Here is a 143,127-nt window from a genome sequence, read left to right as displayed (position 1 = left end):
TGCACTTCTGAGACCGCAAATGCAATTCTAGTTAATGAGACAAATCATGTTAATTAACGAGCCATCGTCAGTTAATCAGAAAAGCTCGGTGGCTCGGTAGTTAACACTGTCCCATCACAAAAGGGTGCAGCTGAGGTGAAGTGGAAAACAACTGGATATAATATAGAAAGAGCGAAACAAAAACGTATGACACAAACAGGACAATCGTCACAAAGACATACAGTCACACAACAAGGCAAGACAAGACAAGATAAAGGACTCAGTAAAATATGTTTAATCATATAATTCTACATTAAAATCAAAAGGAGATGACTCAAAATAAATAAGTGCATAATACATAAAGTAAAAAATAAATAGATAAATAAAAAGTATAAAAAGCAAAAGTATAAGATTCATTCATGAATCCGAACATATGGGTAGGAAGCTCCTTCCAAAAAGTCTGCACCACCTCACAGTGAAAAAAAAAAGATGAGAAATTCATTTATGATGATTATTGAACGTGCAAAGATCAGCAGTGTCCACATAGTGCTTAACTTTCTTCTTTGGCTTCATTACATGAAGGGTACAGTAGAAGCTGGAAACTGCATGAGATCCTAGTGACAGTCTCCGTGGTTGCCTGGCAACCTCACGCTGATAACAACACTCCAGGAAGTCGCCCAGCCAAGAAATATTCCATCACTAGATACACATATAAAAACCAGAATTTGTAGTTTGCACACTGCGTTTTTTGTGCAGATTAAACAAACGAGAAATAATGTGTTTATTAGTGAGCTTTAGAGCTTTGGCTTCCAGTCTTTATGCTAAGCTAAGCTAATCGGCTGTTAACTGCATCTTCATATTTATTGTGCAGACAGAAGAGTGGTTTAAATCTTCTCATTCAACTGTTGGAAATTAAGCAATTAAACTTGTTTGACGTGTAACTGACCGATGCGTGAGGGGATTTTCCTGCCAGGTTCCATGTCGCTGTGTTGAACTAAGGCTAATTTCAAACTCTTCAAACTGAGCTGCAATTTGACCCACAAAAATTTCAGGGTTCCACTAAAACCCTCTTAGCTCGTGACAGACTTTTAAGGGTACTTTTCACACAAATCGGACCACAACATGTCCGTAATTCCGCATTTGTGCACATAAAAGCACAAAACAATAACACAGCAAGAATTCCAGGAAATGATTATAAAAGATGACCTCTCAAAAGTTTTCCTTTCAGATGGCTAATTATTCCCAAAGTGTCCTTCAAAGGATTCCATCAGAAGCAAAAGCCAGAAGGGACTAAAAAGAAATGAAATGATCCGTCTCAGGTTGCAGTCACACTGTGTTGGGATGTGGCAGACCTTTCAGTGAGGTCAGCAATAAAAAGTCGGCCCGAAGCTGCTCTGAAACATGTTGGCCAATAAACATGATTGAAGGGATGGAGTTAAATTCACACAGCTGCGTTCACTGTTTTCAGTAAGAGAGCAGCAGCCGCATGGAACTGCGGTGACGTGCTGCCGCCCGCCGTGCTTTCACACGCAGCCGGCCGACAGGGAGTGACGCTTCACAGCCGTCGGCTTCTTAGCATGCAGAGATCAGCACAAAGCACATGCTGAAGTGATGCAAGTGCAAAACATACTCTACTAAAACTACTAGTTCTGCATTCAAAGCTGACTCCATCAAAATAACGTTCATAAGTAAGTAATAAGTAAGTTCATATTATCTGCAAAATGTACTGGAGAATGACCCGGCTCGGTGTTTTATTGTTATATATTATAATACTGGATTATTATAAACCTATTTTGCATTAATGTGTGAGCAGCATTTTAGTGTTGCCCTGGTCAAAGTAGATAGTTTGGATAGTTTAATGTATAAAAACACATCATACTTAATGAGATGTTATATATCTGTATGTGAAATCAGAGTAACTAGCCGTAGCTGTCTGAAATGTAGCTGAGCAGGAGTATAGAGACCATACTTAAAGGATAACTTTTGTTTTTTTACAACCTGGACTTTATTTGTAGCATTAAATACGACCATTTACTCACCCAGACAACTTTGGTGGCATTTGGAGTCGTTTTGAAGAAATTAGCCCCAGAGGAGCGGCGCGTATATCCGTATAAAGCGAGTAATTGGGGCACCCGTGCGTAGCCTCTATAAACGCATAATCTGCGGCGAAACTCGTTCATATTCCAATATTTTGTTATGATATGCTGGCGCTATTCCCCTCTGAGCCCGTGGTGGCATGTTATCAACATCCAGCGTCTCTAGACAACTACTTCTGACGTGGATGATGTCATTTCTGAAGCAACCAGCCACAACACGGCTAACTCTGCGGCGGTCGGCTAGTTTAGCTGTAGTTTGCGACTGTTATTTTTCACAAAATGGATGAATATTTTTCCGACTCTTAGGTGGTGGACGATGACTTTGTTTACGATGGACGTCCTCACCGTTTTGAGCCAGAGTACACGGACGAGGAGCTCGTTGAAAGGAGGAGCGGAGGCAGAGAGAGGAACAGCTGGCCAAACAACAACAAACGGCTGCGCGTCCACGAGTAGACGGTAACTGGTGGTGTTCTTGTGGACAATGTTCATCGATGACATCAGAGGAGGAATGCCTCTGTTGCTCAGAGTGGGACTTGCGGCCAGGAGATACGCGTCTGGATGTGTCAATAAATGTCTGTGTCACAACACTGGAGGATTTCCGCGCTATGATAAACCGGGCTGTGGTGGAGACGTTTTTTCGTGTCCCTAAAGTGAACTAGAAGACCCAGCCAAAGCCTGCAGGACCAAATGGGCAACTTTCGATTGAGTAAGTAGCTTACACACGTATACATTGTTTATTTGCCTTGGTTTTGTTTGCTTTACGCATAAGCCTGACTTCATGAGTGCAAACTTTTCACCCTCCTCTGAATTTACTTTATTCTAATCAACTCTCTCTCAAAATAAAATGTCATGTTGTTCGGACAATTTGGAAATACGCAGTAACGAACCATAGCTGTGCCAAACTACAGCTAAACTAGCCGACCGAGAGTTAGCTGTGTTGTGGCTGGCTGCTCGCAGCGCGCGGCGTTCGGGAATGACATCATCCACGTCAGAGGTAGTTGTCTAGAGACTCTGGATGTTGATAACATGCCACCACGGGCTCAGAGGGGAATAGCACCAGCATATCATAAGAAAATATTGGAATATGAACGAGTTTCGCTGCAGATTATGCGTTTATAGAGGCTACGCACGGGTGCCCCAATTACTCGCATTATACGGATATACGCGCCGCTCTTCTGGGACTAATTTCTTCAAAATGACTCCAAATGCCACCAAAGTTGTCTGGGTGAGTAAATAGTCGTATTTAATGCTACAAATAAGGTCCAGGTTGTAAAAAAGGTTATCCGTTAAGTAAATGTACTCAGTTACATGGCACTACTGGTGCACAGACAGCAGTAACAGAGCCGTCCATTTAGCTTCCATTAAAATATTGTTTTCAGTCTGTCTCTGGGCTCTCAGCTCGTGTGGAGTTACATCATGATCAGTTGCAGCTCGACATGAATGCTTTGCCGGCTAAAGAGGAAACAGGAGCAGGAACGTCACAGTTGAAGTGCATTCCAAACATTTTCATTGCATCTTTTTCTATATAACTTTTATATCTCAGCCCAGCACAAAAGCTTTTTCCTCAAACGTCTGGGTTTTCCCCTCATATTTTTTTACGCTTTAAACTGAAAGTGCGCGTTGAGACGAAGAAAATCGCCGCTGACGTGACTCTTCTGGTGTGAATTTCAGGTAAGGGTAATGTCACTGTTGACAGGTGATATTTCAGCAGGTGGAGGAGAACAGAAGGTATTTCTGGACTTTGGAGGAAGGTTTGGAGGTGGTTTGAAGGTTGGCGGATTAGAGGGGAAGGAAATAGGTTGACAGGGACAGAGGGATCGGCGGATAGGAAAAATGACGGAGGAAGAGGAGGTAAATGATTTAGTTTGGGTGAGACAAGCAGATGGAGCAGAGGAGAGCAGAGAGAGGAGGATTTGAGGTGAGATGGAGAGGAGGGAGATCAGCTCAGCATGGAGCGTAATGAAGGAGAGGGCAAAATAAGCTGATATTTAACTTTTGTCTCCTTATTTATTCTCCTGTGTGTGTGTGTGTGTGTGTGTGTGTGTGTGTGTGTGTGTGTGTGCGTGTGTGTGCTTTTGTCCTTCTATCTTTGTGAGGACCAGTTTGAGTTTCATACCTTGACAGCGAGGATGTTAAGGACCCTTCAGGACATTTTGTTCAGTCCTAACTTGCTGCTCGAGGGTTCATGCTTGGGTTCATGATGGTTCTAATGTGGGAACGTGTCTAATCAGTGATGTTCCTCACTCTCCTCTCACTCTCCTTGTCTTCTCTCCTCTCACTCTCCTCGTCTCCTCTCTTCATCCTCTCCTCTCACTCTCCTTGTCTCCTCTCCTCATCCTCTCCTCTCACTCTCCTTGTCTCCTTTCGTCTCACTCTCCTTATCTCCTCTCCTCTCACTCTCCTTGTCTCCTCTCCTCTCACTCTCCTAGTCTCCTCTCTTCATCCTCTCCTCTCACTCTCCTTGTCTCCTTTCGTCTCACTCTCCTTATCTCCTCTCCTCTCACTCTCCTTGTCTCCTCTCCTCTCACTCTCCTAGTCTCCTCTCTTCATCCTCTCCTCTCACTCTCCTTGTCTCCTCTCCTCTCACTCTCCTTGTCTTCTCTCCTCTTCCTCTCCTCTCACTCTCCTTGTCTCCTCTCCTCTCACTCTCCTTGTCTTCTCTCCTCTCACTCTCCTTCTCTCCTCTCTTCATCCTCTCCTCTCACTCTCCTTGTCTCCTCTCTTCATCCTCTCCTCTTACTCTCCTTGTCTCCTCTCTTCTCACTCTCCTTGTCTCCTCTCTTCTCACTCTCCTTGTCTCATCTCCTCTTCCTCTCCTCTCACTCTCCTTGTCTTCTCTCCTGTCCTTCCCTCTGTTCTCCTCATTTCCTCTTGTTTTTTGTTCTCCATGTTTCTTCTCTCATTTTCATGTTGTCTGTACTCATGTCTTCTAAATCATATTTCTTTTTCCTCTCCTTTTACCCACTCGCTGTTCTATGTCCTATTTCCTTGTTTATCCCCTTTTTCCTCCCTTCTTAACTCCTCTCCTTGCTTCTTCTTTCTCCCTTTTCATCAGATTGCACCCCCCTTTCTCTCTTCTTCATGTCCTTCCCCTTAAATTGTGTTCCCTCATTGTTCCTGCCCTCTCCTCTCTCCTTCTGGTTGTCTCTTATGTCCTCTCCTGAGTGTTTTATATCTCTTCTCCTTTTTGTCCCCCACCCCCCCAGCAGGATTATTGATGGCCTCCTATTCTCTGTGGCTGGGCAGACAGGAAACAGAGACCCCTGCAAAGAGTGAAACAGCATCAGAGCCCCTCAGGCAGGTGACCAGGTGAGTGACTCCTGTGTGTGTGTGTGTGCGTGTGTGTGTGTGTGTGTGTGTGTGTGTGTGTGCGTGTGTGTGTGTGTGACAGGATTTGTGCCCAGGTTAGTTATGGTGGTTGCGCTGACAGAAGCAAAAAGGTAAAAGGGGAAAAAAGAGGAAAAGGAGGAAAAGAATTCATTTTCTCCAGTTGGATGAGAGGTTTGTGTGTGTGTGTGTGTGTGTGTGTGTGTGTGTGTGTGTGTGTGTGTATAGAGTAACAGTGGACTCCTGCTACCTCCAGCCCCACAGGCCTCTCAGAATAAATGGATTTTCTTTTTCTATTCCAGGACGCACTGGACCTTATTTCCTTCTCATTCTCCTCTCTCTTTCAATCTCTGTCTCCATCTCTGTTCTCCCCGAGCTACAAGAACATGCTCGCAGATGTTTAAACCCTCAGCTCTATTATCTCATAGAGTACCATTAATAGACTTTAATTTAATAATGCTTTATTACAGTTGACTATAAAAAGGAGCTGAACCAATCAAATCAAGACAGATATCCCAAGCTACTAAAATAAGTAAGGTTAGAACGCACCAAAGGAATAAGAGGGATCAACAAAATGATAGCAATGGCAAAAGAATGATAAACATCTGTATAGCTGCTATGGTTACCAGCAGATTAATATATTCTATTCATTGATTTTGAACAGTGGTTAAACTTAAGATGTTCCACTATGCAGTTTTAACAGGTACCTGCCAACCAAGCAGGAGCAAGTATTTACTCCAACGAGGGCTTTAAAGTAAATGAAGGTTACATGATCATCGAGGAATAGATGATTCTTGGTGCCAAACCACAGAAGTCTTAAAGAAGTGGATGCTGTTTAAAGGGGGGCTGCCCTCCCAAGAAATCAGCCTTTTCAACCAATGCCCTCACGGTCCCTTCATCTTAATGAACGGACATTTTTAACCCAAACCAAGATGTTCATCTTAGATCGATTATTTTCTGTTGTCTTCAGCCTGAACTTCAGGCTTCAGCACAAGAACCGTTTGGCTCCTCAACATATCAGAATTCATCGGCTCTAATGGTTCATTTTGAGATAGAAACAGTAGTTTCAGGATGTGTGAGACGTTCTTCATTGTTTCACAGCTGTGTGTGTGTGTGTGTGTGTGTGTGTGAGTCTGTGTGTCTGTGTGTCCAGGACATGCTTTTTTTTCCTCTGGAAATGTATCCCCGCATCCCTCCCAAACCTAAGCTTAGACAGTAACGCTCCTCACACAATATTACTGGTTGAGTGAGCAAGCAGACAAGCTCATCTGCTGAAGACAGAACAGGTAAGAACATACAGCATGAATCCAAACTGAGAGGGAAGAAACCCACAAGGCTTTTTTTTTTTTTTTTTTTTGTCTTTTTAAAGCAGAATGCTCTGGACACCCCCTCAGCTGACGTCTGTCAAAACAAAAATACAGTTTCATTTTCAAATCTCATCAGCAGCTAAGGAATTGCTAATTATTTTCAGCTAATTAAGTCACTAAAACTTTAGCAGTATGGTCCTCCATCAAAAGTCTTGCACAGAGCTGCCGAGCTGATGTTTGTGCTATCGTTCAGCATTCTCACTATTTGCTGCCCTTGAGTTTGACTCTTCAGATTGTGCTGTAGGCGCTGAGGAGTCGCCCATCTGCTTTGGCTCTGAGCAGCTCTCGAGCCTGGAATCGAATCTACAGACAGAGAGAGAGAGACGCAGCCTCTTGACATTGTCCAGAGAGGGTCCGTCTCCAAGCGATCGCCATGGTGATAACTGCATTAGGACACATCTTCGAGCAGAGAGGAAAGCTGTGAATGGAGGAGGGAGGCAGAGGAAGAGCCTCAGCTTCGACACAACACACATTTAGACATGAGTGAAAAGGCACATGTATGTTGAATATGTGAATCTAGACAAAATAGGTCTGTGTGAATGAAATTAAATTACACTTCAGCACAGTAAAAAACACACTATGCGATTGGCTGAAGGGTGTTTGTTCAGTTTGATCAAACTGCCGAGCAAGTAAAGCAAAACGTCTTGATTCACCAAATGTGGAATTCACTTGTCGCTTTCGTTGCTGTCTGGAAGCTGTCGCGCTCCCTGTTAAGTCAGAGCGGACAGAATAAATAACAACACGAGTACAACGATTTCATTTCAGCCCACCGGCTCAAACAGAAGTGTGGGACCATGCGATAGTCTGGGTGAGACATGTGATTAATTCCTCACTCTGCTCCGCTGCTCTCTGAAATCATCCGGCTCTCTGCGGCACACGGTTTCACAGGTTTCGCAAACAATCATGCTCGGTTTGATTGTTTGCTTTAAAGCTGCCAGGACTAGCAGATGGGCAGGGATAACTGATTTCAGGATAGACTGCTTGAACGTTCGTCTTGCCTTGGGAAGATTCGGTCGATCCCAGAAAAGTAATGGAGAAAATGTTTTGTACACGCTGTGCATGTGGATAGAGTGAGCGTCTCAGCAGCCTTAGTCCCACCAGTGCATCCGCTGAAGTTAAATCATCAGCCCACCTTCAGCACGAGTGCAGAGAGGCGGTGACATATGGTGAAGGTTTGCAGTTTTTTATCCTTGGAGACGGAAGGAAAAACAACATATTTAACAAGTTATTTAACAGAAGTGGGAGCTGATGACTCATGCTTAATGGGTCATGGTGGAGGACTGATCAACTCCAGATTAAACAATTAAAAGTGTTCTAAGGGAATTATCCTCCTCTCCAGTTAAAACAAGGGGGAGAGAGAAGAGCCCTGATTGGCTGTAACAACCATCACCACACCCACAACACACACTCAGATAAAAACAGTAACCAGAAGTGCCAAATACCTCAGAACACGGTCATAACGTCTTCATCTGTTTTCCATTAATGCAGTTTCACTTGAAGACTTTTGAAGGTTTTGTGTCACCGGGCCAATGCCACCAGCATCAACACATGCATTCAGACTCCCTACACCAGAGGGGGGTGGGCTCTGCCCCCCGGGTCATACATGAGATTGTTAGCTCTGGCCCAAAAAGCCTTTATAATACAAAAAAAACCAATTACTTTTACAATTACTACTTTAAATGATAAGAGAAAGTAATGTTAAATAGTAGACTAACTGGTCTTCGAGTGGTCCCTGAACACAACACTCGCAGGTTTCAGTTGATATGACATGAATGGCTCAAAGGCTGCAAAGACTCAGTTCCGCTGCAGACTGTCTGACCCAAACCTGGAAAACCAGCTGCGAGCGGCATCACAATCATCATCACCATCATCTGACATCAGACGCCTCGCCAAAGAGAAGCAGCTCAGAGGTTAGTGTGATATATGTGTTCAATAATTCAGTGTGGCTCTCCGAGGATGTTATAAAAATTGAAATGGCCCTTGATAGCAGAAAGGTTCCCCACCCCCGGCCTCCACGGGCTACCAAGCCGTGCATCTTCTGGCTTCATTATCTGAACAGCTGAGAGAGAGAGCGGTGACAGAGCCTGTGTGTCACCACGCATCGCCTCGGGGAAAGACACCCTGAAAGCATCGTGAAGAGGCTCTCAGCTGCAACACCCGCTGCTGTGGGTTACAACCAAGAAAGCCTCCAGCATCAGCTCAAAGTAGGCAAAACCATCTCATGGTCATGATCATACCCTTTAATTTCACCATAGATATCCGAGTATTAGTGATTAGTGCACCCAAAGCTAATCATATCCTCTCTTTCACCATCGTCCCATTCATTCACATTTTACTTTATCAGCGACATGTTGTTGTCTAGTTTCACTTTGACCGTTAGAGTGTGATTATCAGTCATGTCGTTTATCCTGGGTTAATGGATGGTGTGTTAATAACTTCTCATTAGACCACTTTGTTGTCATGTGTATTCCTTTGAAGTCGAGATGGAGATCAATTTAATCAAGAAGTCAAGACTTCTGGTATCAGACTGATTAAGTGGATTCACTGAATTAATTTGGTTATTAATTATCCTCTTCAGAGGTGGTGCTCCAAACGAGCGCAAAGCAAATAAATAATCATTTCTCTACATGTCAGAAAGTGAATATAAACAGAGGCCACATGCTAAAGTGTAAGTTATTCCAGCGCAGATGTCCCGAGTCCCAGCTCCAATCACAGACAGCCGCAGACCAGGTGTGAACACGTCCAGGTCTCTCCAATCACAATGGCCAATTCATCTCTCAGATCAGCCTCAGATCAGATGACTCGTTCAGGCTAGTTAAAAGATAGTGCTGTGATGTTTCATAATTAATTGTGGTTGTGTCATTGTGTCAGTCTGCATGCCTAAATCATTCACTACTTTTCTGTCTGTCTTCATCAGGCTACGCTAGAGAGCGAGACACACACCTCCAGCTTCAATATTTACATTATAGCAGAAAGCAGGAGCTGTAGTAGAAGCCTGGTATGCTGTGCTTATACAGCACATTATTAAACTTATTAGCATTAACACGGCAGACACACTCGCCGCTCTGTCAGCTCATTGTCGGCTCAGATGTCGTCCTGATTTCACAACCGGAGGCCGTTACACTGTGTGCTGTTAATTCATAAGCAAATATTAGCTGCTAGCGCTATCTGAAAGCTATACTTCTGCTGTAGCTTCAGCCATTGAGCTGCTTTGCAGAGTCACGTGGAGGCGTGGCTGCGGCAGGGTAACAGAGCGCCAGCAGACCTGGGACCAGCAAGCTGCCCCTCACAGGCTAACTTTGGTATTTTTCAACCTGGAGCCCCTTTTCCGTGTTTTGTGTCTAAGTGACTAATGGACACAATAATTTTTGAACCCTAGCCTTATCCCTTCTTTAAAAAGTTGTTCCCATTTGTAACTTTAACAAAAAAAAATATGAGAAAATATGGTCCAGGTTGAAAAAAATCAAAGTTATCCTTTAACAGAATGTGCATGAATGCATCAAATGATAAATAACTAAAGGTAGCAGATGCTGAAAGGATACAGACATTTTCATCTCTCTCACACGTACATGCGTATGTATACATGCATATATACGTGTCTGTGTATATATAAATATATATATGTATGCCTGGCCTTTTCCAAACATTTTCCCTGAACAACTCCTCAACAGATTCTGAGTAACAGACCATCTGGTGCGTCAGGTCGTAATCTGACACAGTTTGATTAAACCTACTCTGGAATTTCTGGGTCAAAATGGTGTCAATATTTGTACAAAAATACACAATTATAGCCTAGTATAATATTCTTCGAGGATCATGTTTCTTGTCCATTCACTCCTGCCTCCCTCACAGGACCGCATGCATTTCATCTTCAAAGAATCAGACTTATTGGATGCAGCACATTAAACTGCGTCTTACTGGGTGGTTAAAGAATCAATTATGTTGATGTCAGTATTTCTTCCAGTTTATTGAGCAAAGGAAAGAGGAACTAAAGGACCAGAGAGAACAAGCCAGGTACTCCCGTGTTTCTGCCTGGCTGGTTGTGTTTCAAATGAATCGCAGGGAAAGTGTTGGATGCTGCACAGAGAAACGGCAGGCAGGCCACTGGGCTCTGCTCGCAGCCTGAGTCTGAACGCTGCACTGTTTCTGGCAACACTAAGTGTACTCGTGTGTGTGTTTTCTGGTATTAGAAGACGGGACAGCCCCCTGCATAAATGTGGTGCAGGGTGTTTCTGTAGAACAGCTTTATCAATATTCCCTGGAGAAATAAAAAAAAAAAAAAACAGCATTTTCTTCCTGAGGGAGGGGACAGGTGATCATCGCCTGCTGCCATTTTTCACCCACCTACAAACCAGACGCTCCTCGGGCCTCACGACAAACGTTTTTTTCTTTCTGTGGAGTCAATTTTCTTTCTCTGAAGAGAAATTAATCACCTCTTGGTGTGTGCACCTACTGCACGCTTGTGTGTGTGTGTGTATGCATGTGTAAATGTGTGTGTGTGTGTGTGCATGGGTGGGTGTGTGTGTGTGTGTGTTGGATGAGTTAATATTCAGGTTGTGGAACGAATGCTAATTTAATCAATATGCTGTAAATCCGACTGGTTGCTTACTCATGCTGGTCTGAGAGTCCCAGCAGGGGGGAAAGAAACACTGCAGCTGTGTGTTCACCCGCACACACACACACACACACACACACACACACACACACACATGCACAAAGTTCAACCCCTACCAGATCTATATATAGGTCTTCCCGTCTTCTATATCTGTTGTCTCTCTGGTCAGATTGTTGCTGTGTGTGTGTGTGTGTGTGTGTGTGAGTGTGTGTGTGTGTGTGTGTGTGTGTGTGTGTGTGTGTGTGTGTGTGTGAGTGTGTGCGATCTGAAAATGTTTCCTGGCAGCTATTCCCCTCCATCAGCTCCGACTCAGACAGACTAAAGCCTCATTCAGACAGGATTTATTTCTCCAGGGGAGGCTGTGATTTAATATTGCATGTGCTGATCAGTGATTTTAATCCTGTCCGGAGCATGTGTGTGTGATTTTTCTCACCTTGGTCCAGTCCTGATTAGAGTCCAGAATATGTAAAACAGAGTCTTTTTTTTTTTTTTTTTTTTTTTTTTTTTGCTGGGTGCCCTCAAATCAGAAGCACCCACGGTGATTTTGCATATTTTAGCCCGTTTATTAAAAATCACATATATTATACATTACAGCTAATCACCATTTTGTAAACCACGCTGTTCTGTTTGAGATTTTTGTATGCCAGCCGCCGCTTTCCATTCATTTCCACACTGTGGGCTATAAAAAAAACATGCAGCACACTCATAAAACCTGACTGAGTTGCTGTGATTGATTTTAAAAGGCTGTAACTTTGACAAGAAAATAATGAAGTCTTGATGATCACTGTGATGGACTACACAACCCAAACACTATTCAAGAGTCTGCTAATTGATTTTAATGCGATATTGAGAGGACTGGAAACCTGTGGCTGCTGGGAACATGTGTTATAAAGCTGTATTATTCACTTTTTGTGCATTGTTCACTTTGACGTGCATCCTGTCATTGAGTCTCTGAGAATCCTGTGTGACAGTAGAACAGGTAGAAGACCTTGCAAACCTAATGCTGCTGTGTTAAGGCCGACATTCAGTTCAGTTTGTGGACACAGGCACTGATGGTATAATTTTGCAAATACAGATGAACCCTCGTTCAGAAAGAGACTGAGAAATTGCAATTGTCCCTCAAAATTATTTGACATTTTAAAAGATAGAAATGTTAGCATAAAATAATTTCATATGCTGGTTGTGAGGCTCACATTTGATGTGATTCCATGCACCCGTTTCAATGCATTTTCACTTTGTGCATGAGAAGATCTGAGTATAAAACAGGAAACTGCCAAATGTGGCAAAATGTTTTTAATACCTGCTTTAATTAAAAGCTGAAAGTTTAAAGATGGCTGCGGAGCGAGAAAGAGTGCTGGAAGTAGGGAGGTACACATAACGTGTTTCACATACACGAAAAGATAAAAATGTATAAACAAATAAGGTAAAAAATATATTACAGTATAAAACACAGCAGAATGAGACACAGAGCAGACGATAAAGATAAAAAAATAACAAAGCCCACAGTGGAGGTCTATAAAAAGGCTTGCCTATAAAACTCAGATTCTTAGTGGTAGATTTGATGGTAGCATGGCAGAATGTGGTCCTGGAGACGCCTGCTATACCTGGAACTACCACTGAGGTGGTCTGTCTGTCTGTCTGTCTGTCTGTGGACGGATTTCAATTCAACAGCATCACAACCATGATCGCCGCAGCCACGAGACTTCACAGGTGTGTACTTGAGATCAACATGAAGGCCAGGTTCAAAGATGGGTGTGGTTCGACCTGTGCACTGATCACTCATGTAACACTGTAGTAATGACTGCTGAGCACATGTCGATGGGTGCTGCAGCTAGTGTGATCCCATCACAAGCGTCACTTCATGTTTTCATTTCGATTGTAGAAGCTAACAGGGGCCAAAATAACCTCGAGTCGTTTCCTTCACTGACCTGCTAAATGAATTCATAGCAACAGGGGATCAACGGAGCCGATTCACCTTCGGGCAATTATATAAATGTAGGTCAAGGCAGAGTTTAGACTTCCTGTCATGGAGTTGTCTCTCTGAACAAAAACCTTTCCTCATAAATATGGCAAAAGGACGCGTTAACCTGAAGAGGGTCAGTGACCTGAAGAGTGTGACGTGTCTGACACCGTTGTTCGATTCTCATTAAAAGCATATTTGTGTAAGAATTAATGTGAATGTGTTGAACTGTGTCAGCGTGAAGCCGGAGCTCAGCCGTATGGTTTGTAATTAAATACTCCAACTGCCACGGCCCCTCCCACTGCGAACACACACACACACCTGGGCACACACACACACACACACACACACACACACACACACGCACACGCACAGATGCAGGCTGTAGGGTCAGGGGTAATGGTGTCACCTCTGTCTGCTGTGTGTCTGTGTGTGTGACCATGTGAGGCGTTCGAGTGTGTGTTGGTGGAGCCTGCTGTCACCTCATTACAGGACACTGCCGGCCACCACTCACGCTGACATCCAGGGGCCATATTCACAGAGTATTTTATTTTAGCACCAGGAGGTCTCCTAAATGGCACCAAAAAGTTCTGAGCTAAGAGTTTTTCCCTCTTGAGACGCATTCACAGAGCTGCTGGGAGCAACTTTCACCGAGGAATGGAGAAAACTGAAAGACACTCCCAGCGTTCTTATCCTTCTACTCTCACAGATGTCAAAATAAAAGCATATTTGAGTATCTAAATATCAAGTTCCTCTCTGTTTGCTTCCTGTAGAAAGTTAAAATATGACTCATCCTGCATTCATTGGCATAAACGTGATAGCGGACAAGCTCGCCCCTACCACGGTTAAAACCACTCTTGTTTTTTGTGAGTTGTAGTTAATCTTGATTTACTAGAGGTCCTAATGGACCCACTTCTATTTGCTGCTGGTCTCTGTTTTTTGTCATGTACTGACCATCACTCGCTGCCTTCCGGATCGGGTGTCTGAAGTGTTGTGGAGGCAGGTTGTCAACAGTGACATGAAATTCGTCCATGTGCCCTCACAAAATAAGTGGTGCTGGAAACTTCTGCTTCTGTTGTGCAGCACAGCTGATATGACAGCCGTCTCCATTTTTGACCTTCCAGTTCTCTCACTTCCCTCAAAGGTCATCACTGTCAGCACACTTTAACTCTCGACTCTCAGCGTTCACCTGAGCTGAAATCTCCCTGACGGCGGCGTGTGAATGTACTTCAACACCTCGAGCAAACCCGCTGATCGCGGCGATTTCACTGAAATGAACTGATTTCTGAGTTAAGGATGCTGTTTTGACCGTGACATAAAAGGCTGGATTTATTCAGTTCTTCCTCCTGCACCACGATCCGACCACCTGGATGAGGTGTGTGTGGCTGCGGAAGGATACTGAAACAGTTGTGGTGCTCTGGAGACCTGTTAAGCTAGGGCCCAAGTTTGTGCGATCACATCAAATTCCTGAAAGATTTTCAAAACTATGACCTGTCAACATAATGCTTTAACTGCTATTTCACTGTACTTAAACAGATCTATTGCCTCAAAGCTATCATTTATTTATTAGTACTATCATTATGTTGCTTTTTAGCATGTTGGCAGCAGAATAGCTTGCCTCCATGCATATCATATCAACATGTTGGCAAACAGCAGGCTTAGCATTCATTTTGAGGTGTGTTTCTGTCCACCTGAATTTAAGTGCAACACTCTCTCTTTATTTAGCTCTGCTTTGGTCGCCACCAACTCCTGTTCGCTACATCTGGCTCTTCGGCTGCTAAATGTTGCACTTAGTTCGGCAGCTCGTGTCTAATTTTGTCTGCCTCTTTTCCTGAAAACAGCTGCCTAATGCTGCAGGAAAAAGGTTGACGAGAATGATGTCACAAGTGTCATGAGTGACACCTTTTAGGCCAATCATATTCATCTGATGCATTGTTTATGTTGAACGATGGTTTTTGGAGCTTTTAACGCTCTCCCCAGCACAGTAACACCATGACGTCCTGCACCAGCGTGCTGTTTAATGTGCTTACGTGATCCGACATGCAAACATGTGTATGTGTTGACCGGAAGTGTAGGTTAGCATGTTAATGACACAGAGGCTCGTGTTACTGGGCAGGACACACTGTGATTCCATTATCATTGATTAGGCGACAGAGTGTGTGTGTGTGCCAAATGTATATGAGTGTGACACAGACTGTAAAAGGATTAGAAATAGGGGAGCCAAGAAGTGTGTGTGTGTGTGTGTGTGTGTTACTCATGTCGTGGGAACATTAATCTGTTTACACAGTCACATTGTGGGGACTCACCTTCCTTTTCTGTCCCCTCAGAATCCAGGTTCACGTCCAGACCGTGCTCAGGTTTAAGCCACCGAAGCACTCTGGTGAAGGTCAGGGAAAGATTGTGATTGCTGCTGATTTCTTTCTATTAAAACAGACAGTGATCTCCCCCTCATGCTAAGTGGAGTGACGACGAGTGGATAGTGCTTGCATATTCAGGCAGAAGACAAATTTAATACGTTGTCAGTAAATATACGTTCAGTATCAACGTTTTTGCCACTTCAGCGTTCATTCACAACATTTCCTCATAATGTTGATGCAAAACGTAATTCAGTCGACATTATGTTTCCTTCAGAGTGTACTTGCTGTTGCAGACTAGTTGCATGTAATCATAATTTCTAGGAGACAGGGCTCCTCCGGTTGGGTTTAGGTTAAGGTTAGGGTTCGGTTAGGTAGTGGTTATGGTTGTGGTTAGGGTGAGTCTCCAGGAGATGGATGTAAGTCAATATAATGTCCTCTGAAGTGATGGAAACACGACGACTGTGTGTGTGTGTGAGTGTGTGTGTGTGTGGTGACAGAACATTAGTCAGAGTGCTTGTCGTATTACTGCACTCACGATGGAGGTCAATGGAACGATGAGTGTGTCTGTGTGTGTGTGTGTGTGTGTGTGTGTGTTTGAGAGAGAATAAGTGCCTCACTGTCATCTTTGCCACTCATAAGATCATCTACTCACATTAAAGCTGCTGTAAAATGTGGCTCAACTCAAGCTGCCGGTGCTCATTCAGCGCCGTCTCTCAGCGAGTGAGATGTCCAGATGGATGTCAGTTACGACCTGTTTAGCCTAGCTTAGCATAAAAGCTGGAAGCCGGGGGGGGCAGAGAGCCTGGCTCTGTCCAGTTCAGCCCAGAACTACTCGTGCATGCACCTCATTACAGAAAAAGATCTGTTCCAGGAGTCGCACTGATCTGACGGTCAACAGATCTCATAATTATGAGACACTAAATCACTGCTACAAGAAAAGGTTTCGCTTTTCTTTCTTTGGTAAATGTTTTGCAAGGCTTTTAAGAAAATGGGATTAAAAAGATACGTATCGCCACTGCAGCCTCTGTCGTCCTTCATGAGAGACAGAGAAGAGCCTGTGTATGAGTGTAGCATCATTTCAAAATAGTACCTCAAACTGCAGTACTTCAGTAATAGTACATTCCACCACAGCTGATATTTAATCTGTTGCCAATAGTTAGTTGCCAGTGTAAGTGACAGGGCATCCCGTTTATGCCATAAAAAGTCTCACTATTATAAGATACTGAGTCATAACTATAAGAAGCAAAAACCTCAGCTTCTTTAACACAATGAGCTTCCATACGATCACAAGTTAATTATCATTTAGCTCATTATCTTGGAATAAAAACAGGAGAACAATTTTTGTTCTCTCTAAATAACAACATTATTATCTGGAGAGAACAAGCTTCTATTTCCTCAAGATAATTAATAATCCATCGCACGAGGATGGATGGAAGCCGGTGGCAACTGTGGCCACAATTAATTGTCTGCAGCTCATTTTCTCAAGATCACGAGATAATCTCACAATAACGGAGATATGTTGCTAGTTAATAATAACAGGTTAATTATTTGGTTATCGTGTGAACAACAGGTAGCTATTGTGACAGGATAATTGAATAAGTATCTCATTGTCACAAAACCCAAAACGTTGTTGACTTGAGATAACACGTTAATTATCCAGACGAAACAAAATGTAATCCAGTAACAAAAGCTGATAATTGTGCATTTGCTCCTGTAAGCCTCTCATTAAAAGAGGAACGGAATGATCTCATTATCTCGAGATAACAGTTTCTTACTCGAGATAAGACGGATAATCATCTTGTTTTCTGGAGAAAACAGCCTTTTGTTTCAAGAGAGTTAATCCAACATTACCAGCCGTTATCTCTAAATAACAAGCCCGTTCACTCGAGATGATTAGGATGATTGCAGCCATCGTCTCTCCAGCAAACATCAGAACTGATGTCGCTGTGTTTTTATCTTAATGGGATCCATCTCACACCCTTTATATAACTGTACAGTGCTGTAGGTGTTGCTTATTTGAACAGTGGTGGTTCCTCGTTTACTGCACGCACACTACACACTAACACACTTCGCAAACACATGTATAAGGTCTTTAAGTTTTCATTGATGTAGTCGTCAACAGCTTCCTCCTGTGAAGAACCCTTCACTGGATGCTTACATATAAAGAGACAGTGGAAGACCCTCTGGACCCTGTCCCTCTGGAACTGGTGCATGTGGAGGATGAGGATGTGACACCAGAGGAGAAAGAAGATGTAGCCTCCGAACCATCCAGCACCAGCTCGCCACCAGCAGAGCATCATGGAGAGAGTCCGCCAGAAGAAGCTGCAGTGATGGAGCTTTCCAAGTGATCCCTTTCAGATGAGTCAGGTTGTCACCCAGGACACAAACAATAGAGTATTTTCCCATTATAGTCAGAATTTTATTTCAAGTGGAAACAGACGACTTTTCAACAGTGTTTCCACATCACAAAGACAATCCTGACGCTGAGGAAACAGTCTCACCTCATGGTCCATTCAGTGACTGTTCATTCATATCACATGATCTCCATTAGCATTAATCTGTTTTTTTTTTTTTTAGATGTTCACATCTCCATTGCTTTCTGAGCATTTTAAAGACTCCACAGATGTTAGCTTGAATGAAAAAATGAATGAATGACATCAGAAAAAACAGAAATGTGAGCATGTGCATTTCCATGACAACCGGCAAAACTACATCTGATGATGAAATCATGTGTTACGACAGCTGTTTCATGGACCTGAGACTGATGAGACGAGCATATGAGCATTTAGTCATTCTTAAAAGTTTGTCCTTGATGATTCGTCCTTTTCTAGAGAAAACGTCACGTGAACGCGAGTTTGATTCACTTTCCTTTTCGACAGTTTTTGGTGTCCACTGACTCCTGAGGCAAAGTGCCCAATCTGGATTTTTCTACTTTTTCACAAAAGTTTGAGATGTAATTAGCATGGCTGAAGAGTTCAAGCCTTAGACAGACCATCACCTGTCTCAAAGTTATGTATTATGGAAGCATTTTGTAAAACATTCTGACGGGAATCAATAAAAGAAATGCTCTGACAAAAAGTCTGTGGCTGTTGCGGGCCTGTACTCAGCTCATCTAATCATTTCATTTGACTGCAATGAAAACGACTGGATGGCCTACCTGCCTGCGCTCACTCTGCCCGTGCACTCATTGCACTCACTGCACATCACTACAGTCTTCCACAAGGCTGGTCAGATACATTGCTAAAGCTACAGTGAGCTAGCTGCACAGGCACGGCAGAGAAGGAGCAGCCGATATTTCCCAATGCTGACAGCTGAGAGTCTCAGCAACAGCCATGCTCCTTGTTTACATACATTATGGTAATGTTAGGTGTTTGCTTACATGTGACTGACACACGAGGTAGTTGGATATGGTTAGTGATGCTCTGCGCTCTCCAGCGCTCCCTTGTGGACTCGTCCTCCAGCAGTCGCGAGATGGGATTTTATTGGTTGGATGCTTTGTAGATTATCTTATTCTCGCTGGTTTCTCCAACAGCAAACATTAATTATGATGTTTATAAGTGTACGTCTGCGTTTGACAACCTGTCAGTCAGCGTGGAAATGATGGCAGGCTTTATGATGGGGCAACACCAGCGCTCATCAGGAGAAACATGAGGTTTGACTCTGCTTTATTGACACACTTACTCATAAACAGAATTATGAAATGATAAAAACAAAACTTCCCATTGAGCCCCACACAGACACACAAACACACACCCGATCCTCTCTAAGATTCAGTACTGATGGGCACTGCAGTGGTCCGCTCAGCACCTACCCACTGCTAACCAGCTACCTCATGCTGAGAGTATCCACACACACACACACACACACACACACACAAAGACAGCCACAGCAGCTCAGCTCTGGAGTTTAAGATGAAGTCACATTGCCCCCTGCTGGTTGGTAGATTAATATTTCTTCTCAAAAATAAAAGTAGCAACTCCACTAAGTCTCCCACTCAGGTGAAAGTAAACAAGTATTTGCATTAAGAAGTATACAGAAGTAATTCTACTCATTATGAAGAATGGCTCCTTTCAGAGTGTTGAATTATTATGTAACCCAGAAACAGTTTAATCACAGTCTGAATTTCAAAATCAATTCATAATGTCTCTTAGCTCATTCAGTACAATTTTCACTGATTAAATCTTAATGCGTGAAGTAAAAGATTAGCTCTCAGAACAATGTAGTTGTTCAGAAGTGCAATATTTCCCTCTGAAATGCAGCTAAGTTTAAGTGACAAGCATCTCAGAATGGCATTCATGTCCAGCACTTGAGTAAATGTGGTTACTTTCCTCAGTTTTTGTCAGTCTGGTTTCTTGTTTGCCTCTTGTAAGATAAAGGGAGTAATTTGATGATGCCTGTTTCCTGGTTTTCTGTGGAGTCAGAGCTGCAGGATATGGGATGAATCCTGTTGAACTGACAGCGTTGCACCAATAATTACATCTGAGCCAAAAACGTCTGCAGTGGTGTCATCATAAATAAGTCTAATAGGTTAAACACTGAAAGGGTCCATCTGCATTGTTTGACCCAAACAACAACAGCAACCAGAAGCCACTCAAATGGCCAAAAGTATGCAGACAGTCGCCCATACATCATTTCTGAACATGTCATTGTCAAACCATCTGCTGCTACAGCATCCTCCACTCTGCTGCTCCCAGGCTGTCCAGCAGATGCAGACACCACAGCATCACTGATGTCCAACACTGATGTTGGATGACAAGCTCTGTCTCACAGTCTAGTCCAGTTCAGATCAGACCTTCCCTGAACTGCTACCACAAAGTTGTAAGTACGCTATTGTGTAATATATCACTGTGATCTGTAGCGTTAAGAGGCACTGAGCATCATAGCATTAAGTTTTCCGTTTATGTCCTTCTCTTACAACAGACGACAGAAGCGGATAGAAGGACTGGAGGAAGAATTACAGACAGACGGAAGAGGCCACATCCAGTCGGGATGGCTGAGTCACACTGGCTCCACGCTGGTATTGATTATTCATTTCTCATTGACTGTGCACATGTGGGAGAGCGGAGCTGCGAAATACGGAAGAGAGGAAGAAAGCCAAGCTGCTTTCTACTGAGTCCACTAACATCTGATCCCTGGTCACGACAGCAGGCAGTGGAAGCACAGATTTAACAAGCGTGTGCGCGTGTGGGTCCATTTGCATTATTTGCAGTCAATAGATATGAGCATCATATGCAACAATTCTGTCAGTTGTCCTCGCTTAATCACCTCATTTCAGAAGGTAAAAATGCAACTAATAAACAAGTGGAAAGAGGAATCCTGCAGTGATTAACCCGACAGGACACTTCCTGTTTTCTCTCCCTGGACGCTTGCTTTTCTATCAAGGATCTAATAGACCCTGGAATCATTTCTAGTTAGACATATTTATATTTACAAGGTATAATGTCTAGTCTATCCAATAGTTGTCAAGGTATTTCACTCAAAACCACAAATGCAAACCTCATGTTGGCAGACGAGGAAAAGTCAGAGGATCAGCAAAGTGGTTCATCCTCTGGGGACCTTGGTTCTGTCTGTCCCAAGTCTGCAGAGACCTGCAGCCTTTGTGCCAGAGCGGTGACAAAAGGTTCAACTCTGCATCGTGTTTTCTGAGAGTGTGGAAGGGGCTCAGGGCGTCCCCCGGCAGCACCGCTGCCATAAAGCTTTAAGATTATCTTAAAGTTATCGGATTGGTTTGGGAGGAGGAGAGAGATGCAGTGTTTTAGTTTTAGAGACAGGAAGGAACACTTCTGTGAGGCTGACTGCTGCAGATAGTGTGTGTTGTGGACCCCAGAGGGTAAAGTGGAAATGACTTTGACAGCAAAGTGCTGCTGAGGAGCCTCGGGCTTCTTCCTTTCCCTCTTTATCTCCCCGCTACTCCACTCTCTCTCTCTTTCATTCATCTTCTGTTTCACTTCAGTCATGTTTCACATCAGAGGAGAAGAAGAAGACGTGATTAAGAGAATTGGCAGAACAATAAACAGGAAGGGATAAAAACGGGGAAGCAAAAAAATAAAAAGAAAAAACCTTCACAACCTACACAAACCAAAACGCTTTAATGCTTTCAGATCAAGCATCTCTTCATGTTTTTCCTGGTTAGAAGAAGAATTAAAATGCAATAAAATCACAGTCATGTTTTTGATTTCCACTTGAGTGAAAACTAAAATAAAAGCAGGATGCCACTATTTCAGTGTGATGCAGGTCCTAACTGCATGCTGAAATATGTAAGGGATAATGCCCAACGACACCAGACCATGGTATAATGCTTTTTAAAAGCCATTGAAAACAACAATTAGATGTAATCTGCACATATAACATTTGTGGGGTTATTGCCTGTAATCTGAATTTGATTGCTCTTGTATACTTTCTATTTGATTAATTATTTTATAGTTTTTATTAATCAGTATATATTTCTGTGCTGTACCCAAATGTCACCTCTAGGGGAATCAATAAAGGATCGTCTTCTCTTAACTTCAGCCACTCTTAGTGGACAAGCCATGCTTAAAGTTGCACTCCACTCCAGTTTACCGCTCATTGTTAGTCTCACTAACCTCAGCGATTGCACTGGGGATCAATGTGGGATCCAGTGTTTTTGGAGCTTGACCCATAGTAGGACTCACGTCACAGGTGCTACTGCACATATTATTATATTATTTCGGCTTTAAGCCTGTCTCTTGTGAGCCCGCCAACTTTAGGGAAGTGCATCAGTCGGCTAGTGTCCCTTCATGTGTAAAAAAAACTGCTTACTTTTAAGGAACAGCGCCCTCTAGTGTCTCTACTTTCCTGCCTTGATGTTAAGAGGACCCTTGAAGAACTTGCTCCAGAACAGAGATGGTTCCCGAAGCCGTTGATCATTCTGGGAGCGGCGGACTGATTACTGCGTCTCTCCTTCACACCCCAAACTCTCTCTCTCTCTCTCTCTCTCTCTCTCTGTCTCTCCCACTAATTACTACAACCTGTCAGCTGCTCGCGGTTGCTGTGGCGACCGGCCGTCGTCATGGCAACCCCAGCGGTCTGTCTGGCTCAGCGAGGGAGGCGGTGGGGGTGTTATCAGGCAGGAAGGTGAGATAAGAGAGTTCATTTCTCCTTTGGTAGATAAAAGAGTAGCTGCTCTCCGTCAGTGAAACATTTACACCTCAGGAAAACAGTGGTGACATGAAAGGGCCAACACTGACTGCGCTCACACGACTCTTTGCTGATGTGAATATTTCTGTCTGCCGGCGTGAAGCTTTAAACTGCTGATTATTGCTTTGCTGCGAATGTGAATGCTCTCTTCCAAAACTCACCAACAGCAGAGGAGAAGACGTGAGGTTTATCTTGAGGACGCAGTTACGGTTTTTATCTATTAGTTGATGAAGAGAATCACTTACTGATACAAACCCGTCTGTTCTTTGCAAGTTGACTATGTTTAGGTCTGAGACTGAAAGACTTCCCTTTGGGCTCTTGGAACGCCTCATGGGCAGCGTCTTCTGACATTTAATAAACTAGAAAGTCCACTGAATCACCATGAAAATGACCAAAATCAATTGTTGCTGCCCTAATTCTGTGACTCCTGTCGTGAAAGGAGCAGATTTGATCATGGACAAGGGTCCCAGTCTAGCATAGGGTCTTACTGTAACTAAGCCAAATAAGTGTACATATTACAACACACAGTTTAACATTGCACCCTGCAGTTTATCATAGGACTCTCACTCTGCGTGGTTGTAAGAGGGAAGGCTGCCATATTTCTCATTGCTCATTTTGTTGAAAATACCATTTTACAGCAGAGCAGTTAACCTAACCGGTAAAACGTTGCTGGCCCTAATTTCTTTTATTCCCAGGTTGATATGTCTTTTATTCTAGAGCAATCACTTTCAGCAGCATTACTGCACTGAACCTGCAGAGCAGTGTGGGTATGAGGGGAGAGGAGTCGCTCAGCTCAGATTAGACCTGATCTAAAAACGATGTATCGTGGTTCTGCATAGCGGTCTGATAAAACGTCAGCATGTCAGTCGCAGTGGCCCCTGAGTCATCTGAGCGTGGATTAGGAAAAAAAGCCTCACCAAAATTAGTGTCTTTCATATTCAGTCCTCCAGCGTGGCTTTATCAGAATTTTTATTAACACCAGCCTTCATATTAAAAGATGCGTGTACATTTCTGAGAGAACAAATACAAATTTTTAATTCTTTAAAATCGCTGACTGCAAAGAAATCTCACCTGACAAATCAGACATGGAGTCACTTTGAGAGATGACACTCTTAACTGGGCCGAGAAGGTTTTTGATGGTCGAGGGCAGCTCAGAAATGCTCTCCGGCCTCACCGACACCCGCACTCGTCCACCACCATGTCCTGGTAATGTCGAAGCACCACGTTGTCGTTGTTGTCGTAGTAGAGCATGGAGATCGGGGACAGGCGGATGGGGACGCAGCAGGGCTGTGGCGTGCCGTGCGGGTCCAGCGAGTGCACCAGGGTCTGCAGGATGGCGTGGTTGGTGCCGTTCAGGCTCTCGCTGAGCGGGAACGGGCACTCGCCGTGGCAGTAGTTGGCCATGTAGCCCTGCGGCGCGATGATCCAGTCCTGCCAGCCCACGTCTTTGAAGTCGATGTAGAGGCGGCGGGCCTTGCACACGTTGCTGGGTGTCACGGGCAGGTGGACGGCGCTTCTCCTCTGCCTGGAGCGACACTGGTGGGGGTTGAGGGACACGGCCACCAGCGAGGCCTGGATCAGCGGCAGGCTGTGGGCTGGCTCCAGCGGGAGGGAGTTCCCGGGGTGAAAAGCGAGAAGCTCTTCTGGATCTGCGCTGAGAGGCAGCAGCTCTAGAACCAAACCGTAGTTGCGTCCCGGTTTGCGCCAGCTCTCTGCCAGCGCGGTGAGGTCCATGGTGATGGAGGTGGGTTCTGGCTGCAGCCGGACCGACTGGGACAGCAGGAGCCTGCGGTTGGCCTGTGGATTGGCTCCCCTCAGCGTGGCTCGGATCACTTTATACAGAGACACGCTGAGGGTCCGGGGCCCCTGCAGGAGCTCTGCAGATCTGAAGGGCTTCCAGTGGAACTTGATTTCCAGCTGAGCCAGAGACAGCAGCTCCACAGGCTGCAGCACGGACATGTTGAAGAAAAGCTGCTTCTCCAGACAGGCCTGGCAGCTGCCGCTCCAGCCAGACACCAGCCGGCCTGCAGAACATCCGCATTTTAACAAGGACATCAGTTTCTCGACAGTTTATCAGGGTTTTCATTAAAGTGGAGACTGGGTGCATGAAAACCTAAATTTAGCCATACAACTGACTTCTGCTGAAGAGCACTCGCAGTACTATTTAGTGCAAAACACATCAAATAACAAGCTTTTCAAAAAAAATAGATTAACAAAAATTTGTTTTGATTGCTGTGCAGTGTTACTGAATTACACTTTGATCAATAAATAATAGTATATATTCTCTCTATCTCACACCTGTGTGCAAATCTTAGTCAATTTTTCACTTCTTATGGCTGAAGCTGCTTTTTTTATGAGCACAGATGTGCCAAGCTTAGCATACATGGACCATGTGAATGTTTCGGCCACTATAGGTCCAGCTTCATATTTTACAGGTAAAAACTTCATGATTACTAAAACAAAGAAGTCCATTTGTGCTACAGGCTTTGAAAGCTTTTTGCCAGATGGACAGAAATGTTTCTAAATGGGATTTATGACGCCTATCAAAACTCCACACGTTAGTCACCACTTTCTTGAAACTTACTGATCTAAATTACTTCAAAACCGTCTCCTCACACTTGCACACTGCATGTCCTCTCAGAATTTAGATGGTTTGCCACTGTAACGGAACAGAAAACCTTTGTTGGGAGGGGTTTCTCTGACTTTATGTAAATGAATTAATAAAAATAAAAGTATTATTTAAAGCGTAAGAGTGCAAAATGTAAGGATTGTATCTGAAAAGTATGTGCTAATTAATTATAAAAAGAGTTCTGCCTTTTCTTCATGTCTTTATCAGGAACAGTTAGAGGCTTAGATCACATGAGGACTGGTCTAATTGCTGGGTTCATAAACACATCAGACAACAACCAATCAGCATTAGACACTGAATATGATGGCACTACCTTGGTCTTGCACGTATCGGATGATGTTTCCGCGGACTCCGTACTCAGACACCGTGCAGGGGTCGCTCTCCTGGGCCTGGATGCTCTCTGACCTCCGGAACATCTTCCAGAGCGCGGAGGGGACGCGGCGCCGCGGCTGGTGGCTCCCCGCAGGCCGGGGCGGCCCGGAGAGCCCCAGGGAGCGGAGGAAGAGCCGCTCCTGGCTCTTCATCTCCTCCACGTGCGAGGGGGCGCACACGCAGAGCAAACACGCCGCGAGCAGCACCAGAGGAGTCCGGGTCGACCTCATGTTTGGCTGCGCTCTGCTCCGTCGCTCCTAAAGAGCGCAGGACGCTTGTTTTAACCTGTGAAACCTCCCGGTGTGCAGCTGCATAATTATGTTAATGAGCAGAGGGCTGAAGGTGAGAGGGGCGGGGTCTCAGCTCAGGTCTTCAGATATCCAACCACTGAAGACAGTCTGCAGAGTTGGAAGTGGAGTCAGCCTCTTTGATAATGATCTGTCCCAAAGTTTCTCCACCATTCTTGGCTGCAGATGAAGAACTTCAAATAGAAAACTGATTAAAGGGTCACTTCACCCAAATAGCAAATTAAGATTCCTCCTTTTGATGTAAACACTGAAAGTAACTGATCATATTAAAAATGCCACCTTTGGTTTTGAGACTTTTGAGCCATGAATTCAACCACGAATCTAAAATCTAACAATGTTAAAAGCAGCATTGTGGTGGCTCAGGGCATTCTTCAGACCTCACTGTTCACAGTTTGCACTAAGAACAAAGGAATAATCAGGATGTTATCAGTTAGTGGCACCATGTGAACACACCAGCATCGTTAGGATTCATCCTCTGTAGACCACAAGTCGCTCCCTCAGATCCTGAGATCTCTTATTCATTTTATATCTAAATACATCTGTTTCACTCCTAAGCCCTCACAAACGGAGAAATTATAAGTTAAAAACACTTTGTGGAGAATAGAAAAAAGCAAAGGGAAAAAGGCTCCCCCCAGTGGTAGTTATGAGAAACGACAGTGTCACAGACAGCACGCTCACGTGAGATGAGGGGAGAGTAGCTGGAAAAATACAAACCAAACACAAAAGACAAGAGGCTAAAATATAAACACCTGGAGGTGAAAGAAGAGAGCAGCTCATGCCCAACTGATGCTTCACTAAAGCTGTGTGCTCCTCAGTGTGTTACTGAACAGGTCTGCCAGCACTTCATCTGCTCCAGAAGCGCCACCTGCTGTCTGTTCTGGGTATATTTGTGGTTTGTGGCACCCCGTTTGAAGGATTTTCATGCGCCTGAAGCGGTAAAATCGTCCATTATTTCACAAAAGGTGGAAGTTTTTTGTCTCTTATCCCTGACTTTGCAACCCCTCAGACTTATCTTGAGACCCCTGGGAGGGCTCTGACCCCCCCGTTGGGAGCAACAGATTTTGGTTTCCAGCTCAGTCCTTGCCACTAATCGTCAATACTGTTCTACTTCACCCTTTCAATGTGTTAATTCTGCAAGTTTTGTCTTTGTTTGATGTTACAATATATGATCAAAAGTTTTAAACTCTGTTCTACATACTTAACAGTACAGCATGCAATAATATCTCAGACAATAGTGTTCTTCCAACAGGTTTGACTTTGACTTTTCAGCTCTGACCTCAACCCCATCCAGCTCCTTTGGGATGAGCTGGTGCACCGACCGTGAGCCAGACCTCATCACCCAACATCAGTGCTGGACCTCACTCGCGCTCTTCTGCAGCCAGGACCACAATCTGGTGGAACAGCTGAAGACAGAGTGGAGGCTGGTCCAGCGGCAGATGAATGCTCACGGTTTTAGAACGACACGTTTGACGATCACCCTCCAGCTAACCGGCTGAAATGAACACATGGAGTCAGTTCCAATGATTTTTTAATATAGTTGGCAATCAAAGATGATTTGATTTGATTCAGTATTTACAGATCAATATGTACAGTGGTCAAAGAAGAGCAGGAGGCTGTAGTTGCACTGTGTGTGAGCAGAGGGAGGGTGGGGGCGGGGGGTCTGAAGGAGCTGACATTCATCCTCTCAAAGAAATCCGGAAATGACTTGATTCATTCATCGACTGAACACCGAACAGTATGTGTGCATAGCTCGGACACGGATTTGGCGACACACACACCCACCCACACACACACAATAAATATATACACACACTGTATATGAACAATCCACTGATAGGTAAGACAATAATGTGCACTGGCTGATCCTTGTTTAAAAGTCTCACCTGATCACACACACACACACACACACACACACTCGGACACACACATATAGACCCTCACACATACACAGGACTACAGCTGAATGGATACACACAACACACACCTCCAGACTGAGCCTCTCAGGTCATCAGTGCTTCCACACTGGAGAATTCTGTGCTGATATTTGCGTTCCGAGTCGCACAATAAGTCGCCGTTTTCATTAGAAATAAATAAAGTTGCATAAATCTTTTGAAGATATATATAAAGAAAAAAAAAAAAGAAAAAAAAATGCTGTTATTGTTTGTTCAGTTACTGAAGAGAGCGAGCCAACTTCGGATCGAGCATTCAATTAATCTAACAAGCAACAACATGAGGGTAAAACTTTGTGTTTTATCTGTGTGTGACTGTTCACATGACAACGCTTCAACAGTCTACATGCTGGGCCTCAATAATTAGAAACATTTCCATAGACTGACACTAATGACTGCCTGCCTACCTCTTCCAGCCTGCTGATACCAAAAATATCCCCTGTAGCGTAAAGAAAAGTCTAATTTTAGCATGTTTCTTGATGTGCATTTCTGTTTATGTGACGCAAACAAAGACGACAGCCACAAGATGATGTCCGACTACAGGTCTGGAGGAACGGGACCGGGATCGGACCACAGTATTTTCCCATTAAGCATTCTTGCTGATGCTTGTCCCAGACTACACGCTGGGCCCCGAACAATAACGGCTCGCCATGTTACACGACTTGTACTTAGCCGATCAGTAAACTGACCAGCCTCACAGCACCAACAATATCCCGCATGACGACAAGCTATTCCTGACGCCTCGCATCTGTTCAGTAACACCACAGACAGGTTGACAGAAATAATATTCTACTTCAACGAACAACACAGGAAATATCTTTGAGTATCAGCAGGAGAGAAGAGCCTGTGGGGATTACAGATATGTCTCCAAAGTTCCATTCGAGTTTGTGAACCTGCCCGGTTTTGACGTGTGTAACGTTTATGAGGAAAGCAGCAGCTTATTTGGGCGACTTCACTGTAACCGTCGAGGCAAAGGTCTCGAATGTGAAAGTGACGACTCCTTGAGAGGCGCAGGAACAGCGCCTACGTCTGGACACACTCAGTCAAAGTTACAGTACTTGAGTAGCGGATCGAGGCGTACACACATCTAGGGCTTTGGTGCATCATGGGACAATCAGGACTGTTATTCTTCAGTTCGAAGGAGCACGACAGCGGCCGATCTGAGCGATCAGTCCATATATATATTTATAACTATAAATCCATCCAATGAGCTATGTACAAAGTATGGCAAGGAAAAATCTTTATTTAAGTTTTTTCAGCAGATGTCATTGGCTCGTCACTGTCTAGTCCGTAATGTCTCCAGTGAGGTGAACGTTTCATGCTTAGGGGTGAGCCCATACCGGCAACCTACGGCGGCCTTCGACATGGACTCATGGACCCGATTTGCCCTGGAGCAAAAGCTCAGTAGAGTCCGTCCAGGGCCTGGGTTCAGTTCTATAAGAAGGGGGCGGGAGGTCTCGCCACCAGGGTCATGTAGCGTTGACCTCCATGATGTGGTCGTCGGTGGCGGGCAGCACCAGGACCTGCCGTGTGTGGCTGTGGTTGAACACCTGTCCCGGGCTGAAGGGCTCCAGGCGCGGCATGGCCACGCCCTTCTGCTGCTGGTCGCCGCTGCCCACAGAGTGCACGCTGCCCCGACTGCGGATGCTCGCCGTGTCCGCCTGGTCGTCCAGCGTCTTGTCCAGCAGGGAGAGGCTGTCGTTCTCCACGCAGCTGTCTGAAGACGGCGAGAAGCAGACAAAGATCAGGGAGGGTTCCGACATGTCGAAGAAAACAGCAGCCACCAGACAAACCACATCAGAAAACCGAAAGAGAAAACTCCCTAAAAAACATTATTTCTGTTGTAGCAGGCGGTTTGTGTGCAGAAATCACAATCTTCACAACATGCATTGTGCCTGCTGCTTGAATGACATTTAAATGGTCTTCCTGCTATTTTTGCCACACAACACGTGGGATGACAGCAAATTCAACAAGAATGCATCTACCGTGTCCCAGAAAGAGTTCAAAAACTAAAATAAATGCAACTCTGCATTCCTTTAGTGTGGAACAAACATCTCCAAGGATCTGTGGTCTCACCGGGGTCCGGCTGGATGGCCACTGCCGCAGTGTGAGGCAGGTACTTCAGCACTTTGATCTTGGGGAAGGGCAGGTGTCCCGCAAACAGAGGCATCACCTCGATCTGCACCTTGTGGGTGGCGCTGGCCGTCAGGGGCATGGACACCATCCCTGAACTCTTCCCACACACTGCCCAGTTACTGCTGCTGTCAGCCACTGTGGACACACACACACACACACACACACACACACACAAGCTGAAGTCACAAAGAACTGGTGTTTTGTCTGTTCTACGGTTGGTGACTGTAATAAATGTGAACGTCTGCATGCAAAAACAAGTTCATCTACACAGTGATCAATCGTCTCCTTCTAGAAATATCTGGGTGTCTGTGAAAAGTGATAAAAACCGGCAGTGATGAGTCTTAGCTGTGCTTATAGCAAACAGCTTATAGAAACATTTGTCTGCAACTGGTGATTACGTCCTTTTATGATTAGCCTTTCAATTATTTCTTTCATTTAGCTGATTAATTATTTTGTCTGCTAAATGTCAGATATAATGAAAACAGAAATGAGAACTACAGCTTATTTTTATTATTGTTGTTACAACAGTTGCTAATTCATTTAGTACAAATTGACAAATCAATGAACCAACAAACCAAATCAGCACTAATTCTGACTCATATTGGAAAAGCACATGGCTGTAAACATTTTAGGAACCCTTTAACAAACCCAGACGATAAGGCGCTCTCCTGACATACCTTCATACATCAGTTTGGTGGTTTTGAGGCCGTCAGTGTCAGTCTTGCTGTCCTCTGCCAGCTCTCCCTCTGCAGGTTCAGTCAGTCGTGTTATACACACCTGCAGCCCGCAGAGGAAACCGGAGCGACAGTGCTGCTCACCGGCAGGAGGCAAGATCTCAGCTCGCACACTGTACAACGTCTGGCAAGATCAAACAGAGGTTATTTTTGGTGGGCACGTCTCTCACTGTGGTCAGAGTGCAACAAGACTACGGCTTCGCTTCTGAAACTCTTCACTAAGAGAGGACTCACGGTGACTCTCTCGAGCTGGAACTGGTAGTGGAAGGGTTTGAAGGCAGGGACGTCGTCTTGGTTGAGCAGAGAGAAGTCGGCTGAGAAAACGCACTGCAGGCAGGAGGGCAGGTCGTCCTTCCACCTCACCTCCCACAAGCAGAACACGCTGTGCTTACTGCACAGCAGCTACGCACACAGACAAACACAAACCAGACAAAAAGATGAATCCACGGTTGATGCAGCTTTCACAGATGTACGTATATAGACGGTTAACCAGTGTCCAAACTAATGTGGATGAGTTTGAAAATGCTGTTTGTGTGATTAACTTCTGTATAACTGCCATCACATCTGCAGATCCAGCCTGCAGCTGCTGACATCTGTTGAGATTTTTCCGCTCACCTGTTGTTTTTTAGTGTTGAGGGACTGCAGCTCCAGCGATGTGTGCTGCTTCTCTGTCAGCTTCACTTCTGCCAGCGTGAAGTTCACGTCAGACACATTCTGCACACACACCTGGATGTACTTCCTGTGGTGGCCAGGCCAATGCACATGACAGGACGACATTAACTTTGTTGGTTAGGCAATATAAAATGGCACCGTCTTGGGAACGAGGTCAGGTAGGAATGTCGGTGTCAATGTAAATGTGATTTTCTATTTTGTGACACGTACAGGCATTTCTATGAGAATGGAGGCTCACCTGTTACCAGCAGAAAGCAGCGAGTGTTTGGTCTTGAAGGGGATGTAGAAGGTGAGGGCAAGCAGCGTGGAGTAGATCGACCACGGACAGTCGATAGACATCTGAGGACGGACACCGGCAAGACTTTACCATCAAATCTCTTATTGTAACATGCCACAAAACAGCAAACTAACCAAATTACCAGGAGTGGGTCATTTATGAGCTTCACCATGGTTATTCCACTGAAAATTTTGAAAGATTTTGGTGAGTTTTTATTTGTTTCTGTCGAGTTTGAATGAAGTGTGTTTTATGATGGTAAAATGACTGTTTCTGTGAATGGAGTCTGGTGGCTTTGGTGAGAGCGATATAGCGGCTGCTTCTAGTTCAACAGACAGGATGCTACTCTTTAACAAAAAGGTCTTACCCTGTGGGGATCCTTTCCTTAATGTTGTCAGACACTTGTTTATAACAGATAACAATCTGAGCCTGTCAAACTCTTTTAGTGGATGTACATTGACGGTGTGCACTCGGAGGGATTACATTGCAGCCTGTTTCACGGCTGCTGGCTGCAGTGCTCTTCATCAATACTGGAGCAATTTCAAAAATTGTGTCTCCATTAGTCACTTCACAAAGTCTTTGGAAAATAGGTGCATAAATGCAGATAATATTTGACTAGACATTTAAATCTTCCAGGACAAATGGACCAGCACCAATGTTTTTCTGAAATGAAAACTCTGGTCAAAACATTGAACAAAAATAGTCTCTATTGATAGAACAATCAATTAATTCATCAACTAATTGTTGCAGCTCTAGAAAATATAAAAATCAATCCATTGAATATAGTGTATAGATATTGTCTCAGCCTTGAAATCATGGTTGAACATATAGTGAGCTGGACCCACAGACACATGCTTTGCCTCCATCACCATGTGCTCCACATAAGTAGCAACTTATCTCAAAGTGTGTATTTGTGCGATGGCTCACCCTCTGGTCGATGGCAGTCATGGGCGTGTCAGGGTGACTGTAGCTGCGTGGCCGGTGGCGGACCTCCCCGTTGGTCAGCCTCTCATTGGCGGGCCGGTCGGTCCCGGACGGGATGACACACAGAACCTCCAGCTGGAACTCCAGAGTGTGGTACGGGGGCGTGGGGGGCAAGCTGATGCTGGTCACCTTCTCTGACGACTGGATGGACAGGATGCTTTCACCCACCGACTCTGAACACAGGGAGGGGACAGAAAAGGATGAGAACCTTAAAGCTGTACATGTCGGTCAGTGTGTTTGTTGGCATGCAACTGTGCTGAGCTTACTGCAGGAACCTGATTTTATAAACATTATCTACACAGGAAACATGGCTTCCTTTGGTTGATTTACACAAAAGCAGTTAACAGAGGTAGATTCATGCTGGAGAAAACAGATTTCTTGGACACTCAGATGCATAACTGGATTTCATGTGCACAACAACGACTTCAGACATGGAGAGAATGACAGGAGACAGAAGAAGTTCAGCTCAAGCCAAAACTGTAATTAATAATAATTAATAAGTAATTAAGTCTACATCAAAGAACCAAACATAATATGTGAAAGCTCTGTATTTACATGTAATTGGTGAATAAATAATAAAGCCTTTAAAAGTGTACTGACCAGCACCAGGGTTGCTGATGCGGGCGGTGCAGCTGGCGGAGGGCAGGATGGGCATGGTGTCTGTGTTGCTGAGCTGCAGAGCGTCTCCCTTCTTCACAGCGTAGTGACCCGTCAACAGAGTGAACTTCACAATCTGCGGCAGACCAGCCAACAGCGGCTCTGGAAACACAAAACACAACTACAGTGAGCAACACACACGCTGCACTTTGGTTCATAAACAGTCATGAGGGTGATATGAAGGTGATCAGGGCAGCAGAAACTTGTGTCTGAGCGTGTGTAAGCTTTGGATTTGTCGTGTTTTGCTGCCAGCTGGACTTTTGGGTTGTTCAATAAGAGAAAACTGTGGGTGCATCTCCTAATGTAAGCACTGTCAAGAGGTATGGCGATCCATGTACTTGAGTAAAAAAGTATATGTTACTTTCGTGTTTCATGAAATGATGCAAACAAACTTGAAAGCTGCGACCGATACGACAACAGTAGATTTTTTGTTTTCCTGTCTCGCATCATGTAAAAGATTCAGACCTGAGAGAGGCTCCACGGTCAGTTGGGGCTCCTGAGAATAGACTTCATACTGGACCGACGGGTAGATGTGAGGCAGCACAAACTGCACCTGACCCACCGTGGCATACAGCTGACGCAATGTGTAAGTGCCTGGCTGTCCACTCTGCAAACGGAAAAAAGACGAGTGTGACGGAGCAAAAGATGGAGGGTAAGTAAATAAGTTTTATGAAACAGATCGGCAAAGGTTGAGAGAGGGAGAGTGAAAAACATGCATTAAAAACAATCATTTCCTCCTGAATGTTAGACACCAATTATACCAGCTAACCATTGTTAAAGGTCACACTTTTGTTTTCTCAGTTGAAGCAGCAGGGAAGTGGCTCTTACTGGTGCTGTGAATATGATGCTGTTATTCCCAGGCTCTAGTGTCACATCCTGCACTTTCAGCATCAGGGCTCCTTCCTTCACGGCAACAGTAGGAGGGCTGACACAGTTGGGCGTGTCCGGTGGCGTGCTGCTGTCATGACGCCGCATGACCAGGTGAGTGTTTTTACACACCACTCCCGCTGAGTTGAGAGAATTGTCCGAAGGACTCCTGTCCTGAATCTCATCCAGCTCTAAAGAGGGGCCAGCGGTTGAGGTGGGGGGGCCTGCTGACGAGTTAGCTTGGAGAAACTCTACTGTCCCTGGGTTTGTTTGTCTCTGAGCCCCCTTAGACCTCCCATTAGTCCCTCCACGCTCCAGGTCAAAGTGAATGCTAGCAGCTAGTTGCTGTATGCGCACCGACACGGGCATCAAACATTGCAGAGTGAGCTCCACCTGCAGGACGGCGCCAGAATGCACCGAGGCAGAGGCCGGACGGAACTGTAGCCGTGTGAGTTGAGTAAAAACACCCATGCTGAGAGTGACTTTCTGAGCTGCGGAGGAAGAAGATAAAATATGGTGTTAATGACACCCAGACTGCTGCAGTTAATGACTACAAGAAAAATAAAGCGGATGCTTACAGTTAAAGAATGAGTATTAAATGATAACACACCATGAGGTGAGCTGATATGAGAAAACAATGTTCAAACCTGGAGCAAAGAATGCTCCAACACAAAGCAGCGTTTTCCTCCATCCAATATCGAGACACCTTAAAGTGCATAATCACTGTTAGAAAAAATGGCTGGCAGGCTGTTTACATTGTTATGCATTTTTCAAATGTCTTTGCAGACAGTTTAAACAATTGTTACATCAGATTCACCAGCTGTTAATGCAACAGGAAGCACTGTTGCAGCCTGCAGTTGAATTGACCCCTCACACTGATTAGAACAGAGGTAGCTGTTAATTAGAAGCAGTGACAGACAAAAAAAACAGCCAAAATTGATCAATAATTTGGTAGTGGCAAATCTCAAACATCATCAGCTGAAGTAGAAATAGGGGTGCACAAAAAACCTTGAACACAATCACTTACCCTTATCTCCAGACTTGCCGGCAAAGGTCAGAATTTCTTGACAAAAGTACTTCCTCTCCTCGGTGGTCAGGTTCACGTCACCAGCCAACAAGGCACTGGTCTGCAGGTAGCTGCGGCGGGTTGTAAAGGAAACCTAACACGACACCGCATTGGTGCAAGAACACCAACTTCATCATCCCGTCAGCACAGGAATCCTTTGTTTACTCTCAAATAAAAAAGCATTTTGGATCCTCAGTGGTCCAGCCTACTGAAACCCTGACCAGCACGATACGACGACACCGACTCAAAGCTCACAGACATATTTCTGACTACTGTGTTTCGTCTCGACCAGACAGTACGATACAAAGGTTTATAGATGTCTTGACTATTTGAACAACTTTATAGGCCATGAAACCATTTTAAAATAAAAGTATTTTAATAATAATATCATTTAATATTTTATGAAGTTTATAAAAATTAAAATAAAAATATACACAGGCTGTTCAATCATTCACTGGACTTATATTTGAATCTTTCAGTACCTCAGGTAACGACTTGTACTGACCATCCCAACTATATTTAATCATTTTGGTGTTAAAAACAAAGGTGCACAGGACTGTTTTGCAGCCTTCATCTTAATCTAGCATGGGGACATTTGGCTGTAGTCGGTGTTCGTGATTTGAAGGATACTCCTCAGTTCTGCCCAGCAGTTTCTGACACTCAGCGATCTGTTTCCTGGTGTGAGTGACAGGCAGGCTCCATCCCTCTGACACGTATGACTTCAGGGCTTCCTGTAAGAAGGTCTCTGCCCGCTCAGGGTCCCCCTTCCTCCTAACAAACACGCACAAACACATCACCACGTTTTTCATACCTATGGAAACAGACGTTATTCACAGAATGTGCTCGTCTACAAATCGTTTTAATGCTACTCAGCAGTAAAATAAACTCTAATTTAAAGAGCAAAGTAAATGCAGACAACATAGGAGATAGTGTCACTCGACATTAAATCAGCCACTGGCAGAGGCCCACTTCACTTTGTTTTCTTTACCATAAGCTGTCAGACCTCACATACGTTTGGGTTAAAGCCACTTCAACCTACAGTATGTTTAAACACAGCAAAAAGAAACCTGTCACTGCAAGACGAATTAGACCTCTAAGAAATGTGTTTGAAATGTTGCTTTCAACTGCACAACATCGCATTCATTTTACAACCCCGTCACAGCCATCGTACCACATTAGTGTTTACATTTACTCTGCCTGACTAGACCTCTCCTCAGGAGTGTGTGGGTGTTTACAAGCAGTGACTGATTGCCAGCTCTGGAGGGGAGGCCTAATCAGGCAGAATAAATGAGAACAGTACTGTGGCTGTGCAGACCCTTTAAGACAGGCCCATGAGTGCAGGTTTCCTTACATGTAGAACTCCGCCAGGCTTTTTCCCACCAGTCTGGCAGACCTCAGCCGGCCGATGGCCCTGTACATCTCCATAGCAGCATGAGAGAGTTCCTGATGCAAGAAGTGGCCAACAAGGTGGTGGCGGCAGAGGAAGAGGGAGGGAGGGAGGGAGGGGAAGAGGAGAGGAGACGGATGATCAACTGAACCGTTTCCACTGAGGCTTCCAAGATATTACATCAGAAAAATGGATTTAAAAACTGAGATGGGAATTCAGAGAATGTGTGTCCTTCCTGTTTTGCCAACTACTGAAATAGAACACCAAGATGTGGCGAGAAACTGACTTACAAGATAGTGCCTTTCAAAAGCCTCCACAGACGACAAGGCTTCTTTCAGCTTTTTGTAAGGGCTCTGCAAGCTGTTAACTGAGGAGGAAAACAGAGGATCATTTCAAAAAAGAGTCAGGTTTCTTCATTACACCTTCATCAATGTGATTGGCCGAACGAGCTCACACTTCTCTCAGTGAAAAGGAAATTCCTACCCTGAAGTCCCTGACACACCCAGCTGACTTAAAAGAACTTGTGCCAACAAAGAACATCAGAGGCACTGCCTTAAATCTGCTGTTAAAAACTGCACTTGAACACACTGCAGACTACATCTGAGAGCCAACATGCACATGCAGTCAGCGTGTACTACATCGCAGAGAAACAAACCAAACAGACAGACTACGGGACAGTAATGGTACTTTTAGTATTAATGAAAAGCACACGTCTGATGTTCTGTATATGCCGATCTGATCTCAATGAACATAACAAGAATGCATTAAAAATACCAGTTGTAAACGCACAAGGCAAGCTATAATCTAAGGGTTGAGTCTGAAAACTCACCAGTCTCAGGCCTCTCATCCCCCAGTCCGGCCAGCAGATCCACAGTCCTGTTCAGGTCCTCAGATGTGGGTCCCTTCTCTGACACCAGGCCACAGAGTTCACCCAGGGACTTCAGCTGGCAGACAGGAAAAGAACAATAATTTGATTTGAATACTCCAAAGAAAATTATTTTGTATGAGATACTGACTGCTTGACATTAACAGTTTGGCAGAGACGGAATAGGGGTGAAGACCTAAAAAAAGTTTACATTTGTAATGAGAGCTTCCCTCCAGCAGAGTCAATGTCTTCAATGTTCTCCAAATGTGACAAATTCATCATCATCATGTAATCAGGCTAAAATAATCCTGTTTAAACTCATTCAGTGAATTTGGTTTTTTTGAAAGCAGTTTGAGGATTGATTTGTTAATCCTGGATGAAGTTATGTTGAGAGCTTCATTATCTATTTATTTTCAAATAAAAGCAAAATGAGTAGAGTTGAAACCATGGTCAGCGTTAACTGACATGATTAGCTGAGTGCTGATCATGTGATTGTAGTTACACAAGGTGGGTGTGTTGAAAACCCTCCCAGCATGCACTGGGGCAATAGACTCAAGGACATAAGGCTCATTTTCTGTGTGTTCCTGCACTGTTAGGGATGTCATTTTATTCCAGACTGAGCTCCACAGTGTTTACACTGTTTCGTCACTGTTCCACATTAGACATGAAACTACGACTACGACTGATGCTGGTGCATGTGGGTGAGGTTGTGCTGGAAGGAGGTGCAGGAGACTTTTCAGTGACAGCCATGAGCCTGCTACAAAAATGAAACCTCACTAAAGTCTCTTCAAATTCATCAAACCAGTTTCAGTGAACCAAAAAAACCAAATCGTCAAACAGTCCAAATTATACAACCTCGATTCCAAAAAAGATTAAACAGAATGTGATAATTTCCTAATATTTTTTGACATGTACTCAATTGAAAACAATACAAAGACAATATATGTCATGTTTTGCCTCAAAAACACCTGTTTGGATCATTCCACAGGTAAAAAGGTTGATTGGTAACAGGTGATAGTATCATGATTGGGTATGAAAGCAGCATCCTGGAAAGGCTCAGTCGCTCACAAACGAGGATGGACACTTTGTGAACACATGATTGTATAAAGGATGTTAGTACATGGGCTCAGGAACACTTTGTAAAACCACTGTCAGTGAACACAGATTGCATCTTGTTTTTATTTCTGTTTTACATCCCAAATTTTTTGGAATCGGGGTTGTACATATGAAGAACAGCGTCCGCTGACGGTATCATGACACATCGTGATCAAATTATTAGTATTAGTATGTTGTGTTACCTTGTCAGTCGCGTAAGCCCACAGCCCGACAGTGTGGGAGCAGTTTGCAGCTAACTGGGCCTGATCACAACAGCCCTCGATCCTGTGCAGAACTTCCAAACAGCTGAGAAACACCCAGCAGTCAAGCGCTCCCTCCAGCACCGACACCTGAACAACATGAGCGACAACATACAGCATGATGGCTGACACCGCTCATTTAGGTTTTCAATGTGCGTTCCTTGTCCATCCGTCAGTGTGAATAATGATGATTCCTACTTATTTTGTCTTGTTAAATCTAAACATTCCCTACAGAAACCCTGAACTTCTAGAGTCTCTGTTTCACAAACATATCACATTTTCATTTTGCATTTTCCCCAATTGGCGAGGCAGAAAAATTGTACCTGAAAAAAAAGGCACAGTAGGAGTTGATTTACCTCCAGCAGACGTAGTTCCTGCACACAGTTGTGCAGCAGCTCCAGGGCTCTCTGGGTGACCTCCCAGGGCCTCTGGAGGAAAATGAGTAAAGTGCACTGTCGGGAGAACAGGTAGCTCCTCAGATCTAACAGGCTGGCCTCTCCACGCTGGATCCCATCCCTCTTCTCCATGTCAATGGGCCGCCGAAGCAACAAGCCGCTCCAGCTACGCACCGGGGCGCAGAATGAGCCGAGCCAGTTAGCTGTATCTGGGGATAGAAACAGACCGGTCAGAGCAAAACCAGATGCAGAATGGTCCTTTGAGTCTGGCAACAGAAAATGTTTCCACGAGAAGACTGCCAAACTGAACCAACTGTAGCACTGCGTGGTGGTAACTTACCCCCAGCTCCAAAGTTAAGGACATATTGGGTAAAAAGAGCATCTAGTTCATCATACTGGACCAAGGCATCTTCAAACTGCTGCAGCATCTCAAAAACAAAGGCCAGCTCCTCCTGCATAATCACACACACACACACACACACACACACACACACACACACACACACACACACACACACACACACACACACACACACACACACACACACACACACACATGAGACACAACTGAACTGTGCAGCGTAATCCACAACTGCAAACAAGGCAGCGATAGAGGACAGCATCAACACTCCCAGCACAGCGCCCCTCTATGTGAACGTGATAAATTGTTCTAATTATCTGTATTTAAAGATACAGAAACAGTAAATATAAAATCTGTAGCTGACGTAATGGAGCATGGAAGTTTTCATGCCCTTCCAGTTTCACTCGCGACACGTCTACTTCTTTTTCCAAGTACCTGCACCATGAAGTATTCACAGAAGCTCCAGCCAGGCTGCGTGCGTTTCTCTCGGAGCGTCCGCATGTCGTCTTCAAAGCGGCCCAGATTCTTGGTGAAGGACATGAGGAGGAGGGTTCGCAGCTTGAGCAGCAAGGAATTCCAGGATTCCTGAGACCGAGACGAGTCCTTCAGAGGATCCGACAGCACCACACACCTGGGACAAAGGGCGATCACCTCATATGCTCATCCTGTCTTATATTTAGAAGGTATTGATTATGTTGTCAGCTGTGGTATTAAAAGCGCAGCGGTCAATGATTAATTTGTTATTATTTTAACACTTTTTAAAGATTCAACTGATACAAAAGAGAAACGCAGGAACTACTCACATCTGAGAAGCTATAACCACAGGATATTTGGCATTTTTGTTTGATAAATTTAAAGATTTTCAAAATAAAATCTCATTTTTGGGTCCGTCAGTCCCAAATTCCTCCAGTTAGGGTAGCAAAAGGAGGAAGTGGGGATTGACACTGTCTTCCAGTCTCGTTCCACATAACTCATCTTGTTTACAGGGATGGACTGTCCTCACCTGTCGTTCTGCTTATTGCAAAAATCGCTGCGGATCTTGTCCACGATGGATGACCGAGGAAGGATGTTGGTCTTGTTCTTCTTCTTATTATCATTGGTCTCCACGACGATGATGACCCAGTCTGCTGAACCATGAGCCCGCAAGCTGTTCTGCCATCGCATCATGTCCTCCTTCACCGAGCTCTTATACACCTCTGTATCCTGCAATAAAGCAAAATAAATCTATTATTCAGGCAAAATGATCATTATTCACTCTGATCGCCTCACTGCCCCACCTAGAATTATGTTAAAACATGAGAACTATGCACATGAAGGAACACTGCATGTAAAACTCTTGTTGACATTCATCGGGTTGAACTGCATGAGGAAGTTTCCATATCAGATGATATGAGAGGACTGAAACTATGAAAAGAATGTTGGCCAGCGAGTTTACATTTAATGATAACTAAAGTTAATAACCTGGAGGCTGCTGAATGTTGTTTTAAATTGGCTGGATCCAAGCAGAGCTGAAATAATATGTCGAGTGAGTTATTACGTAACAGTGTCCACTGGCAGGGAGAGGAACTGAAGCCCTGGTGTTGCTCAATGTTTTGACGAGTAAAGTTTGTAGGATTATTCCTGGCTTGTGGATCTTGATCGGTTGAATGACATTGTGCATGCAACCACATGCTCAAAGAAATGACTGTTTGTGAGCCACAAACACCTTTGGTGGTTTTCTTTGTTTTAAGGATTTATTTTACTGTGCCACTGAAGGTTTGGGTTAATTTTTATATAATGCCCGTTTAAACCCCACAAAGGTGTTTTCAGTGATACTGAGTGATAGGCTCTGTCTGCCTGACCCAACTTGACAAGGATGCCACTGCCACCCACAGTCAGCTGAGTGTCGGATCCCTCGTCCTGACTGCTTACTTCCTTTGCTGCTGCAGTTTGTGTTAACAGGGTTAACAGGTTGGTGCAGAAGTTGCATGTGAACAGTTTACTTTTGCAGTAAAACTGCATATAATTTCCATGATTTACATACAAACAGAGACGTGATGAGTCAGTGCGCTGTGTTTTTTTTTGCCTGTCACAACTCCAGCACACGGTCCACCTGTCCTCACTACCTGCGTCATGCTGTGTGCATAAGATTTGCTGCTCCTTGTAGAAAAAGAAGGGGAAGCTGCAGCGCTAACTTGCTGCCACCTTCAGTCTGTCAAGACTGTGTGGACGTGTGCAGACTGTGTTCTCCCTGAATCTCCATTTAGCTTTGTTACAGCTCTTTCAGCAGAATAACCTGTAACATTGTACAAGCAGTGTACATAATCAATTACACCATCCCCTTTTAAATAGGAGAACACTGTACTGCTGTACTGTGACATCATGGTTTGTGAAACTGTGTGACGATCTAATACAATGTGCACCACCTATAAGCCTGTGCTCGTGCACAATTTAAGCTAATTACATTTTTAACTTTACAGTGAAAAGACATGAAAAGCTTCTCCTTTTTGTGTGCTTTACATTCTAAACACATAAAAACTCTTGCAAAAACAAGTTTTGTAAACAGAAATATCTGATGTCAGTGACACTTTGAGACAACTGAATATGTTTCAGTCATAGATGGTGTCAAAGACACATTCAATGAGTTAAACACAATTAAAACAGATAAAAGTGTTGCTACTCCTCCTCTTTCCCTACTGCATACACACAGGATCACTGCTCCCACACTGGAGGCATAGTAGTCCTGAGGAAATGTCATGAGTCACGAGCTGATGACAGCACTTCCTCCAGCTAACCAGCTGCTCAGTCAGCAGCAGCAGCAAGTTCCTGCTTCCCTTTTTCTTTTTGTTTTTCTCACCTGCTTTCCCTGAGCACTACTGCAAAATAAGTTAATAATAATAAGTAATAATAAGTAGATGTCAAGGTCGCAGGCTCCTAAAGTGTATCAAATGCCAGGTACACATTAATGCTGATATATATATTTGAACACATTCTTCTCTCCTTCCATCCACACAAAGGGGAAATAAGGCTTTTCAAGTGATGTGTGCCAACATTATGCCACCATGATCTTAACTCAGTGAGCTTGCATATCTTATATGTCTCACATTATGAGTTTGCATATCTTGCATACGGAGCTGTCTGTGAGCTATTTTTGCCCAGGTAGGATTTCCATAAGAACTTATCTACGAGGGCAGACAAGCAGACATCGCCTATCTTCCAGAACACATGGAAAAAAAAACAAACAGCACTCTCTGCGATTAATCAGTATGTACGTAAACATAACTGAGCACACAAAGAAAGTGTTCTCGTTCATGTCTCTTTATATGAACAGCAACTGAATCCAAAGTCTCACTGCAGCTGCACATTTTTAACAAGCCAGTTAAGAGGAAGCTTTTATGGCCACAAATTAAATCATTTTTCAAGGAACAGTCTGACAACACAGAAAACAATCACAATAACATTATCTGCATTGTGTGTTCGACTGTACCGACACACAAAATATGTGTTTCATTATAGATCCTTCAGCCAACTCGAGGACCTCAAAGACAGGCTGGGGTTTCAACACAATAACACTCATCACAAATCCTTGCACCTGATTTGCCAGCAGGATAGAGCAGAACTCAACTTAGAACAGAAGACGTGTGTCTGTGCAAGAGCTGCAAGTTGCAAAATATTAAAATAGGCCTCTCTGTATCTTAACAGTCTGATAATGCACCATGCAATAACACAGGTCTCCCAGTATGGCTAATTACATTACGGGGTGACTGAACGATCGAGGTTGTTGGTGTGTGTTTGTGTGCATAGTTCATGCATTCTGAAGTAGATTTGTATGAGGCGCTTATGCATAGTCAGTGTATTACCTACAGTGGATGGCGGTTGGCATGCCCCTACTTTGGAGAAGCAGAGGTTTGAGCATGTACTGCTGTGCAGGAGATTGACAGCAAAATATGTTTTATCCACCTAAAAACAGGTCTGCCAAAAATCAGTTTAAGTGTATGCTATATTTTGAATATATTCAGCACCTTACCGTGCTGTCAGGCAGCCCTTTCTCTGGGCACTATATTTTCTCAACTGTAGAACAATTACGCCGCTGATCTGCTGTTTGGGTCAGAGTTTCAGCTGCTTATGGAAGAGATGACAAATACAAGAAAACACAAATGAGTGATTATGACAGCAATGATGAAATGCTGTTCACGGTGGACACAAGAGGATACCGAAGTATACAGAAGAAGAACTCCTGCAGATGGAGACTTCACAGGACGTCACTTTACTTGTTGGTTTCAGAAAATAAGTAGAGCAGTGCTCTTTAGCAAGAAAAGGATGGTCTGAGGTCAAGGTGAAGCAGTGAAAATATTGAAAATATAGCATACATTTAAACTGATACTGATTATTTTAGGCGGTTCTTCTTTCAGGTGGCTAAAATCCATTTTGCTGCTGCCGGTGTCTACAGCAGACCATTGCTTAGCCTCTTAACGCCTGTCCGCTTCTCCAAACCGGGGGCATGTTGAGCACCATCTACTGAAGGTAATTCAATGACTACTGATAGGTGTCTCGCACCATCCCACCTCAAAAACCCAAACTATCCCTTTAAGTTACTCACACAGCAGTCAGTCCAGTAGATGTGCAGGAAGGGGAAGGTGAGGAGAGCCTTGTTGCCCTCCTTGGGGAGGAGCTCCTCTTTAAACTGGACAAAATTAGCCTCAAGGTGGATCATTTTTGGAGCACGGCCGTACGTCCTGCACAGAAAAGCAAGCAGAGTTTTATAGGATCAAGGATTTATGATTTGGCCCCATGACAAAATATTCCTTTATTATACCTACATTCAACCCCATAAACACAGTCAAACTCCACAATAAACACGAACACTGACGGCTGAATCTGCCACTAGATCAGCAGCTTTCTCAGAAATCATTACAACTGTGACCATCAAAAGTGAAAATTCAGTTTATTGTCATAGCTTTGACGACTGCTGCCCTTTATCAAATCTGTCACCTAAAGAGCAGACTTTCTTTGAGAAAGGCTACCAGAGGCAGGCTTTTCTAGTTTTATCTGTTTTAGAAGTACATTACTTGTTTGATGAGCAACTTCAAACTACTTTGTTAACTTTCTGTTACTGTAAAACAGCGACAATAAGACCCAGGTTGTAAAATAGCAATATTCTTCTATAATGCTACATCCTTCCCTTTAACCGTCAGTACAAAACTGAAAATAAGAGCTTTACAGTGACATTTATTACTATGTTTTTCCATCACGCATTCAGGGCAGTACTCACCTCCTCCACTCCATTGGCTCCCTGGGAAGTTGTTGGGCCAATGAGGTATAGAGAGACGTAAACAAGCTCTGGTCTCCAGCACCTGTGATGAAAGGGGCAGCACTTTTGATCAGAAATGAATTCAAAGAGCTCACATGGAAACTGAAATCTAACATCTGCCCATTCTCATGTCCTCAAAAAACGATTCGTCCTCTGGTTTTGCTTTGGTGCCCACAATTCTTCAGATTTGACTACTCAGGGTTTCAGCATGAAGGGACATGAAGGATGTTTTGGGCAAAGTTAAGTTCACACATTGAGTGAAAAGCAGGGGCACAAAGAGAAAAGGAGTACAAATGCTTCAAAGAATGCTTATAATGAAAAATCTGACTGAAAAAACATAACAACTCAACCGTTGTACTAATGTTTTCAGACTCAACACAGCGAAGTTCCAAAACAGCCGTGAGTCAGGAGGAAATCATGGGATTGTGCAGCACGACTGGGGAAAAACTGTCAGGAAGTGCATCTATTGAGCAAACCTTGCAGGATTCAATGACATCCTGTAGCGCACTCCGCCTCTTTATCTGCTCTCTCCTGTGTAACAGTCCTGTGGAGCTACATGATGCGCTTTCTTGAACGAGTTAACCTGTTTGACCATTGATGGAGGTCTAAGTCAGGGTTTGCAGCGTAAATTCTCATCTTCCAAAACACAAAGATACATTTCTTCTCAAACGTCTTTGACATTTCTACTTCTCTTTTGCATGTCTTGAAGAGGATGACCTGTTCCCAATACTTTTTTATTATTTGCTTGCATTGTCATTAACACTGAATAAAGGCTCCAGACTAATTAACAAAATAACACTGGGAGCACCAGCCCATATTTAGGGGGAAATTTCAACTGAAATCACTGCACAACACGATTATAACATCCGATTATTACTTTTCATCTTCACTAGTACGCTGGTTATTTCTGTCTTTTCTGATGACCGACTGGTAAATGCCTGCTTCCAAAATTAGCTCTGCTTCTGTACTGCAATTGATTCGTATGTCTGGGCACATTTCATGCTTCCTGCTGCTGTTATGCTTTAGCAAGCTTCGCGCTGAGAACAGAAACCAGCACCACTTCTTCACAGGGTGTGATATATCTCGACATCTGTGATGCATCATCTCAATCTTTTTTAAGAGGCAGGAATCAAACCCTATGCTGTTTGATGGATGTGCAGTATTACAAAGAGCTCTCAGTTTCAGAGTTGTGAGGCCAGCTTAACACCCTCTATCCTTAGACCTGGTTTCGTCACCATGTCATCTCCACATGCAGAATGTGTACCCAAGTGCACAGAGTCTGAGCCATTTTAACACACACACACACACACACACACACAGCAACAGCTGTAAAAGGCTCAACTGTCAGGTTTTATGTTGTAGAACTCGGCTGGTAAATTTATGGAAATGCGAGTCAGTTAGTCTTCTCTCCCGAATGCCTTCTGTGCTGTGCGTCTCCACTTTTGAGATTGGTCCATCCTGCAAACTAACATGAGTCCTGTGGATCACCTCACCACCAATAAACCTAAATCTAGCACAGCGATGACGAGACTACCTTCAATTTCACAGGCAGTCGCCTGTTTCAGAAATGCTCAGACTGCCACTCAGGGTAGAGGTGTGCATTTTGATAAACAGTGACTTGTAGCACTGAGGTATTTGTTCAAGCTACGCTGGAACTGGGCCACATCCAATGCACCGTGTAAAAAGCCCTTTTTATAAATAGCCCCCAAGGGTGCACAGAACTACTAGTTCAACACTGTTCAGCTAGTGTTAACGTAAACAGCCTCAAACATCCTGCAAGACAAACGTCTGCACTTAAACCTCAAAGTGAATCCAGAGTGCTGGAGTTGGGCCAACACATTTCTCTGCGCTGACAGTCTGACTGCATTGTAAATCAATTAGCCTTGTTGGCCACTGTTTAACACCTGGACGGATCCAAAGCATCACCGGATGTGTCGTTTTGCTCTGTGGCATAAAATTATTGCACCATACACCACAAGTCAAAAGATTTCAGTAATTTAGATATACAATCAAGAAAGAAACAAAACATGAAGTGGTCACAACTGGCTGCCAGCAAACACTGTTCTGATCTGGAGCTGGTAGCTGAATGCCACTGTGAAAGTGCTTCAACATACACATGTAGCTAATGTGTGTGTAAGTGGATGTCATTAATCTTTTCATGGTCTTTAAACTCCAGTATATTCCAAACAAAACTGCACTTTGGATGTTCACAATAAAAACTGCTATCAAACACAAGCCTGCAAAGCAAACAACAGCATAATCCTTGTGACCGTGTGACTCAATCTTCGACACAAAGTCAAATAATAGTAAAACACTGCTCATCTTGCTGGAGACCAGTAAAACCAGAGGAAGCAGAGAGCTGCACACTCATGACTCTTGTTGTCTTTAGGATAAAAACACATTCCATCTGAGTGACAAATATAGTCTGCAGGTGACTTCAGTCAATGATCTCCCAGCGCAATCATCATAAACACAGAGTGTCAATGGAGGTCATTCATAGCCAAGAAGTGCATCTAATATCTGTAACCTCCCTCACAGACGTCTGGCGTTTCCTGCATCGAACTTTAGGCAACTGGTGACTTTCACAGTGAACCTTACAATAAATCCCACTGTCTACGATCATACAGTCAGTTTTCTTGCTATGTTCTGACTCGCAAGTACCCGTTTCTGCTTCAGCTCCAGTCTGCGTCTCTCATGTAATTATCAGCTTAAAGTTAAGAATTTGCATTGATGGTTTCAGAAATAAGACACTACTTGAAAAAACTGCAAATTAGATCTTGAAGTTTTCTTCGAGCCAACACCTGGCAACAGGAGCAGCTTTGTTAGGGTCAGAGAACGCAGAATTTAGAATTTGCATCATTGTTCACCATGATTGGTGAATCTTTGGGGGACATGGATGTGCCATAAAACCGGATAATGTTGATAATGTAACATTGATGATTTCAGGCATTCAGCGGCAGAGGTTAGACATCTGATAATTAAACGCAGGTGTTCCCCGGATCCTAGCTGGGGCAACCTGTGACTTAGATTTCGAGTCCACCACGAAATATCGCTGGCTATCTGACTGTCCCACTATGCTTTTCTTTAATATTCCGGCTTCATGGTGCCTCTGTCCGCTCCTGTGCCGGGGCACCTTTGGATCACTCTGTCCTAAAAATGGAGCTGGAGCTGGCAAACACTAGAAGAGCCCGGCTCCTAAAATAACCCCTCCAGGAAGCTTCCATGAGACTCTAGAGATGCATGAATGGCAAACTGACCCCGACGGCCACACATCATGTGGCGACTACTGTCTGAGCTGCTAACAGAGCTAACTGTGGCCGTCCACCGGTTAACAAGGTGATATCCTTCCCAAAACTGCAGCAACTAGCCGTGACGTTTTCTCGTTAGCTAGGCCTGTTAATCACTGTAGCTACAAGTTAGCTGAGAGAGATAGCGTTTTCCATGTGAACATTTAGCAGCAACAGCGGTGCAGTAGTGCATAAACATGAAAATATTATTGCCTTGACAGGTAAAAATTAAACCACCAATCGCCACACACACACAAACACGCAGCGTCTCCAGGCTTGTTAACGTAAGGGTACCAGCTAGCTTAGCTAAACGAGCTAATGAATACAGCTAAGGTTGCTAGCTGTCAAGACCAGAAAAAATAAGACTGAACGTCTCCTTTTAAGGAACACTCACATGTCACAATCGGCTTGTTTTCCATAGTGTAGATGATCGGCTTTTCCTCTTGACACTCCATATGTGTTAGCGGTAGAACTCCATGAAAATGACATACAAACACAGCTTTATTATTAGTAAATGCTTATGTATGCAGTTGTGTTGAATCGATGGGGCCTGTGTCCCCACTGCACTTCCGGGAAGTGCGTAAGCTATGCGTCATTAAAGGGCCGACCTGTGCTTTTTATGACACATACAGGTGTATTATTAAAGAGTGCGTCTCAGAGGTGAAAAGTAGCCTCGTAACTGTGTGTTACAGTAATGGAAATAACATGATAGTTATCGTAATATCATAGAATGTCATTGCAATTTGTCACTGTCTAAGAAATTTGCTTGTTAAACCAATTTTAATTCAGGCACATGTTTAGTGTTATTTAGGTTTTCCACCCTGGATCGGCCAAATGATGAGGGAAACAGAACCATTTTATCTTAGTAAAATTCTATTTTATCAAATTAAGAATGAAAGGTGTAAATAAATGAAAAGTCCAAATACCGTCAACCATTTAGTTTCAACACCTTATTCTGACTTGGATGATGCACATTTATCTTCGGTGCACAATTCTTCCATCTAGGGGTACAAAGTTGTACTGCAGAGCGTGCATCAATCAGATGTTGAGGTTTTCAGTATTTTTATTAATATAAAACAAACTCCTACAAACAAAGATACACACTTGGGTTTTTTTCATTCTCTTTCTCAGTTATTTTGTTTTTTCATTCATTTTTTCTGTCCTTCATCTTTCTGTCCCATTTCTCGTTTTTCTGAGTCTTCAGCTTTTTCTCTCCCTTCTTCAGATTCTCTTTCTCCATTTTTCTCTTGTGTCTCATCTTCAGCTTCAATCTCAGCTCCATCTCCTTTCCCAGGTCTATCATCTCCTTTCTCTCTGTTTTTCTCTCCATCATCTCCTTTTTTCTTTTCTTGATCGTTCGGGTCTTCCGGCCCAGATTTATCTCCCTCCGCCATCCTTTCCACATCCTCTTTTGTACTTTTGGTGCTCTCTCCATCTCCTTCTTTGGCCACCTCATTACCATCTTCTCCCTGCCCTTGTTTCTTTACCTTTGCATCTGGACCCTCCTCTTCTTCACCTTCTGCCTCTTCTCTCTCCCATCCAACCTCCCCTCCCACCCCTTCACCTCTTCCCTGTGCTCTTTCTCCTTCTTCCCCATCTTCTGGCAGAGACTCCAGTGCTGCCACCTCCCTCTCCAACTGCTCCACCCTGGCCTGCATCTTGCGGTTGCTGGACTCTAACTCCACCATAAGTCGAGCTAGTTTTGTTTGCAAGATTTCCAAGTTGCTCTCCAGTCTTTTTATCTTGGTTTCGACTTTCTCTGCCTCACTCTCCTCCCCCTCCTCACTCTCCTCCAACATGCCCATCTTAGTGAGGATCTGTCTGCCTTTCTCCTCCAGGTGACGTTTGGCTGCAGGGAACTCGGACAGCACGTCTGTCAGGTCCTCTTTGGACAAGCTGAACAGGTCAGAGTGGCCAATGCTTCGGATGTTGGCAGTGCGCCGATTGCCTGATTTGTTACCTGAAAGAAAACATGTTGTGATTTCTTTAAAACTATGGTGAGATTTTTGAAAGACAAAAAAAAAAAAAAGGCAAGCTCATTTCAGAGTTTAAATGCACATTAAGGAAGCATCCTTGTTGCTGTCTTAAATGAAAGGTCAATGGTATTGCAATAATGTTTGAATTTTAATATTTTACAGTCATGTGTTTCAGCTCTGTGCTGAATGGTTTACATGAGTTAGGGTTAGGCTTAGAGTTTGATGCTATGATTTTACAATCTTTTAAACTACTTCTATTAAAATTCTATTAGGATTAATATCATTAAAAGTTAACATTGTACTTTATGTCTCATTGCTTCAAGCTGCTCTGCATGACTAATGTGTGCAAACAAGGTTATTAACAGTATTTCTCATTTGTGCTTTATTGCTCTGCGGTGAAAAATGATCTTATTATATTATTGCATCAATGTTTTGCTGCTTTTTCTTGAAAATTAACCAGCTGGTTAACCGTGGCACATTAATAGACGTGTTGTTTGGCGAATATAGCCTGGTTATACATCCGGTACAGAGATAAATCTAGAATGTGTTTAGCCCAGCGTTGTGTAAAGACTGAGCGTAGCAAACAAAGTTTGAAGAGTTTGAACTGTAGAGAACCAAGAATCGGACTTTGTTCGACTCTGCATGTCATGGAGAGCCAGATTTTTGCAAATGAGTACCAAGACTAAGACCACACAACCACACTGTACTAATGTTACTTTTGCCCATTTCATACTCATCTTCTCATAGGCTACCATAAAGGTACTGTGCACTACTGCAGCATTCTGGCTTTCTAGCCTCACTATTCTACTTCATGAGACCAACAAGTACCCTTCATTAGCTTCATCCACAGGATCTTCCGACTTTCTGTGACTTTGAGGTCAGGTAGGTCGGTTAGGACTGACTTTAAATTTGAGCTCAACCAGGTTTTCCACCCCTGATCAACCTTTATAAAGTAAGTGCTTCATTCCTGCGGGCTTTGCTTCACAAGTACAGACCTGAATGCATTAGAAAATTAGAAAAATGGCTCTTCTCTTAGTGACAAATCATGCTTTTCAGCTGTCATCACACAAATGCTATACTTTTTGCACTGCTGACTCAACTAAACTCTATTTTCCACCACCACCACCTAAGCACTTTATGCTTCACTTACCTTTGATATTGAGAATACTAATTTCCCCAAAGAAATTCCCTTCACTGAGCACTGCAAACTCTGTGACCCCATCATCTGCAACAACTGCAAGTTTTCCCTCTTTGATGATGTACATTTCATGACCGACATCTCCTTTCCTGCAGACGTACTCTCCTGGACTGAACACCTGCAAGGTAAAAGGCATGAGAAACAGATTTTATTAAAGCATTGGTGATGTATTCAGTAATGAACTAGACAAAGCAATGGGGTTGAATTCAAATCTACATGAAAAGAATATTCCACTGGACTATTGTGTATTGAGAGTAGCAGGTTCAACACAGGTTACTAGTGTGCACTATAAACCTAAAAAAACACAAATTCAACTATTCTGCTATCTTTCACTATTGACATCATCTTGTGCATAATGTCTACTGTATTTCTAGTATTTGTTGTTGTACTTCTGTGCTGCATTTATTACTAATTTGACCACTGTCACGAAGCAAAGTCATCCTTACCTCTACACTAAAAACAGAACCTGAAGATGAAGACTGGATTGACTAGAGGGTGATGCATCTTGCCTGGTCCAAATGTAAATACTATTGCTTACACTCAGCCACATGGCTTTTGGTGGAGCTAGATAATCCAATCCAATCTCCATCTCTGTGCCTTTTATTCCTGATCCCAAATAAAGATTTGCCAAGTTGACGATTACAGAGTTCTCGCCGATGCCTTAACTCCTTGAGCTACCTGTACCCTTTGACTGTCATCTGTTTTCCCCTGACCTGAGGTGTAAGTTTAAGCACCAGCTCCTCCAGCAGACTTTTCTCACAGCTCTGGAAGATGGTGACTTTGGAGAGCGTGGGAAGGTGAACGCTGACAGCGATCTCCGTCCTCAGGTGTACGGGCAGCTGCTGGAGGATTTCATTCTCTCGCATGATCTTCTTGTTGATGTGAAGGTGCTGGTACCAGTTGTCGATGCGCTGTCGAAGCTCCTTGCTTATGTGATGGCTACGTAAGTACGCCTTTACCTGAAAGAAGATATGAAGAACCGTATTTTCTATAGAACAAAGGAACCGAGCCTTTTTTTTTTGTTTGTTTACTTTGTGTCATATCATAAATTACAAGGAAGATTCTGAAACTGTCATTAGGAAGACTCATTTCAGTAACCAAGTCTTCTTTATGACAGTCTTCCAACTTACCAGCTCATGGTTAGGGAAGAAGACATTATCACGGTCCCTTAGACTTGTGATGACATTGCCAACATTGCCAACAATTGATGCAAAAACTAGCACGGCAATGAGCAGGTCTGCAATCATAAACAAATACTCTTCTTCCCTCTTTGGTAGGGGGGTGTCTCCCACTGTGGTGAAAATCTGGGCAGAGAACCAGAAGCAGTAAAAGTACTGACGACGCATGGAGGCGAACTCCGGGTTGGTGATGTTGGGGTAAACCCAACGATCACTTCCAAAGCCGATGTAGCTGGACAGTGCAAAGTAGAGGCAGGCGTTCCAGTGGATCAACACGAAGATGTAGATCATGAGCTTGGAGATGCGGAAGGTGTTGGGGTAGGAGGTTCTCGTCTCCATGCGATCCAGCGCCTCGTTGAGTCGTGGCATACGCAGGAGGCGGTTGATCCTCACCAGCGGAGTTTGGATGCCAAAGCTAAAGTAGAGGAAGTCAGTGGGCAGCAGGGAAGCAAGGTCCCTTAGGAAGCGTTTAGAGTGCAGGTAGTGCTTCTTCAGCTGCGTTAGATCCTTGATCAGGATGCCCTGATCCAAGTAACCTGGAAAGGGAAGAACAAGGTTTAAAGTTTTAACTCCCAATGTGATGTTAGCCCATTTTATGGCTGATGACTACAGAAAAGAAATATCTTACAGGACAGACACTATAACAGGCAGTGCTCAAGTGTCATTGCAATCAAAAGTGTTGTTGTCCTGAAGCAGACATATTTGTGACCAAGCTCAGTGTATGTGTGTATTTGTGTTATTTCAACAAAAGGTCATCATACTGCATTTTAGACCTCATGCAGAAATTCCTATATGAATATTTTCATTTAGGACAAAAAAATGTCCTTATGATAAGAAGGCTACTCTAATTGGGATATTTGGAGTAAAGTATGTTAGGTTGTAACTAGCTGGATTATTATGTGTGTGACAAATAAAACGAGAATTTAAAGAGTTGAATTCTATTTCAAAGACTCAATCAAATGGCATAAAAAAGAAATATTCACCTGTGTGAACTGTGATGATCATGTCAACTATATACATGAGGTCTGCCAGATAGTCCAGTGTAAGCCACACAGGCAGGTAGCTCAGTGCAATTGTAGTGAAGCACGTCCTGAGAAAACATAACCAATGAGATTAGGTTCTAAGGGATCTCAAATGATTACAGATTAAATGCCTAGATGCATGGTTACTGTTTGATGCTCATCATATTCCGTGTTTGTACCTCAGAATGATGATCACTGAGTTGTAGACAATAGGGAAGATCATGACCTGCAGCCAGATATAATAGAACTGTTCTGCCGGATCCACCAACCACTCTGTCCATCTGAGAGGGAAATGATGGGTCAGAGCTTGAGCAGTCACGGTGATGTCAGTGTAATATGATAATTGTCACAAAGAGATTATGCTTCACGATCCTCATATCTAAATGAATAACAGGCTAAATGTCACCCAAATCTGTCACAGCATGGTGTCTTAAAAGCTTACAAACATGTATGTTACAGAGTTATTGGACATGTTGTAAAACATCTGCCATCATTGTAATTTTTTATCAAGCAATTCTGAACGCCATATCAGAACACATCAAACAGATTCAGATGTGATGAAGAAAGAATAAATGTTGTCACACTAAATCCAATTGCATTAAATGACTCCTACCAGATATCCAATCAACTGCATAGCTAAGAATACTCATATAGATGCCAACCAATAATAACTCACTTAACTTTCAACTTCTGATCCAGGTTGATGTTACGTTTCCCTTCATCCTTGACTCCATCTTCTCCTTCCTCATTCACTTTCTGCCCCCGATGCCACCTGAGCAGCCTCTGCCACTGGTTACTTCTAATACTAACATCACCTGTTTTATCCATTCTGCAAAGCGTAGCCTTAGACTAGCACATTTTGCAAAGTGAGGATGGCCTTTGCTCTTGTTTCCTCCCGCATGAGCGTTGCACTTTCTTGGGCAATAGTTCAAACAACCTCGTCGACCAGCATCAGGCAGTATACGTGGTTCACCTAACAACAAGCCAGGTCTACACGAGCACTGCCTGGTGATGCAGGTCTCCATGGTAGGAAACCACAACAGATGTCATGCCTCCTCTGGGAATTCCTCCTTCCCCTAGAAAACCAGAGAGGTCTTCCTTCGTAGCCCAGAGGCTGCCAGAGACAACAAACCATTATTGAAGTATAGAATCCAAACTAGAGACCATGTGTCATGTCAACAAACAAATAGAGTGCACTATATACATAATATACTGTACGTATGCCAGTTACAAGTGAGAAAAATGAATATTTCAGATCACTAAATATTAAAGGGTTATTATTATTTGAAAACACACTATGTTATTTTTGATAGGTGTGATTTTAACCAAGCCAGAGTAATTGGCTTTTGAGCTAGTCAAGGAGAACGCCTTGATCTGTGGTATGTAATGGTGCACTGAGGTCCAGTGGCAGATTCACAGGGGTGGAGTTTGAATCAGCATTAACCAAAATGTTGCTTACCTACTTAAAAAGTGCAGATTCACTGGAATGACAGGCCCTGAAAGCAGATTTGAGAGGTTAAAAATATTACTGCTATGTGGGCTGAAACATTGCTGAGGCACAACTCTTTCTAATACTTTTGAAAAGAATGGCAGGTTAGAGACTGGTGTGTGGTTTTTACAGAGAGACCCCATATCAAGGTATGTTGGGGTTTTTTTTAAAGAGGTTTAACCACAGCAGTCTTACGTAGGTAGGTAAGTATACCTACACCAGCTAGCACCAATGGTCAGTGTTTAAGTTAGAATACAGTGTACCGTATTGTAGGTCTTAGAGATGGCCTGAGATCTTCACAAAGTTTACCTAGCAGGTGGTCCAGGAGGCAGGCAAGTCATTTTCAGCTGAAACCAGTTTCGACAGTGTCTCGACTGATCATATGAATGTCACAGTCTTGTGATGTATTGTATAAATGGCAAATGTAGTGAAGTATAAGGCAAAAAAAATACTTCAGGAAAAAGTACAAGTGCAGTTCTGAAAAATGTTCAAATGTGGAAGGCTCCATGCACCAGCTAAGATAACTGCAGGCACCTATTTAAAATCTATTTTCTATTTTTTTGGTTTGTATTTTTGCTTGTTTGTCTGGTCTCATGGTTTGTGTCATGCTGTTTATTTTTCAGATAAATGATTTTATGTAATAGTTTATAGAATTTATGGAATAGCCAGCCTTCACTCAGAAGTGGTCTCCTGTTCATGTAGACAACAAATATTTATATCTTGAAGGCCCTGCGATTGGAACAGAATAGAATAGCATATTGTCATTGTCATTGCACAAGTATAATGAAATTAAGTTTGCAGCTTCCATATTCAATGCTATCAAAAAAAAAATCTAAGGTAAAAATAAAGCAATAAAATGATGAAATAGCAATACGGCAGCAAACAGTATAAACACTGTCCTGTAAGTATGTTGTACAGCAGCTCAGATGCACAAAGCAGCAACAGAACCAGTAGAGTATGAGACTGTAGACAGAGTCTTCAGAAAAACACAGTGTGCATAAATTGATTCATCTCTGAGAACTGAGGTATTAATTACAGCAGCTGTCATTGTTTTGTAAATGCAGACATTAAACAAGGTCTGCAGACAGGAACAGAATGGAAAAGAGATTCAGAGCAGTTCTGGTTCTTGGGAAGAAGCTTTTTTTTTCAGTGTGGAGGTGTGGGGCCTTGTAGGCCTTGTAACAACTGCCAGATGGAAGGAGTTCAAGCAGAGCATGACATGGGTGTGTGGAGTCCTTGCAGATGCTGGCAGCTGTCCTGAAGCTTGACCGGTGCAGCAGTGTTAGTGGCTGTGGTTGTGAGATGCTCTCAGATGAAAGTCTGTGTAACGCTGCGCTTCATTCCTCCTTGGGAAAAGACACTATAGGCCCAAAATACATCTCACATAAATCTGAATCAGTATATAATTGTAAATTAAAATCAAATCGAAAAAAATCAAAATCAAAATCAAACAATCTGTGAAAAATACAAGGAACATACTAACAAGAATCAAACTTTGCTGTAGTATGAGTGGGCTATTAAGGCAACTATAAGGGAAAAAAGATATTATTAGAGAATGTGACTCTAATGATCTCTGGACTTTCAGGGATTATCATCACCTGCTCCCGTCCATGAAATTAGAACCTGTAACGTTATTGTTACCGTTGTAGTCAGCTAAAAATACCTTCACCACTAAAACATCATTTCTTTTGAATGTAATGTTTAATGGAACGGTCATTGTAAGTATCACGGTAATGGCAGCCTCAGTAAATTGGTCAGTTTTTTGGGTGGGTTTTCATACAGATGAATTATCAAGTTGTTTGATAGAGTGGTGCAGTCCTGGTGGGGCAGAGGGTGCTCTTTGTGTGTTGTGTCTCACACAAAATCTCACACCATTTTCATGTTTTGTAGCTCTCAAATGGTGCAGAGATGGCTCGTGGATGGAGTGCTGACCCAATACACACAAAAAAATCGTCCCAGAAAATCCACCACAAACACATTGTCATCGTTTTGAATATAAAGGTTAATTTGTTCAGTTTTGTTCCTGTGAGCTCACCACAGGATATTCCTGTCAGCTACGTTAAAACAGAATTTTCAATTAACCTAAGGTGCACATCAAACCCACGCAGACACGACCAGAACATGAAAACTCAGGTGACAGTGATAACCACTGAACAAAGAGAATTTGTCACAGGCACAAACCAGAAAACATCTGGTCATATAGTTCTGAACCTTGCAAACTGTAATGTGCAGCTTGATAACACACCTGACTTCGGCTGCAGCATCCAGCGACATTTTACTGGCAGCTGTGGGGAGCAGCTGGGTGAAGCTGGGTCAGCCAGCAGGTGGAGCTGCTGAGCTGCTCTGGCCCCCGCTGTGGGGCTCAGGTGTCTGTGGAGGGACAAAAACAAATCCACTCACTTTGTTTGATTTCATTTCCTTTAAATGCTGCTGTTCCTCCACTTCTTCTTACATTCTGGTTCTCCTCTGTGGTCTTACCTCAGCCCTGTACCAGGGTTTCCCGGGCCACGCTGGCCTGCTGCTGAACAAAGACTTTTGCAGGTGACTGTGCAACTTTCAGTGGCAGAGCACAACCTGTCCTTTCTACCTGCCTGTCCATGTCCCACCCCAGGTAGACATACACATGAACGCAGCATAGGCCACTGAGGAGAGCAGGGCTTTCACCGCAAGAGCAAGAATGAACATCACCAGTCAGCAGTCACACTGTCTGTCTCTGTCACAGATGCACTGGAGCATGCACACTCCTCAACACAAGGAGACAAACAAGAACAGCATGAAACACAGACGGACAAAGAGGAAAATGTCTTCAGTACCTCTTCTATCGCAGCCAGACACACTTCATGAGGTCTGACCTTCAGTATTCTTCGTCCTGTGTTGAGAGGCCATTGAAGATCATTGAGAGTGATTGAACTGTACTTTTATTCAAGATTCAAGATTTCTTTATTGTCATTGAGCATGGCATGTCAATGTTAGAAACAAGATAATACGAAAGATAAGAAAGATTATAAAATAAAATTAAGATACTTGAATAAAATTTGTAAATGTAATAAAGATATACCAGAATGAAAATATACTAAGACAATAAAAATATACTAAACAATAAACAATAAACAATAAAACATACCAGTGAAATGTACCAACAGCAGCTGAGATATACTAAAATGTATATACTGAATGCAAATGGCTCACCATCTAGTTAAGCATGTGTGTACTTAAATGTTAACTGCACAGAAGGTGCAGGTGCAGGTGGAGGTGTAGGTGTAAAGTGCAGTGTGCAGTGGTTCACAGTTCTCACAGTCTCTCACTCCAGTGAGGGGCTGCTGGGGGTGATAGCTCTAACAGCTCTGGGGAAGAAGCTGTCCCTCAGTCTGTTGGTGGTGGGGCGGATGTTCCTGTACCGCTTTCCTGATGGAGGTGTTCAGGAACAACACTACCCTGATACACCTTTACTTAAGCTGCGAATGTTGTCATGTTTAAACATAAAACACAGCTATGGTACGTGCCTTTTAGTGAAAATGGTTGTACCAACTGATAGAAGGTAGTGGCTCTATACTGAGCTGTGTAAAGTAGCTTGGGGCATTTAAAATGACTTAGAAGACAATATTAGCTAATATTTTTCAACCAAATCTTTTTCTCTCTCGTGTGGTTTCGGAGTTTTATTTATTTTCTGATCTGAGCAGACTGAGGCAGAGGAGCAGACCCCCCACAGGGTTAGACAGCTGCTGCAGCTCCTCAAGCCTCTTGTTGTTAGTTGTCTGGAGGTTGCATGTATCTGTTATCAGTCTTTGCAGGGAGCAGAGACGTCCCGTGACGAGTTCCTCCATTCCTGGGTGGGGCAGGAGGAGCTGGAGTGAAAGGTGTCTGTGCAGTGTTCCTTCTAGGTGCCGTCGGGGTTTGAGGGGAATGGATGGCAGGGTTTCGTTGAGAGCTCTCAAGTTTTGTCAGTACTGCCTCTACCTGATCTCCAGTCTGTAGTCTGTAGTCTGTAGCTAGCAGCTACGTCTTTGTTCAGATTATTCATCAGTCACATTTCAGACTGGTTACTGTCATCACATCTTCAACCATTGACACATCTGTACTTAGACCTGCTGAGGATTTATGAGCACATATAAGAATGTAGCATCTTTGTGACTCCAACAGAGGCTGACACAAAAAGGTTTAAACAGTACCAAACAACAAAGGAAATCTCTGGGTTTCCTGGTCCACTGATGCACACCCTCATCACATTAAATCTGATTTTTCTGTTCATTTTTAAACTGTCCCCCTTCAGCTGTGTCCACCATATAAAATCTTTGTCCAGTTTCATGAGAACAGTGTCCCCTGGTTCAGCAATGATAGATTTCTCACCCTGTTCTTGCCGTTGTAGTGGTATGCTTGTCTGTTTGGCAGCTACATCTGCTCGCCTGATTTCTTCCTTGTCTGTCCAGTGTGGATCTAAGTTCTCAGACGGCTGTGAAACTAGCTGAGGCAGGAATTCCATACTGTGCAAAGGTGGCTGTTAGCTTAATTACGATGTGGCTAATGATGGCACAGGTCGGTGCAGGATTTCCGAGTACCTGGAGTAGTATCACATAGGACTGCCTCTTGCACTCACACAGATCGATGCCTACCATGTGCCACGGTCTGGAAGGAATATACAGGAATACAGCTGGCATTATTGGCTCTCTTCTCCGTCTTCCTCTGTTCTCTCTGCAAAACTTATACTGAGCTCCTTTGATTACAACATCCTGTCATATTCTTTTCCACCACACTGACTGATTGGATCTCTCTATCTCTGCATTTCACTAAACCTTGGTGACCATGTGGCTCATCTCTATTCTCTGTTCTCATACAGATACCCCTGACCACTAAATCATCTACTTCTTTCAACTTTCCTATTACCCTTAAGAAGTCCCTGACTATCTCAGCTATTTTCCTTTCATACACTGGCCAACCTGAATGCATTAACTGTCTCACTATCTGGAGCTGGGGGTCTGTGGCTGAGAGGAGAGCATTGGCTACTGCTTATGTCTTTCCTCTGAATGAAAGCACATGAGTCATCAGCAGCCTCTGGCACCTTGTAGGGACACTGTCAAGGTCTTTACTGTTCAATAAGGGCACCAGGGGCTTGTGGTCAGTGATCAGTTTAAAAGTCAAGTTCAAATAGGTATTTCTCAAACTCACATGCCCAAATACTAGCCAACCATTACATCTCTATTTGACTCCACTTGGTCTCTGCATCGTTCAGTCTCCTGGAGGAGTAGGCCACAGGTTTTCAGTGATCATGCTGCTGCAGGACCCCTCCAAGCCCACACAGCTGCTAAGACCGCTGTAGAGAGCTCTGCCTTGCAGCTGACCAATCCAAGAAACCGCTTGAGCACATATATGTTTTCGGGTTCAGAAAAAGACAGTTCATGTGAGAGGAAGATTCTCCTATCTTAGCGTTAAAACACATTCAGATGTTGTGGGACAGTTTTTAGGAAGGCGACGATGGATCTGTTCGCCTCATGGAAGGACCCACAATGCGCACTGTGCTTCTCCATGAATGCAGAAGTTGATTGGTGAATGGACGCCGTCTCTCGGCTGCCATGAACCAAAGATCTCCTTTACGCATTTCCTCCAGTTGCCGTGCTCGCCTCTTAGCGCGCATTCAGGAGGAGAGTCTTGGTTCCTGGCCACGGTGTAGCTGCTGTGGCAGCTCCCATGGCGCATGGGACCAAGCGCAGCAACTTTACAGCCAAATCACTCATTTACACCTAAATTCCGAAAGAACTCATTTCAGCTGAGAACAACCCCCCCCCCCCCCTTGACAGAATTAAGGCAGAGGACGCGTCTCACCAACTCTGCCCAGTGTGCGCTTTGTCTCAGTCTGCTTTACGCACAGAAAATATCAGGCGGACACAACAGCTGTTCGTTCCTTACAGAGGACAGACTGCCTCACTGGCTGTGTGATGCCACCACACCTACAGTGCAGCGGGAGGAGAGCCTCTGCGGGGCATCCGGACGCATCGGAGGAGAGCCTTATCCTCATCCACGGCCTCCTTAGAGGCATGACAGTGACAGACATCTGCGCAGCGGCATCTTGGGCTTCCCTGTGCACTATCATCCACTTCTATCTGTGCGACGTGCCCGGGTCCTCCCTGACTCATTCAGTTTTAAATGCGCTGAACGGCGGATGATGCGTTGTCCGATCTGGCACTTTTACGCACGTGCCAAACAGTGTGTCAGCTCTCTAATCGAGTCATTTCGCTTAAATGTATCTGACTTTCATTTCTGTCTGTCATGAAGGATATGCTTTCATAATGATGTGTTTGTATAAATGGCAAACGAAATAGATGGCTAAAAATGGGGTAAACGGTTGTGAAAAGTGTCCAACCGTGCAGCAGCTGATCAAAATGCACGCACCCATTTTTATATGATTGTTTTCATTTGACCTCATGTTCTGCTTGGTGTGTTTTTGAGATGCACCGTATGACTGTATAAAACAGACACTTTTTCAAAAGTGGTCTCTTGCTCAGGTGGGCTACAATTATTTGCCTCTTGACACACTTTCCATTTAGGATTTTTATGTAGGTGTCTTGGTTGATATGAGCACGAGTGACATGAACCATTTTCCAACACCAAATTAGAATTAAATGTAATACCCAGATTGGGGTTAAAGTGGAAGTAGACAGATATGATTTGGGAAACACCCCCAGTTAGCTAAGAGGACCCAGCACCACGGGCATCAGCAGCTGGGTGGAGACTGCGAAGCAGAGTGATGAAGACCGGATGATAACAGCTGAAAGCGGCGGAATTGGTGTACATACAGCAAAAACAGGACCCTGCCGACATTATCACGCAATGCACACTGGGCAGCAGTCGCCTGGAACTGGGTCACGGCGTTTGCTCCTTCTGGGCACTTTAAACCCTTCATACCGCGGAGCGGAGCGGCGTCGCTGTGGGTGTGAGTCAGAGGAGTCGTGTGGGAGGAGTTAAAGTAAGATGGCTGCGGGAAGGAGAGGAGTGTTTGAGAAATCACCTAATGGGATGTTTATCTGTCACTAACAGGATGCACAGCAGCCCGAGTGAAGGAGTGGTTAATGTGTCAGCGTCCCCGGCTCAGTGTGGCCTAGCCCGCCAGTTGTCTGCAGGTTTCTTGCGTGCTGCTCACCCGTTCACTGCTCTGACATTGTGGAATTCATTAGCGGCTAGTCGTTAGCAACCCAGCGGCGCTAACTCACTAGCAACCGCTAGCAGGTATCCGTGGAAATCAGCACCTCACAACAACTGTCCAGACGCCTACAAATATACAAGGTAAGTCACTTCGGAATGTCCTAATATTAGTTATCAGGTGGGTGAATTACCTTTATGCGCGGTTGACAATTCTAATAAAGCTAATTTAATCTTTTCGGCATCAACTAGCTTGCTACATCATCTCGCCATTAACTTGCATTGATTGTTGTTTTCCGGTGGACCCTCACGTAAGAGGCTTCCGTCGGCTAATACGAGGTCTGGCGCAGGATGGCGACTTCAAGATGAGGTGCAAAGCCCAAATGCTGTTAAGATAGTGTTGATGAACCTCACAGTATAAAGGCAAGGCCGTGCTGTTTAGTGGTTGAAGTCAACAGCTAGCGTTAGGTGCGCTAACGGTCTGTCAGACCGAAGGAGACACATGATCACTGCGGTGAGTGATGCCTGACTTTGCATGATGTGACCTGCGAGCTCACCTCATGTGGATATTGTTCTCAGTCAAGATGAATCACAGGAACTGCTTTTGAGGTCAGTTTTCTATAATCTGTAATCTGAAATAGTCCTAAAATTCATCAGACCAGTCCAACAGGTAGCTAGCTGGTGGCCAAATTTTGTGGTTTGTGTTTAAGATCAGCTGTGCCACTGACTTAGAGGTGGGCATCAGGTGAAGTGGGGTATATTGGCTCACATCTGTTGCAGCTGGCATTCAGAACTTGCTCCAGATATCTGTCACATTCGTCCCACCTCTGCAGCAGCAAAAACAGACATGGACAGAAGTAGAAATGTGAGGAATGTGAAGGAGAGAAATTGCAGGGACCTTGGAGCTCTGCCTGTGTTCACACCTGTGTACACCTGGACGACTCCTGCAGAAAGCAGGTGTGGCGTGACTCTGGAAGCAAACATTTCTCCACTCTTTCTGAGCTTTGAGAGAGTGTATCTTGGCCTGCAGGCTTTGTGGCGTCGAGGCGAGCTGTGCTAAGATGTGTTTAATCACTAACCTTTAACAAACTCTCTTGTCTTTATGAAGGCAGCCGCCCTTTAGTGGAATCTGTAGTTGAACTTTGAACTCATTTTATGGGTGTTTTTTTTCCCGATGCTCTGTGTGTGACCTGGAAATGAAACACATTTTGCATTTCCGTGTGTGGCGTACTTCATAGTCGCTGAATCCCGCATCTCATGATCACAAGGTTTTCGGGACGTGCAGACTGGCTTGTGCATTTAAGGTAATGCATTTACGGTGAATCATAAGCTCAGACGCTCTTCTTTTCAGCCTCTTATTTTGCAGTAGATATCTCTGTTTTGCTCTTTCATGTCAGGATAAGAAAAGATTGAATTTTCTCCAAGCAGCATGAGTATCATTAACTTTGAGTCGCCAGCTCAAGGCTGGTAAATCATTACAAAAGCATTGATGTTACGTTTTACCTGCCTTCTTTTCAGTGCTGTTCGTGTGTAGATACTCAACAGCTGCTGTGTGGAAAATAAAGAAAAGCCTGGAGCCTGATTGATTGAGTGAAGTTGAGTCAGATGTCATTGAATCGGTTACTCCTGTTTGACCCAAGTCCAAGTCATGTGACTTTGGCACATATCATGTGGCCACAAATAATAACAAATACATTTATTATCTGCTTCAAAGCGTTTTTTTAAGAACAATGTGGCACTGAACTCATTAACCCTTGAACCTCGCTGGACCAATCAGAGGGTCTTATGAATGATAAGAGATGAAGGAGATGAAAGCAAAGCAAGCAGGTTTCCAGCTCCATTCACCAGCGCTTGTGACATTAACTTTGAACTAAATGCATTACAGTGAAATCAAGCTTCTCCAGCAGACAGCTAACTTTGATACCTGGGTTTCTCTCAAGGGAATATGCCAGGCAAAATCTTTCAAGTATCAAATAGGCCTGTTGACCTGATAAGTGGCTCTCAAACGTTTGCAGTCTGCTCCGTCATGAAAGTCAGCTGCTAGATTCACAAGAGCTACAGTTGATTGTGATGGCAACACAGTCCCAGCAAAAAAAAAAAAAAAAAAAGACATCAAAACCACTCTTGCTACATAATCCACTTCTCTGCTGTTGATCCATCTGTTCAGTCATTTTCAAATAATCCTCACAGTAAATCACTAAATACACTACATCACACTGCTATTTTTGGAGTAATAGGTATGTGATAGCCTTACATGGAAGTAGTATTTTTAGCTTTCTTGTGGAAAAACTCTTCTTTTTCTGGTGCAGAGCATATGGTAGATATTTGACAGTGTCATTTTGTAATTTGTAACCCATTAAAGAAATAAATCTTGTTTACATACTGTCGAAGAAATTCAGTTAGTGCAGGAAGTTGACAGTAGCCATATTATTTAAATACATGTCAGCGCCTACAGAGAAGGCCCTTTCAGCTGCTGGGTTCAGTGAAATCATTTCATCAAGAGGTTGGTTGAAGCAGGACCAGCAATTTTAATTGGGGCAGCAATATTTTTAATTGTAACAGATAGATAGATAGATAGATAGATAGATAGATAGATAGATAGATAGATAGATAGATAGATAGATAGATAGATAGATAGATAGATAGATAGATAGATAGATAGATAGATAGATAGATAGATAGATAGATAGATACTTTATTCATCTCCAAAGAGAAATTTGCAAACAGTCATATTTGTATTTAAGTGGAGCTTTCATCGAAGAAAAGCTTGTATCTCATTTTTTTTATGAGCTTCAATGATTCATCTGTTATTAACCTGGCTTATGATCTGAAGCAAGAAAATGTCTTGAAATTTGCATTCATCGTACAGGACAGACAGTTACTCCTGTGGTAAGCAGAAGGTGGACTGGCTGTAGCTTCTCCACAGAAGGACCGAATGGTTTCCCTGGTAACAACATGCTGTAGAGGCTGACTTGTGTTTGTTTAGGAAAACACAGTAAAAACACAGACGCTCTTCAGCACAAATGATGTTTTTCTGAATGAATGAGCGTTTCATAGGGTTGAAGGGCCGGACCGTGCATGCTGACAGAGATATGACCGTTTACACTGTGGTGGCTATCACTTTAATAAGTCTGGTTCTGTCAGACCGTTTTATGCAATGTCGCAAATGAATGAGTTTGGCTGCTTTGCGGAAATACTACATTATATTTTTTGCATCAGTGCGGTGAAGTATTGTTATTTTTCAGATATTTACACATGTAATTCACTAGATTAGTTAAAGCAGACATTCCCCTCTGTTTGTTTTATCATTGTCTCTGTGCTTCCAGAATGTGTAGTTTGATATCGTGATAGGAAATTTGAAACACACTGGTTGAATATTTTTTCCGTGTTTCCCTCTTGCTGACGTGAATAAAACACTTTCAGAATTTTACCGGCGCGGTTGACTGCAGACATGTTTAATGTAGGGTAAAACACTGCTCTAGTTCAGCCGAATCCGGACTCTGATCCGCATCATCATAAATACCGCTGCATTTTATTTTCATAGCTAGTGGAAGGAAACTGTGTTCTAGATTGTTTCTTCAGGTTTGCATGCTGATGTGTGTGTTGTGTTTTTTTGTTTGTTTACACAGCCCAGAGTGCCCGTCCTGACTGGCTATGGAGTGGTGTTGGCTTCAGACTGGATGACAGGGTCTACAGGGAGGACAGGGTCACACAGACTCTAACGCAGCAGCAGGCCTCTCCTAGCCGTACACTGACTGGCAGTGACAGCGCGTTCGCAGCTGACCTCCTTCCCCTCCTTCTTTCTGTTCGGATACACTTTCCCCCCCATCCTTTCTCACCCTCTTCTCCCCCTCTCCTCCTCCTCCTTCTTTCCACATCATCTTTTCCATCTCTTCTCTCTCTAATTCATCTTTGCCTTCTGTCGCGTCGATACTCTAACCTTTTTACTGGAACGCCTTCTTTTCATCTTTGAGTACTTGTGACCTTTGACCTGCCCTCACCGGATCCAGTATGAGCTGGTTGAGCAGGTTGAACCCGCGGGGTCCAGGGAGTCGGTCTGGCCGGAGTGCCGCCCCCTCCAGCCCCTGCACTGCTGACCCGGAGACCTGCCTCATGGTGTTTGAGAACCACTGGAGACAGGTGAGCTGGAGACACACCTCTTAAATCTTGATGAAACAACATCTTTTGTGCTGATAATATTAAGTACGCTTTGTGTCCTCAGCTTTTCTTTTTATTACAGGATGGATATTAGTTTTGCTGAATAACATTTTACTCACTAACTTCATAGGTGAAATATGGAGATGCAGCATCTCTGCTGTACTCACATTCACTATAAGCTGTACAGGGCAACCACACAGACCCTCAGAAAGGTTTTTAACAGAAAATATTATCCAAACCACTTATTCAAAAGGACTTACTGTTATTGTGAGTGCCTGCATCAGAACATGATGTAATCACCCGTGTCTCATTTCAAAATAAGTGCTTTGGATTATGCTAAAATGGGCATTTTTTTCAATGGAAATGTATCACTGCTTGCATTACTCAACTACTTTGTTGCCAAGCCGTTGCCACCAACATTGCAGCATCCCCAGAGTGCAGTGATTGAGTTAACTTTTCATGAATGGTAGAAATAATAACCAAAAGAAGCAACTCAAACAGAAACCCGAAGGATTACAAACTGTGAGGCGTAGCTCCCCGGGGAGGGCCGTCCATTTCTCACTCACTCCTCTCTGAGTCATAACTCATTTGAATCTGAGCACACAGACGCAAGGACTTCTGACGGTATCATTATCTGTGATGTGGCAAATTAACGTCCAGGAATTCATAGAAAAACCAGGGAAATCATCACGTTTCTAAGTTTCCGTCCGTATCGAGTAGCCACGTGATAGTTGTCTGTGCATTCATGGTTACATTGCAGCAGGAACTGCTAACAGTTAGCTTAGAAAACTTAAGATGGTGCCAGTTTGCCAAAATCTAGACAAAGACAGGCTGAAAACCTGTGCTCAGGTTGTCTCGGTCACAGTTGTCTTGATGTTGTCTGGCAGTGCTGGAGGGTTTTTAGAAAACACAGAAAGGCAGATAATCCTCACGTTTGACAAGCTGCAACCAGTCACTCTCGCTGCGTCATATGTGACATTTATGAATTCTTTAAGCTTTTTCTTTATGAATAGAGGATTGTTTTTCCATCCATTCCATCCATCCATCCACCCTTCACTGCTAAAGTGATTTACGATGGTTGAGGACATTTTTTAATGTTTTGTTTTCTTCATCTTGTGTTGAGCTGCACACGTTTAAAGTAAATGTCAGTGAGACCAGTTTGAATTTCAAGGCTCTTTCTTTGTTTTAATGAATGATTATCTGTCCGGACACCAAGTGCAAATGTTCACACGTTCTGTTGGCTCTACCAGTGCTGTCAGTCTCCTTAAGCTGTGTGGCTGGCTTATGTCCAATCACTGGCTCAAAGTTTTATAGGTTACAGAGCCTGACTGTTTAATTTCCTCTGAGGCAACACGAGACTCAGTGATGTTTACTGGTAGGTGGTTATAGGTGGATATCCCACAACTGAATTGCAACATATCCACAAGAATTCCTACATGCAGCTACAAGATTCCTACTTCTGTACCTAACATGGGTGGTTGGGGTGGAGGGAAACTGGAGCATGCTGTCAATACACTAAAACATATGTTTTCATAGTTCTTAAAAGGAGGGTAGAGATATATGCGTCTCTGTTGTCAGTTACATGGAACTGGATATGAGAACATAAAAGATAAGAAGTAGCTTTGTGGGAAAATGTGTGTGTACATTCACCAGATTGGTTCCCAGCAACGTAGTTTTTCATTTGGCTCTGGCCTCCAGCTCATACATACACAACACACATCAAGCTGCTGAAGCACAAAGACGCTTCTTCATCTCTTATCTGCACAAGCTGCTCTCTGATCTGCAAATTCATCAGCTCAGTCATTGCTGAAGTCATGCTGACGGGTAGACCACTTGACAAGTGCCGTGAAACCTCTCACCATTTGTCCGTTTGTGGTTTTACACCACAATTTTTTTTTTGTAACATTTTTGTCTTAAAAGAAAACATGCTACTGTCATTTTAGATGCCAGTATATTACACAAATTATATATATTTTTAATTTAAATTTGCAGTGAGCATGCCATCGACCTTACTTTGTTCATTTTACTCTTAGAGTTTTTGAGGACACTAAAAGAGGCCGCAGAGTTTTGACTCTGGAATAAAGTGATTTTGGTGTGACAGTGAGCCACAGACAATACCCTGCAACTGAGCAAGCTAAATGGAATTCAGCCATCATTAATTTCATTGTTTATACCTGCGCTTTTCCGACTGTGATGAATGAATTTAAACAGTCTATTAACCCTAAAGTCAAAACTTGTTCAGAACTGAATTGAAATGGAAATTTAACCTGAAATGCCTGTTTGAGGTAGCACTTTTATTTATTGATTTATTTTATCCCCTCAGAGAAAAAAACATGTATTTAAAGAGTTAAATTTACACTAAAACACTGTTCCATTATTCAGGTCTCTTGGGTGTTGGAGCAGCACGATCCTTCATCATCCAGCGACGACCTGACGGCGGTGAGGAATCACACCGACCAGATGTTATGTCTGCTGGCAGAGGAGCGGCCCACCGAGAGCTCAGAGGGCGGCGCCAGTGTGCCGCCAATGGGCCCCATTCTGGAGCTCGTGGTCACCGAGAATATTCTGGAGTGCCTGGTTCAGTGGCATCTCCGCCGCGGCCTGGACCCAGACAGCCAGGGGGCGCTGCTCAAGCTGTTTGAGATGCTCATCGGCCAGTCGCAGCAGCCTCTGCTGCAGCACACCGCCATCCTCCACCCCCTGCTGAGGCTGCTGGGCGCGTGTGCCGACCCAGAACTTGGTTGTCCTTCAGCGCTGGAAAACAGCCTGGTCCTGCTGCTGAATCAGGTACATCCCCTACAGTCTGTATACTTATCTAATGTGTATATGGTTATCCACAAGCTGTAGATATGTTTTAGTCTTGGCTGTCAGAACGGAGCATATGTGGAATGACTGAATGAGAGTCTTGTAGCTAGAAAACTCCTGAAATTCTAGAAGGGCACTTTATGAGGAAGTCTGCGCCACAGAAACTAACTTAGCTGCAATCTGCACGTAATAGGCAAAGGGAAAGAAAACGCACTAAGTCACCCAGACTGGAATAGACTCGGTCCAACTCGCAATGATCAGATGTGGCATCCAAAAAACTATGAATTGGATCAAGAATCATAGCATTGGTCCAACTAACTTTACGGTTTCCCCAGCTGATAAGTATGAAACTGGAAGGTTTACTAAAATGAGGAGAAGGTGTTCAAAATGTTTGAACATCACCCATCCCAGTTTGTGCACGAGGCACAGTATATCACACTGCAGGTCTCCATTATAACATTGCTTATACGGTTCTACATGCTGACAGTTATCTGTCACTTGTGAAACTGCTGAACCGTCGTTTAAATCGGCTGCTGACACATGTGGAAAATGGATGAAGATTTGAAGGAAGATTTTTGGACCATACTATTACAATTTTTAATTGTGACTCTGTAAATCTCCGTCAGGTCTGTGTGTCCATGGCCCGGCAGCCCGTGGTTCTAGAGATGCTGTTTCGGGCGGCGCCGGCTCAGCAGGGCTCCACCAATCTGCTGATCTTCTCCCTCCTCGTGCCATTCATCCACCGGGACGGAGCCATCGGACAGCAGGCCCGAGACGCGCTGCTGCTGGTCATGGCGGCCTCGGCCAGCCACGAGGCTGTGGCACGTTACATCGCTGAGAACTCCTACTTCTGCCCGGTGAGTGATGGAGCTCGGGAAAGCTCTGTTGAAAGTGTTGTATTTTACATGTCAAGTAGGGATTTAGTAGAGGATGTGGCTACAGATGGTGCTGAATTTGGGCATTTTTTGTATTTGCTCACAGAGTAATGCCGGCTTTCTTCCTGTCCTGAGGTTTCTTACTTTTTATTTATGTCTTAAGGTCTTTGGGGGGGGTTTGTCAGTTGAAACTGTTGCTTTGTGGGTCTGACTGTTGACACAGTGTATGTGATGGGCTTTACAAAAGACTTTGGTAATATATTAAGATATTTTCTGAATTTGAAATAAAGTTAAAGGATGTTTCCACAGAAAATACTTGTTTCTGAAAGGTTTTAAAGTCATACATCAGTTTACCTCAAACTGACTGTAGTTCAGGTCAACAGTTATATCAAACTGCAGACAACCTTAGCGGCGCTGCTGACGCTTCATGCCACATTAGCCGCCACAGTAACCTCACAATGATCTAAACTCATTACAAACCTTTGGATTGTAATTGGATGATGATTTGCAGCGGCGTGCAAAGGTTTGGCCATACTGTGGTCAAAATTTCTGGTGAAAAGCTGAAGGAGTAAAAGATGACCCAAAAAACATAATGATGAAACCATGTTTTCAACATTTTAAGCAAGATTAGTGTATTATTTTTGTTGTGCACGATTTTAAAGGGGAAAGGGGGAAAGCAGAATCTGGGCCCTCATTGGCGCTTATGAGATCCATTTAAATTTGTCTTGTATTTTCCTAAATTCTGTGTTTTCCATTTTAATTGTTCTGAATTCTGTGTTTTATTATTTAAGCACATTTTGTCATCAGAAAGAGTATCTAATCATGTCGTGGATGTATACAGTTTCAACAATTCAGTAAGAAAATATTCTAAATTGAATGAATATCAGTGAATTTGGAACGACACAGCATCGACCTGTTTTTTATTAAACAGATCTTCTGCAGGACAGCCTCCATACGCAGCTCCAACACACAGAGTAAACGGGTCTGACAGAGGCTAAGCTCATGTTCGTGCAGCGCTCCTCCTTGTTTACGGTGCTTGACCAGAAACGGACGCAGCTTTTTCATTTTTTCCAGCAGAATATGAGTCCACACAAACAGCCACGAAGTCTTCAGCAAACTCGCTTCTTGCATCTGCCAATGTGGCTGCACTTCTGAGAGTTTGTTGAAGTGATGCACTCTTGCTAACACGCTGCCTCTCTCTCGCTCTCTGAGGACCTCTTTGACGTGTGTGTGTCTGTGTGTGTGTGTGTGTGTGTCTGTGTGTGTGTGTCTGTGTGTGTGTGTCTGTGTGTTTCTGTGGCACCAAAACAGAGCTGCATAGTTTTTTTCTGTTTATTCTGCTTAGGCACTGAAAAAAATGCTTATAATGGTAGGAAAACCCAGATTTTCCACAGTTTCCACAATACTCTACTCTCATTTTATAGTTCTGTATTGCAGAAATCATACCACTCTCCCCCAGATAACTCCTACCAAGGTCTCAGACCTTTTTTTAGTTTGCTGTGGCTTGTTCACAGTCATCATTAGAAAAGGTCAAGTGATGCAAATTTCAGAGCTTTAACAATACTGCGACTCCTCAAACCTCGGGCTCCTCTATGCAGCTACCTAGCACTCTGAAATGTAAAATGAGCAGGAGAAGGCTATAAGAAGATAACAACTGAAGGTTTTGCAGTGGCCCTCACAGTCCCCCGACCTAAACATCATCTGTGGATAGACCTAATGAGAGCAGTGCACAAAAGATGACCCAACAATTCCACAGAGCTGGAAGCTTTTTGGAGGAAGAATGCAGCAAAATCCCCCAAACAGGAACTGAAAGACTCTTAGCTGGCTACAAAAAACCCTTACAAGCTGTGATACGAGGTGTGAGGTGTTACGAAGTCCTTATCATGCAGGGTGCCCAAACATTCGCTTCAGACTCTTTCCCTTTTTTGTAATTTTGAAAATGTAAAGGATGAAAAGAAAAAAGTGATCTTGCTCAAAATATTTAAGAGATGTGTCGCCTTCAACTTGATAGTTCATCTTTTACTCACTAAGCTATTCAAAGTAACAGAAATCTTGACCAAACTTACTTACAAACTTGTTGCTTTTGGTATTTGATGTTTTTTTTTGCTTTCTCCCTCTCCCGTACACTTTGATGGGGCCACAGTGTACAGTTGATGGCTAAACCTGTTATAAGAGCACAATTTAAACTTTAATTAAACCCCATTAGAAAGTCAGTGAGGTAGAACATCTTATCAAGTCATATTCACATAAGTATTCATTAATGATATTGTTCAGTTGTTAATAATAACTCACAGCTCTTTTGTTTGATGGTTTATTAACATCCTCAATATCCTGTCAAGTTTTCAGTTTCCATTCACAATGTACATCCCACTGAGCTTCTTTCAAAGGGAAATATTCAGAAATATTCCACCTGTCTCCTTCTTCTTTTTACTCTGTTTTATATATAGTCCAGTTTGGCTGAGTTGACTGTAATTCACATTCCTCTGAATGAATATGACCTGTTCTTGATGCAATGATGATGTGATAGTCGAGGACATCTTATAATCCCGCAGTCCTGCTGGGTGTGTGTGTGTATGTATGTGTGTGTGTGTGTCTAATTCTGATGCATCAGTGATGGTGTGTGATAATGGAGGGGGAAGGACATGACTGTGCACTCCAACAGACCATTCATCCTTATCTACATCCTCTCAGCTCTGTCTCAACTTGGAAGCCTTCCTGTAGTCATCTTAAAAAATAACCACATCACCCAACATCACACGATAATGATCAGATAAACAGATGAATTGAAAATCCTCCTTAATTCTGCTGCTTTACACAAATCAATAATGTCTAAACTACCAGGATGGATAATCAATAAATTTAACTGAATCTTGATGGAACATAGCACTTCATGCACACTTGTGTGTTTCAACATATGTTCACTGTAAATGATGAAAAAGATCAAAGATCGTGGAGGAAGACGAAGCAGCTGTGTCTGCCCGTGTTGTAGTTTCTTCCAGCTGCCACTAGGCGTTACTAAAGAGCCACATTTTGCTGATTGCACTTAAAATTACCTGCCCACTAAGTAAGTGAATACTCCTCCGCTGACTCTCATTTTGACAGTGACACAGAGTGAAGCGAAGGCGTGCGTGCTGACATTTGACCGCCAGGATCATCGTTCTAAATTCAGTCTTCACAGCCAAAATCACAAGTTACAGCAGCTGAACGGCATTTTAGTTTCAAAAGTGCATTACGAGAGGAAATGTGCTGCAAGATCAGTGTGTCTGTTTACCATGTAGCTTAATGCCGTGGTCAGTACTGTTATCTTTTCCTCTGCCGGTTCACTCTGGTGTTAAAGAGCTGGCTCAGCTATTTTCCGCTCGTCCTCCTTCCAGCAGCTTCAGTCTGACCTACTTACAAGCTAGAAGGACCAGTGGAGGTGGCATCACGGACCAAATGCTCCTCTCTGCGAGTCTCACTACTCTCCGCCTGTGTAATCTCCCACATTCTAATCAGCTTTGTTTGACGTTTTTGGATGGAGCAATAGATTGTTAGACAACTGTGAAGCCGCTCTTTACTGTATGTAAACTGTGCTCGTCACACACCTCTCTTCTCTCCAGTCCTGCAGTCTCGGGGCATAGCTCCTTTTAGGTTAATGAATTGTTTGTATTTGCTTGGTTAGCCAAACTGGTTCATGTTTCTGCGTCATTTTTCACTGGTCGGGCAAGCAAAAATGCAAAAAGTGCAGTTTCATAGATGTCAGCTCTTGTCAAAACACTGTTACATGAGTGTGAAGGGGAAACTCTTCCATCATGTCTGTACCTACTGGGAAGGAACTTTGTTGTGCTGTGGAGTTATTTCAGCCAAGAAAACACAAGTTTTATTGTGAACATTGTATTGGCATGTCATATCTGGGACTAAGACTATTATTACTGTCTACATTTTCAGACCATAGGATCGATTATAAGATATTTTATGTAACTTACTGTGACTTTAATTAGTCATCTAATCCTCCGATCTCTATCATGAGAAATCATATTGTTTATAAAATGTAAAAAAAAATGGTCAAAATTACCCATTACAAAGTCCGCAGTCACATCTTAAAATGACTCTTTGTCAGGACTACAGTCCAAAATCAAAACATTTTGCTCGAAAAGTGAGTTAAGTGAATTGTCTGTTATCAGAATAGGTGCTGATTCATTATCCATCAGTCCACTAATCAATGGATCGACTGACTGTTTCAGTTCATGTTTAGTATTTAGAATTTTTACTGTTTCCATTGTTACAAGTAATTCATCTGCGAGAAAAACCTCTCGTGCTTTAAGGATTCACACATTGGTTTTTACCTGCGAGCCGCCCGTCACTTCTTCGCCTGCTGACCCACAGGGGCTGTTGAGAGTCAGCTGTCTTATCTGAAGCGTCTCTTCTCAGGTGTTGGCGACGGGCCTCAGCGCTCTCTACTCCTCTCTGCCCAGGAAGATTGATGTCCGAGGAGACGACTGGCATGCCCTGCGGCGCGAGGACTGGATTGGCGTGTCATCGCTCGTGCTGTTCATGAACTCGCTGGAGTTTTGCAACGCCGTGGTGCAGGTTGCTCATCCCCTGGTCCGCTCCCAGCTCCTGGACTACCTCCACAACGGCTTCCTTGTACCTGTTATGGGCCCCGCGCTGCATAAGGTAGGAAAGGGATGGGTGGCAGAAACAAGATCAGTGACTCTGGATAATCACAGACCTCCCTGTCACCAGTTTACATTGGAACCAGTTTGATGTAAAAAAAAATAGTTCCGAAGGCTTTCAGCTCCACAAACTCTCTGCATGGTCAAATACCATTAAGGGTGGACCGCAGATTGTTGTTTTACTGCGTGTGTGAATTGAATTCGGAGGAGACTTTGAACAATTGCATGCACTGATTTGTTTCCTGGACTTTCTTCAGGAGATGAGACACTGTGTGAGTCAAAGCAAAGAAATGACCAGTAGAAATTGTCTCACTGCCTGTTTTTAATCTTAGACTTGATCTTATTCACAGGACAGTTGTCACGCTGCCCTGTTTTGCAGTTTCGATGCCAATTTCTGTGTATGTGTGCGTTTGTAGTCATCGGTGGATGAGATGATCGCCAGCACCGCCTACCTGGATCTTTTCCTCCGCAGCGTGTCCGAGACTTCCCTCCTCAAAACCTTCCTGCGCTTCATCCTGCTGCATCGTCACGATAACGACACCATCCTGGACACACTGCTCACACGCATCAGCAGCAATTCGAGGGTATAAAAATACGTGTGTGTTTGTGTGATAGAGCCTTGAGGCCCGTATGTGAACTCCGATGTGTGGGTGGTGAGTGGGCCGAGAGCAAAAGCTGACTGAAAGTGACTCCGGCAGAATACAGAAGTATCGTGTTGCACATTGTTTGTAGTTGGTAAAACAATCCCCGGTGAAATTCCTTCCAAATAAATTTCAGTCACGCTGAGACAGTTTTTGGAAAAAGAAACACGATGTCATCACTTCACTGTCATCTTTGTTGTATTTCAAACATCATTTCAGAGAGGAGCAGTAGAAACAAAACAGAAACTACAGATTTAGGCTTTAAAGAGAAGCTGTGGTCGACAACTTTCCCACATGTCCTGGACAGTTGTTGAGCAGGTTTCCAGTACTGAAACACACCTGGACAATGAGAGGAATCACATATGCACAAATTTGTAATTGTGGCAAAATTACAAAAATGAGACCCAGATTATTTAAAAAATGTAAATATTTTTTTCCACATCATATACATATTGGCATTATCTCACCAGACAGTAACTGCTTTCTAACTTGTGTGTGTGTGTTTGTGTGTGTGTGTTGCAGCTCTGCATGGTATCGTTGAGCCTCTTCAGGACTCTTCTCTCCCTCAACTGTGAAGACGTCATGCTGCAGCTCGTTCTCAGGTAGGTCCGCGCACTTCAGCGCGTCTCCCAAGTGTCATATTTTAATGAGCTCATTTAATATGCAAAAACATACTCATCCAGATTAACTGAAAATGTGTGTCCTCCTTTCAGAATGTTCAAAAATTGAACAAGGAGGTGGTTTTGTTTTCCTCTGTCCTCAAACAGACAGCATATTGTGCCCACATTTTAAATGAAGTCATAAGCATGTTGGGAATTTCCAAGGCCAGTTTTGCCTTTGAAGTTTTGTCTTCAGGACTGAAGCAGCACATCCAGATACTTGTGACTTTCTACCTAGTATTTTGCCACCAGAATGATTGAGAACTACACCTCAAAACAAAATTTTTGTAACTGCAGCCTTTCCGAAGAGAGTGTGGTGTCGAAAATGACAGATTTTATATTGATTTCACCACAGTCTGTTAAGATTTCAGCACTAACAGGGATTAACTGTGGAAATCCAGATTAAATGTTTTGTGTGGGTGTCGGGGGTTTGCTCCAGGTATCTGCTGCCCTGTACCCATGTAATGCTGAGTCAGCGTCGCGCCATCAGGGAGACTGACATGTACGGTAAGTCAGCGGACAAGTTCCTGTCGCTGATCCCAGAGTGCTGCCGGCTGAATGCAGCGCCCTCTGCTGAGCGGGACGAGGACAGTGCATTCTGGGGCAAAGGTGAGCAACAAACATCTGTGGAAAAGGAACAATGTTGTTGTTTTGTTTTTCTAAACAAAAATTGTCACGTCTTACGTGTTAGCAGCTAGCAGTTGTCCCTGTTTGCCGTGTTATCTGTGTATATGTTTTTATTAGCCCTGAAAAGCTTTGGTGTGATGTTAGCCTACCAGTGGTGTTAAAAGTTAACCAATTGTGTCTGTATGTTGCCATCCTACAGTACTGAACAGTCCCAGCACAGAGTCTCCAGCCCCACCTAGACCCAGCACCCCATCTCGCTTAGCCTTCTTCATTCGCCAACAGAGCAGTGGAGGCGGATCAGGAGGCGGAGGTCCCTCTACCCCCACCAGCATGGAGCCGCTCCAGTCAGGTCCTTCCAGCTCGCACCCCCTGTCCCCTGACAGCCCGATGCATCAGCAGCAGGCTCACACAGAGTGTCTGGACTGGGACTCGGGTTACCTGGAGTACCTCAAAGACGCCCGGCGGGGCATCGAGTTCTGCTCTTGGGCCTGCCGCGACTGGTCGGCACCCTATGATGGAGAAAACCCTTCCCCGACCACAGTCCCTCCACCCCCACCTCCCCCTACCTCCAACCCCTCCTTGGCGTTGTTCCCTGAGCACTTCTCTCTCCAGCAGGGAGGAAGCAGTAACACCCCTCCAGGGCAGCAGAGGGCAGCCATAGTGGCGGCAGCACGATCCGAGTGGAGCAGCTCAGAGCGGGACAGCGGAGAGTGGGATGTTACCATCGGCAAAAACAACTGCATCAGCCTCACGCCGCGCTCCAAGAAACGCAGCCTGCAGAGAGAGGAGCTCCTGCCAAAGCCCTTACCTCGTCTCGTCCCCTCCTCCTCGTCTTCAGCCACCCCTTTATTGACCTCTCACCCCGCCTCGTCCCCAGCTCCCCACGTTCCAACTTCCGCCATCACTGTTAGCTACCAGGCCATGTATAACGGAACGATGGGGCAGGGGGACGGGTGCTCAGACAATCGGGACAGAGGACTGGAGGTAAAGAAAGTGAAGAGAGACTTGGGGGAGCAGCAGTATTTGGATGAAAACGCAAATCAAAATGGATCCCTTGTCACCTGCCCCTCCCAAAGCTGCACTGCTCTCCCGCAGTCAATTTTTGGCAACAGTGAAATGAGCGATGCAGAATCTCTTTGCTCAAACCAGATTCCCCCGCAGAGCTCCATCACCCAGCCAACGTCCGACACCAAACTGCTGACCGGCGACACCTCAAACCCACACAGTGCATCCTCAGATCTTCCAGAAGCCAACCAGGTACAACAATCTGTAGAGAGTCTTATCCAGGAGCTGCTAGAGCAGGCGCCGGGGGAACCGCAGCTCCCCGGAGACTCCAACGGCCAGGGCATCAGCATCGAGGCCTTCACACAGGAGCTGAGGGAGCTGGAGGACCGGGTGAAGGAGCGCAGCAGAGCAGCGTGCCAGCAGGAAGAAGCTTCCAGGGAGACCCTGTCCGCTGAGCGGCAGGAAGAGGAACAGCAGCTGTCCTCGGCCCTGGAGGGGAAGCTGACAGGGGACGCTAAGGGAGAAGGGTCTATGGTGGGCCTCTGTAGTCCTGCTCGACCGTTAAATCAGCCGGCCTCTCAGCCGTACACAGGTGAGACTCACATAGTTGTTTCATCGTCATTTGTTATCTACGCTTACTTGTGTAGCGTGTGCATCTCTCTCTTTCTGTGTGTTATGTATGTGTGTTACGTATCTGTGTACACAGACCAGGATCCAATACAAAACAGTAGAGGTACATGTAATGATAAGATTCAAAACCACTTACATATGATTCAATTCTGTCCATAATTAGAATTTGTCATGTTTATTCAGGGTTAACTTTTTGCCAATTTTTTTTTTTTTTTTTTTTTTTACTAAAATGCTGCTGACTGGCTGCTGCTCACCTCAGTTCCTGGATCAGTCTCATCCTTCTGAATTTGGTATTTTCACTAATGATGAACAGACGGATGTCCGTGATGATGACAAATCAGCTCGTGGCTTCAGTTTAGGGGCCAGTTGGAACTAGCATTAGCTGCTAACACTAGTATTACTCGCATTGGGTTGCTGCTTCATGCTTCATGCTTCATGCTTCAACTGCACTTCTTTGTAATAACCCTTCCTGGGTCCTGAATTCATAAGGGATGGATGGATAGATAGATTAACAGATAGATACAGAGTTTAATTAGCCTATACGGGCTGTTAAACCACCCTGCCGTCTGTTCTTCAGGCACATATTTAAGCTGTGGAAGACGCCTCTAATTTCATCTGTAGTTTGTTCACGTGCAGCTGAGCTGAAGTTGTGTCTTGTATCTTTCCATTCATTGATCCGTCAGTCGTTCTCTGTGCAGGCCCATTCATGGTGGTCCTGTTTGCCAAGCTGGAGAACATGCTCCAAAACTCGCTGTACGTCAACATCCTGCTCACGGGCATTGTGGCCCAGCTGGCCTGCTATCCTCAGCCCCTCCTACGCTCCTTCCTGCTCAACACCAACATGGTCTTCCAGCCCAGCGTCAAGTCACTCATCCAGGTACACTGCACAATGCAAAGCTTGTGACTTATTGGCCAAGAATGCTCTCCATATTCTCAGTTGAACTTAACATTTCTAACCAGGTTCTCAGTGTAAACAGGAAAAAGTAGTTTCTGTATTTATACTTGAAGTGACGACAGTTTTATGTGGCATCGTTGTCCACTTCCAGCCCACCTCACTTCTGTGCAGCTTCTCTTCCAAAAGCATCAGGCCCACAATGCATTGTTGGCCAAAGGCATGTTGTCCATTTCTGTTCATATTCTAAGATATTGTTTTACACGAGGGGAAGGGGGGGCAATGTAAAACCAGTTGGATTTTGTAAAATGAAGTTATTTATTTGCATGGAACTTGGATAATTGACACACATAAAATAAAGAGAAAGGAAGGAAAAAGGGCCTGTGGGTCCTGTTCAAGTCTAATGAATGATTTTAAAAGAAGAGGTACCACTAACGTTATCTAAACTCAGAGCAGCGCTCCTTCTCTTAGTGTTTCTAAACAAAGGACCTCTGAGGTTATGTTTGTCAGTAGTTCAAACTGTATCTGGTCCAGTCTTAAGGTCGTTAACGAGTACCTTAATTCTAATTCACAAAGAATGAGGTGAACAAAATGTGAGCATATGTGACAATATATTTCATGTTTGACCTGGTCAGCTTAATTTGATTATTCTGAATTTGTTTCAAACAAGTTGGGACAGGAGCAACAGCAGACTGGGAAAGTTGTGGAACGCCCCAAAAACACCTGTTTGGATCATTCCACAGGTAAACAGGCTGATTGGTAACAAGCGATAGTATCATGATTGAGTATGAAAGCAGCATCCTGGAAAGGCTCAGTCTTTCACAAAGAGGATGGAGCGAGCTTCACCACTTAGTGAACCCATGGTTGGATAAAGAATGTTACTACATGGGCTCAGCACCACTTTGGAAAAGTGTTGTTGGTAAAGCACAGTTTGAATACAAATGGGTGTAAACTGTTTTTTACGTTTCCCACAGCATCCCAACATTTTTGGGTTGTACGGTGCAGGAAGTTTTCTGAACCTTTCAAGTTTTCAACATTACATGTTTCAGACTCATCATGTGGATTAATCTTTCCTCAATCTGCACACAATAGTTCACAATGACAATGCAAAACAGGGTTTTTGAATGTTTCATCAATTTATTAAAAATAAAAGACTGAAATATTCCATTTACAGTATTCAGACCCTCACTTGGGCTGTATTGAATCATTTTTTTTTCACATCCAAAGCTTCTGTTCAGTTTTTCAAATGAAGCTTTGAATGTTTGTTTCTCACCCAAAAATTGAATTAAATGAGCCAAACTTTTGTAATATATTGACTTTCTTTGATTAATATAAATCATCAGTTTTGTCAATATAAAGACATTTGCATAAGTGTCACTGCATGTTTTTAGGATCACATCTTCAGTCTCTAAAACGCAAACAGGAGATTGCCTCAACATCTGTATACAGTCCTCGTTGGTATGAAAGTGACGACATCTTGATGGAGCAAGTGCAGATGCATAATATGGTCTCTCTTTTTCATTTACTATAATAGTGTTGGAGAAGAAATAGATTTTTTTGTTATTGTGGTTATATAAATGTCATTTCTGGTGCTGTTAGCTTGCTCCTCGGCCGCTCTGTCAATACAGCTGTGTGCCTCCCTCTGTGTGCAGCAAACAGTTTCTGACTGCATTGAAAATGTTGTTTTTGAGAGGCTAGATGCCAACAAATATGGATTAAAACAGAATATTTTGTGAGATAAAAACATGGCAACTTTTGTAATGTGTTTTGGACTTTACACCACTCTGGAGTTACTGGAAACTGGATCACATGAGTCAAAAACAGCTGCAATCTAATTCTCCAAATACTGCAATACTTACAATATTGTGAATGAAGCTTCACACTGTTTGGTACAGCTGACGTAGCACTTGGTTAAAGGTACCCTGTGGAGCGTTTCACCACTAGTAGCACCATGCATGTGTTGACTAGTGGGTCCCTGTTTGTTTTTATTTATTTAATTGAAAGGATTTTAAGAGTCTGAAACATAACACCTTGCAGAAAACTGGAAAGGGACTGAAACTTTCTGTATGTGCTGCATAAATGAGGCTGTGGACCTTTCTCTGCTGCTTTTAAAGATCAGCTGAAACTCTAAAAGTTTTTTCCTTGACTCACCTCAGGTTCTAGGTTCTGTGAAGAACCGCATCGAAGCGTTTGCAGCCTCCCATGAGGACTTCCCAGCCATGCTGAAGAAAGCCCAGCAGTACCTGGTGGCCCGAGGCAAAGTGGACTGGACTGACTCGCCTGCGGCAGTTCCTCCCCTGCGGCGCTCGGATTCACTAGGTGAGGGTGGAAACAGGAGAGCCTGCATTTACACATACAGCTGTGTGTGTGTGTCTGTGTGTCTGTGTCTGTGAGTGTGTCTGTGAGTGTGTGTGTGTGTGCGTCTTGCTGTTACAGTGGAACTCACTGGGATTTCCTCAGTTTCTAGGAAATCTCTTTGCATGTGATTCACTTAATTATGAACGCTGTGAATGTGCATTAAGTCTTTATTTCCACTCAAAACACTTTCTTATTACTGGAGCAAGTGTGCTTTAAAAACAGATAAACAGAACAGTTATTGGCAATTTACAGATTAAAAATATTTTGAAAAGACATCACATTAATGAAATTATTCTAATGAATTTGAAAGACAAAATGTGTTCAAACAGATGTACATGTGTACAGTTTAGGAGAGAAGCCTGATAGAAAACGCTGAAAACTGTAATAAAACGCTTTGGAAAGCAGAGAAGATGCAATCAGAGGCTTTTTCAAACACAGATCAACTTCGGACAATTGTGTTCTTTTGTAATTTTCTTTATTTCTTGTTTCAAGATGTCAACATTCATGTCACAGAGAATATGTGCTGAGAAGAAGTAGAATTTTTTCACCCCACCAGCAAAGTTTGTTGTATCGTAATGTGTGAAAAGCGTGAACGGGAAGCCCTGGAAAAATCTATTGTCTGTCTGTTCCAGTGAAGAGTCGTAAGACATCTCTCGGAGACCTGATCCTTCGTCACACCAACAGCCCGACCCGGGCTCGGCACGCCGCTCAGCTGGCCCTCGCACACGTACGGGACGGCGGCCAATCGCTGCACAGCGCTCTGTTCAGGGGCGGCGGCGGCGGCGGAGGGGCCTCCGGGCTGGAGAAGCAAGCCGAGGCGCTGCGAGTGAAGAACGCCGTGTACTGTGCCGTCATCTTCTGCGAGTTCCTGAAGGAGCTGGCTGCCCTGGCTCAAGAGCACGCCGTCACTCTGCCGTTCCCTCACAGCCAGGAGGCAGAGGAATAGACCGCACAGTCAAACTCCAGCTCTAAGCCTCCATTTGTCTTTGTTTAGGCTGTAAAAACATAGGATTCTCCCATCACCACAGACAGACTGCAGCACTGAGACTCTTCTGTCACCGATGTGGGTCGTCTGCGGCGACGCAGACAACGAGCAAGATGAAAACAGCTGCGTTTTTGTACCAAAATCATTATAGGATACCTGTAGGACTGGAAGAATTTCCCTCATCTGTAAACAATATGATATTGTGAATATCATGTATTATATTTACAATCTATACACAGAACATCTCGGTAAATGCTTGAGATTTGGGAGCTTGTACATACACGTACCATGTCGTGGTATAATGTGACACAGTAAAGCCACAGTTAAAAGAAATAGGTGCACATATTGGTGCTAGTCAATCCTCTTTATCTTTTAAGTTGAAAGGGTGCTTTCAGGCGGCACAGAGGGGAAGAAGGTTTGTCCTCAACACAGTTACGACAAACACCAAATACCGCTTGGCAGGAAGACACTGAAAGCGTAGGCTGGTCAATCAACTACAAGGTGATCCGGTCGGCTTCGGCCACCGCTGCTCTACAAGCTCGTCTTCGCTGCCGTCGCAGAGCTTTTTGTCCCTCTGTCAAGGACCGGCCAATCACGGAGGCTCACAGAGAAACAGCAAGCGCTCCTAGTAACATCTCAAGCGTCGGTTTTATTTTTAAAAGGCTGCACTAGTCAACAGTTGATGAGATGAGAAGTGGAACACACAGGTGAGCGCCACTTTCTCTCCGGTGAATCAGCACGACCGCCACAGATGTACTGGAAAACTTTTGGATAACACCATTTTAAAAAAAAAAAAAAAAGAAAGGCTTTGTTTGAACCTTGTTTGTTTTTTGCATTTGCACCATTTTCTAGACATATCAGCAACATGCGCGAGCAGGCGCGTCTGCCGTCTCGTGTGAGTTTGTTTGAGCGAGTGACACCGGGTGACGCCGACTCTCCAGGCCATCAGTAAGCCATTCACCTGCTGCCATGAAAAGAGGCTGTGGGATTTAAAAGACAGCACTGCTTTACAATTCATACCTTTTGTCTGACGTTTAGTCTTTTTAAAAGACCTGAGAGGGAAGGAATTTTATTTCAAGGCAGCGTCGCCACGATTTCCATTTACTTTGAACTGACAGTTGAAAAAGGTCCTCGTGAGGCATTCACTGACTTTCCTTTAAGCAGGTCTTTGTGAGCTGCGAGCGAAAGACGAAGCGATCTCCATTTCAGTTTTTCCCTTTTTGTTTAAGCTTCGATGTTGTGTCTCTTTGGAGCGAGACAGGCCAAACTGAACAACTCGTTCAACTTGGAACTTAACATGCTGCTATTTTTTAACACTAACACCCATTTTTATTAGTGTGATAGCTACTATCTGTCATGTCATCGGTACCAAGTGTAAATGTGTGTGTGTGTGTGAGGACGTGGAGGAGTCAGTGCCAGTGTTGTGATCAGCATTTAATTTATTTTCTGGTGTCTGGGTTTGAATGAAGTCGCAGCCACTCAGTGTTAAAAGCTTTCACCAAGTTATCTTTCAACTTTTTTGATTTCTCCTCAGCGTTAAGCAACCCGCTGAATTGTTGCATGTCAGTAGTTTGTTTTGCAGGATGGTCGTCCTTTATTTCACAGGTCTGTCATTTCTTTATAAGTTCCTCGTAGTGAAATGCTGAGACAGGTATTAAGAACTTCAGAACCTGCAACACGAAGCATGACCTCTATGACTGCGGTCCATTTCAAACAACCCGTCTCATCCTGACCCAGCTGTTTGAGAAATCATAGGTTTTCTGCACATACTAGCCATTTTCTCTCAACTTCCAACAGCAGAGAAACTTCTAAACGCTCCTGCCATCATCCTGCAAAGTCTTAACCTCTGAAACTGAAAACCACATCATGTTTTGACAACTGTTCCATCTTTCCCAACGTGTCAAAGCCATAGTTTGTAAATGTACGACTTCATTACTGCTGTAACTCACTTTTTTATGGAATTTCTAGACACATTTCGTAACACGCCACAGTTTGTTTTTCAAGCACCATTAGTTAAGAGTCTCTGCATGCCAGTTAAGGCCAGGTTTCTAATTAAATAAGAAGTAAGTAGTGTAGAGTAAGTTTTCTTTGGTTTGTGCAATAGTGCTGAGGTTAAATTAGCTTCCATGCAGTACTGTAGGTTTTAGTGATTAGTGAGTCGTCCCGGTGCCTGCAGAGATCAGCCGCGGCAACACGAACACATTTCACACTGAATGTTTCCTCTCGGCTAATTAAATTGGTAGAGAAGTCACTCCTGTATTTTACCCACTGCCATCTGTCCGTCCATCTGTTCACCTAGTCTGCTGTACATCTGTGTGTTCGGAGCAAGGTTAATGTTTCCCTCGCACAGGAAAAGAAAAGGCCAGAGGGTCTCATTCCTCACCAGGTTCCTCTACTTTTACACTCAAGATTGTCTTTTTTAACTAAACTATTTTTACAAACGGTTGTGTTAAAGGTGGGTGGTATTTTGAGCGTGATGGTAAACAGTCAGCTTGTCTGTACTGTCACTAAGCCAGCTGGTCGGTCACATTGTAGCGTAGCAGTTTCAGTCAGTCGTCTGTATTTCTGTGATGCATTCGTGGACACCAAAGACAGTACCTGAAGCTCCAGCATCTCTGTTTAAGCAATCATGGGCAGTTTCACGGTGCACAAGCTGAACTCAGTCATAAACCTTATTCACGCAGCACTTTTCAAATGTTGCTTTCAAATGACCCCACAGACAAGATGCCAGTGCCTGATGTAATGCAGTAACAGTAAAAGTTCCAAGGCCAAATTCAAGGATGCAAACATTATGATAAAACTGTACTCACCAAGTTTATAAGTGCTACAACTCAGGTGATACAACCCTGATGCTAAAAAACTGGACGTTGTGTGAAGTGTGCATGAGCAACATATTAACATCATTTATCCAATCACGTGTTCACAAAGTGGTGAAGCTCGCTCCATCCTCGCTGTGAGTGACTGAGCCTTTCCAGGATGCTCCTTTCATACCCAATCATGATACTCTCACCTGTTACCAAGCAACCTGTTTACCTGTGGAATGATCCAAACAGGTGTTTTTGGAGCGTTCCACAACTTTCCCAGTCTGCTGTTGCTCCTGTGCCAACGTGATTGAAATGTGCGAATTAAATGAAACATCATATTTTACACGGCATCCCAGCGTTTTTGGAATCGGGGTTGTAGATCCAATTGCCAAAATTCTGAAGATCTGAATTATCCTTGAAAAGGTGAAGGTTGTTAGACAGGGCAAGGTGTGTTTTGAGATTTAATTTTTAAAAAAAGGGAAGCAGCTCGCTAACCGTGAGTTGCAAAACTGAATTTGTTGGCATTGTTCCTCTGGACTGTGTTCTGATGATGTACACCTGTCCTCTCTACCCGCAGTCATTTTCACTGCTCACTGTTTGTAATTTTATTTTTTTAAGATTGTATTTCATTTTTAAGAATACAAAGACGTAGATATGACTTAGTTTGTATCGGAGTGCTTTTATAAGGGATTATTTCCCACCGTGGACTTCAGACCAGAGCCGTCAGATGACAGACTGTGACTGGAGGTTAATTTAGTGCAGCGCTGAGATGGAAGGACACGGTTAATCAAAGCAGGGAGTTTGACACCTGTAGTCAAGGCAGCATGGTTACTGTAATGGATTACGAAGCTTTACGGAAGTTGTTTTTCATACTCCACAAGAATGAATGGCTTCCTGTGCTGGTAGAAAGTGAGCCCCCCCAAACTGTTCAGACACCAGTAGGGATCTTGGACAGGAGGATAACCTGCTTAAAATATATAATACAGATTCCAGTTCTTTAAATATACACTTTTGAAAGGGATTTTGGCTTTTGACAGAGTGACTCTTGTTTCCTGGTTTCACCTCAGACTCCGTTTATTTTCTTGATTTGATTTTCTGTTAACTGACAAAGATGTTGACGAGCAGCAGACCCAAAGCTAAGCTCCAGGAAACGTGTCATGTCACAGATTATGTTTGTGTTTTCTGTTTTTGCTGTCTGTGTTTCAGACAGATGTACTTGAACACTACAGTTCATCTGTCAATGAGTTTAAAGCGGAATCTCTCACATCTTTCAAATTCACGGTTCTGAATTCGGAGCATGTTGTGTTTTGACTCTCTGTGTTTGAATTGGATTCACGGCCCGGCCTTTTGTTTCAGGGTGGGTTTGCGATTGGCTGTTCCATCGCCCCGAGCAACACAAAGTGTGTCCAAAAAAAACCCAACATGTTTTCACATTGCAAGCAGCAGCGCTGTGAGCAGCGGCTGAGTCTGCCAAACGAGGCTTCCAGTTTAACTCTGCAACACGTTTTAGCTGCAAGCGATTTTGACAGCATGAATATAACTGACTTTGTTTTCACACCTGATTTCTGAACACGCTTTGCGGCATGTTCGAAATACATTTTTCATGTGTTGATTTGTATCGCCTGGCACGGGTTGCACGGTATCTTTCTCACTTTTTCTTTGAAGCTTCGACATTTGGTTTCTCCCCTGTGATCTATGCAAAACATGCTCTGGTGTCCCCCGTTTGAAGCTGAAAGATGGTGCGGATTTAATGTGTAAATACTGTAAAAAGCAATGGGTCGAAAATGCAGAGGTATGTGACATAACCAACAGGACAGAATGAAAATCATGCTAAAAATAATGTAATGATGAATGTTGTCAGAAATATTTTTCTATATTTTGAAATCAGTAGAAAAAGGACAAAAATACAAAGTGGGGAAAAAGCTGTCAGAAGAACACTACAAAGGGAATGTTTTTATTAATTTATAAATTCTTTGCCTAGCAATATCGCATTTGTCCTGGTGTCCTTTATTTCTTGTCTTTGTGACTATATTAAGACGAGCCTGAGTGGAGAGGAGTGTTATCCCGTGGTCCACAGGTCTCCAGTCAGGTGAAACTGGGGTTACCAACCACTTGTTGCACAAGCCAAAAAGGTTTGTTTACAGAAAATGTATGGCTTTAAAACCAAAAGAGGGATTTTCCTTCAGAATTTGTTTAATTAGAAGGATTTTTAAAGCCCGAACAAGAAAGAAACTAGAGAAGTCGAGTATTAACTGAGCCTGAGCCTCAGGAAGGGAACCACTTTTATAAAAGACAGGAAAACACTGAACTAGTAAGCATGTTAACATGCTCACCACAAAAATACCAGGCAGCGTGCATTTATTATTCATCCATTTAGGGAGCTGGAGCCCATCCCAGCACATAGTGAGCATGATTACCTGCACACTAGCAGGCCTGTCTCAGTTTCAGGTTTATTTCAGGAGTCTCTTTATATGCTTACACATCCTGGTTTCAGAGACCTGGCGCGTAGTTTTGAGAAGATGCTGTTCCATGCAACACCTTAACCAGGTCTCGAGTTTTGTCTGCACCTTCACACCGCAGTGGTAAATGAATAATTCTTTTTGTTCTCATTCTCATCTTCCATTTCCAGTGAAGAATGCTCTAGTGTCCAAGCAACCGTGAACCAAAGTGAATTCATTCTGAACTGCTTAAGGAGGTCTGAAGTGAAATGAGATGAGATGCTGGATGTTGAGGAATCAAAGACGCACCTGCTAAACCAGCTAAAACAAGTAGTCGAGTAATCCATTACAAATAAAAATATTCCATCTTTTTTGTGTTTCGATAGCATCACCTTAAGCTTGTGATTGCCATTTTTCGCTATTTTCTGACATTTTATGGATGAAACGATTAATGGATCATTTGGGAAAATGATCTGTGTATTACCTGATGATGTTAATAGTTGTTAGTTGCAGCTCTAGTCTCCAGTACTTGACAGAAACATGACTCTGAGCTTACATACAAAGTCTGTGCTGAAAGAACTGGCTCAAACCCAGAACTGAGTAAGTGCCAAACACTAACCGACCATAGAAATCAATATTTAATGCAGATGGCCAAGGAAATCAGCCACAACAGGAACACTTCAATGCAACTGCTTCACGCAGCATGTTTGCACAAAAAGCTCGTAAGTGTACTTGTCAACATAAAGAAGCGTTGGTCCTCAGGCCTCAGCCCATGGGGTTTGAGTTATAAATGAATTTGCGCCTCACTCTGACTCTAAAAGGGTTATTCTCTCAAACACACAGCAGGATTCCAAGTAAAGCATAAAAGTACACAGCTTGAAGAACAAGAGAAATAGCAATTCTGGACGCACAGTTTGAGTTTGCATACAGACGAAACTGAAGTCAGCTTGGTGGTCTCCTAGCAACAGCCAACGAGAGGGGAAACGGCACGATGGGGCGGCCAGAGGTGGGTGGTGAGACTGAGGGAGCGAGGAGACGCGGTAAAGAAGAGCAGCTGCATGGGGCCATAGCAGCAGTGGCACCTGACCACAGGTAAGACACAGAGATGGATGTGTGGTTTTTGTCGCTTTGTTGTTTCTACAACATCAGAGTTCAGTGGTTTTATTATACAATTCATGTTGAGTGGCCCTTGACTTCATTTATATGTGAAAATAGTTTGACAAGTTTTTTTTTTTTTTTATACATATGTTTTAGTTTGTTCAACAGTTTAATTACACGCCTTTCATTATTTCTAAAGCTTCATTTTTTAAGACAGACATCACACTGGTTTGCTCATTGTGGCCCAGTTAACCCACAGCACTCACAATATGAGCAACTAGACCCTCCTCATCTATAATGTAGTTTGGTAATGTGAGTGGAAACCCGGCCTGTGACACAAAGAGACGGGCCTGGCACAGCGCCTCAGACACACCTGTCGCTTACCTGCAACATAAATAACTTCACTGTTACTGGTGTCACCTCAATCCATTCCTGAAATACAAGTAACTACACCACAATGATGAAAAAACAACAGTCAAGTAAAAAAAAAAACAAATGTAATTAATAATGTGTTCAGTAACTTGTACTGAAAAGAAATAGTGCATTTATTGGGGACTGTTTTCATCTGCGGATTAATACATATTAAGCCTCAGGAAGAGAGCCACTTTTATAAAAGACAGAAAAACACTGAACTAGTAAGCATGTTAACATGCTCACCACAAAAATACCAGTCAGCGTGCATTTATTATTCATCCATTTCAGGAGCTGGAGCCCATCCCAGCAGATAGTGAGCATGATTACCTGCACACTAGCAGGCCTGTCTCTATTTATTCTATTTTGGTGCTCTATTTATTCAATTACATCATTAGGACAATGTAGAGTTGGTTCAAACTTATCTGCACTGTGTCTTCTCATGGTTCCTGGTAATGAAGGCGACAGTGTGGCTCACTGATGTGCTCTCTGTTTTTTGGACAATAATGGAGGTCTTTGGTATTCACGCGGCTAAAATGATGAAATGCTAAGTCAATATCATTAACGTTAGCTGCTGACTTTGTCCATTGCAATGCAATGGTTAATGTAAAATCATAAAATATGAAATGAAACTCCGAAATGGGCCATCAGAAGTCAGACATCATTAATTCTCATTCACACCTGAACCTTAGCCTTGCTGAACCTCAGCAAGGCTAAGGTTCAGGTAAAATGGAAACATTTTAGCAGGTGCTTGGTTGTCCATCACATGTAGTGTAAAACCAGTGGTTAATAACTGTAACAAAGCTAAAACTAAACCTAAAATGATCAAATGTAAGAACCACTGCTAAAATTTGCTAACAATTAACTTCTTTCTCTTCTTTTTTTTGTCACATTTGCTTATGTTTGGCCATACAAAAGCTAATCATAATGTAAAATAATTGTCTCACAAATAGCTTCTTGTTTTGCTGATCACAAGTCTGTGTAGAGAGGTGTAAAATGATAATGTCAGTAACACTATCTGTGTTTGGACTCAGTGCACAACTTTTGGCTTTCACAAGGCTACGTTAAGGTAAAATCCATGGATGTAGCTGATATAAAAGCAAATATAATATGTCGGGTACCTTTCAGTACTGGCCACTTGTTATTGAAGCTGCATGTATGAAACTACTTGTTGAGCTCCAACAAACAGATTAAAAGACGTAAGAGCTCAAAAGGGAGGAATCAACCACAATTATTAGAATGGGTCTGAGATATGAGGTTTATGAGATCAGTTTTTGAATCCAAACCATCGAGAAAAAAAATTTGAGAAAGCACCAAAAGCTGTCTTACTTAAATAGGTTTTTTGTAACTTGAGTTACTACAGTTAACATTTTGTTGACTGTACAGCTGTGTTAAATGCTTATTTGTTAAAGTTTTGTCTATTTTAGAAATACAGAAGTGGGGAAAAAATAGTATTACACAGTTTTCATGCATCGGACTGGCAACAGTGCCCATCCCTTTAAATGAAACAAAAAGTGCTTGGGCCCATAAACATCCTAATGTATTCCCGGTAAGAATGCCACTTTCACTTTATCATACAGTATGATGGCTCCCTGTGATTCCGGTATCACCACAATACATCACACGGAAGACAGACATCTTTCACTGCCATTTCTCGACATCACTTTGTTCTGCTCATGAATAAAATATCAAAGCGGGGTCTGTTTGCAGAGCTGGGGAGATGAGAAGTATTGTTGTGTTGACACTTGGGCTGTCTATTTACCTCCCACTCTCGCCTCACCCTGCATGCTTCTGGCTCTCCGCCGTCATTTGAAATGCTAATACATTTATCGGTGCATAACTCAAAACTTTCTTCCTCCTCGTGCTCGCTCTTTCTGCCCACAGCCTTGTCTCTCTTATGGCCTCCTTATATCACCTTTCCATAAGCAGCTGTTCACTTGGCAGGGTAGAAATAGCTCTAATAAAAGATCTATCTGGTGCAAATAGTACAATAAGAGGTTGCTCTGTGGTGTTTGCCAGGCTGAGTTGGAGTGTGCCAGATTTGGTGAACTACGCTCTCTGACTGAGTGTCTGTATGTTTCTCCACAGACGAAATCATGAAAGTAATTTCACTCTAGTGAAATGTTTTACATTTGGATGTCATTACCACAGTGCTCAGGTGCACAGTTCAACATATTGCATACAATTATACTCCAATACTGCAACACCCCAAGTTCCTGCCTCAAAAGGTCCCTCAAAAATATTTTTCAGTTCTCATTCTGAACTAAAAGATATTTAATTATATTTACTTGGGCTATATATGAATGGGCCACAGTTTAGACACATTTGGTGACCATACATAATATACTTATAATGACAATCCTACCATGTACTGTATTTAAAGCACATGAGCTTAAAGAACAAAGTATAAACATGACCAGATTTTTTTTTTTTTTTTTTTTTTTTTTTTGTAACTGCTAAGAACTGAAGGTCTTCAGGAAGCCACACTGAAAGTTATCTGATTCAGAGAGTTGTTGTTGGGTAGTCAATCAAATTTCAGCTGGAGAATTCATTTGGCTACAGTATCTAAGCCTTCAGTTGATCTGGATTCAGTTAAACCTTTCAAAAAATGGAAAAAGCATAAAATCACTGTAATCATCACCATTTTGTGGACAGATTCATTCTAATATTACTATTCGTTAAAATCTTAATGATCTTACTTACCATGGTTCATTAGGCATTTGTTATGTTCAGAATCGTTGTGTATCTGTGCATTTATCTTCCCTTTCTCTTTATTTCGTCTTTCTGCAGGAACTCAAACTGAATACTAGAGAGTCAATATCGATCCAGCCATCATTATGTTTGTAGGAACTTCTTTGGGCAGCAATCCCGCCTCCCCTATCCCAGCCCCCAGCCCCAGTGCTGATTGTCAATCAGACAGTCCTTCCCCTGCTCTCCTGCCTCAGTCCCCTCCGTGCTGGGCAACACAGGCACGGTGTGACCTCGCCCAGGTGGAGGTAGAGCTGCGTCGGTTACAAGAGCGCCATGCAACTGAGACCGAATCAGTGAAGCGGGGTTTAGAGCGGGCCATCCTGGGAGCACGCAGAGAAGAACAGCGCCTGCTAGAGAGGGTGGAGCAGGACCACCGGGACACTCAGCAGCATCTGGAGCAGGTCCAGAGGGAGAACACGGCAGCAGCCCGGGTCAGCCAGTCCCTGCTGGATCAAAGATTCAATAAACTGGCTCAACTTCAGCAGCAGATTCAAGAGGTGGGTCAACAGTCATGTCTGCATGAAAGTGGGACAAACCAGAACCTGCTGCTGAAGGAGGTTGCAGAGTTCCTACAACCCTGGGAAATCTCAGTTTCTCTAAAGAAAGTGAACTTCAAACCCAGCCCCCAGCCTAATGCTGTCAGCTTCGGAGATATTCGTGTGCAAGAGCAAAGCCTGTGCCTGCATGTCGGAGGCTGTGGGCCACAGGGGCAGCTGTGTGCTCTCCATTCACAGGAGATGCAGTGTGAATACACAAACCATCAAAGAGCTGGGGGAGAAAAAAGCACCCGAGGACAGGGGTGGACCTCACCAACGGGCAGGGTTGTTAGAAAGATCAGCCTCTCTACCCGGAGTGATCTGGAGTCAGAGGAGGAACAAAAGTTCTCCTCAACAAAGATATGTCGCTGGCTTCCCAAGTGTGAACAGTCTGAGTGGGAGTCATCCCAGGATGTCGAGCTAGAATCAGCCTCCTTTCAGCCACAAGGGGAGGATGTGTTTCTGACTGTCCCTACAGTACTTAAAAACATGGATACTGAAGGCAAGGAGCAGGTCTACAAGATGAATAGTAGTGGAAAACCCTATTCTCCTAGGAATCAGAGGAAGTCGCTCACAGTGGTCTCTGGTAGCAAGTCATCCCCCTCATCTGAACGAAGATGGGACCATGCTAAGCTGAGTCAGTGTTTGAGTTTAGACGGCCAGGATGGAGATAAAGGAAAAGTGAGTCAGGACTCCAATAGTAGACTTCTGAGGCATGGCAATAGTGCGCTAGCATCTCCCAGGACCATCTCACAGACCAGCCAAAGCTGCCTAGACCTCACCTCCAGAGGCCGACCTCACTCTCGCCTCAGCCAGTCCTCTGATGAACACTCTCTTGGGACACACGGTGACTCTGGCCGAGCACCATCCCCAACTGACAGCCTTGACTCCAGCTATACTTTCATTGTTAGCCCATCTCATGACTACAACATGAACAGAGGCTCTTTGAACTACAGTTGCCGTCTTTCAAAGTCGGCCGTGGACTTGACACATAAGACGCGCCCGTTGATCAGCGGTGGGACGAATGAGCATGAAGGAGTGTGGAGACCGAAGTGTGGCAACTTCAACTCTTTGTCGAGCTCCACCTCAACCTCACCAACTCTCGGTAGGGGGATGAGGGGCTCTGACTTGAGACAGACCCATTCGTACCCTACATATAAAAGTCATAACATTCTGCACCAGCCACAGAAAAAAAACACAGTGGCTGGCTCAAAACAACCCCTGGTGGCCAGGTCTTTATCCATGTCTGTCATTGATGCTTCCTCCCAAGACCCAAAGAGAAGCAGAGGAGAGAGAGGAGAGCCTGCCCTGGTGGAGTTGGAGGAGGAGGGGGACGCGTCTTTGACAGTATTCAACCCCAGAGGAGTTCATCTGATCAGGCAGTTTGGGAAGCAGGGTTCCGGTCGGGCTGACCTCACCCTGCCAAGTGGTATCCATGCCACACCACAAGGCCAACTCTTTATAGTGGACTGTGGAAATGCACGTGTTCAGGTATGTGCTGTGCTGAAAGTCTTTCACACATGTACAACATACAGTAAGTGTACAGCAGATAATGTTTCCACTGATGTTAAAACTAAATTTACATTTTCAAACAGGTAACTGACCCTCGGGGTAATGTCCTGCAGCAAGTGACTTCCCCAACCTCTGATGGCTCTGCCAGACGATGTCGGAACTACTTCGACCTTGCCGTCAATGCTAAGGGTTTGATTGCTCTAAGCTGCGCAGCTGAGCGAGCCCTACTTGTGTTCAACCGGCACGGTCGCCTGCTCCAGACCTTTGGAGGCTCAGGGTTGGGCTCGGCAAAAGATGAGCTTGAGGCTCCCAGGGGTGTGACCGTAACCAGGCTGGATGAGTTCTTGGTAGCTGATATCCGGAAAGGTACCCTCAATGCCCTAAAGCTCGACCCTAAGACGGGCTCCCGTCTTGAGCGCACGGTTGTGACCGGATTCCACCGGCCCTACTTGGTGGCAGCTTGCTTGAGCTCAGGCATGGTAGCTGTTTCCGAAAGGGGCAATGAAACGGGTCGCGTGCCTTGCATCAAAGTGCTGGAGCCAGGTTGGAACACATTGAGAGTTTTGGGTGTATGTGCTGGCATGGGACCTGTCCTGTCCTGCCCCTGGGGCATCTCCATAGATAGAGGTGGTAATGTGCTGGTAGCGGACTGGGGGGAACAGCACAGAGTCCTGTTATACCCAGCGCAGGGAGTGGGATGGCCCATAGTAACCCAGGGCTTGAGTAGTCCACGTGGCCTTACCCTCCTACCCGAGGGCCAGCTAGCAGTGTCCGACAGCATGCACCATTGCATTAAGATATACCAATACAGAGTCCCATGACTAGGAAGAGCGACAGCAGGTGGTAAACAGTCACACCTGAGACTTAGTGTGTACTGCATTTATTCCTAATAAAACTAATTTTGGTAAATGTACTGCTGGACTAAAACTACATCAGATGCAGCTCCTGTGCTAATTCTCTAATCTTCACTTTTAGAAGCCAACTGCATTTAGACAAATAATGCATTATGTTTGGTATAGCTGTACTGCAAGGCTGAAGGCTATCCATTCATCATAAGGCAAAAGCTATGAAGCTAGGCTAAGTGAAGCATTAGTTTAGTTTTGTTTAATTTTGCTTCTCTTTAAGGTTTTAAAGAATTGCTGATTGCTTATAATACGCTTTATACATTATATATATTATAGTTTAATTATAGTCTGTGTAATGTCTGTGTGGGCTGCCTTTAATTTTCTCCAGGACATGCTACCTGTTTTCACCCACAGCTGCTCACAGGCAGAGATTAGCACTCACAAATCAACTCAATACTCAATGGATTTAATAAATTCAACAAGATTCAAGACAAATATGAATGCACTCACATCCACTGTCAGAATTTTTCACAGTTAAAAAGTGAATTTCAAGTGGAGCAGCAGAGATTACTTCCTTTCCAGCGCTGCATTTTTTATTTTGATGCTTTCAAACGAGAGTGGTTTCAATGTTTCAATGGAATCTCGTCACGAATGGCTTCAGCAATTCCTTCAAATTCTACAATTTTTCACGCTGTCACTGATCTGCACTGACAATGAGTGGAGCGCCGTGGCTGCTTTCACTCCTCCCACTCCCTGCTTTCACCAGCAGTGTCTGTCGTGTGCTGCGTATCCGCCGCTCTCCGATGGATTCTGTATTTAACATGAGGGTACGGTGATGCCAGAAAGCACAGGGTGGGTGAATCGTCGGCAGCGAAACCAGACTGTCATCCAGATTCTCTCCTGTGAAATGTCTGTTCATGGCAGATGTTTCATTCAGGGGACCGTTGCTTATTTGGGATCAGGCAGAGGTGTGAAGTTACTAAGTACATTTACACAAGCACAGGATATTTGCATTAATGTTGTTTGCGAGAATATTTCATTTTTGGCAAACTTTCTACTTTTACTTCACTACATTTATCTGACAGCTGTTGTTATTGGTTACTTTTCTGATTAATTTTTTTCAGTCAGTGTGAGATTGTCACATAACTGTAAAAACTGTTTGTTTTTAAAACCCCAACAATTTCTAGACTCATTCATTTCTCACACTGTCTCATCTATTTTAGAAAGGGATAGAGGTTGGGCCTTTTTCTGATCCTCTGGAGGAGCATGTGATCCTTCAGCTGATGTGAAAAAAACAATCCTCAAAACTTGAGCATGTCCTTTTTTTTACTCAGATAGCAACAATATGGCAATTTGAAATACATGTAGTAAAAAATACTGCTTGGATGTTTATGCATAAATAATTTAGCACTGTGACAAAGACCATTTGTTAAATAGTGCTTTTACTGATACTTACTTCCTTTTAACTGCTAATACTTAAAATGTTACACTTTTACATGTAATGAAGTTTGTTTTCCATTGAGGTATTGCTAAGCATGTCAGCTAAGTAAGCAATTGGAGTTCATTTCTACATTAAATGTCCCCATGTGCTCTTCGATTAAGCCGTGACATGTCAAGAGATCTTAGCAGGGTGTATAGTTGTAGGCGTGAGCCAAAAGACAAGCTGGTTTCATGTCTTATCGTTTTTGTTTGTATGACAACTCATTGAAGAAAATTTTTTATGTTATACATATGTTTACTCCCGGAAAATCAGTAAATAAAAAAAAGTGTTGGCTGAAGATTTGTCTATTTGTTGTGATCTTATGTAATCAGCTGTGGAACATCACAGACAGGTTGCATATTATTCTAAATGTGTTCTAGAGTATTTTTAAGTATGGAGTATGAAAAACATCACGGTTAATGTGTGCATGGAGCCGTCTGAGCTTTGCTGTATTTAACATTGCGGCTACAAATTAATTTGCAGAATGGAAGATCTGATTAGTTTTCAAACAAAGATTGAAAATGCCATGTTCTGTATTTTATACCGCATTACTATTATTTGACATTAACAATCAGTCATTTTTCTCATATTTTAGACAAAGCACCAGCCATCTTTTGCACTGCTGGAAAAATGTAAGTTAAATTCTACACCATAATCCACATTTTTATGCTGATGAAAATTAATAACCACAAAATGAACCTGCACACAGAAAGAGCTGAAGGAGGAGTCTCTTGGGCGTACACCCACGTACTCATATCTGTTGCCAAGTGAAGAACAACACAAGAGCTTTGTTTGCATTTGAAGTCAATTTCCTCCACATCTGAGAGATTCGTACCAACCTCTCCACAGATCAGTGCGTGCAGACTCCTTTTCATCATCCATGCTGGTGCTGCCAGGGTCTGGGCTTGTGCAGTGCTATAAATGCAGAAAACATCTCATGACCAGGAGCATGCAACCTCACGGAAAACAGCAATTGTCATAGGGATTTTTAGCAAGCCATGTTATCTATCAAACACCAAATGGAGGTTTGTTCATCGCCATGTAAGAGCAGTGTGCTTGAGGGCTTCAGTGTAAAGCCAAAAAACATTATATAATCGAATCATTCTTTTGGGTACCTTTTTTTACATGCAGGTCTGACCCTCAGACAAACACAGTATGGTAGCTGCATTCCTACCATACATTAACAGCCCATAAGCCAAGTTTGAATTCATTGCAGTCATCTTCCCCAGAACTTCATGGCTTAACTGTACAGTTCAGATTTCAGTGTTCAGTGGTCTCAGCAGGCACAGTAGATTTAACAACGCTAAATTATACATTTCACAGAGCTGTTAGCTGAAAAATTGACTCGCTGAATCACAAACACTGTGTTAAAAAGCTGTCAGCGTGGCCGGCAGACTCAGTATGATGTCAGGACTGTTCTTTAATGGTGCACACAGTTGGCCTATTAGCTGATTCTTTGCAACAAACAATCATAAAATATTAGCAGGGCCTTTTAGGTGTTGCTGATCGATGAAGAAGATTCCTCTGGTACCTCCGTAGAGTTAGGGTTAGCTCAAGTCTCAAACTTTGAAAACAGGCAGCTGATCCAGCTATCTGAATTTCCTGGGAATGCTCCACATTATCATATCCCAGGAACTATCCGGCGGTTCTGGGCATTTGCTGCATATCTCAGGCCCTCTGAATCCTCACTGTGTTATCTTAACTCGGCAGAACTGACACTGTATTTGGTGAACAGGCAACCCATAATGTGAAGCAGGCCAGAGCCACATAAGCGAGCAGGACAATGCTTGCTGCTGATGAAATACAGCAACGAAATCTGCACAACATCTCTCGTAAACATCATATAAACAGTAATCTGACTCAATTCATGCATGCTATCTTTAGCTTTTAATGCCACTGCTAGCTCAACTCACCTCAGGTGAGTCGGTTCGTGCAGGTGGAGACATGGATACGTGTCAGTGCACGATTTGGGATTCAGGTTGTCATTCAAAACACAATACACAGCCTCTGTGTCTCTCTGAGGCAAATCAAAACCTAATAAAAAAAAATCCTATTTAACATTCAGGAACCCCGCCTTGTAGTATTTTCTGCCACTAGATGTTACTAAAGAAACATGTTTTCCTCGTGGTACATTAAGCCAAGCCTGGGCTGCTCTCTGAGGTAAGATCCTAATCCCTGCTTTGTTGTCTGGACTCATTCGTCAGCTCTGTTCACTGTAAACTTCATCTCCTTCTCTGCAGAGTAAATCTTCCTGTTTCCTGGTCAGCAGGTCCACCTGCTTCCTAGCTGATGGACTATCCTGTTTCTCCATTGTTCTCCAGTCAGCGAGCCTTCTTGTCTCCCGGCCAGCTGGTCATCCTGTCATCCAGTTTTCCTATTCCTAATGGCCCTTTATTCCCCGTTTCACTCTGCCAGTTCGGCAGGAGACAGTTTGAGCGCTTCCGTGTAATCTCGCTTTTCATTCTCACTTACCAAACATCATCCAGAAAACTTCCATGTCCATTCTCTCCATAGCTTTATACAAACTGATACCAAGGAAGAACAATTCTCTCACAAACTGCCTAAATGATGGATTTCTGTTTACAAGCATTGTTTAAATGACTGAGTAGTGCATTTATATGAGAATGCCATAACCTTGTGCCCACTGTATTCACTGATGAAGAATTATGGAAATGACTGGGCTCCTACGCACAATGCATCCACATAAAATTAGCAGATTATTTACAGAGCAAAGTGCATTTGAAGAGCGTAACAGGCTCATAATCTTATTCTTGTAGCGTCAAGCAAATTTCAATATATAAATGTGTATGTATGTATAAATATGAACTCCCCGGCTCCTGTTGCATTTATTTATTTACTTCTACACGCACCTGATGTTTACCTTTGGATCCTGTCTACTGAGCAGGGCATGTGATGTCCTCAAGCAGTTTGCTTTTGTGCTTACCTCATGTTAAAGATGGTGTGCGCAGTGATGTTTGTCCCAGAGAGATTGAAGAGAGGCAGATTGGTTGACAGCTACTGCCGACCTTTCAAGCTTGTCCTCATAAAAGCAATTAGCACGGCTGTCAGCACAGCTTAGAGCAGCGTGACTTGCCTGTGCATCCAGACATATGGCTTGTATACCTTGCAATCTCTCTGTCAGTCACCTTGGTGACGGTGCTGATTATGGCACTAAAATAAAGTTCAGTGCACTCTGCTGGATGCACAGTGCAGCTTAAGATAGCTGATTTCAAAGCACTTTTTTTTTCTCTTCGACCTCCTGCCATACCAAGCTGACAGTTTCCACCGCTGAAAACTGAGCATTTCAAAATGCTCTTCAGAGTGAACAAAAAAACAACAACAAAAAAAACAGCCTTTTGGTTTCTTCACAGACATGGTCGAGATTTCAGTGAATCACACAAACATTTTGCCTCCAACTCTCTGTGAATGCTCATCCGTGCAGCTGTCAGACAACAGGAACAGAGAGATGTGTCAGTGACAACACCTGGACTGTGTGTTGAAAACTAAAGCCTCACCGCACATCTGGGTTAGCTGTCGTTCCATTATATGTAGCTGTCTCTTAGGACGGTTCTTTGGTGTTCCCGCAGAGCTGAAAGTTTCCGTGGAGGTTTCTATCTGTATTCTAGGATAAATGGGTATTTGCTACAGTACTGGAAGGAAAAATGTTTAACTCCTTATGCAACAACAGCTAACATGAGCCAATTGCAAGGACTCCCAGGGAATGTTAACTGAATATTAACAACATTATTCTCACAAAAATGGCATGGTCTTCAAATTGTACTGTCAGATACACATATATTTTAATGAGGATCCCAGAAACATGCTTCAGAAAACACAAAACTAACCCTCTGAGTAAATCCACTGAATTACAAAAAGGTAAGAAGCGGCTATGTGAAACACAAAGTTAGTAATGACAGAGAGATGGTGACAAAGCAGAGATTTAATCTTCTGACGAGTATCTGGCCATATAAAGTGCAAATGAGTGAAAAGCTCTTGTGCATAATTAATTGAGCTGTAGATTCAAAGTAAATCATGGAAAAACTGTAGGAGCAATATTTTAGTTCAAAATTGTTGTTTTGAGAGGATCATCACACTAACAATGCTGTGGTGCAAGCAGGTCCAAAAATCAAATATGGAGAAATAAAAGCTAATTTATGTCCAACACAAGTATTAAATAATAACACCTTTCAGGCACTGGACCTTCATCAGGGCAAATGATGACAAAAGACCTTAGTATGACATCAAATCCAGTTTAGAAATGTAGTTCCCAAGGTCCAAATGCCTAAAGCATTTAAGAGATCTGATAAATGAGAAAATAGAGGATAAATCACTATTAGACCTGTCTGCAGATCCCTCCTTTCTCCAGTTTCTTTTTATAATCCCAGGTGGCCACCATCAGCCCACCACCAGACTTTCATCTCTGCACGATACTACCATCATGCTAGCATCAGAAGCTGTCCCTGACATTTAGATGTAAAGTACATGAAATAAAACATTTAAACACGTACACAGAGGTAGACAGTCTTATGGCATCGTTTGCCATTTTAATGAATGAATGTATTTAAATATTAATCCACTGAAAAATGATAAACAACTAGACATTTCTTTCCGCCACATACAGCACAAGTTTGGAATCAACAACCCTCCCACATCCACCCTCAGTTTTTATGGTCCAATTTTCACTTTCCTTCCTGCCTGCTCACAGACACACTCTGAGCGAGCCAAACTGATTCAGTAAACTTGGCTGTCTTTTACAGTTTGTATCATAAACCCCACACAAGGTCGCGATTTGGTGAGCTTGCTTTTCTGCAAACTGTATTTGGCTGTCGGTGATGGACCTGCTGTATGGGGGATGAAGGCCAGTTTATAGTAAATATCAAAGGCTTCAATAAAGATCAAGGCCACAAGCTCATAGTTCTTAAACAAGGTTGGTTTCTGCTTAAAAAAGGGGTCTTTACTTGCAAAAATAATTTAAAACATAACCCAACCTAGACGCACGTGATCCATAATAGGGACTGTTCTTCAGTGTAGCGCTGATAAAGTCCCCAGCACAAAGGGAAAATAAGGTCCAAGTTAAAAATAAACACAATTACACTTTAAATGAATAGGCATGATCTTGTCTGTGAGAGCCCTGTTCAACACACACAACAGGCAACGGAAAGGCAGGAATGTAAGCTTTCATGTCATTCAGTTCGCTTTTCCTCTGGCTTTCTGGAGAGGGGTGGGGAAAGGAATCACTTCCTCTCTCATCTGAACCCAGAAAGTCATTGCACACTGTGAAAACCACCTTCTCCTTGAACTGCAAAAATGTCCATATCCAAAGAGGTTGTCATTAAAATGTAGATGTCTGCCACCAGAGACAACTATTCTTTTATTTGATACCACAAAATGATCTGAAAATAAACACACTGGGGCTGCAACTAAGGATTAGTTCCACTATCAAGTCATGTCAGTTATTTTTTCTAAATCACTAAATGACCAAACCCCAATATATGTATATATCAGATCTTCCCATTGGAAATGCTGAAATCACAGAGTATTTGGCAGTGTTGCTTGAAAAGTTACTATCTCTAACTTACTGTTGCTTAATGTCCAGGACTAACTCACATATTGTCCCAATGTAAATGAAAAAGGTTTGTGAAGAAAGTGTAGCATTTGGACAGGTACTGGAACACCAGTCACAGGGGTGTCTCTCTCTTGTGTAAGGCTGCACTGGTGGGACCCTCAAACTGCAGTTTGATGGCCTGTTTCAGATTAAGTTGCGGGTCTGTAGTTGTCATAGTGACCATAATGTCCTCTGGCAAGGCACTACAAGGTGGGACAGGGGAAAAATTGTAGCAAGCAGGTGACAAAATGTTCTTCTGGGGTAGAGAATCCCAAGCTTCCCCTTGAAGTGGGCTCTGTAGCCTATATGGGTAGCCCAGAGGAGGACTCTCTCTGTTTTTAGCACCTACAGCAGGGTTGTCTTGCCCTGGCATGATCCCAAGGGAGGCCATGACTGAGTGCCATTTACCACCAGCGTAATTAGTCCTGTCTGTTTTTACAAAGTTTGAGTTTTGTTTGTTCATCATGTCATGATATTCATGTCCGGACGAAAAGCCTTTCTGAGGCAGTTCGCAGTTGTGCACCATCGCAGTGACTGTGCAAACAGTGGGAGGGGGGCTGCCTTTGGGATGCCTCTGGCTGCTTCCATGGAGGCTGCCCATGCCTGAGCTCCCTGCTGGGGGGAGGGTGGAGGGGCGGCTACGACTGCGGGGCAGTGAGTGCTGTTGGATCTGCTGAATAAAGCTGAGGCTGTCAGCTGGCACTGTCTGCACCGTGGCTAGTGAGTGGCAGGTGGATGAGGTTTGGGAGCTCTGCATGGAGTGGAATCGTTCTGCAGTGGAGCCAGGAGAAGATACCGAAGAGGAGGAGGTAGTGGCTGTGGCTTCACCTCCATTAGTCTCTGAGATGCCTGGGGAGAGGATCTTGGTGGGTTTCACAGGGGAGAAAGTATGAGAGTTAGGCAAAAGGCCTACATATGGCTTGGCTCCATAGCTCTCCAAGAGCCTGACAATGTTAAAATGCCCGTGTTTCCCAGCCACTTTGACTGGAGTACGGCCATATTTATCCATGTGATCGGGATTTGCACCTCTTTCCAGAAGCATTGCAACAATATTAGCATGTCCTTCCTGGGCAGCAATGCTCAAAGCTGTTGCCCCTTGGTAGCAAGCAAGGTCTATATTCACACCACTGGCTTCTAGGAGGTGACGTCCCACTTCAGCATGTCCTGTCCAAGCCACTGAATGCATTGGTGGTCTCCCCTCTGTATCCCTTGCATTGGGGTTTGCCCCATGCTTTAGAAGTAAGTCTACCATATCGACACATCCCTGCCAGGAAGCCACATGAAGTGCTGTACGGCCCTCAGAGTCTCTGGACTCCAGGGGCACGCCCCCCTTCTCTATAAGGAGAGCAGCCATTTCGAGGCGACCCTCCAGCACCAGGAGGTAGAGCAGAGGCCTTCCCTCTGCATCCCGGACATCAGTATCAGCTCCTCGCCTCATAAGCAGCTCTGCAACCTCAGCATGGCCCTCCAACAGGGTGGCACTCAAGGCAGAATGCCCATCATATGCCCTGTGGTCAATGGGAGAACGTCTGTCCAACAACAGCCTGACGGTGCTCCAGTGACCTTCCTGGGCAGCCAGTACAAGAGGGGTGCGTCCTTCAATGTCCATATCGCCGACACGTGCCATGCTGCCTCGCTCTGTCAAAGCAGCACACACAGCCCGATGGCCTTCACAGGCAGCAGCGTGCAGTGGAGTCCAGCCGAGGTCATCTTTGTGGTTCTCGTCCAGGCCTCGGTCCAGCAGGGCACGGACAACTTCGACGCTGCCTCTTGCTGCTGCCAGGCAGAGTGCCGTCCTTCCTTCACAATCAATGGCGTCTACAGCCGCTCCCCAGAAAAGTAGCCGTGACACTGTCTTCATGTGGCCCATTGCTGCAGCTGCCAGCAGGGGAGTAACAGCAGCGGCAGCAGAGATACTGCCATCCGGGCCAGCAGTCTCATCTACATCAGCTCCAGCTTCTAACAGAAGCTCGACTACGTCATCATGGCCCTCATAGGCTGCTAGAAGCAATGGTGTCATTCCATCATGATCTCTGTGTCCTGGATCTGCGCCACGCTCCAGTAACAAACTGGCCACCTCACCGTAACCTTTGACCCCAGCTGCTGTCGGCACACAGAGAGCAGCGACTGACAGAGCAGTGCGCCCATCTCCATCAGCTAAGTCAACTTCTGCATTGTGGTCCAGCAATATCTCCACAGCTTCATGATGTCCCATATATGCAGCAGCAATAAGTGGTGTGCGGCCCTTGCTGTCAGCTTTGTCAACCTGTGCCCCATAGTCCAGCAGCGTCAGGACAATTTCCTCATGACCCCCCCATGCAGCAGCTCTAAGAGCAGTACGGCCCTCGCTGTCGCATCCATCCACATCTGCCCCTGCATCCAGCAGAAGCCGGACAGCCTCACTGTGTCCTCCCCAGGCTCCAGAGCGCAATGCTGTCCAGCCTTCGTTGTCGACATGCTCCATCATCCGCACCGCAGTTTCTGGCTCCTGGCTCTTGGCCCATTCCAGGAGCACAGACAACACTTCGACATGACCCTGCCTGGAGGCCAAAGACAGTGGCGTCTGACCTTGATGATCACTGTCCAGTGGATCACATCCACGTGTCAGGAGAAGTTTGGCTACATTTGCAGAACCTTCATGGGCTGCACTGGCAAGCAAGATCTGTCCATCTCTAGAGTTAGGCTGGTTTACAGACACCCCACTGTCTAGCAGCTTATTTACAGACACCTCCCTTTCAAATGGCTGTCGTTTATTAGTCTCCTCTTCACCTATGCAATGCACTCCAACGCTCGGGTCTGCATCTGAAAAAAAGTCTGCAGAGATGAGTCCACTCCTCATTAACAGCTGAAGGACTTCCTGATTGACCAGAACATGAGGTTGGTTTAAGGATGTGGTGAGGGAACTACTGCTGCTAGGAGGAAAAGCAGGCACACCTACCCACAGCATCCACAGTGCTAATAATGAGGGGTTATTTTTGTGGTGCCCTGAGCAAAGTAAATGTGTGGCTAGCTGGCAAATGTTGTCAATGTCCAGGTGGGGTCCCTGCAAAGTCAGAGCCATGGCAAGCATGCTGTGGCCCTCTGTTCTGCTACACAGGTACCTCTGTGTGCAATACTTAACGTCCGTTAGCCACTCAGCAAAGCTGGCATGGAAAAGTAGTTTGGTGCCACCAGGGCCATCAATCAGGAGAGGAGAGAGGGTTCTGAGCTTGTTCTGGAAGTCCTGCAGGCTGAGCAAGGTGTCATGTGTCCAGACTGCTGTGAACAGCTGCTGGGGTGTGAGGGGGCTCGGGGCAGCCAAGAGGACACTGAGGAGAGGCCTGACATAGACAAAGAGCCCCCGAGGGAACAGTCTCTGGCACAACCACAGGTAGAGACCATTGAGAGTCCCGGGGATGTCCCGGATCTCCCGGAGACCTACCAATGCACCTGCCACACCATCCAGCACACGCTCAAGGAAGAGCAAGCAGCCGCCACTCTTAATGTGCAGCAGATTCAGCATGTCAGCAGTGTCAGGGGTGAGCTGACGGCGAAGTGCTGCTTCTTCATCCAGCCGGCAAAGGATGTACTGTTGCACGTCACGGACTGGCGGGGGCTTCCGCAGATCATCCAGACAGAGTTTACGAAAACCTACAAACACAGACAAAAATAGTTCAGGTTTTTAACACAATATTTTTACTTGTTTACTTGTTACTTATTTACCTAGCATACATTTTATCAGCCTACATTAGAGCCTTAATTTGCAAATTTTGGCATACAGCGTAAAACATAAAAAACAACAGTTTTATGAAGTGTTCCTGTGTTAATATGTTTTACACAGTCATGTATTTCACAAACTGGTGAACCATTCATGAACCAATTCTTGCTTGTGAACAACCGAGAATTCGAGGATGCCCCTTTCATACCCATATCATGATACTATCACCTGTTACCAATCATCCTGTTTACCTGAGGAACGTTACAGGTGTTTTTGGAGTGTCTTTTATTGCCCCTGTCCCAACTAGTTTGAACATAATGCGGCCAAAAGATTAAGAATAAGCATATATTTACAAAAATCATTAAAGTTGATGAAGCAAAACATTTAATATATTGTCTTGCACTGTTTCAAACTGAGTATGTCAAAAAGGATGAGCAAATTATCACATTGTGTTTTATTTAGGTTTTACAGAACTTCGCAACGTTTTTGGAACATTTTTGTCTCCGTTTTCCTCTCCCTGCCATCCATTTCTGTCCCTCTTTAATACGTGTATTGACAACCATCTAGAGGTACAGTATTTTCTTGCTCGTTTTTTTGTTTTTGACACAGCAACATGTTGTTGTAGACACATGTAGTATTCTTTTTCCCTTGGAATGTGTTAAATTGCAAGTGTTTATGATAGAGACGACCTTAGTGAAAGACCTGTGATTTTAGACCTGAGGAGAGGAACCGCATACAGTGCTGTACTATATAACTGTATAAGCACCTCCCTTTTATCAGAGCAGAAAAAAGATGATTTGAGATTTGTTGAAGCAAGTAAATAGCAGTCACTCAAAAAACTTTCAATGTCAAATCATGGCTGCTCAATATCCATCACACACATGCCTGAGGTAGTTCATGTAGGTACCTGTCCGGCCCCACACAGGCTAAAATTTATAACACAATAATATTTCGAAGTGCAACGCCCATTAAGATGAGTTATTATTTCTTCATACATGAGAACATCTTGCACACAGCCTTGTTGTGGCGGCGGACGGAGCAGACCAGCAGCAGCCAGCTGGGCAGCAGATGTTGATTGGTGGCCAGGAGCTCTGCAATGGAGCCGCTCTTCCCACTTCTTTGACCTGGCCCATGTCCCACGTCCAGGGAGTCCACTACCACCATCAGAGTCTGGGCAGGAGGAGGAAGGTCCAACAGGGGTCCCAACACTGCTCTAAGGACATTTGAGAAAGAGACAGACACACAAAGGAAGAGATTAAATTTAAGACTAGCATGTAAAAAATACAGGAGTTGTGTTGCAGGAGTCGCAGTGTAATTACATCACAGATAAACACAGCTGGTCAAACTCTTTCACACATACATCAGTGACACTGAATTAAATCAATGCCTGACTTGAGGCAAGTCCACTTCGAGAATCTATTTCACAATCTTAACACAATGCTCAGGCTTTCAGACATAATGTCAGTTCAGACAAGACTAGGTTGAAACCTAGTATATTGCTAGATAGACAATGGTCAATGTTCTATATTGTGACCATACCTGTACATCCCTATATCCTCCTCTCCCTAACAATAAAAGCAATGAAAAGATTTGTAATGAATTCAGCCTGTATGCGAAGAAGTGGTTTGCAAACTTTAAAATATGAAAACAATACAACATGCTCAAAAAATTGACCACTTGTACATAATGCATCAGAAAGAATAGACCAACAAATGTCCTAAGACGCCTGAAGAGCTGCTGGTACATGAAAACTTCAGAATAAAAGTGCAACTTGTATTAGGGAAGCAGGGGTTCTTGAGAAAAACATTGATAGTACCAGATGCTGCAGTAAAAATACACCTGAGCCAAAGACAAGACAAAAAACATCTCTGTTTTCTGACATCTATATTGATGTTATGGTAACTTTATAGTAATCCTAGTTATTATAGAAACCCATGTTCACCCTGTGCTAACAAAGCCAAGCAGTGCCAGGCCTGTGTTTAATCTAGGTTTGGAGAAAGTTGTAAAGATGTTTACTGATTTAGCATATAGCAGATACTGACCACATCTTTTCGCATCGTCAACCACAAATATTAAAAAACTTCAGAACGTTGATCTCACTTTTCATATAAAGGTGAAATAAATAAAAATCTTTTGTCACTTTTTTTTCCCATGCACGCATGACTTTATAGATTGCAAGGTCGGTCTGTCCGTCAGTCTGACACTTTGGTCCACATTTTACTACTAGAAAAAATTACGATTGCTCTTCTGAATTCATTTTCTTGCTTTTCCGTTTTTTTTTTTGGTTCTTTGTTTGCTGGTGGAATGTGAAAACACGAGAGAACAATTGATATAATTATTGGTCTATATCTCACAACGACAATATACAACAAATTCTAAACAAACAATGGACAACAACAAAAACAAAATGCACACCACTGTGCTTACAGCAGCATAATGAACCTCCACTGTAAAAAAAAAAAAGTCAGAAGCTACATTTAATACCGTAAAAGTTAACAAGTTTAGTAAATATTTGTACCAGGTCTGGTTTAATTCTGTGTTACAGAACTACAACTACAGACAGGGGTCTGTTTTACAGGTGACAAACAGTGATTAACCTGTGACAGCCGTCTGGTCTGAATGGGTCACTCAGAGGCTGAACTTCAGTCAAATATCCTGTAACAAACACAGGGTGTGTGTTTGTGTGTGTGCTGTTATTAGTGTTAATGTCTGTGTTTAAGACTGACCAGAAGGCCCAGTCACCTTTAGTCACCAAGCATGTTTTCTTTAAACATGGTTTTAAGAAAACCTGAAGAACCCTTAAAAAAAAAAAAAAAAAAAAAAAGGAAAAGGTCTAGGTGGGTACAAATACAGGCACAGCACACAGGTTAGTTGTAATTTAACTTATTCTGGTTCATTCACAAAATTAATTCAAGGAGGAACTGATTCATTTCAACATAATGTATTTTTTCTATTTGGTATGGATTTATTGGCATGGTCAAGAAATGAGATGAGTCAAACCACTTGCTGTAGAATATGAGATCCTTTTGCATAAAAAAACATTCCTGATCCCCCTCTTTCCCCTCTCTGTCCCCCTATTGCTCTACCAGCTCCGTCCCCAGGTGACTTCAGCCATGCCCAGTTCAGCTGGATGTCATCATACTTCTGCCACTTCTCATACTGTCCTCTCCAGGTCTTCCCTCATCTTCGTCCTGGCTGTGGCTGCAGCTTGGTGGCTGATGGTCGTCTCCGTGCTGCTGTGGCCCCAAGCTGTCACATTTTACCCTTCACTACAACTGGCTACATGCACACATGATGAAGACCCTGGACAGGCTGGTCTTTGTCCATCTCCACCCCGTAGCCAACCCATCTATAGACCCGCTACAGTTCGCCCATCAACTTGGGACTGAGGTGGATGATACTGTCATCATTACTGCATTCACCATGCACTGAAACACAAAAAATTAACTATTCCTCCCTTAAACTGTTGATAAATTAACACATTTGTTCCAATTCCATTTTAACTAGGTTCACTTATTAGGAGGTGCTTCATCATTTACCTCAGGCCATGTATATTATTACAGTGTACCCCTGGAAATTATTCAGAAGAGGTGGTAAACCACCCACATCCAGATACATATACATATACTAAATTGTAAAGTATAGTGCACTTGCTGTGAGAAATAGTGTAAAAAACCTCTTCAGGGCTGCAACTTAGTAGTAGCAGCATTGACTTAAATCACTGAACATATCCAGTAATTAAAAACCCATTTAAACCCTGCCCTGACCATGACTGCTACAATCTTATCATACCTCTGTGCTTTAGTCATCTGATTAAAGCGGCACTCCCTCACCGGGCACACTTTCAGTTCGACAGAGGAGGAAGTGTAATGAACCTTTTATTGCCGTTTAAGATCTTGCGCTCGATTAAGCCGACAAAGTCCCGGACACAGGTCTGCGCCTGACCTTTGACCTGTAGAGGTCACGATCAAGCCTTCAATAACTAGGAGGTTGCCTGAAAGGCACACGCTTCACTTCACTGGCTTTCTGACTTGCTCACAGAATACAATCCAACCAGGCCTCTCAGACCATCAGGTGGTGGTTTCTAACTGAACCTAGAATAAGATCCAGATGTGGTGAGAGTGCTTTTGGGTACTGTGGTCTGTGGTAATTACTGAGCCATACTGTATGTGAATGTTTGTGAATGTAGTCCATGTTTGTGGGGTGTTAGTCAATGTGATGTGTTTTTTTTTCCTATTGTCTCCTATTGTTATTGTTGCCTTTTCTTTTTCTTCTATTGTATTATATTCGTATGTACATGTTACCTATTCCGGCATGCATTTTGATATAAAACATGTCATGAAATGTATAATTCAGAACATAACATTGCGTTGTCTTGCTACTGAGTTTGGGAGCAAAAACCAGTGAGAAAAGCAGATTTGCAGCTCTTTACTTTTACAGTCAGGGATGACCTGATTGAAAAACTGCTTTTGCGACACCACATCTTTAACTTCTTCTTCTATTAAATTTTCATTTAAACTTTTTCAAAAATAGAAGGAGAAAACTCTTTTTCAGAAGGCCCTGCCAGAGTTGGCAGCAATAACAAGAAGAACAAGCAGACTACTAACAAGGTTAAAAGAAAATATCACAAGATGAGAATTGAGCTTAATTCCAGCAGCACGGGGTTTAAAAGCAAAGTGGGCCAACCACATGACTGCATGATGAGATGAGACAACTAAACGACTATTTCATCCATCTGCTGACTGTGAACTGTCAAGCAAACCATCTGCATAAGCAATATACAACCCTGATTATAAAAAAAAGTTGTGTTTTACACATAAAAAACAACTTAACTTTGTTTCCAAGGCCAAGTAAACCGAACTAGATGTATGTAATCAATGTAAAGCTAACAAACCATTAACACATCCACTTGTTTCTGCAGTTATGATTTAAATTAGCAGAAAAAGACCAACTTGGTGAACTTTAAATCTAACTACTGAAGGTTTCAGGCAGAGGCAGCAGCACCACATAAAAGTTCAGCGAGGAGCTAATGACTTGCTGACTGCAGCTGGCTCCCGGCTACTTCATGTGGCCCCTTCATGGACAATTCAAACCCCTGTTTCATCAGTTTGTCGACGGCTGTTCTCACATGGCAGTGTTTCGCCCGCAGCCACTTTCTCTCACAAGAGCTACAAACACAAACAGCGGCTGGCTGTGAGCCAGTCTGAGGGGAATGTGGAATCCAGCTCGGTACTTCACACCAGAGGTAAGCAAACACAGGAGGAGTGTAAAAGTCCTCAGACTCGTCGCTGAGTAAACACACCGGGAGAGAGTGAAAAAGTCCTGGAGAGGAGAGTGACCTCGCTGACTGGTGCTGAGATGGTCGCTGGGGTACTGGAGGCATTTTTCACCTCTTTATTCTTTTTTTCCCTCTCTGAAAGGATGTTGTGTCGTAAATAACACTGTAGCATTCATTCACACTGGAGGCCCATTGTGTGTGTAGTGAATGGGCTGCATTATGAGAGGAGAAATAAATATAAGACGAGGAAGAATAGCCGCTGCCGTCTTTCTCCTGTGACTGTAATGGCCTCTCTTTGCTGTGAGATGTCACGGCCGCATGTTTTACTACAGGCTTTGAAACTTTTTGTCTGTTGATCGTCCAAACACCTGCAGAGAATCACCTCTATTTAGAAACAAATAGGCGCAGCCTTAAAGCGTTCATGGATCTTTTTTCCCACAACGTGAGCAGGAGCTCATGTCCGGTTTTCAGAGGTGGATTGAGGAGCTCTTTGAATGGCCGTCAGTGCTGCAGACATAGCAACTACGTTATTAATCATCTAAAAGCAAGTCAGAATGAAATGGATTTCAAGGGGCACACTGTGATGACAAAAGCACCTCAGAATATTAAAAGGTTATTTTCATGAAACAAATCACCTAAAATTCAATATCATCGTTTGTTAACTTCCAGTGGAATTCTATCATGATATCAGAATTTTTAACCAATCAAATTAAATACCCAACAAATCAATGTATTTCACCACATTGATGTAAAAATCATATGAGCACTGGTATACAGAGATTATCAAGACATAACATCGACAGGAGGAAGTTCATGTCTGATAGTTGGTAGTACATACTGTCATATTACGTGTACAGATGGAAGGAAAATATTCTTGTGACACAGATTTCAAATGTTTTGCCTAGCCCTGACTGGAACTGCAGTAATAGGCAGCAAATCAATTTAAGTCATCCAGCTGGCTTTTCCGTTACAGAGGACAAAACGGGTCGTTAATGTGTCTGTGATCTCAAACCGCAGCTCGTCCGATTGACAGCAGACCTGATTACTTCCTCATGGCCATGAGATTATCCCGTCTAAATTACTACAAACATCAAACAGTTTTGGTCGCCACAATCGCGTGTTGAAACTGACTATTTACAAAACAAAAGGAACTTGTGGCACAGGTTTTACGCCGCCGTTTCAGTTCTGACTGAATCTGACAAACCACTTGTGTGGAAGTAACTTTGTTCACTTGCGCCCGCTTTCATCAGCAATAGCAGGGTTTACACGATTATTCAGAAACTCTGCAGTGCCGAGCTGGGAGTGAGCCACGCTCTGGAACATGCACACACATGCCGAAAGCCTGGATAGGTTTCATGCTTGTTACATTTCGTTAACTTTAGTCTCCTTCTCGTTTGGCACCCTTGAAATTTCCCATAAAGGGCAACCCTCCTCTGATCCAGACTGTCACATCAAAAAAATGGCACCCTCAATTTTTAAGAGAAAACTTAGAAAAAATAAGGTACAAACCTCTTGAAGGTGTCATCAGGGTCTCTTTGACAGGTGAGAGGTTCCAGAGCAGAGGATACAGACGGGCTGTTGAGGATGTCTTTGTAGGCAGGAGAGAGGAGAGGTGAGGCCATCAGCTGCTCCACCAGGCCCAGGACAAACCTCCACAGCACCGTACTCCTCTGGTCCTCCCTCTGGCAGAAGTGGGAGGCCAGGCAGCGTGGTGCCAGCCCGGCTGCCAGGCCTGCCTTCGAGGTGGGCCACACCACCTCAGTGCAAAGGGCGGTCTTCCCGGCTCCGGGGCCCCCTGTCACCAGCACCCCAGGCGGATGTCCCGGCACGGTGCGGGTGTCCAGGCAGCGCCGCAGCTTGTCCAGGGCCCATTCCCGGCAGTAGAAACGCCTGCCCTGGAGCAGGCTGCCAAATCCACTGCTACTCATTTGTTCCTGGGGGTCTGACATCCAGGGGACAACTCAGTGCTCTGAACTCCACGGCCCATACTCCTCCAGCAACTTTACTTTCAGGTTGAGCTGCAGTTTGTGACAGCTCCGGGCAATGCCTGGGTATCACACTGTCAGTTCCTGAAAGTGTTGCATCAGGCGATTATTATCTGTGGCCGTCCTTCCCCTGCAGGTCTTGAGGTGTATGGCTGGCAGGAAAGGTTAAGTCAGCTAATGGTTCACCGCCTCATTTTCGTTACTCGGATTTGTCATGCTTTTTTTGGTTGCTCCGTTTGAAACGCCAAAGCGAAGAGGGGGATCCATGGTCACTGCCGTTCGTCATGCCTGTCCTGGAGATCTTGGAGCTGTGCAGTCAGAAATCAGAAAGAGGCAACAGGAATGAGTCAAGAGAGGAACTGACAGCATGGTTTTCACAGATATAATGACACAGTATCTCACCCCTCCCCTGACTGAGCCGTCCTCCGACTTCCAATTACAGCCACAGTCTTCCCTCCTCTCAGTTTCCGTCCCGCTCCTCTTCAGATTTCAAGCATTGATCACAGACTACAGCTTTAGCATGAAATTCCCTTCCCTTTCTCACACCCTCAGCTCTTTACAACCCTCAGAGCTCACACCTCCCTCTCTCTGTATCTCTGTCTCTCATGCTCTCTGGTTTTTCTTGTTTTTTTTTTTGTCTCCTCCCTCCCTTGGTGTTTCTCGGCATGTCAAGACATGCACAGGAGGGCAGAGGGAGAGGAGAGGGGAGAGGGAGGACTCGTGTGGCTGTGAGCAATTCTACAGCTGACAGGTGGGAGGGGTTACCTGGGGTCAAGGTTCAGTCACAGGGCAACACCACACCTCAAGCTTTGCTTTTAAGTTGATTTATCCACCAAAAGCTACATTATGCAGATGTGTCACCTGGTTCCATGTGCTTTTTAGTCTTCTGAGGTGCTTCTGTCATCACAGCATGACCCTTGAAATTAATTTCATTCAGATATACTTTTGGTTGATGATAATAAGTTGAGATCATTGCGTCAGGAATATCTTTGAGTTTTGGGCTGTTTGGTTAAAACTTGTTGACTTCTTGTTTCCTCACACATTGTTTGTTTGCCCTCTCGCGTTTCGGAGAAGTACTGCTGCAAACAACACGCTGAGCATTAATGTCACCGAGCGTGCTCGTAGCTGACGTGCAGTCTGCCGAGGCCTGAACAACAATGTCTCCTGCAACTATAAACAAAGCTTAAAACCTGCTGTACCAATCTGAGTAAAGAGGAAAGTGACACCCGGCAAATAATGCTAATAAAACTCAGACTTCAGAAAGCTGCTGCCAAAATCAGATCTGAAGAATTGGTTTTACACGGCGTCACACCGGCCTCCACATTTTTTCCACACTGTATAATCAGCTGTGAGGAACTGTGAGCAATTTCCACCATGTGTTTCATTTTTAGGTAATGTGCCACCAATAGCATGTTCAAAATTTTATCAATTTAAGACTACAAGCTGCCACCTTTAAGTGTATTTAGCTTGTCATTTATCCATTGTGCACACACTGTACACCCAGAACACATACACTGAGCCCTGTGACTCACTGTACATGAGGAGGGGATGCGATAAAAGCCTTCAGGATGAAACACAGTGGCATCTGCACCTCTCTGCTCTCTCAGCGATGCTAACATTTGAATACTGTAGGTTAATTTGAAGAAAAAACTACGTAAAGGGCAATGAAAAATCCATTCAAGATGGCTGAACCTCTGATTAAAAACCCTGAAGGAATCCGGACGAGGAATGTCAAAGGCTTCTGTGACAAAGTCAACAGGGTGATGAGAGTGCACACTGCTCTGCATTTCAAGTCAGTGACTAATCAAACATCAGCCACTCCAAGCTGAAGCTGTCGGATAGTAACCCTGATTGAACACTTGAGGGAATTGTGCAGAAAAAAGCATAACTGCTGTGCACATCATCTACAACATGACAGCCTGGCGACAGCATGATTCAGAGAGCTAACGGGAAACAATAAAACTGCCAGCTGAATCTCCTGTAAGCTAATGCATTTTCACATGTGCAGCACTCAGCCTGTATGGTTTTCCCACTGAAAAGATATACCCTCCTACAGGTGGAGACGGCGTGCTCTATAAAGTCTGGTGACGAGCACCAAACACTGAAAATGGGACAATGAAGAGATGTGTTGTTTCAGCAGGACACTGAAAACAGTAATGAGGAGAACTGACAGCAAGCAGTGAAGTTGTCTACATTCTTGTTGTGACTTACGGTATTTACAAAGTCCTCTAAACCTGTAAAAATGCCCATGCAGCCAAGGCCAGGAGCAGCGTCTGTAGAGCGCTTCACTGACATGCAGCCTGCAGAAGTCAAACAAAGTCAATTTAATTTTTGTAGTTTTTTTGGGATGTGTTTACACGTAGTGTACATAAAAAAGGGCAGTAATCAGATTTGTCTCCGGGCCCTGACCCCCATTCAGAAGCATTACATATTTTATTATACTGTACTTCACATCTTCTGTAGTGGAAAATAACTTTTTTATTCTTCTAGACGCTACTTTTTGTCAGTTTCCATTTAAATCTGACTTCAGATGGAATTCATTGTTCACATTTCACACAATGATGCATCGCTGCATGTAATGATCTCCACCTTCATTCTGCCGCCCTGCTATTATGGCAATATGTGCCCAATCTGACCCAGATTTCGTCAGCCATATGCACACTCTAACAAGCTGATAAGAAACGTGGCAAGGTGTGTACGTGGCCAAGAAACAGGCATTCTCCAGGAGTCATCTAGGGAGAAGTCAGTTTCCTGTAATCCCAGTTAGGAAAGCGGGTTTCTCGTTTACATTTAAGAAATCAGCTTACTGGAGACAGCAGACTGTAGTCTAACCTGATTACTTGAGTGCATGTCACTGTACTGAATGAAGTTGCTAGGCAACCAGTGAAGACACTGCACAGATGTAGTGGGAGAATAAAGAAAGAAATAGTAACACCACTGAAGTCCTTCTAAAACCACAAATTGTCTTCCTTTTTTCTTTTACATTTGTTTCTGTATGTCTTCAGTAAATAGTTTGACATTTTGGGAATTCTTTTTTTTTTTTTTTGCCAGAGTCAGACGAGAAGATTGATATCACACTCATGTCTGTACATTACATATGAGGCTGGACCCAGCAGCTGGCTAGTGTAGCTTAGCATAAAGACTGAAAATGGGTGAAACAGCTAGCTAGGATCTGTCCAAAATAACCAAGACCACCTACCAGCACCTTTAAAACTCACTAACTAATACGCTACATCTCAATTGTACAAAAAAAGGAAGTGTAAAAAATGGTAGTTCACTCCTGTATGGGCGATTATATGCCAGACTATTTCACGGTTAACTTCCTGGTGTCTCCACTAGCTGCCTGTCAACTGGTCCCAGTCTGGCTGTGTCCCGTCCTCCTAGTGTTTATACAAAGCTAACTAATGGCCTCGTGGCTCTTGCTCCATATTGAAGGGAAAGGGAAGTTCGACATTTTGGGAAATGCGAGTGCGAGTCAGATTAGGATCACTGCTCGCATGTCTGTGCATTAAACATAAACCTAAGGTCGGGAAGCGATTAGCCTAGCTTAGCATGACAGGAAGCAGTGACCCAGGTTTTGTCCAAAGTTAAAAAATACACCAACTAACAGTTCTAAAGCCACTAATAAACAAACTGTATTATATCTGTTTCTTCCATAAACAAACAGACATGTATAAATGTGTGGTTTTAAGGGGGAGATACACTTGCTGGACCAGGCTATTTCCTGGCCAAAGACAAAACAGCAGACAGTGACTTTGGGGAGTCTACTGATGTTGCCAAGCAACCGGCGGGCAGACGCTTCACAAAATGAATCAACTATTGTTTGTCAAAAATGAATAGTTAGAGCTCGAAACTCCCCCTAAAGCACAAAATGTTTTTTTTGTGAAAAGCGAGTGAGCTTATTTCCGAAAAACGTTTTACAGGACTCACCACGCATGTCCAAATGAAGTACCTGTGTTCGTTAGCTAAGACCTTTATATGGAATGTTTAGGTTTTAGAGGGATGTTTAATCTTTAAAGGGTTGGTTTTTGGAACTGTTTTCATCCCATTTACCTCTCTCCGCATCATTTTTTGAACCCTGAATCGCCGTCTCCGCTTCCCAGCATAAATGACTGTCTGCTGCGGACAGTCTACCGTGTCCTACCGAGACATTACAGCCAATCAGCTCCTCGCTGTGGACTCCTTCACCTCACGGTCGGAGTCTACAGGTGATCCGCAGCAGCTCTCCTGTCCGCCTCCACCGCCACTGGCGAGTGTAATAAAACTATAATCTACCGCTAATGTGTGTTTTAACTGACCTCGTTCATCAGGCGCGGCGGTCGACGCCATTGTAAACAAAAACACAACGCGCTGCCCAAATACTTTGTCGGCTTGTTTCCGACAACGCTCCCAAAGTCAGAAATCCCGTTTCTCTCCTCCCAACATGCCGTGACTGAGTTATTAGAGCAGTAAACACGGTCTCACCTGAGAAAGCGCTCTCCATCCGTCTCCCTCCTTCACTCTCCTTTCCGTCAAACCGCCGCACTTTACCGGATCCAATCACGTGTGGGCTTTCCACTCCCACAATCCTTCACGTTAAAGGTGAACTTGTTCTTTCTGGTGCAGGTGTCCTGCGCGGTCCAAACACCGTCCTCCCCTCTCGCTGCGCCTGTCAGTGCTCTGCTCTCTCTGCTTTCTTTCTCTCAAATGTTGGAGAGGAGGGGAAAAAAAAAAGTTAAAGGGCTGTTACACCGACATCCTTCGCGGTGCTGGATCTCACGCACAGATGTTAGACGGGGCTGCAGTCGTGTCTTAGTTTCACTGCCAGGGTATGAGTGTGTGTGGGTATGGAAGCCCATTTATGCGTGAAAAAGACAAACGAACGACAAAAATCAAAGCCCCCCTGGGAAATCAAAGATTGTGTCATACAAAGATACAAAGTGAAGAAATGCCTTGTCTTAAAACTTATGAGATATTAAGTCAAAAACTATGAGGTAGTTAATCAATCAAGACTTTTTAAGCCAAAATTATCTCAAAATTATGACATTTTTACTGAGTGCATGTCATAATACTGATTGTTTTACTTAAAATCTCCTCATTTTGCCCAAACAAGTCATCATTGTTACATAGTATCTTAACTTTATATTATATTATATTATATTGTGATTCACTAAATCAGAAATCAGATAATGTGTCCAAATGATCAAACAGTATAACTTACAGAATTAATTGCTAATATTGATTTTAAACTACTAAGTCAAATTCTTACAGATGAGATAGCAAATCAAAATATTGGCTTACCTTCTCATAATTTTGACTTAGGCTGTTCAAATATTGACTTTGTCTCTCAAATTTTCATTTACAAAGTGCTTTTTTAAAAAAAATTCCCGGTATTATGTAAGTATTTCTTCAGTCTTTACTGAATTTTTCCACTGAGATGCCTTGAGCTCTTCCTGAACGTATTTTCCAACAATTGCATCAGATTTCACAACTGACTTGGAGACATGATGTATTTCGTCCAAACCATGTAAACCCTGCTCTCAGCTACCGGGGCCCCAAACTGCCCCAGGCTCGCAGCTGAACTCACAGTGAAACGACGAATGACCTTTTCACCCCGTTTGCCAATTCTCCACATTCTAACATACTCTCATAGATTTATCAGAAATACCACAAATAGCTTCTGTTGAATAATGGCTTTTATATTTCCCACTGAAGGCTTTGTCATTAGGATGGATTTCTCATGAAGAGATGGTGATGCAGCTCATCTCTGTGCAAAGTTACATACAGAGAGAGATACTAAAGACATATCCAACAAAAATGCACAACACTAGCATAGCTTCCATCTTCAGACCTCCTGGATGCTGCTGCTGCACTTCAGAACAGCCGCAACAAACTCTAAGACCAACAGTAATACGTTTTAATTAATTCTCTGTGTTATGTGGAGGTCTATCAGTCTTCTATGATATTTACAAGGGAGACCTCTGCTGGATATCTGTGGTAATGGCAGACTTCTGTCAAAGCTTTACAGTGAAAGACAAATCAAAACCACATAACCTTTTTTTGTCTCACAGAATACAGTTCACTAAAGACTTTGGAACAAACTTTATTTTGTGAAACAGTTTTAGTCACAAACAGACAGCACTCAAGCAAAGTTAACGCTCGCTACGATATCTCACACACACCTATCACACACTCACTGTCTTTTTTTATTTTATTTTGCTGACTCTAAAAAGTTGGAATTACCCATTGAGTTACCCCTACTCAGTCAGTGACTACTGAAGAGTGAACTTTGTGCAGAAAGATCAGAGGAGCATTTCTGAGCATGCTCGACAGGCTGACTACAGCGACAGGACGAAGAGAATGAATGAACATGCTGCCATCAGAGGGCTTGCATTTGTTTGCTCTTTTTCCAGACTTTTCCCGAACCTGCCAGGCGTAAAAGGCTCAGACGTTCTGTTACCTGCTGTTAGCACAACTCACTCTGAGCTCCACATGAAGCAGTTCCCTGCTCGATCGCTGCTCTCATCTTGCTGATGGAGAGGTACTTCTGTCGTACGGCATGGACTTCATTTAACAAGTATGGTCTCTTGAGTTTGAAGTTTCTTTTTTGGTCAAAACTGGAGTGTAACTCTGTTACAAAACCCAACACTGGACCACCACAGAGACACAAAATAGGAGGAATAAAGAAATACATCTTGAATCATGAACAAAAACTGACTGCAGTTGCTGATTCCTGTCCATGATACTTGAACCCTTCAAATGTAATCACCTATCTAAATACACACCTCTTCAACATAAGCATGTGGGCCTGTTTGCATTGCACACACATCTGTTCCTGAATGTCAACAGAAGTGAAGGGCAGGAATCTGGGCTCAGCCGAGTTCAAAGTGGTCACAGACAGAAATAAAACAAATGCACCACAAAACTGCACTGAACAGCCCAACGATTCACTGAACATAGAGGCAGAAGTGCAAAACTTTATTTGCAAAGAAGCGATTAATAGATTCTGGACGAGTATTATATCATTGCAAGAAATACAAAATATTCTGCTGCATAACTTATGATTTTGCAATGTTTTAAAGGTCAACAGATGCCAAATTATGGCACATTTTTAAAGAAACTGCTTTCTGAGATCCTTTAACTTTGTATTTTTTGTTCTTTGTGTCCATGCTTTTACAATTGTATTGTTCTATAGGTTTTAGTTTGTCCCTCTATAAAGGCTTATGTAACTACTGCTTTGAAAAGTGCTGGATGTTGCACTTGGTATTAGAAGAAATGTATGACAGTCAGTGATACCTGGTAGTCTGAGGAGGAAATGATCCATAATGGAAGTATGGTATGCATGTAAGTACAGCCATTATTAGTTCTGCGAGAAAAGGAAATTCAGTAATATTCATAACCACAGGAGGGCCACATTCCCAGTAAAACTACTGTACTGCAAAGCCTCAACGATAAAATACTCCTCTGGCAGCCTCAGTCATTAACATAAAAAGATTCAAAAATTATCACACATTACACAAAAGAGCATAAAAACAATATTCACTTAAGATGTATTTGCATGTGTTTGTGACAGATTCTGGTAAGTGTCGCATGGACCCAAAAGCAGGGTGCAGAAGGCACAGCAGGTGAGGAAATAAAGCAGTTTACAAAGAAGACAGCATACAGGAAAGGAACTGAAGGCAAAAGAGTCCTAAAGGTGAGCAGGCAGGTCATCAAAACCCGAAAACTAGCACACGCAGGCAGACAAAACAGGGCTGGACTCAGTAGCATGACAAATAATGTGGATAATGTGATCTGCTGGTGGGATGTTTACGTGTCATAAGGCTGATTGGGGAATAAAGGGCAGGTGAGGATGAGGCAGCTACAGGAAGAGCTGGAGACTATGGATCGTTTGCTAAACCCTTCCTCCGAACACCAATTGTCCAATCATGACTTTGCAGCATAGCTAGGCACAACACTGCCCATGCTGAAGCAGTGTCCATGGGGCGCAAAAGACGTGAAACACATTGGTTGCAAAGTAATCTCTAAACCCATCGGCTATCATGTTTTTTAGAACTTAATCTGCATTCATGCGCAGATATCTGTTCACAGAGATCAGCAGAAATGTCAACTTGTTGTTGAGGTTGAAAACCAAGTTGCTAACGAGATCATAAATGATGACCAGCACACACAAGAGGACGACTTGCAGCCCACATATCCTTCACTGGAAGCCCTGAAACACAAGCTGTTGCACCCAGAGGCTGAAACATCATCAGACAAAAGCTGCTCTGTTATTTTTGTAGAATATCATTAGTGGCAAAACAACTGAGTGAGTACAACATCCAGTGCGATCTGAGCTTAAAGGACAGATCTGCAAGCAGGGAACAAGGTTTAGATTTAAAATCCAGATTTTATGGGTGCTCTGTTTAATCACTGTCATCTTGTGGGGTGAAAAATGTGCCTGTGCTCATGATTCTGTCTGTGCTCGCCCACAAAACTCGTCCTGCTGTTGCAAATCTGTCCCCAGGAGCTCCGCCTGCAGACTCATTTTCTCTGCCTCTACGCTTCTGTCAATAATGATCCTCCATAAATTACTCGCCATGATCTCGTAACCTTACGTATGTGCCTGTGTGTGTGTGTGTGAGAGGCAGAGCTCTTCTTTGCCTTCTAGGTTTATTTCTACCTCGTGAATTATCTTTAAATACGACGCTTTCTGTTTTCATTGAAATATTTTACAGGATTTTACTGCAGAATATTAAGATGTTTACAGGGACACCTGGGAGGTCACCGTGATTTGATACAGATTAAGGTAAATTGTGGTTGTTTGTTCTGATAATAATGAAAACATCCATGACAAAGTTCAGTATCCAATTCCTGGTTTTTAAATCATATTACTCCAATTCATTCCTGAATGGGGAATCTCATCCATGAAAACTGGCTAAAGGTGACATGTCCTTCGTCCGGCCTGGGCAGGCGACTGCTTGTCTGTGCTGTACAGTGATGCACACTATCGTGGTCCGGTAACACTGGAGGAAGCAGTTAGGATCAAATCCAGACACACAGGCAGAGTAAGAAAGAAATCCCTGGAATGGATGAATAAGTTACTTCAACGTGCATCTACAGGCAACAAAAATGTGACATTGCTGTAATAATAATAATAACAATGTTCAGGATAAATCTGGTTCTTTACAAGTTGGGTCTTGGGTCCTGTAGTTTTGGCCTGGCCTGATTCCAGACGAACAAAGGACTCATTCAGAGCTTTGTAGGCACGATTAGGAACAGGAAGATCATCTTTCAGCACCAGAACCAGAAGAATAGTGCCAGCAAAAAGTCCTAAACTCACCTGTGAGGAACTTTTTAACAGTGGCTAGTTAGAGGGCATGTTTACCCTGATTGTTCTTAGACAGCAGAGAAGTTTATGCTTTTCATCCAGACTCTATGTTCCCATGTTTCCTGCTGCAGGACAGCTGTGTTCACTGCATTGCATGTGATTAGCTCAGTTAATGGTTCCACTGCTGAAGCAACAAATAAAACTGGAAGGAACAAAAAACAAAACAGCGAGCGGCTGCATGAGCTATTAAAGAAAGTTTGAAAGGAATAAATAATCAGTGCAACAACTTCTTTTTTTTTCATCAGTGATGTTTTTCATCTGACTCACCTGCTTTTTTTAGTATCCATAATGAACAATATACTCAAACATGGCCAACAGGTGTCCTGCAGTGACTTGTCAAATATTAAAAAAAAAATCAAGACAGTGTTGATATAGCGCACCAAACCTTCATGCACAACGTGACAGAGTTGGAGTACTGCGTGAGTCAGCCAGGGTCCTGGCCCAAGTCAACATTACTCATGAGTGCAGAGCGTTGCTCAACAGTGACTCACTGAATGTTTGTGTGGTTCCGTCTCCCCCAACATCTGTAACCACTGGCGACACTTTTCAATAAAAACACATCGTTCTTTTGGGCGGGTACATTGTTAGAAAGGGGTTTGCTGCTCCACAATGTCATTTTTTATATAATCCTGTAATACGATGCCAATGTATGACTTGTTTTTTGTATATTTCACACATATTTAACACATACCAACCCTCATGGAAACCGACATGGAAAAAAATAACATGGATTTCAGAATGGGGATTTACTTTCCCATGCAAGGAGGCAGCAGGGAGGGAATTCAGGAGCAGATGGAGAAGAAAGGGAAAAGGACTGGTGGATGGAGAGATGCAGGGAGTTACTGAAATTCCTACGCTGGTTCTTCCACAAAGCGCCTCCAGAAAGTCAAGACAGTTTTATTTATACGGCACCAAATAACAACAGAAATGATCCTGAGGCACTTTTCATATTGCCCTGGTCTAAACTGTTCTCTATAATATCAAAAGAAACCTGCTGAGCTGTGCCACTGTCATCTTTGACTGGCAAGAAAATCACTTATTATATTGTATAAATATTGTGAATCTTGCCAAAGGATTATGATGCAACAGATGCAGCTGCATATTACATAATTTAAATAAACTCATTATCAATGTATGTATGATTTCTACTGAACAATATTAATATTAATAAAATTGAAAAAGGCCAAAAACACCTGATGTCCACCTGATGAAGCACTATTTACTCTCCTCTTAACTCTGGCTTTGGGGCTTTGACTGGGGCTTTCTGTCCACACTTTAAACTAAATGCATCTATTACTATAATTTTTTATTATATTGTTTTTTTCTTTGCATTCAACAAGTAGGCTTGCAGGCTTACAGGCCTGCAGACTCATTAAATCTCATAGTTTATCTACAAAATAGAGCACATACATGAGCTACACACTTCTAATTTCACTTCTAAGTATTATATACAATGACGCCAGTCCACTGTTAATGTTCACCCCACAAATATTATACAACACTGGTTTTCTTGGACTGTGCAGTGCAGTGGTCAGCAGTTTCTATTTATTTTTGTTAGGGCACTAGGTTAGTTACCTCTCAGAGTTGGACCAGGTCTGGGGTTTTGATCAGTCTTGAGAGACTTCTGGAATGTTCTGGAATATATTTGTGACAGATTACGCTAAACAGTTCAATCCGCATACTGTAGGCTACTGCAGGGCAAATAATACAAATTCAAACCTATTTCTACTGTTCACACTTACATGCAACATTTTAAACAAACAATAGCATGTCTGGATATTATTCTTGCCCTTCAGCATAGAGCAAAGTTTCCAACGAACCTTTTTATATCACATCAGTACAAACCCAGTCAGATTTGGTTAAAGTAACAAACTTCAGTTCATGTTAACCACATATAATGTATATAATGTATAATGTGTTGGTATCATACCAAACGTTTAAATGTGACAATAGTTCATCAGCTGCTGTACCTTCACCAAAGTTCTTTTGTTTAAATGTGACAAATATTTGAAGATGCATGTGTTGAGACACGCTGAAGTTTAAGGGGCATCAGACACACATGTATTGATTCGAGTTTCATGGTGAAAGGGACCCTCCTCGATTCTGTGAATCTCTGCTGCCCCAGGACTCCTGGTAGCAGGTCTGAGCAGTGGCATGACAGGGGCAGAGATAACAGTGTGGGCGTCTTTGATGAGCCCAGCGTGGCTACACATTCTCAGCTCCACCTCCTTTGGTACTCAATGTGACCTTGCTCGTGTAAACTGGGCTACAGTATAAATGGTTGCTGCAGCAGCTGCTGAGGTACCTTTTACCCAGTTCTGCTGTCTGCTGTCAGGCTTCTCCAGCCTCTCCTGGACCAGAGGACTGCTCACCATGAAGCTGCTCGCCCATATCCTCTGCCTGGCCCTGGCTCTGGCATTGGCTCGGTCGTAAGTATTCCTCTACTTAACCTGAAGGGACAACACCTATAAGTGCATCTCAAATCCAAAATGTGAAGCAGCTTATACTCAAAATGGAAAGAGGACCTGAAATGAGAGGAATTTTCTTTTTCTCTTCTGTTCAAACAGGGATGTAGAACATGCATCAGGTGAGTGGGATGGAAACCATTCATACTCATTTTTACACCCCTAGTTTGACATCTTGGCCATTAAAGAAACAATTTCTACTTTTTTCACAACTCTCTTTTTCATTTTACATGACCGTGATGTTCTGCAGATGTCCCTGACCGCTGTCATGGCCTTGAGATGGACGCTGTCGCAGTGAATGACGAGGGAGTCCCATACTTTTTCAAGGGTAAGTCCCTACATATTCAGGAATCTTGTGTGGGATTCATTATACATTACCACTGCCATATGTCTACAAAATAAATCATGCTTAAACATGATTAAACAAGTGCTGGAGTCTGTAAAACCATGGCAAGTTTCAGCTTTCACATCGTGGAAGAAGATTTGGATGGTTCTATCTGAAGGGTGTGTGCTGTATTTCCTACCAGGTGATCATCTGTTCAAGGGCTTCCATGGCCTCGCAGAGCGGTCTAATGAGTCCTTCGCTGAGCTGGATGACCATCACCACCTGGGCCATGTAGATGCTGCCTTCCGCATGCACTACGAGGACAGCCCCTCCGAGCACGACCACATGTTCTTCTTCTTGGTACGGTCCAGTCTTTGACTCTACTGACCTTTCTTTCCATTAAGATTAGAGTAGTATTCCTAGCGAAAAACGAACTTTTTGGGTAAAGACCTGCAGTGGCCCCAGAAGACGTTAGGAGTTAAAGATAATCACTTTGTCAGGGCTGCTTTTCAGCTCGGACACAGTTCATGTAATAGAGTGAACCATCTTGCTGAAGAGATCACTTTGGAGCCTGAATTGTAAATGACTTAGCTCAAAATTAGTCCCTGGTACCTAAAGAAAACTGGTAGCGGGGACCACTGCTGGACAAGGAGGGAACTGCAGGTTCTGAAAAGAGATCTAGAGGCTGGCAGACCCAGTTGCAGAAACTTGCTGTCATCACGACACCTTTACAATCATCACATTTTCCTATTTTTTCACAAGTCTCCTGAGGTATAAACCGTACGATGAATGAATACATTTCTGTATTTTAACAGTGCATAGTTATCTCTTCTTTAATCTGGATCTCCCCGTGATCCTTCAATACAGGACCACAAGGTGTTCAGCTATTACCAACACAAGCTTGAGGACGGCTTCCCCAAGAGCATCTCCGAAGTCTTCCCTGGAATCCCAGACCACCTGGACGCTGCTGTGGAGTGTCCCAAGCCAGAGTGTGATGAAGACTCTGTCATCTTCTTCAAGGGTCAGTGTACACTAATCTACCTAAAGAAAACTCTTGAACCATAGTTGCGTTTGCAAAAGGGGTTGTTTTTTTTTTTTTTTAGTCCTATTGGTGTTTTTTCATGGGGGTATTTTGATGATATTTGGTTAAAGGTGAAGTCACAGAACAAATGTATGGTGGGCTTTACTTTTTTGCACACATTTAATTTACTGTTTGCATCCTGTAAAGCCCTGCTCATGCTGTTGATTGGCTAACTGCGTAACCACTTCTTCCTTTTCTTTACAAACTATGACTATTCTCAGCTTTAATTTAACAGTATTTGTTGTTTGTTATATCTACATCAAATGAAATAATGTCGAATAATAAGGCTGTTTCTCTGCATCTTAAGCCATCTTCAAAAATCCATCTCTAACATCATGTGTCATTATTTCTCAAGGAGATGACATCTACCACTACAATGTCAAAACCAAGGCTGTAGATGAGAAAGAGTTCAAGTCCATGCCGAACTGCACGTCTGCATTTCGCTTTATGGAGCACTACTACTGCTTCCATGGACACATGTTCTCCAAGTTTGACCCAAAGACCGGCGACGTGCATAGCAGATACCCCAAAGAGGCTCGCGACTACTTCATGAGATGCTCCAAGTTCAGTAAGTGATGAGTCAGTGTCAGTGATTCACCAATCAGACATTACTCAGAACATTGTTTTAAGCCATTGATATGTCAGGAACAAATTGATGCGACGTAAGCTCATGACTGTAAACTCTTTTATCGATGTTTATCACTAAACAGCATCTGTTTTTTTGTTTGTTTGTTTTTTTTGCTGCATTTTGGCCAGTTGGGAAGCCAAGCCAAGTTTAAACGAAGATGATAAATACGTAATACATTTTAACCTCAGCGTTATGCTTACTTGCTGTCCAGGTGAAGAGAGCGAGCACGTGGAGAGAGAACGCTGCAGCCGTGTCCACCTGGATGCCATCACATCTGACAACGCTGGGAACATGTATGCCTTCAGAGGTGAGAGCTGACAACAGAACACTTGTTCGGAAATGGTTCCCCATTGCTTTAGGACCAGGGATTGTAGATTTACACTCTCCTTAAACAAAAGAGATATAATGTGTTACTAATTAGTGAGCTTCAGACATACAGGTAGGCAGTTTTTGAACTTTGGACAGAGCGAGGCTAGCTGTTTCCCCATGCTTCCAGTATTTATGTTAAGTTATGCTTAGTGGCTTCCTGCCAGCCTATCAATAGTTAATGCCCAGAAATGAGAGGGTAGTGATCTTTGCATGTAACAGTTGGCAGGAAAGCCAAAAAGTGTATTTCTGAAAATTGTCAGGTGGTTGCAGATCCCAGTGGACTAACAAACACAGAGTAACAACATTATTTTAAAATTTTTGCCCATGCTGACAATGGCACCTGTCATATTACCATTCATAATTCAATAACCCAGTTTCATACAAAAAGTCAATCAAAGGTCCACAGAAATCAGCATCCTCCCCTCCTCCAATTTCCAACCAAGCGTATTTATAATTAAAATACACACATACACAAAAAAAAGAATAAACAGCTAATTCTGCTAGCAGCAAGTGGTATGCAGCCAGTGTTTCAGCAGCCAAATAATCAAACAGATCCTATTTAAACACCATTTCATCACCAGCCAGTAGAGGTCTGCACGGGTCGATCTGGATCGTCAGTTAAAAATCAATTTTGTCCAAAAGCGTTGGCTGGGATCCCGTTCTATCGCCCCGGCTGTTGGGTCTGTTTGTTAATGTCTGCCCTGCTAAGGTCAAATACAAGTTTTGGTGGGAATTATAAGAATCATTTTCAGATCGAGACTCTGTAATTCAACACTAATTCAATACAAATCCAAAACTAATTTTCCAACCTCATAAGCGATTCCTTTGTCTTGCAGGCCACCATTTCCTCCGCCAAGACGGGGCCAATGACATGCTGAAGTCTGACACCATCGAGAGCGCTTTCAAGGAGCTGCACAGCGAGGTGGACGCTGTTTTCACTTATGAGGATCACCTTTACATGATCAAGGTAAACTACAGAGGCAAGCGCACACACATCATATGGATTCTGTCATCACCTTTTCCCCAAGCGTGAAATGCACATCATTTATGGTTTGCTCTCCTCAGGATGACAGCGTGTTTCTCTACAAAGTCGGCGAGCCCCACACCCACCTGGACGGTTACCCCAAGTCTGTGAAGGAGGTGCTGGGCATCGAGGGTCCCATTGACGCTGCGTTCGTCTGTGAGGATCATGACATTGCTCACATTATCAAAGGTGAAGACACAGAGATAACATCTGGCATCACTTCTGGATAGATCTTTTACTCTTGATAAACAGATACTGTGCACACTCACATCTCTTCTTGCCTGCTGTCCTCCAGGTCAGAAGGTCTATGATGTGGAACTGAAGACCAGCCCTCGTGTTGCTGGCAACGAACGTTCAATCCCCCTCTTCAGGAAGGTCGATGCTGCCATGTGCAATGCCGAGGGAGTGAAGGTGATCGCAGGCAACCACTTCTACCACTTTGCCAGCCCCATGCTGTTTGTTGCTGCCAGGGCCCTTCCTGAGCAGCACAGGGTGTCACTGGAGCTGTTTGGCTGTGATCACTAGAACTGAAAGTACTGCGCGGAACATCGCATACAACACGCTGAAACATGGAAAAACACCAGCACCAACAACATGATGCAGGAGGCCTCTAACAACAAGGCACTAAGCTTTGGACTACATTTGCTTACAGACAGTGATGCATGTTGCTTCCCTTCTGAGTCTTACCTCAAAACAACTTTTTGTCTGTTTATTCATTTTTGGAAGGGTTCTCACTTTTCATAATTCATCTCCGTGGTCCTCTGTGTAAAGTGTGCTACCAAGAAGTTAAAATACGCTACATGTTTCTCTGTGATTCATTTTGTACAGTGTTGTTGTGAATAAAATGGAGTGGCGACAAAAACTGTCTGCATTGTCTGGAGAGGAGGGGCACTGAGAGGATTATTAAGTGGTGTTTCATTTCAAAAGCTTTAGTTTCCAGTAGCTTTCTCAGACGTGGCTTAGACATAACTGCATAATTTGATTTTAGTGATATGGAAAATACCGTCTTGTTTTGACGCAGTTACTGGAGTTAAGATTAGATTAGAGGGAGCAACAATTAACAAAAGAGACATTCAGTCAGACAGGTCATAGCAGACAACATGCAAGACACTACAGCAATGTGTAATCTGTCATGAGCCCACCTCGCCACTAAATAAATAAAAAAAGAAGTAAAAACTTAAAAATTATTTATTTATTATTTGATTTTTTTTTTTATCATGCTGACCTGGTGAGCACTGATTAAAAGACCTGCAAGGTAAAGTTAGCAATTACTTACAATTAATTAATTCAGAGCACTGACTGAACACTGCGTCTATTATCCAGTTCCTCCTCAATGAATCCTGAATGGGGCCTTAGGCACATTTTTGCAAAGCCAGATCAAGCGCAAGTTCGTGCTTTCGACCAGTAGAGGGCACAAGAGTTCCACTTCAGGAACCAGGTTGATCCTCACAACAGTAAAACTTCTGGCTTCACTCTGTCTGTTTGTCTGTTGTCCTGTTTCTCTCCAGCAGAGAAACACAGATAAGTCAGTGCAGGTGTGATATCATTTTATTCCTCTGAGCCACACACTGAGGTTTGAGTTCACCACAGGGAGCTTTGGTTTTAGACTGAAATGGGGAAGATGTGAATTCATCTTCACGTGAAACCCCACCGGCCCACTGTAGTTGGCAGAAACCTGTAGTTTTGTATCTGACGAATAGTCTCTGAAAAATGATAATGATTTAACTACTTACACTCTCAAGTGCCATTCTTCCAACTTTGCTGCAGGATCGGGTATTGTTCAAACACACAGAGCTCAATTTACACTTCTCAAGCTATTAAAGATACTTAACATGTGAGGTTTTTTTTCTAAATTAAGGTGTAAATTGCATGTAAAGATTCAAGCCATTCAAGCCTGTAATTGTTTACTATTTAAACAGAACATTTGAACACTTTCTTTTCACAGGTACGTTAATATCGTTAATGCCTTTAACATAACTGAGACGAGCTCCTGTCAGTGCACAGGTCTATAACAAGCAGTCAGGCCATGTGGCTATGCAAGGCCTGCCTACTAATATCTTAATATTGTATGGTTCCAGGATTTTTCCTGGTCAAAGCCTGACTTGAAGTCAAGTCGTCAATCCTCAGAGCGGTCATTCCAGGTCACGTCTCAAATCCTCTTATTTGTGACTTAAGCGTGACTTTCTGTGTCCAGTGTACAGCTCTGCTCACAAGTTAACAGATTTTAAATCCACAGAAGCTCTTTCATTTGATATGAAAGTGGTTTAAGTGCCCTCATTGGCTACTCAGAAATTGTGTTTCAGTAGAGACAGGCCTAGTAAGCAGAAGAAGAAGACTTTGATCGCTAACAACACGGGCTTTGCAGTGATTTCGGGGTTCTCCCTCCCGTCCTCAGTGACCTGCTGTGCATCATGCAGCTCTAAACTGAGGCAATGGGGTGATGTCAGCTTCATGACCGGGGCTGAAGTCTCTGATAACAGCACGCTTCATTGGATCACACAATCCCTTACTTCATCCAACTGCCTGCTGGGATGACAATGGATGGAGAAACACTGAGGCCCTTCACCAGCCCTGGTCTGATGCCACAATCAAGTACAGAGGCTGCCAGCCCGACAACACACATACATCAAATGTGGGTAATGTGTCTAATGAGAAGAACATGTTTTGAGACAGAAAGTGTAAGGCCAGTAGTTGTTTAAATGTAAAATAAAATCTTTTAATTTGCAACTGGATAAAATTGCCTTATGTGGTCTCATCATGAATGGGCAGCGCAGTGCCTGTCAGGTGTGTCTATTATTTTGTCTACCCCATTTACATCAGTGAGGGTAGACTATATAGCAGGTCAACAAAATACAATTGAACAGCACCACAAACTTCATCCTCCAAAGTCACCATAAAGTTGAATCAACACCCCTCTAAAATAGTTTCAATAAAAGCCTGGATATTGAGGATTTAATGCAGGACTGTTGGATTAGACTGCATTAGTTTTAGCTAGGCGTTACTAATAAACTGGCAATTTAATATATCCACTGGAGAGTTGATCGAGGAACTATTTGTTTCCCTGAAAATGCACATCATTCACGCAGATTTCAGAAATTTCTACAGAATAAAATATGAATTAAGGGCCAGTTTAACCAAATTTGTAATCTGAGATAATTTCATCTCACTAATTTTGACACAATTTATCAATTAAAACAACCATCCCTGTCACCCATGGATAAGCATGCAAGAGCACTGCAGGACTCACGTATCAACGCATGTATAATTTGCGAGTGATAGTCATTGCTTTTTCACAAACTGCTTTCGTGAAACAGACCCTTGTGCATGTTTGTATGAGGTCGGTAGAAGCAAGGCCATGTAGGGCTTTATAAGTAATTAGCAAAACTTTCAAATCAATGATGTGCCTAACAGGTATCCAGTGTAGTGTTGCAAGAATGGATGTGATATGGTTTTATCTCACAGAATCTGTTAAAAGTTTTGTGGCCAAGTTTTGAAGGAGCTGGAGACGGGAGATGGCCTGGTGGCTGAGCCCTGAATACAGGCAATTACTTATTATTAAAAAAAGCGCAGGTTTTATGATTGCACTGACTGGTTGTTTATCAATTGGTCCCCAAATCAGCTATTATTGTGTGAGCTGAGGGACGGAGGCCAGTGAGCAGTGGTGACAGGCTGATAATGGGTGCATACCAAGTGTCTTGGTCCGCATCCGTATTTCCCTCACGTGCATCATTTCCTTGTGTCTTACTCCCTCCCACAGAGGATCTATAAAGAGACGCAAGGAAACCATATGAGGACAGAACAAACAAGGAAATATGCTTATAGAGAAATGAAACGTCTTTTCCTCTGAAGCGTCACGTGAAGCCACGTCTGTTTCTGATAAAGCCCGTCAGTCAGCTGTAAAAGCTGTAGAGACTTTTGATGAATTTGTGTCTGCACACACATGCACTGTGGTAATGCTAATAAAGGCACAATGCCACAGCAGCAGTGTTTCCTCTGCAGCCTGTTACCTGTTTCACAAACACCTGCACATGAAGAACCACCTGCATTCTGTATTTACACTGTGTCCTGAGGCACAGAACCACTTCTCCCTGCAGAACGTGTTTCTATTATTCAGTCGTTATCCGCATGTGTATTTATTCATGTTCTGATTGTGAAATCATTATTTAATAACCCAGAATGTGCAAACGGAGGATGAGCAATCCTTGTCCCCTCCTTCCGAGACAGGACGGTCAGGACACTAGGAGTGTCACTTTTTGCTGGACCCTCAGACCTGGAGGGAACATCCTGTTGCAGCACAGTCAACCAAGAGCAGAGCTGGGATCATCCAGGAAGCTTTCAATGGATCTCAGACTGCAAATACACAGAATTAAAGTAGGAGACAATAGCAAGTAGCTGTTAGCAAGAAGATACCAATGGCACTGACACGCATGCAATGATCTGGTTTAGTACTAGTGCACAGATGGAGAGCTTCACTGGACAAACTGAAGTGGGCGCGCCGCAGAAGTCTGGCCTCGGAGTAGCAGCAGTAGTCGTCTCTGTAACAGTCGTAGTAGCCTTTCAATTAGCCTGTCTCCTTCTCTATGCTTTCTTAAGATCTGAAAGGACAGTGATTAAAAATCTTTTACCTTGATTCGGGAAAAAAAGGGCAGGATCTAAAAGTGCAGGTTAAAATGTGGCTTAAAGACTGCACCAAAAATAATCTATTGTTACAGAGCATCTGCAGGACAAGCAGTGCAAACACAACGCCAATGCCTAAGCCACCACGCGCAATATGTTAGTCTCAATATGTCAGTCTCAAAGGCAGATATGTACTGCCTTTGTGGCATCCATGTTTATTCTCTTCTGCTCTCCAGTAAGGACAAACTGTCTGTGGGCATGTACAGTATGCTTGTGTGTGTGTGTGTGTGTGTGTGTGTGTGTGTGTGTGAGAGAGAGAGAGAGAGAGAGAGAGATAGTTGTCTCCTTGCTGTTTGTTATGCTGCTTAATTAACTGGACTGGGAGGGTTGACGGACATCTGCTCTCAGCCTGTCGTTTAGGGTAGCTTGACCCCCAGTAAGTGTGTGTGTGTGTGTGTGCGTGCGCGCATGTGTGTGTGTAGAACAAGCAGGTATGGACATTGGCCAAGACTGTGCCAGATAAACGTTGGATCTCATGACCAGATGGTGCCAGCTAGCGTCCGCTCTGCAGACTGGTGACCGCTAAAAACACTCCCTCAGATGTAACCCCAGTGCCCTGCATCAAACTGTCAGAGAGAGCAGCGAACCAGTCTGGTAAAGACACACAGAAGGGACCAAAACACACACACACACACTAACTCTCACATGCCTCAACAACAAAATGATATGGAAAAAGCTCAGGGAAAAGGTCCTTTAGGCCAGTTGTTCTTAAAGGATTTCAGTGCACAAGTCGTTCGGCTGTGTACATTTAATGTGGGAAATGTGCTTTTTGATGAGAAAATGGTTATTAAAACATGCTGTCAGTGAAATATCAGAATATAAGCGGTCACAATGGTTTCCAGCTTTTGGGTGGTTGCCCATGCATTGTTTGAAGCTACAAGCCACAGGGTCAAATTTAGAAAAACAACAAAACAAATACTTTATTTTGAATATTTAAGTTAAAATAGTTTCACAATATTACAACTATTACTACTACTACTACTGGTACAATTACTATTGCTAACAATAATAATAAAACCCTATGAAATTAGAGGGACATTTAGTTATTAAGCTCCAAATACACTTTTATATTTTAGTTCATTCATTTCATGTTAGTTTAACCTTTAGCAGATGGAAACCACTGCTTCTCAACTGAGAGTGTTCCCACTTTCAGCAAATTTGTAAAAGGATCTTTGCCTTTATTTTTCAGCCCTCCATCAAACAACATTTTCTCCCCTAAAACAGACTTTTTCCAAAACACACTCCAGAATGTGTGAGTGTTACAGCTCAGGGCTCGCTGTTTCAGTGTGTACAGGCTGAACAATGACCTAACCCAGCTTACTGAGGGTCATACTATTGAAGTTAAGAAGACTTCTAGTCACCTCTAACTTTCTCTTATTCATTTAAAGTGACAAAGCTTCTCCAGTTTTCCCAATCGTTGACTGTGATCTATTGTATCAATAGCCTTCTGTAGGTCAATATAAATATCAATAGAACGCTTCATTTTCAGCTGCCTTTATTGCTTCTTCTAGACTCAATAATTTATATTTACAAATCCAATTGCTTCAACTCTAATTGCTTATATCAGTTTCATTTAACCCGCATAAATCAGATTATTAAACAAATCTTTTGTGTCATCAGGCACAATAATTTTGCTGCTCAAATAGTGCCCACAAAACATCCAAAATCCAATAATCTGAGCGATTACTTTCCAAGTCCTGTGAAAGTTATTTTTACTCTCCTGTAATATTTTATTGTACTGTTTTTGTCATTTATAATCTTACAATGGAAAACAGTTTATTCTTAGACAATTATATTTTTCTTCACTTTCACTAGCTCTCAGATGTAAGAATTTCTTATAAAGCATTTCTTTCTTTTCCTTTTTGTGCACCCTTTGCAGACCTTGAGTCATTCATTGCTATCCTTCATATTTCTCTTTCACCCGTCGCTTTCTAACACGACAGTTTTTATTGTATCACTCTGACAATGTAAAGAAAAATGCATCATAGTCTGATTACGATGAGCAACATACACCTAAAGTCCATCTTAAAGGCCTCACTTCTTTCTGGTGTCACTTAGACCAACTGAATATAGACCAAAACAAAACCACATTACAAAAGTCTATTAATGTTCATATTGTTTTAACAAGTCAGTATCAAAGTCACCACAAAGAGAAACATATCGGTGATTGGTCAGTGGAAGAACCAGGCTTCTATGTACGCAGCTATAATATACTCTTTAAGTTTCATTTGTCCAGTTTACACTAAAAACGTCAAACCCCTCTAACACAAAGTCAGCACCTTTTCATTTGTTGGAAGTCTCACTAATAATGTTTAAATGATTTTAAATAAATACAAAATTTGAACAAAATATATATATTTCATTTATGGCTTCATGATTTTCTTCACTTTTTTGTCTCCATTTTATCTCAGCTTCCATATTTCTTTATAGTGTAAATGAGTTCAAATAAAGGTTGAGATTCTCAGAGTAGCCTTCAGAGTTTGTGATTTGTGATCATTATCAAAAATGTGCTTCAATGGATCAATGTCACATTCAAAACTAAATGATTTACATTCAGTCAAATATCAAAGTATTCAGGACTGCAATGCTGTACAGAGCTGAAGTTTGCTAAAGTTGCTAAATAGATCAGTAAGTATCCTTTTTACTCCCTCTCCACTTCGTCTATTGTTACCTCCACCGCTCCCCTTTTCTCTTCACCTTCCTCTCTTCCTCCCCTCCCTCTGGTCTCTACTTTAACTTTCCCTCTGCCTTCCTGCCTGTCTTAATCTGCCTCTCTCTGCAGTTGGCAGTGTGCCTGGACTTTGCTGTTTTTGCTGCCTTGCTGTGAGCAGTCTCCCATTCCCTCCCTCCCTCCCTCAAGTTGCTACCACCTCCACATCCTTGCACATCACCTCCTCCTCTCTCGTATCTCCCTAACTGTCCTCCTCCTCCTCCTCCTCCTCTTCCGCCACAGTGTCTTGTGGATTGGGTTGTGCAGAGCTGTCAGTCCCTGGCTGGGCCTGCCAAGCTGCACGTCCCGGTCAGAGGGGAGGCCGGGGCAAATGGTCGGGGCATCGTTGTGGGTCCAGCCGACCTCCCACCACTGAGCGGCGGACCCCCTCAACAGATTGAGCCTCCAGCTGGCCGGCACGGGGCCCGCCATGGCCCCATGCTGAGGGCACACATGCCACAAAGCACAAATTCCCACTTGCACACAAACAGGCACACATACACTAACATGTGCACGTATGGAGACACATGCTCGCCTGCACATAGAAACATACATGCAGACACACATCCTACACTGCAGCCTACTCGATAGAGAGGTTTCTCAATTTTTGTCAACTTTATACAAACATACTTATTCTGGGCTGCATTTATTTTTGAGTCATGTAATCAGTCCCTTCCGGGTGCTCAGTTTGTTTTTTTTTATTACAGTGTTGGAGTCGAAAGTATATGAATTTACCACAGTTTTGCTTTAAAAGAAACTAATTAAAAACTGCTTAAAAACTGTTTAGAAATTGCTGAAAATCCTGATATTTGATAAGTTCCAGTGACAGTAAAATGACTTAAGGAATCTCTTAAGATCTCTTGTCTTACCAAGTTAGCAAATTTAGAGAAAGACTACACAGCTACTCTAACACCATGCTGTGCATTTACAGTTTGTTCAGACCTGCAAAATTTTGTTTTCAATTGTAATACAGAAGTTTTCAAAGAGAGCAACTATGCACTGTACATCAGGCCAAATAAATAATGCACAAGACTTCAAGAATACAATGTGATGTACGAGCAGTGCGTCATCGGCGTACATATTTCACTCAGCTTCAGAATAAATGAAGCCTTGAAACACAGAGGTGCTAAATTCAGTAGGTGTTGTTGTCATGCAACTACATAATATAAATTTAAAGAAACTCAATGAGAAGAAGCGTGAATGAGGGGAAATGAAGGGCTGCAAGCAGACACAGGTTTTGATCCAGGGGTTAAAAGCGTTGAGGCAAAGACGGGAGATCTGGATCTGACCTGCTGAGGCTGCGTGATTAAACATAGTGAATCTACAGAGACAAGACGACAATGGAAGGAAAATAACAGAAACACATGGAGGTCTCAGTAAGTGGTGGTTGTGAGTGAGGATGAAATCATCAACAGAGGAGATCTTGTCTGTTCATGCTCTGTTACTGTAGTGTTGTGTTGTTATACATGTACCTATCTGTCCTTCCTCTCATTTACAGGTAATTCCCAGTTTGCCTATGCTGAGTTCACTACTTCCCCTCTCTCTCCCTCAGTCAGGTAAAATTGTCCTCCTGTCTTCATTAGCTACACTTGCAAAGGGAGATTTCTTGCCTGCCAAGGTCCTCCGGGCCCCCAGACACCAGTGCAGAGGCCTCCAGGGGCCAGAGGAGCCAGGCTGCACACTGTCGGTCTGCAGTCTGTTCTCCAGTTGTGACAGCGAACGCATCCTTATGATGACAATTAGTGGCTGTTAAAGAGCACAGATGAGCATAGGAGGGACGAGAGAGAGAGAGAGGAAGGAGAGGAGGAGGAGGAGAGAGGATGGGGAGGGGCGGGGGGCAGGTGGTGCAAAAAGCAGCACACAATTAACAAACATGGGAAAAATATCGGCTAATGAGGACGGGCAAAGCTCAGGGGACGTGGTGAGATGGAGGGATGAGGGAGGGGAGGAGGGATTATGACTTTAACACTGTATCAGGGGAGCGGGGGGGGGCAGCAGCAGGAGTTACTTTGTGACAACACATGTGTGAGATTGAAAGACTAAAAAAGGACTCTTCTTCATGGGTCTTCACAGGTCCATTCAAAGCCTGTTGACCGAGACCTGATCTGGTCCGGTCGGTCCGGGTTCAAATTGTACTCAGGGGAAAATGGAGACCGTCCCGCAAGAAGAATAGATCATTTCAGCAAGTGCCCCGAAAATAACATCTGTTAGTAAGTAACAGTAATTATGACAAGAGCAAATAAGGGAAGCCAGGTGACCCCTGTGCGTCATAAAGCCACAGAGTCAACAAGGCATCCAAACTTTAACACAGGAGGCTGCTGTCTGCGTCTGTCGGCACTCGTTTAAACTCTTTCCCTAAACCTTAGCAGTCGTTGCCTATACCATTGTCACATCATAAATCAACATCCTGTTCATCAGTGGTTTATAAAGGTTGTGGAAGGCACAGGAAGATGATGTTGTCCTGCTGATGGAGGCGTCAGATCAGAAAAGGTTTCTCTGTGTGTCTACATGTGGGAACAGTTCTGTTTGTTGGGTTTAGTTTTTAGTTAGTTTCCCTCAGGTCTGTTTAAGTTCACGTCCAAATGTCTGCAGAAAATCATGCCCGACAGTTTGCTGCTGCGTTGGACTGAGTCAGTGAGAGATGATCTTATTGGCAGTTTAGCATCACTTATTTTTCTAATTTATCGAATCATTGATCTGTGAGACCCATAAAAATGCTGAAACCAGTGCACACTAACTTTAAAGTGAGCCTTTGTAACTGTTGAATGAAGGTGCAGCTCTCGCTTTCTCATTCAATTAAAAATGTGTCTTTATAATCAATAAAACACCCATCCTCAACATATTCAGTGGTTTCTTTCACACAGTTTCCCCACCTCACACCAAACATGACTCAGTTTCTAACTCTAAACCCCAAACCCCAAACCCTGAAATATCTAAAGCCTACTTTTTGAAGTTCAGTACCAGTTTGTGCCCACCCAGATACCATAACAACATTGTCAATGTGAAAAAAACAGGTATGAATGTATCTTTAACCTAGTCCACAGTGGGATTATGTCTCTAAAGTTTCAATGAACCATTGAGGAGTAGACACGCTGCAAACATTTATCACCAGTGTCATTAATAAAGCACCTGCTTGTGTTGGAGGGCTGCTCGTTACTCAGACTCTCAAAGAGACTTTCTATGGAGGGTTTACAGGTTTTACAGGTTGACACTGCAGGTCAACAGTCATTGCTCCACTGAGACACAACTCGTACAAATCTTTGCTACCATCAAAGGTGCAGAGTGTAACGTTTAGGGGGATCTGTTGGCAGAACATGGCAGAAATGAAATGTGTATAAACACCTGACATCAGAATCATTGTGTTTTTGTTACCTTAGAATGAAATGAGGGGGGTAATAAGAACTTAATTAAATTAGGTCAATAAGAGTCCAAATCAAGATTCAGGGACTAATTTTCCTGATTGAAAGGGGGCTCATGTGTGTAACTTTTGGCTAAACAGCACGAATTGTAGCCAAAGTTAGGGGATAATGGTAAATGCTAAAATGTTGTGTGACAACAGCATAAGTAGACCGAATTCACTCAGTAATATCACACAGAAATATCTATCTAAAGCTTTCTGAAATTAGCCTCCATAAACTACAGGTCGTATCACACCATGTACAGATATGGTCACCAAACCCCCGCTGTGGTTTTGTCAAACTTTTCATTCGTGAGAGGATGATTATGCTACTTCCTCTCTCCATAGTCTCGCTTTCAGTTCAACCCAGGCCTCCAGCTCTGATTTACCCTTTAGGTGAACCTCAGCTTGTCTGGCTGTGCCTGGCTCTACTGACCTGGTTTGGCATCCCTTAAACATAAAGTACAGATTCTCTGCAATCCCACAACACCATCTTTCCCCGTCTTCTTCCCATGACCCACATCCAGCATGTGTACGGGCCGCGCATCGCCACGCACTGCATCTATTGTCTGCCAGCCAACAATGCAAGGGTTAATAACTGGCTAACCTAGAGAGACATGCAGCTAAAACAACAATAACAAAAAACAACAACAACTCACAAAGCCCTCCCTCCAAAAGAAGAAGAAAAAAAAACTGTGACAATGATGCCATCCAGGGAGCACAAGTCCTCCATTGTTGAGGGCTGACATGCCGTATTGTGCCTGGCAGACTACATTGCCTCATAGCAGCTGGGATGTGCTGGCAGGGGAAACAGGCCTGACTGTCCTCAGCTGGGGGAGATACAGTGTGATGCAAGCAGCATTACATCACACACGCTCCTCCAGGCGAAGGCTTCTACACCGCTCAGCCCTGGTGGACTGGCTGTAAGAGACACCATGGGTGCATCTCATTTCTCTTAATTGCATCCACGTTTCCCTCACTTGAGTCTTAGACCCTCCCACTGGGGGATCCATGGAAGGACGCGAGGAAACCACGCAAGGAGAGAAGAAACAAGGAAATATGTCAGTTTCAGCTGGATCTGCCGCGTTTACTGCCACATTCTGGAAAAGACCATGTCACATGAGGCAACTTTGTCAGAGGAATACAAATCTTACAGAGATGGTGCCCACTTCAAAGACAATTCTTTCTTGAATGAGGAAGAGTTCAGGATTGCTCTGTATTGCCTGTATATTGATGACTTATTCAAGAAAGCTATGCATCACTCTCAGAACTTTAAAAACTTACTTTAGCAAACAGACATCAGAAAATGATGGCCTTCCATTTCACTGCCACATCTTTTTTTAAGCCATCTACTGAAATTCACAAAGTGAAGTCTGTGATGGTTTCCTCATTACCGGAAGATGTGCAGAACTGGCTCAATCAAAGGAACAACCAGCTGAACACAGTACTTGTTGCTTCCTCTGTCTGCATTGATGGCATTAAGTACAGTGCTGATATGGTCATTTCTGTTGGATCTTGCGCAGGGCTCCCAGATTTCAGACAAATCGCAAAGATTGTCGTCATCAACACCAACATAGCATTTGTCTGCAGACTGATGACCTCCTGGTATGATGAGCATCTTAGAGCGTATGACCCTCGTCACAGCCATTTGCCCACCTTCTCAGTCACCCAGTTGTTTGAACTGAATGGTGTGTTTCCTCTGTCACTTTACAGAGTTCATTGCAAACAGTTTGCTACACTGTTATACAGTAACTGTATATAACTGTATATGTTATGCTAAGTGGATTAAACACAGAAATGTTGAATGTCTTAGATGAAGTTCTAATTTTTACATGGAGGCGGCATCAAAATGGACCAAAGATTGATGCTCCGAGTCGTCATAGATGATGACGATATAAGGAAGCTAACCTTAAATTAGAGACCAGATTCCACTGAAGGACTAAAAACACAGCTGAGGGATAAGCTGTCGTTGCAGAACAACTTCAGACTCCAATATGAAGATCCAGACTTTCATAATGCACTCTGCAATTTGACTCAAAAGAGCTACGCTGAAAGTAATTCCTCTTGTGCTTCTCGAGTTGACCTCCCTGTCTTCATCCACCCAAGAATCAGACTGCAGCACATCAGACACTTAGAAGACAGTGGCCAGAGATCTTCCACATACCCAATTTCTCAGTGGATGTAGAGTACAGACTGAGACAGGCAGACCTTTTATATATATGAGAGACCAATGACTCTGTCACAAGAAATGAACCATGATGTACTTGAAAAGCTTGCAACTGTGAAACTATGTACAGTTTCAAGGCTTACCCTGACGATGATGACTTCAGCAGTGTTGCAAAATCACTGATTAACAAGCAATGATCAAGCAATGTAATGATCAATGAAGTAAACGCAATGTAGACGCTCCTGCGTTGCCTTGTGCCACTAATAATATGTTAGTTTCCACAGTTTAAGTGAGTGCTTTTTCTGCTCAATGAAATGCATGCACGGGGCCATTTCATTTGAAGTTTAATTTAAATGTTGACTTTTTATTAACACTAAGAAAATGTTAACAGGGAAAATGGGAAAATTAGGTATTTAAATATTACGAATTATACTTACAACTAAAAGCCCTGTCTCTAATATAAGCCTGCACGAGTAGAGGAAATACAGAACAGTGTATCAACACATATTCCCCCCACCCCTATAAATGCTACAAAGTTCTTAACTTATATCTCTTCTCTCTCTGTATTGGAGTCTGATCTCACTCATAAATTATCAGAATCACTAGTAAATTTGTTTATTGTACAGTATTGTAGTTAAATTAATTAATTATCTCACACTTTGAAAAATTTTCCCCCAAAAGAAGATGAGATTCAAAAGGTAGTTGCGTGTGCTTCTTTTGCAGGATACAGCAAGAGAAGAAGTACTCGCCTCAGTGACAGTTGGGGTGCTGACTGTTGTCAAAGAAGATGCTCATCAGCAGGGTCTGAACGTAGTGCACCTCCAGCCCATTTCAACTGCCATCGCACTTGCGGGAAGTTCTGTCATGGACAATGTTAGAGCCTTTCTCCAGGCAGTCTGCCTCATGTTTGGGCTTACGTATGCCCTTCACTTTGATTACCCAAAACACATGGCAAACCCATTCAGCTTCATTCAAACAGACATGTTGGGATTGGGATCCAAAACTGCTCACTCTGAAAAACAAACTACAGGTATATGCCGGTTGATACAGTGCAAAAACTCTCATTTTTCAACTCTCAAATTTTTCTCATTTCTAGTCAAAATGTCTAATTTCCAAACAAAAATGTCAATACACTTAAAATAAGATGCATCACTTCTAAAAAGTAACTCTTTTTTTTTTTTACTGCCCTAGAAACAAGTGAAAAACAAGCTATTTTTTAGGTTATGTCTCTTATTTTAATCCCTGTGGTGCCCTCAGGTCAAGAAAGAAAGGAAGGAGGGAGGAAGGAAGGAAGGGGGAAAGAAGCAAGAGAGGAAGAAAGGATGGTGGGAGGAAAGAAGAGAGGAAGGAAAGGAAGGGGTGGAGGAGCGAAGGGAGGAAGGAAGAGAGGGAGAAAGGATAGTGAGAGGAAAGAAAGAAGGGACGAGGAAGGGGTGGGGGAAAGAAGGGATGGAAGGAAGGAGGTAAGCAAGAGAGAAAGAAAGGATGGTGGGAGGAAAGAAAGAAGAGAGGAAGGAAAGAGGAATGGGTGAAGGAAGAAAAGGGAGGAAGGAAGAAGGAAGGGAAGGGGGGGACGGAAAAATCTAAATAGTTGGGGTCTTTTGACTCGGGAGGACAGCATGAGGGTTAAGACTAATGGCATATTTTAGACAACAAATTAGAAACAAGACAAATATTCTTGGTAAGATTTTAGGTTTTTGCAGTGTATAACTCCATTTTGCATGTTGTCTTTTGGTGATGTGAGAAAAACAAGGTGACTTGTTT

At 43.4% G+C, this 143,127-nt stretch overlaps 6 protein-coding genes across 10 annotated transcripts; 2 read left to right on the top strand and 4 right to left on the bottom strand.

Annotated features, from left to right (window-relative positions):
• Positions 1-24,029: 24,029 nt before the first annotated feature.
• gdf3 (growth differentiation factor 3) lies at positions 24,030-26,090 on the bottom strand. The gene is made up of 2 exons (XM_041951391.1): positions 25,802-26,090; positions 24,030-24,883 (listed from the first exon to the last, which is right to left on the bottom strand). Exons 1-2 carry the CDS (start codon positions 26,088-26,090, stop codon positions 24,030-24,032), a joined length of 1,143 nt encoding a protein of 380 aa, XP_041807325.1.
• Positions 26,091-27,688: 1,598 nt separating this feature from the next.
• trappc10 (trafficking protein particle complex subunit 10) lies at positions 27,689-48,994 on the bottom strand. Its single transcript, XM_041951352.1, has 23 exons — positions 48,842-48,994; positions 45,122-45,203; positions 44,450-44,585; positions 40,874-41,073; positions 40,306-40,501; positions 39,850-39,961; positions 39,471-39,718; positions 39,058-39,204; positions 37,724-37,838; positions 37,185-37,261; positions 36,859-36,950; positions 36,138-36,278; positions 35,469-35,578; positions 34,403-34,932; positions 34,040-34,181; positions 33,518-33,676; positions 32,861-33,090; positions 31,898-31,998; positions 31,603-31,726; positions 31,222-31,389; positions 30,931-31,111; positions 30,194-30,388; positions 27,689-29,834 (listed from the first exon to the last, which is right to left on the bottom strand). Exons 1-23 carry the CDS (start codon positions 48,900-48,902, stop codon positions 29,587-29,589), a joined length of 3,795 nt encoding a protein of 1,264 aa, XP_041807286.1. The 5' UTR covers positions 48,903-48,994; the 3' UTR covers positions 27,689-29,586.
• Positions 48,995-49,032: 38 nt separating this feature from the next.
• Positions 49,033-54,649, bottom strand: cnga4 (cyclic nucleotide gated channel subunit alpha 4). Its single transcript, XM_041951026.1, has 8 exons — positions 54,498-54,649; positions 54,001-54,102; positions 53,783-53,889; positions 52,752-53,335; positions 52,335-52,580; positions 51,574-51,739; positions 49,865-50,407; positions 49,033-49,055 (listed from the first exon to the last, which is right to left on the bottom strand). Exons 1-8 carry the CDS (start codon positions 54,647-54,649, stop codon positions 49,033-49,035), a joined length of 1,923 nt encoding a protein of 640 aa, XP_041806960.1.
• Positions 54,650-62,287: 7,638 nt separating this feature from the next.
• On the top strand, positions 62,288-83,537 carry fhip1b (FHF complex subunit HOOK interacting protein 1B). 2 transcript variants are annotated; one of them, XM_041951081.1, is made up of 12 exons: positions 62,288-62,585; positions 66,071-66,581; positions 68,982-69,386; positions 70,031-70,261; positions 74,690-74,935; positions 75,351-75,518; positions 76,098-76,177; positions 76,674-76,843; positions 77,061-78,458; positions 79,195-79,373; positions 81,545-81,707; positions 82,379-83,537. In XM_041951081.1, exons 2-12 carry the CDS (start codon positions 66,453-66,455, stop codon positions 82,690-82,692), a joined length of 3,483 nt encoding a protein of 1,160 aa, XP_041807015.1. In that variant the 5' UTR covers positions 62,288-62,585; positions 66,071-66,452; the 3' UTR covers positions 82,693-83,537. The 2 variants fall into 2 exon arrangements, with proteins under 2 accessions (XP_041807015.1, XP_041807016.1); XM_041951082.1 differs by lacking the exon at positions 62,288-62,585 and adding an exon at positions 63,725-63,745.
• Positions 83,538-101,244: 17,707 nt separating this feature from the next.
• ankrd50l (ankyrin repeat domain 50-like) lies at positions 101,245-117,764 on the bottom strand. 4 transcript variants are annotated; one of them, XM_041951010.1, is made up of 5 exons: positions 117,636-117,670; positions 115,383-115,471; positions 112,696-113,479; positions 106,904-107,121; positions 101,245-105,841 (listed from the first exon to the last, which is right to left on the bottom strand). In XM_041951010.1, the coding sequence occupies exons 3-5, from the start codon at positions 113,133-113,135 to the stop codon at positions 102,285-102,287; spliced, it is 4,215 nt and encodes a 1,404-aa protein (XP_041806944.1). In that variant the 5' UTR covers positions 113,136-113,479; positions 115,383-115,471; positions 117,636-117,670; the 3' UTR covers positions 101,245-102,284. The 4 variants fall into 4 exon arrangements, with proteins under 4 accessions (XP_041806944.1, XP_041806943.1, XP_041806942.1 ...); XM_041951009.1 differs by lacking the exon at positions 115,383-115,471 and having other exon boundaries at positions 117,636-117,764; XM_041951008.1 differs by lacking the exons at positions 115,383-115,471; positions 117,636-117,670 and adding an exon at positions 113,574-113,711.
• A 7,129-nt stretch (positions 117,765-124,893) lies between these two features.
• hpxa (hemopexin a) lies at positions 124,894-128,937 on the top strand. The gene is made up of 10 exons (XM_041950304.1): positions 124,894-124,949; positions 125,088-125,107; positions 125,236-125,313; positions 125,513-125,670; positions 126,178-126,331; positions 126,747-126,959; positions 127,231-127,326; positions 128,225-128,355; positions 128,454-128,601; positions 128,708-128,937. Exons 1-10 carry the CDS (start codon positions 124,894-124,896, stop codon positions 128,935-128,937), a joined length of 1,284 nt encoding a protein of 427 aa, XP_041806238.1.
• The last annotated feature ends 14,190 nt before the right edge of the window (positions 128,938-143,127 follow it).

The sequence above is a fragment of the Chelmon rostratus genome, chromosome 13 (genome assembly GCF_017976325.1).
Source record: "Chelmon rostratus isolate fCheRos1 chromosome 13, fCheRos1.pri, whole genome shotgun sequence".
Lineage (NCBI taxonomy): Eukaryota > Metazoa > Chordata > Actinopteri > Chaetodontiformes > Chaetodontidae > Chelmon > Chelmon rostratus.
Note: the sequence above shows the minus strand (reverse complement) of the source record. Positions and strands in the feature narration are given on the sequence as shown.

What these genes read in the sequence shown, in the direction of transcription:
- gdf3 (XM_041951391.1), bottom strand. Translation starts at nt 26,090, where the DNA reads ATGAGGTCGACCCGGACTCCTCTGGTGCTGCTCGCGGCGTGTTTGCTC. An exon ending in CCGATACGTGCAAGACCAAG is followed by an intron (nt 24,884 to 25,801) that starts GTAGTGCCATCA and finishes GATGTTCTGCAG; the next exon opens with GCCGGCTGGTGTCTGGCTGG.
- fhip1b (XM_041951081.1), top strand. Translation starts at nt 66,453, where the DNA reads ATGAGCTGGTTGAGCAGGTTGAACCCGCGGGGTCCAGGGAGTCGGTCT. An exon ending in AGAACTCCTACTTCTGCCCG is followed by an intron (nt 70,262 to 74,689) that starts GTGAGTGATGGA and finishes GTCTCTTCTCAG; the next exon opens with GTGTTGGCGACGGGCCTCAG. An exon ending in GCGGCGCTCGGATTCACTAG is followed by an intron (nt 81,708 to 82,378) that starts GTGAGGGTGGAA and finishes TGTCTGTTCCAG; the next exon opens with TGAAGAGTCGTAAGACATCT.
- hpxa (XM_041950304.1), top strand. Translation starts at nt 124,894, where the DNA reads ATGAAGCTGCTCGCCCATATCCTCTGCCTGGCCCTGGCTCTGGCATTG. An exon ending in ATCACCTTTACATGATCAAG is followed by an intron (nt 128,356 to 128,453) that starts GTAAACTACAGA and finishes TGCTCTCCTCAG; the next exon opens with GATGACAGCGTGTTTCTCTA. An exon ending in CATTGCTCACATTATCAAAG is followed by an intron (nt 128,602 to 128,707) that starts GTGAAGACACAG and finishes GCTGTCCTCCAG; the next exon opens with GTCAGAAGGTCTATGATGTG.
- trappc10 (XM_041951352.1), bottom strand. Translation starts at nt 48,902, where the DNA reads ATGGAGTGTCAAGAGGAAAAGCCGATCATCTACACTATGGAAAACAAG. An exon ending in TCTACTGGACTGACTGCTGT is followed by an intron (nt 41,074 to 44,449) that starts GTGAGTAACTTA and finishes GCTTTATTGCAG; the next exon opens with GATACAGAGGTGTATAAGAG. An exon ending in CACCAAACTGATGTATGAAG is followed by an intron (nt 30,389 to 30,930) that starts GTATGTCAGGAG and finishes GTGTGTCCACAG; the next exon opens with TGGCTGACAGCAGCAGTAAC.
- cnga4 (XM_041951026.1), bottom strand. Translation starts at nt 54,649, where the DNA reads ATGGATAAAACAGGTGATGTTAGTATTAGAAGTAACCAGTGGCAGAGG. An exon ending in TGCTTAAACTTACACCTCAG is followed by an intron (nt 51,740 to 52,334) that starts GTCAGGGGAAAA and finishes TTTACCTTGCAG; the next exon opens with GTGTTCAGTCCAGGAGAGTA. An exon ending in AGATGGAGAGAGCACCAAAA is followed by an intron (nt 49,056 to 49,864) that starts GTACAAAAGAGG and finishes TAAAAAGCACAG; the next exon opens with GTCGGCCCTTTAATGACGCA.
- ankrd50l (XM_041951009.1), bottom strand. Translation starts at nt 113,135, where the DNA reads ATGTCAGACCCCCAGGAACAAATGAGTAGCAGTGGATTTGGCAGCCTG. An exon ending in CCTGATGACACCTTCAAGAG is followed by an intron (nt 107,122 to 112,695) that starts GTTTGTACCTTA and finishes AAATGTCCTTAG; the next exon opens with AGCAGTGTTGGGACCCCTGT. An exon ending in TGTGTGCAAGATGTTCTCAT is followed by an intron (nt 105,842 to 106,903) that starts GTATGAAGAAAT and finishes CTGTGTTTGTAG; the next exon opens with GTTTTCGTAAACTCTGTCTG.